This window comes from Podarcis bocagei (assembly GCF_964188305.1).
Source record: "Podarcis bocagei genome assembly, chromosome: 3".
NCBI lineage: Eukaryota > Metazoa > Chordata > Lepidosauria > Squamata > Lacertidae > Podarcis > Podarcis bocagei.
Genome location: NC_138127.1, coordinates 40728781 through 40872959, shown reverse-complemented (window position 1 = coordinate 40872959; position 144179 = coordinate 40728781). Strand labels below are relative to the sequence as shown.

General features: G+C 41.8%; 3 protein-coding genes across 15 annotated transcripts; 2 read left to right on the top strand and 1 right to left on the bottom strand.

Moving 5' to 3' along the window:
- Nucleotides 1-38651: 38651 nt before the first annotated feature.
- On the top strand, nucleotides 38652-106143 carry FAM184A (family with sequence similarity 184 member A). Of its 8 annotated transcripts, none has more exons than XR_014006288.1 (20): nucleotides 38652-39665; nucleotides 59232-60086; nucleotides 65091-65226; nucleotides 67612-67793; nucleotides 68300-68497; nucleotides 72153-72275; nucleotides 77882-78043; nucleotides 78811-78936; nucleotides 79085-79231; nucleotides 84158-84199; nucleotides 90781-90993; nucleotides 91478-91631; nucleotides 93790-93917; nucleotides 94852-95036; nucleotides 95541-95687; nucleotides 98829-98946; nucleotides 99952-100056; nucleotides 102722-102921; nucleotides 103720-103813; nucleotides 104442-106143. XR_014006288.1 is itself a non-coding variant. In XM_081187625.1 (20 exons), the coding sequence occupies exons 2-20, from the start codon at nucleotides 39495-39497 to the stop codon at nucleotides 104521-104523; spliced, it is 3474 nt and encodes a 1157-aa protein (XP_081043751.1). In that variant the 5' UTR covers nucleotides 38677-38701; nucleotides 39464-39494; the 3' UTR covers nucleotides 104524-106143. The 8 variants fall into 8 exon arrangements, 7 of the variants coding, with proteins under 7 accessions (XP_081043750.1, XP_081043752.1, XP_081043753.1 ...); XM_081187625.1 differs by lacking the exon at nucleotides 103720-103813 and having other exon boundaries at nucleotides 38677-38701; nucleotides 39464-39665; XM_081187624.1 differs by lacking the exon at nucleotides 103720-103813.
- A 4100-nt stretch (nucleotides 106144-110243) lies between these two features.
- Nucleotides 110244-141558, top strand: MCM9 (minichromosome maintenance 9 homologous recombination repair factor). Of its 6 annotated transcripts, none has more exons than XM_081186836.1 (13): nucleotides 110244-111198; nucleotides 113689-114005; nucleotides 116713-117029; nucleotides 118355-118436; nucleotides 120133-120333; nucleotides 121525-121650; nucleotides 123974-124093; nucleotides 134316-134490; nucleotides 136475-136677; nucleotides 136881-137084; nucleotides 137688-137770; nucleotides 138268-138413; nucleotides 138742-141558. In XM_081186836.1, the coding sequence occupies exons 2-13, from the start codon at nucleotides 113696-113698 to the stop codon at nucleotides 140192-140194; spliced, it is 3420 nt and encodes a 1139-aa protein (XP_081042962.1). In that variant the 5' UTR covers nucleotides 110244-111198; nucleotides 113689-113695; the 3' UTR covers nucleotides 140195-141558. The 6 variants fall into 6 exon arrangements, with proteins under 6 accessions (XP_081042962.1, XP_081042963.1, XP_081042961.1 ...); XM_081186837.1 differs by having other exon boundaries at nucleotides 110244-111333; XM_081186835.1 differs by having other exon boundaries at nucleotides 110244-111359.
- ASF1A (anti-silencing function 1A histone chaperone) lies at nucleotides 126148-130941 on the bottom strand. The gene is made up of 4 exons (XM_081186840.1): nucleotides 130570-130941; nucleotides 129128-129247; nucleotides 126757-126929; nucleotides 126148-126568 (listed from the first exon to the last, which is right to left on the bottom strand). Exons 1-4 carry the CDS (start codon nucleotides 130676-130678, stop codon nucleotides 126356-126358), a joined length of 615 nt encoding a protein of 204 aa, XP_081042966.1. The 5' UTR covers nucleotides 130679-130941; the 3' UTR covers nucleotides 126148-126355.
- Nucleotides 141559-144179: the final 2621 nt, after the last annotated feature.

The following is a 144179-nucleotide window of genomic DNA, read 5'->3' as shown; positions in this document are numbered from 1 at the left end:
TTTAGCATCCCCATGCAAATGAGACATGATGAATCCCACTCTCTCTTGCTCATCTCTAAAGTCTTTATGCAGCAGTTGCAGTGCGCACAGTACGTCTGCTCTAAAGTTGGGATACTGTTGCAGGTTCCCATCGAAGTGAGAGACCAGCCCGCCTGTGCGTCTCGCCAACCCAATTCCCTCCTGCCGGGGTGTCTGCTTTGTCAGCACATCTAACCTGACCTGGAGATCCCTGCAGGCGGCAGCTGCCTCCTCCTCTCTCTTCCTGGATGCGAGAGCCTCGGCATTCAGTTGTGCCACTGCTTTTCTGAGTTCCTCTATCTGCTGCTCAGCCGTCATGTCGTCTGCCGTTCGTGAGCTCGCTAGTGGGCACCTGCTTCTCTCCCCTCCTCGAGGTTGTAGATGCCCACAATTGAGGGAGACGGAGCTTACTGTCAGAGCTGCTTGAAGATCCTAGCTCACAGAGGATCACGCTAGCCAGCGATCATTAAGTAAAAGTCTTTATTGAATTGCAGTTTCCATTCTCACGCTGCTGCGCGCAACTCTACGTCTAGTAGCTAGATCGGCGAAGCTCCGTCTGAGTCTCCGCCCCTTGTGCACCAACTTAATATCCTAGCCCTGCTCCACCTTTTCCGCCTGACTGTCCTCCTCTGGGTCCCTCTACCCCCCGGGGTTTCTTCCTTCCTGGATTCTTCTGACGCTGACCCGGACCCTCCTGCCTCCTTGCGCCGGGCTTTAGGACCTGGTTCCCTTTCCGGGCTGCTTACTGCGCCGCCTTCCTCTGCATTTGAACTTGGCGCGCGCGCCCAACCTTCCACTTTCCTCTTAACCGTTTCTTCGCTCCCCGATGGAGGTGTGGCCACTCCTGACTCATGCCCTCCCTCCTGTGGTGAGCTGCCAGCGCTTGCCCCCTGGCTCCCTTCTTCTTCCCTGCTCCCTGGCGGTGACGCTGGTCCCGATTTCCAACTGCTCTCCCCTGAGTCCCCTCTGGCTCTATCTTCCTGGGGTGCCCCCCTAGACTCCCCCCTTGCCCTGGCCACTGGTGCTCCTTTCTGTGAATCCTCTGATTCACTGGAAAGACTAGGAGATCTCGGGTCGTCGTCATCACTCATCTTTTCTTCTGCCTCCTCCCCTTCGCTCTCTGTTTCCTCCCTTGGCCTTGCCTCTGCTCCTAAATCCCTGACAGTTATGCTGGATGGGAGGTAATGAACCAAAACTGGTTCTGTAGATTTATTTCTACTGCAGTAAGGTAAAGGGTAAAGGGACCCCTGACCGTTAGGTCCAGTTGTGACCAACTCTGGGGTTGCGGCATTCATCTCGCTCTATAGGCCGAGGGAGCCAGCATACAGCTTCTGGGTCATGTGGCCAGCATGACTAAGCCGCTTCTGGCGAACCAGCGCAGCGCACGGAAACGCCGTTTACCTTCCCACCGGAGCAGTACCTATTTATCTACTTGCCCTTTTGAGGTGCTTTCGAACTGCTAGGTTGGCAGGAGCAGTACTTACCAACTAAACCAGAAGTAGCTAAACTGCAGCCTGCAAGCAATATCCAGTCCTTGCCCAAGTGATTTTTGGTGCCCCATAAAGCCACTCCCCCAATAATGTGCTAATATCTATGTGTGTGTAATCTACTGCCCTGCTATTTTTTTCCTTAAGGAATAGGCACCCGTGCTGTCAATTAGACTCCGTCTGTCTGGTAAACCGATGGAGGGGCAATTTTGCTTCTTTTTTGTGGACTCTCCTTCATTGCTTTTTAAGCAGAGGTTGGATGGCCATCTGTCATGGATGCTTTAGTTGAAATTCCTGCATTGCAGGGGGTTGGAGTAGAAGGCCCTTGGCAGCCCTTTCAACTCTACAGTTCTATTCAACTCCTTCTCCCCAAAGCACAGCACCATTCTTACAAGATTTGGTGACATGATTGGAAGGTCTTAGGCTTAGGAAATGGGAAGAAGCAATATGACACTATTCGTACTAGAATCCTAGGGAACGAAGGGAAGAACTGCTGTTGAGCAGTTAGCTCAATCGGCCTCTAGTGGAGTAATCTTAGCTCAGATCATGTGAGCTTGGGAGTCTTGTTGAACATGACAGTGCCGCCTCATTTAATAATTTCGCAAAAAGAGTCTCCAACTTAGGATCCCTACAGCAGCCGTCCTACCTTTCAGTCATAAGAAACCAATGAGCTAAGGATATGGTTTTTACAAACACCTTGCATTTGTGACTTCTGGACCAAAGGTAAGATCAATAAATCCCCTGCAATCCTTTGAAATATTCTGTAGTGTGTCATTGAGCATCACATGTACAAAAGAAGCTCCTTATGTGATTCTTTCAGTTCAACCCAAGCATTCTAGTTAGTTGGGAGATCTCCCAGTGAGTTACATATAAATCAGTGGGTCTACTCTAAGTATGGCTAACTGAATCAAATGGGATCAAGAAAGGGCTTATCTATCACCAACTTCCTCACCAGATCGAGATGGGCTGAGTCACAAGACTTAATGGATACATTTGTTTAACCAACAGGTACTGCAAGGGAGATCTTTAAATACTTCCACCTCCGTCGTGTAAAGGTCACATTTGCATCAGAGATGGGGAATCAGTTGCCCTCCAAAAGTTGTTGGGCTACAACTCTCACCATCCAGGACAATTGGTAGGGCTGGCTGGAGCTGATGATACAAAACTCTTTCAAAGTCAGACGGCCATATGGACCTTAAAGTTGGAAACTACACTTTCTGCTACTGCTTAAAGAAAATACTTTGCATAATAGTGAGGAACAGTGGTTGGAGAGATCAGGTAGTCTTTCTTGTGAGAGACGCTACCACACCACTGCCCTGCTGTTGAAAAGGCTGCTTAGGTGATCCTACAGGAATGATGTAGAAAGCAAAGACAGAACAATGCCAGTGTTTAGGGAGCAGGCTGCCTGCTTTCCTTAGAGTTCTGTGTTCTGGCTTCTAGGGGGAAGAAGCAGAATAAAGTATAACCAAAAAGTATGTGCAAATGTGTCCATGCCATTTGATTCTGGTTGCAGAATGGGGGGTGGTATGCACACATTATATATGGTACTTTGTATGGCTCCCAAAACTTCCAGTGTTAAGCCTGGGACAACAATTCCTCTTAATCAAGTTGAAATGACACCCCCACCAAAAAAACTACAACCGAACAAAATTTGCTTTGTGGCATGAGCGTAGCCCAGGGAGGGCAGGGGAGCAGCTCTCCCCCCACCCCCGATCAAGTAAAACAATAGAAATGCTTAACTAACTGGCCAATCACATTGGTTATGCCCGCTCCAACCAAGTCCTGCCACCCACCAACAAAAATCCTGGCTACGCCCATGCTTTGTGGGGGTCAGTGTTGTTTCTGCCATTCATGCTTGCCTGGAAAGATATGCTCCAAATTTGAAAGCAAACACTACAGAATCTCATCACTGTTTGTTGATTGCTCCTTTATATCAGTCTCAATAGATGTTTAGGGCTGTTGTGAAATGACAAGAATTGTTTTGAAAGAGCTTGACTCGCCTTGAAATGAGTTTAGAATTGTATTAGAGGTCAACTGAAGTCACAGCCTTGTGTTAAATTTAAGTCTTGCGTGAAAAGACCCTTAAGCTACACACACATACACCCCTAGAAGGAAACTGAGCACAGTCAACAATGACCTCTGAACTACCTTGCATAGGACTGAACTATGAAACTGGTAGCATTTTTTTTTCTTGTTAGTATTTTCTTTGTCATGTTTCCTCCAGCTGTGATTCCCAAGTTGCCAAACCTCTGATTCACAGTGAGCAAAGAATTCTTCTTAAGACTCTGACTAATACCAAATTTATCTAGATTCACGTATTATTTTTTACTCTCAGATCTGAAAACACAGGGTATCTTAAGAATCTCATGATTGTGTGACAAAGTTACCAGCAACTTGCATTCTCTTGTGCAAAGGTGTTCCACTAGTGCAGGGGTCTGCAACCTTTAAGACAAAAAGAGCCACTTGGACCCGTTTCCGAAGGGAAAAAAAACTGGGAGCCGCAAAACTCGTCATTATAAAAATAACTTTTTTGTCACTTTTTTATTATTTCTTTGTTTGACCCCTCAGAATTACTCCTCCTCATAGAAATAAACGTTAAATTAACAAGTTACCTTTTTTGTGTGTGTGTGTGTTCTTCACTCCCCTTCAAAACAAGTGACCAGCGTACATGCCCCCTTTCAATGCAGTGACCAGCGTACATGCCCCTTACAATGTAGCGGGCAGGCGGGCGGCAAGGTGACGTCGGGACGGTGCGTGACTAATGCGACGTCACAGCCAGTACAGCGCCCGCCACAGTGGGGAGTGTCGGGGTGCACAATGCGCCTCCTCCCCTTGCTAGTATCCGCCCTGGAGCCGCGGCAAAGGTGTAAAAGAGCCACATGCGGCTCCGGAGCCACGGGTTGCAGACCCCTGCACTAGTGCAAAATATTTCACCAAAAAGCAAGTATAAAGCTGAGTGACTTTAAGTTAGCACTATGTAGAATACATCCCACTCCCTTGTGCATTGTGGATTTTTAAGGGAAGGTCACTGCAACTTTAAATAGTTGTCTTAGAAGGTACTGGCTGGCACACTAGTGACCTACAACACGGGAAAGGCAAAACTCTGAAAAACCCAAGGGTGGAAATAACCTAGATGCATACCGCAAAGTACGCAATGACATGCCTTTTGAACACAAGACATCCAATGCAAAAGGTATAAGCAACTTGTGCAAATGAGATTGTTCAACAGCTGCAGGGATGTTTCACAATACACTGGTACCTCGGGTTACATATGCTTCAGGTTACAGACTCCGCTAACCCAGAAATAGTACCTTGGGTTAAGAACTTTGCTTCAGGATGAGAACAGAAATCGCGCAGCAGCAGCGCAGCGGCAGCAGGAGGCCCCATCAGCTAAAGTGATGCTTCAGGTTAAGAACAGTTTCAGGTTAAGAACGGACCTCCAGAACGAATTAAGTACTTAACCCGAGGTACCACTGTATTATGATTTTTGCACCTCTCTCCAATGGGCCCATTTCAGGAGTTCTCAGTGAGCAGAACCAAAGTGATCTCCACTGTTAAGCTCAATACTCTGTTGGTTTCTCAAATGTTAGCACAGCGAAGAGACACTGAGACTCACCCCCAAGCTACATCCAGACAAATGTTGTGTGAAATAACCAACAAAGAAAAGAGAACAGAAAGTGAGAAGTAATGAATTAACATTTCAAAAACCGAACAAAACCTGGGTCTGCACATTTTACAGATCCAACAATGAAGGGAGATGAAAGAGACCTTCACAGTCCTCAAAAGCTAAATTCGGGGGGGGGAGGGGTTGGGGGGCCATATGAAAGACTCAGTATGTAAGTTTCAGTCACGGCAAGGGCAAGAACCCTGCAGCTGTTTAAAAACCTTGCTCACTGGAAGGAGCAGGTAAGGTGAAAAATTCATTAAAAAGAGTTCAATGCCTCTGTTTACCCTGTGTATCAAAAAAGACCTCCTGTTCCAAATACAGAGTGCCACATCCATCCCACTAAACTTACGAGAATGGAGCTTCTCAGAAGCAAACAGGGAGATTATGGGAAACCTGCAGCACCTCAGATTTTCTGGATTCCAGCTCTCATCATCCCTGAGTATTGATGTTGTTGTTAATTTGTTTATTACCTGCCCTTCACCAACCTTCATTCTGGCCTACCATATTTTTCGCCCTATAAGACGCACTTTTTCCCCTCCAAAAATGAAGGGGAAATCTGGGTGCGTCCTATGGGGCGAATGCAGGCTTTCGCTGAAGCCTGGAGAGCGAGAGGGGTCCGTGCGCACCGACCCCTCTCGCTCTCCAGGCTTCAGGAAGCTATCCCAAGTCTTGCAAGCCTGACGGGATGTCCCGCGGGCTCGCAAGGCTTGCGGGCAGCAGCCTGCACCCAAAAGCTGGGGCCAGCGGGGAGGCGCAGCGCCGCCACCCCACTATTCCCCGACCTGAACTGGAGGCTGGCGGGGGGAGAAGCAAGCCTGCTTCTCCCCCCTGCCAGCCCCACAAGCTCGCGGGATAGGGGGATGGCGAAGCGCTGCCATCCCGCTATTGCCCGACCTGAACTGGAGGCTGGGGGTGGGAGAAGCAAGCCTGCTTCTCCCCCCCGCCAGCCCCACAAGCTCCAGATCAGGTCGGGGAATAGGGGGATGGCGGCGCTCCGCCATCCCCCTATTCCCTGACCTGATCTGGAGGCTGGGGGTGGGAGAAGCAAGCCTGTTTCTCCCCCCGCCAGCCCCACAACCTCCAGATCAGGTCGGGGAATAGGGGGATGGCGGCGCTCAGCCATCCCGCTATTCCCCGACCTGATCTGGAGGCTGGGGGTGGGAGAAGCAAGCCTGCTTCTCCCCCCCACCAACCCCACAACCTCCAGATCAGGTCGGGGAATAGCGGGATGGCAGTGCTCCGCCATCCCGCTATTCCCCGACCTGATCTGGAGGCTGGCGGGCGGAGAAGCAAGCCTGCTTCTCCCCCCCCCCCGCCAGCCCCACAAGCTCGGGGGATAGGGGGATGGCGGAGCGCCGCCATCCCGCTATTCCCTGACCTGATCTGGAGGCTGGCGGGGGGAGAAGCAAGCCTGCTTCTCCCCCCCGCCAGCCCCACAAGCTCGGGGGATAGCGGGCCAAGCTGTCCCTGAAGGCAGAAGAGGGAGACGGAGCGCTCCGTCTCCCTCTTCTAGCTTGGGATGGTTGCGCAAAGCCTCTGCAGGGCAGCGCAGTGCGCTGCCCCCCAGAGGCTTGGGAGGCTGTCCCTGAAGGCAGAAGAGGGAGACGAAGTGCTCCGTCTCTCTCTTCTAGCTTGGGGATGGCTGCGCAAACCTGGGGGGAAATCAAATTTTTTCCTTTGATTTCCCCCCCCAAAAAATAGGTGCGTCTTATGGGCCGGTGCATCCTATAGGGCGAAAAATACGGTACCTCACAGGGCTATTAGGAAGATAAAAGGGGCAGAGGAGGACCTTTTGTTAGCTGCTCTGAGAGCGCTTGTGCTGAAGGATGGGATGACAAATGTTTACATAAAGCAAGTAATTGCTCTGAACATTCTTGGACACTTTAGGAATCCTAATAATGATTATTATTATTAAATTTTCCAAGCTGTAGCACACTCCTGGCACATCCCACTGTTTCTTAATCCTTGGACAGCTGTTATGGATTTCCTATTTTTTACACACACACACACACACACACACACACACACACACACACACACACACTGAGAAGTTTTCTTACTACTTTCATGGAGCAATTTCAAAATAAAATAAAAAGCTTGAGCTCTCTCTGCTCTCTGGGGAACAAAAACTTGGTGGACTTTGATTTTTACACTTTCCCAGCCAAAAAGGAATTAAAGAAATTATTAAAGATGTTGTCCCTTTCAGCTGTTGACTAGAAAGGCTGAGTTTAATCAAGAATCTGGAGCCGCCCAGAGATGCTGTTAGTATTTCAAAAGAACATCGCTCAGGGGAGCCACATGGGAATCAGAGGACAGCTACAAGGCTCTCTCCTACCAGCTGGTCCGCAGAGCTGCTTTTATTTCTCAGGGTTTGGAATCAAGGAAGGTGTCACGGGGACAGATGCTGAAAGGACAGGAGAGAAGGCTGGGGCTCCATAAGAATAATGGAATTAATTTAAAAATGCAAATTGAACAAATAGAGGAACAGATGTGAAGGGAGGCAGAGCTCCTCGTTGGGTTATATCCCCCAACAGTCTCACATTCACGTTCAGTTGCAAATGCCACTTTATTTATATGGCTAAAATGTTATTAATCGAGCAATAAAATACTGCAGGCCCTTTCAAAACATGCACATTTACTTGCACAGTGAGAATGTTTGTGTAACTTAGGAGGGCGTCACTTTAAGTCCCCTCCCCTGGAAGTACAGCATGATCTTAAGAAGTCATGCTTCATATTCAGCAAAGTAGTGGTAATCTCTGAAGGGCAGAATCTTTTCATGACACACCATTCTTAGACTGTATTGCAAAAATAAGGTTTTGCAATACACCCTGGTTTCAATACCAAACCTATTCCCCACCCCTTATACCCACAACCCTTTTGCTTACCATCCAATCTGGATGAACTCAAATGCTTATTCACTATTTTGTGATGTTCTGGTTGGTCGTAATAGAAGAATTCTGGCACTATCCTAAGGTAGCAGTTTAATCCTTAGCCATGCATGTGAATGTAACCTCCCTCTTCCTCAGCTTACCTTTTTTGGGTGAATGGCTCTTTGAGAAAAGCTTGCTTATTTGGCATTCGGATGATTGGCAAATAGTGCCCAAAAGACAACATCATTGGCCCTGCTGTGAAATATAGGAGAGAAGAAAGCCGCGGGGGCTGGTGCCTATGGGACTGATGGGACAGAAAGCAGGCAGCCAGAGCAAATGAGCAGGGGGGCCAACCACTTTTAGTTGTATCTCCATCCTCCTCCTCACCAAGTTCCACAATGGCAGCACTGAGACCAAGGAGGGGAACGTGGACATTCAGTGATAGCCCCTGGACAGGTTGCAAGTATGAGGCCAGATGAGGACTGGCTGACTGTAGACTGAGGTTGATGGGGCAGTCCTGATGGACCAGCCTCCACTGAAACAAGGAGGAACCTTACAGAACCTTGAGTAACCAAATGGCAAAGGAGAAACACTTTGTCCTGTGTTGCAGTTCACACGTCTGATTATTCCTTGGTTTCATCTACACTATGGCCAGTTTATTGGTTCTAAACACCAAGTGTTTAGTAATAACAGATAGCTGAGCAATTTTATGGTGTTCAAAATCAATCTCTTTCTCCTCGTTCATACTTACTAGACGATCCCTGTTGTTAATAAGGCTATTTCACTACATCAGTCCCTTCACTGCTGTCAGTAGGACATTCCCTATTAAACACAGGGGTCAATGGGGCCCAACCTTTTCCCCGACCCACAGAGGTTCCACTTGCTACTTTTCATGAAGTTTCACCTTAAAGCAGGCAATTCCTAAACATTTGTCTCCTCAGCATCTTCAGAATTGGCCTGCATTGTAAAGTAACTACTGCCACATTTCTACCTGGACTTCAGGATAAGCAATATATTTTCAGTATTAACATGGTCTATCAGAGGAAGCTATAATAGTAGTAGTAATAATAGTAGTATACTACTAGGGAAGCACTGTGGCCTATTGTAAGAGCAACTGCCTTGCATGCAGAAGGTCCCAGGTTCAATCCCTGGCATCACCAGGTTGGGCTGGACTGGAAAGGCCTCCTGCCTGAAACCCTGAAGAGCCAGTGCAAGTCAGAGCAGACAATATTAACAAGATGGACCAATGGTATGATTTGTTATATGGCAGCCTCCTATGTTGCTATGGGTAATCCTTGGAAAACAGGGATAGAAGCTCTCAAAAGCATAGTTTCACTGAATCTCTCTTTACCTGAAGCAATTTTTTGTGGCACATTGCCTATCAGGATTACAACGCAGCACTGGTTACAAATATTTAATTATGGAAGAAGAGGGGGACAGATGAAATACTGCAGAGGAAGAGAGGAAAACTGTGCTCATTTAGGAGTAAACAAAGCTGAACGATTACCAGACAGGAAAAGTAGAAATTTAAATTGAGTCAGACTTTCAAACACTTGCAGGAAAATATTGATCTGATCTAATTTCTGAGGACTCAGAAATCTGAAATTATAATTAGGCTTTGTTTTAAAACACCAAAAGGAATTGATGGAACCATTTAGATTAATCTTGTTAGAGTGTTTGATTAGGAAAAAATAATGTGATGGCATGAAATTTCTCTTCAGCCTCCTGAGGAATCAGACGGCACAGTCCTTCCTCCAGCTTGGCCTGCCTTAGCAAACATCTAGCTCACGTCTTCAATAGCAGCAGCAGAGGCTCAAGCTACGACAAAAGCAGAAAGGCAAGCCTAGTTCTTGCAAACCAACAACAGATGGAGAGGTAAACAGATTCTGGGAAGGTTGTGATATAGGAATCTGCAAAAAGTGATTGTTCATTTATTGCCTTTACATCTCCCCTATACATGGCTCTCCTCCCCATTTAATCCTCACAACAATCCTGGGAGGTAGGCTAGGCTGAAAGACAGCGGCTGGGGCCAAGGCCATGCAGTGAGCCCTTGAGCACACAAACTGAAACATAGATCTCCTTTGGAAATGAAAAATATGGACTTTCCAGTTGCAAGACAAGGAGGATATATCCAGAAAAGTATGGAGTTCCTTCCCGGGCAATGCTGACAAGCACTCCTCCACATGAAAAAGAGCAGTCATTTTAATAGAAAGAATGCTTCAGAAAAGAAAAGAGGGCAGAAGAAGGTTGTTTTCACATAAAATTTGAATATGCTAATATATGTTATAATTTTAAAAAACAAGATTTACTATCATTTAAACAAATAGTATATCCCGCTACAGTGGGGAAGCCTGTAATCAGTCCTGGTACTAAGTGTTGACAGGCAACTTCAAGGCCCCTTCTGCTCTCCCTTCTTACGGTGCTTTATCTTTAAAGCAGACTTGGACTGGACAGCACTTCAAGCAGAAGAGTCAAGTTGTCCTCTATAACGCGCAACACATGGGTACCCTAATTTGGAAGGTTTATAACTCTTCATGAAGAACGGGTTCTTGATCATTCTCCTGAATTAGAACTGTGAACATTAAAAGCAAGGAAGATGACACAATCTAGCCAAAGGGAAGACCCATTAAGTACAATTGGTGAGAGAGTGAAGCACGTGATGATGAAATCAACGGGACGTAAACAGGCTTTGTTGGGGTTGGCTTGTCCTTCAAGTCAAGGAGGTGGGGGCCCCAGCATGTACAGTATCTTGATTATATAATTGTAATTGTTGTCATCGTTACTGATCTTTGGTGTTAGGACTGGATCAGATTGCTCAGTTTAAATAAGTGCCATATATATATGTTGGGATGTGAATTTGGCACTTCATAACGCAATTCAGCTCAGAGGCTGCTCAATTTGACCGAGGGGTCCAAGTCCACTTGATTCCCTTCCACTGCCATTCTCTATGGGGAAATCAAACAATGGCCATAACCTTTCCCAAGCTTTTGACAGAAGTTGATTAAATTTGCAAGCATCATAGCCCCTCCAAAGTGGATATAATGTTTCGTGGGCAATTGGTCTGAAAATTGAAGGCACGAGAGAGGTCCCCGGAGCAAGAAACCTGCCAAATTGCTGACAAGTGGTCCAATGTACTAGACATCTTTAAAGTTGGATGTGGGATAGGAAGTACGAAAAGAAACTACCGAAAGAACCATCTCTCCTTGCTTTACATTATGATGTTGTCCCTAAGCTTAATGACAAAGGTTTTCCTCTTGCAAAACTCCTTCCACTCAAAGCCCAGGGATTGGTGAATAGAAGTAAAGAATTTCCTTCCATTACAAGCTGGACCCGTCAGTCACAATGGACCTTTTCCTCTGCACCCTGTCCTCGCTGTGATGCTTATTCATCCTTTTACCGTCTTCCTATCCTGGGTGTTATAGTAAGCTTAGAGTTCCTGGATGGTATTCAACTACAGTAATGTGTCCCATTAGCACGAGGATTCCCACTTACACAACAAGATTTGTCCCACCTCTCCACCTCTTTCCTGCATGCCCCACACCCTCCCCTAATCTGCTCCCTGGAACAGATTTAGGGGGCAAGCAGGGGTAGAGCAGGGGAAGTCCCATTGCACAAATGGAAAGACTTGCACTGATGGGACCTTGACTTAGTGATGCTTTGGATACAACCCAGTGCTTTTGCTTTCAGCAGACTTTGTCTGCAGCATTTTCTTTTAATGTGTGGATCACCAAGGTGCCACAAAATGCTTCAGGAGTTACTACTTCAGCTCATAACCACCTTGCAGAGATGCCATTTTTCTGCGGAAAAGTCCTAAATATCTCCAAGGCATCCCACTTTACCTCAACATTCAGGGTTTAGCTCAGGCATAGGCAAACTCGGCCCTCCAGATGTTTTGGGAGTACAACTCCTATCATCCCTGACCACTGGTCCTGTTAGCTAGGGATGATGGGAGTTGTAGTCCCAAAACATCTGGAGGGCTGAGTTTGCCTATGCCTGGTTTAGCTGCTATTATTGCTATTTATTGTATTTTATACAATGTTTGTTATATGTGAAAAAGCAATAAAATACTTTTTTTAAAAAAATGTTCTTTTGCTTTAAAGCAAATTGCAAAAAAGAGGCCAAAGTAGTTTCAGACATGTACGCAAACTTGAAAATGCTAGAACTATCTTTGAGAACAAGTGAATGGCATGTTATTTAGGTAGCTAGAGGAAAGACAGCCATGGTCATTTGCATGCACAAAGTTCTTAAGAATTTTTATTCTAATCACCAAAAGTAAACTAGTTTATGATTAGGTATTTTACCCCATTGTGAAACAAGACTAAATATAGCTATACTAATCAGAACTACATACTGGGAAGGGAGGGGTTGACACCCACATTTGCTGTTGTGAGTAATCTATTATTTGCTGAAGGCATTTGATGTGGGTATGTCCTGCGGTGCCTTTTTCCTGGTCAGAAATTGTTGTTCATATTAACTTTGCATGGGGTGTGTGGTGTGGTGGAGGAAATCCTGTGGATGTTCGCAGACAATATATTGCTGTGATGTAGGAACTAGCACCATGAATCCTGCAAGCTCTTATGATTGCAAAGAGACTGACACTTGAAGGCTGGAAGGATAAACGCCCACCATCCATGACTCAGCGCTTTGAAGCTCTCACTGCCCTTTCTACATTTGAATGGATTTATTATCATAAATCACATTGTTTGGAGATCAAAACTGCTTATATTAATATATACGTTTCAGCCAAAATTGATGGGTTGTTTTTTTTTATTGCTAATGTGAGCTGACAGTTTTTCTTTTATTTCCTTTTTCTTCTTGATGTTTGCAATATTAACATTATAAATAAATAAATAAACTAGGCAAAGAGATAGCATTATGCTGCCACCTCCTGGTTTTCTTTCCAAAATACTCAAGGCTTCAGTTTTACATAATTCTGATTGTAAATTAAGTCATGTCAGCATCTCTAACTTCTTAACATCTGTTAGGATACAAATCCATTTAATACAAGGAATGAATGACTTTCAAAATTTGTTCTTCCCTAATAAGGAGTTACTATTTTACTCATATGCACAGGGACTTGGAAAAAGGTATTATGGAAAACCAATTCCCAAAGTGTGATTCTCCCACCACCCCAATATGTTTTTCACAGAATGCTTGGGAATTCAAACGTAATGTATGTGCTGCCAGAAGTCTGGCCAAATCCAATACCACCCTTCACTGGGTGACTTTTCAATAAGCAATCCTTATGGTCAATCAAGAAAGCTGGAAAGAATTATTGATGGAACAAGTCTCCCCAAAGCAATCACACAGTATGATAGAAAAAGGAAGCAGGGATTCCTCCTACTCTTGGCACATGTACTTAATAAAGACACCCTACATAAATAACATCGAGGGGAAAGCTGTGTGGCAGGTGGAGGGGAAGACCAGAGGAGAATGAAAATGGGTACAGTGTTGAAGATTTATAATTGTAGAATGTCAACCAGCTGCTCTTATGGATCTTTTGTGATCAGTGACTAGCACATGGGTGGCCAGGTTTCAGGCTTGTGGAAACTACTTCATTATTATTATTATTTTACAGAATCCCAAGATCCACCAATAAGAGCCTGCTGCAAAAGACAGAGAATGAGCCCAGGTATTTGTTTTGAGTATCAGAACTGAACTGTGCTTCCACACAAATAGCTACCTTGAGCTTTCTTCATATGATCAGTTGGGTATATACAGGGTGAGATGATATATCCGGTATCCTCATCCCAAGCTATATGTGGTTGACTCACCAAAACTGGCACCTTGAACATAGCCCGGTAGCAAACTGGAAGCCAGATTTTAAAAAGTGAGAGCCAACACTCCTTGCCAATCTAATGCAAATCAGCCAGAGAGCTACCAGTAGATCGAGATCTACCTTCTGGGCCTTAATCCAAATACAAACTGAGGACTTCTCAAGAGGTTTCAGAACATTAGAAATTTTCTAGCCAGTAGCAACGAACATATTTTTTGAAACAATTTCACATTGCATGGGTCAAAGCAACAATGTGCTTTATTATGTCTCAGGCACATTACAAATACCTTAAGGCTTAAGAGTGCATTTAGAAATATCGTTTAATTTTTTTAAAAAAAAATACATTGCAACTGTAAATGGAGTCCAGGGATCATTGCGAGCCATCCAGAATTTGTTTCTCTCTCTCCTTATACATCTCAGCACCATCATTTTTCTGCCTTGTGATCTGTCTATTTTTATTTGAGAGGGGGCTTGTTGGTTGTTTTTAATTTGCCTTGCTTCCACATAACGCTTATTTTTGCCTTGTGATGTTTGTAAGTCTAAAGTGCCCTTTTGCACTCATTAAGCTCTCAGCAGAAAATTGCTGTAAGTATAAAATGACTCATACTGCCAAAGAGTCTGGTGCAAGAGAAGAAAACATTGCAGAAGTGCTTAGTGCAAGGAAAACAGGGCAGGGTGTGCTGGCCTTTCCATGGCGGGGCTGAGAGAGTGTTAATAAGGGGACCAAAGGGCACCGCCAAATGCTAATGCACAATTCCCCTCAGCCAGTTCTTTGGCTCTTCATCAGGGGAAATGAAAAGAGCACCAATTCTCCAAGCTTCTCTGCTCAAGCTATGTCAATTGTGTGGGTGGGGAATATTCCATTTTGAATTTTTGAAGGGCACTTGCACAAATGGATCTGGCTTGTCTGCAGTGCAACAATGTACTGCTGCATTCCAGTGCTTGCCTACTCAGAAGAAATCCACTGAGTACAGTGTAGCTTATTCCCAGGAAAGTGGGTATATGATGGCATCCTTAGGCTGTTTCCAAGCCGTGTGCCTCCTAGTTAGCAATGGGCAAATCTGTCAGTTTCGGTTTCTCTCAGTTTCTCATTATTCAATTCCATTTCCACATCTATGTGTGATAAAAAACAAAAAACATGTCCTCATAAAAATTCAGCAGTGTTTTGGTGTGCAACAGCTTTGTGTGCAGTTGTGCCTAATATACACATTTTTGCAAAGTGTTTTTTCCTTACCTAATGCATTTCTGTATGCTGTTTTCACCAAGCTGGAAGGGTGGTTCTCCCCTGGAAGGGTCAGCTTGGGGGTGCTCCTGGATTCAACACAGTCACTGGAGGCTCAGGTGGCCTCAGTGGCTACAAGTGCCTTTTTCCAGCTGCACCTGACAACTACAGCCCCCTTTGGGCAGAGTGACTGGACTATTGCAATGCACTCTTTGTGGGGCTACCCATGGAGATGACTCAGAACCTTCCATCTGTGTAAAATGCAATGGCCAGAGTACTGGCTGGGGTTCCATGTAGGAATGCAGATGTTACAGAGAAACGGAGCCTCAAAACTCTTAATGACTGCTCTCATGGTTTTAATGACTGCTCTGTGGCTTTTTAAATGTGTTTGTGTTTTCTTTTTGTTTTATTATGTTTTTTGTTTTGTTTTGTTTTGTTTTGTTTTGTTTTGTTTGCATACTCTGTTGTGAACCATCCTGGGATGAAGGGAATTATACAATTATTATTAATGTTAAACAGCATCAGAGACAGTATGCAACCATGTGACACCATACAACTGCCATGCCCCTCCCAAGTAACTATCCAATGCTATTCTCTGAAAGGGACCTCAAAGATAGGAGTGGAGCGACTGTACAGTAGTGCCCCCAAGACACAGCTTGTCAAGGATACCATCAGTGCTATTTTTCTAGAAAAAGAGGTGCTGGAACTCACCATGAACACCTCCCTTGCTGTTTTATAATGGCAATGCTGCCTACCTGAGAGGTGCCAGAAATGAGTTCCGGCTGAAAAAAAGCCTTGGGTAATAAGCAGGCCTTGACCTGGATGGAAATGGGTCAAGAAATAGAGAGTGTTCCCTGCCTGAAATCCTGGAGAACTGCTGCCAGCCAATGTTGACAATACTGAACTAGATAAACCAACGGTCTGGCTCAGTATAAGGCAGCTTCCTGCGTCCCCAAGAAAACCCGTTTCATCAGAGAATGCTTGCAATTGTCCCACCATGGCCCTCATGATCACCTTACCTAACAATGGGGTACCTGTGACCGAAAGTGAGGTAGTTGCTGCCCAGTTATTTCTCCGCCTACTGCACCTTAAAAGGACTTTGGCATTATTAACAGGGCACACATCAATGCTTTCAAGAAGTTAAAGAACAGATCAAGGAAGGCAGAGGGAAATGATGATTGATGCGGGACGATTTGATTTTGCATAGTCCAGCACATCATTGGCCACTAATAATCACCCTCTTGAATCAGATCTGGATTTCCCTGGCAATTGGATTAACGCAATCTTCTGAGACTATGGGGGCTTGGGAGGAGCTGGGAGGGAATGATATTTGAAGTATTTTCATCGGCCTGTTTGATTTCATTAGGGATTCAATGGAAAATGCATGACTGTCTTTGCCATTTTTTGGTACGTCGGGTCCTGTGGTTTTTATCTGCACTTCTTCGTTGTTCCAGCCTGTACACTTGGTTGGCTTTGGTCAATGCATTTTAAAACCATTTTGAAGTGATGTTGCTGAACGACTCAGTTCTGTCACAGTACACCAGTGACAAAGAAATGGAAGCGAGGGGATTGACTTTTATTATAATTGGCACAAAAATGCACAGCGTTATGAGAGGAAAGTGTACGAGGCAGAAGAGCCTAAGGTTAGCTGAAAGACCACAGAGCTGAAGTGAGCCACTAAGCACCATAGAGGAACCCTTCTGGATCAAACCATCTAGTCTAGCACCCAGTTTTCACAATGGCCAACCCAATGCCTGTGAGAGGCCTGTAAGCAGGACACGAGCACAATAGCACCTTGCTACAGACACAGAAGGTTGTAGTCCAACAGCATCTGGGAATCTAAGGTTGAAGAACACTGACCTGGATTATTGTTGTTTAGTCGTTTAGTCGTGTCCGACTCTTCGTGACCCCATGGACCAGAGCACGCCAGGCACCCCTGTCCTCGGCCGCCTCACGCAGCTTGGTCAAACTCATGTTTGTAGCTTCAAGAACACCGTCCAACCATCTCATCCTCTGTCCTCCCCTTCTCCTTGTGCCCTCCATCTTTCCCAACATCAGGGTCTTTTCCAGGGAGTCTTCTCTTCTCATGAAGTGGCCAAAATATTGGAGCCTCAGCTTCAGGATCTGTCCTTCCAGTGAGCACTCAGGGCTGGTTTCCTTAAGAATGGATAGGTTTGATCTTCTTGCAGTCCATGGGACTCTCAAGAGTCTCCTCCAGTACCATAATTCCAAAGCATCAATTCTTCGGCAATCAGCCTTCTTTATGGTCCAGCTCTCACTTCCATACATCACTACTGGGAAAACCATAGCTTTAACTATACGGACCTTTGTCAGCAAGGTGATGTCTCTGACCTGGATTACAGCCCAACTACCGTACTTGGCACGTAGCTCCCCGAGGCCTTAAAGGCAGCAACTCAAAATGAAGCCTGGACCTATTTGCATAGGCCCCACCCCTTCATCTACATAGTCCCATCCCAGGTTTCATTTATTGGTCTTGCTAAGAAACATGGATTTTAGTATACTGTAGCTATAGAATGACAATTGTACTGAATGGGACTTGCTTTTCAGATTGCTAACAGTTTCTTTTAGTGCTTTGTCAGACCAAAGCCAGACCCATAAAAAGACAGCAGGGCACCAGAAGGATTGGATGCTGTGTGTCTATGTCTTACACACCACTTTGACTATGCTGCATGAAGGACATGAAGAAAGCTCTCATGCCTTTGATGCCTTCTCATAAAAATAAAAAATAAAAATCCACAGCAATCTCCTGCAATGTGTCACAAAGAAACCACCATCTTTACATGAAGAAAGAGAGGCAACGACAAATCTTGCACCCTAGTAATAAATAGCTTATTTCAGCACAGTCGTTTCCAGACGTTTTACAGATGGAATGCCATCTTTGTTCAGAACTGCCACACACTGCTACGCACCCTATGTGCAGCCTCTAGGTAAGGGTTGTAATCTGGCTTCAATCCAAGTGTTTTGACTGGTTTACACATGTGCATTCCTCATGAGTTGCATTATGTGGCCATTTATGTGTGACATTTTCCCTCAGTTCACACACTCAGTCATCAAGGGCAGAGATAAAAGTGCTAGAAAATCAAATGATCTACCTGCTTGTGTGAACTAGTCCTTGATCTGTAAATCTGTAAATCTCTTCCCTGTATCCATTCCCACACAAGCTCTACCTTTCTCTTCCAGCACCTGGGCAAATGCTTATAAAGCTTCGGTATAATACTTATAAAGCTTTGGTAACTTTGTAGGACTGTTATATGAGTTCCATTTTTTTTATCTCAGCAAGTTGCTTCCACAGCCAAGGAGGCCAAGAAGAGATCAGCACAACTTTGCCATCACCCCTGCCCCACCCCTGACTGGAGCAGCTATGCCATCTTATGGGTCAGGTGGATGTGAAACAGAATCCAGAAGGATAAACAACCAGCAGCAGTAGCTGCACGCCATCCTAGCAGTGGGCAGTGTGGCCAGGGGAGCGCTATGCTAGAACTTCTGTAGACCAAGAAGAAGAAGTCATTCTTCTGGCGTTCCAGTACCACAAGGGACAGAGTCTTGCTGCTTGGCTCACCTTCCAAGGGTACTAACTATCCTGCTTTAGCTACAAAGGGCACAAACCTCTACAATGGTTCAGGTAAAATCCTATTGTTCTAGGACCAATCAAACTGCTGCATTCTGAATCCTATTATTCTAGGACTAATCAGACTGCTGCATTTTGGATCCTATTCAACTCAGTACATAACATAGATGAATGAATCCCCATGATTCTATTAATGAGCCTGGCTAGTGGACGCCTGTACAAGGATCTTCACCAGCACTTCCTCCCCTCTCCTCCATCTGTGTGCTCCCTATGCTCCCCAAATTGGCTTGGGATATCCCCAGAACAGCACTATGGGGCAGGAGGAGAGGGCAATTGTTTTATCTGACAAGCTGAAATGTTTGCACAGATGGAACATTCATAATAGTGGAATGTTGTATTCCTCCCAGAGAATGTAAGAGTTGTCAGGACCTTGAAGATCACGCAGTCCAACATCCTACTCAATGAAGGATCTTAAGTGCAGGATGCAGCTAGGGCAATATGACATCCCTGAGACACACCATCACAATGAGAGTCAACAATAAGTAGCGGCATTATCAAACCAGGCTAGCCTAAGGGTGGTTTGGGGTTTTTTTTTACAGTAACATTTGGCTTGGCACCTGATAGAAGACAATGTTGAAGGCTTCCAAATCTCTCTGCAGAGGGTGTTTCATAAAGTCATTGCCACCAGCGGAAAGGCCCTGCTCCTGGCAACCATCCACTGTGCTTCATTTGGCAGTTGGACCTGGAGCAGGGCCTCTGGCAATTGCTGCATTTCTCTCAAACAGCTTTTCCTAACCAGGTGCCGTCCAGATACAGTGGTACCTCGGGTTACATACGCTTCAGGTTACATACGCTTCAGGTTACAGACTCCGCTAACCCAGAAATATTACCTCGGGTTAAGAACTTTGTAGCAGCAGGAGGCCCTATTAGCTAAAGTGGTCTTCAGGTTAAGAACAGTTTCAGGTTAAGAACGAACCTCCGGAACGAATTAAGTACGTAACCAGAGGTACCACTGTATATTTAAACTCCACTTGCCTCCTCTGTCAAGGTCAAGGATGATGGGAGTGATAGTCAGCACATCTGGGTGACACCAGGTTGAAGAAGGCTGCTTTAAACATTTGGGGGGGGGTGTAAGAATGAAGCATAATTTCCATTTTAATTCATGAAATGTATTTTTTTTCCCTATCCAAAGTTTGGGAAACACCAGCTTTACAAGTTTGACCTGTACTCATGAAACAAGGCCACCTAAGTGGATCACTAGTTCCATCCTTCACCTTACAAACCGAAGTAGTTCTTTAAAGTTTATGAAAATTATGTTCTCAATTGCTCTCACAACTTTTTTCTACCTCTTCTCCTTCTTCCCAGCTACGCCATTTCAGCTTGTTGCAGTCACTCACCCGTTGATCTGTCTACCACATCTCTGGAAAGGTCAAGTACCACATGGGATCTCTGTAGTGCTCTTTGAAAACACTCCATCCTTGGCAGAAAGGACGATAACTCAGGTGACAGGCTAATTAATTCAGCCTTTTCAGACAGGCTGATCTGTGTGGCATTTATAATTTATTCTCAAAAGGAAAATAAACATGATTCAGTCCCTTCTTTAAAAAAAGAACAAAAACCACTTTCCTTCTCAAAACTGTACCTCGCAACCGTCTATTCAGTTGGCACATCAAATATCATCGTTGGGTTATCACTGGAGGACTATTCATGTTCTACATCTGACAGTCAAATGGTGAACTTACTTGCTCACTCCAAAAATTCCCAGAGTCAACAACCATAGATGATGTAGTTACCCCCCCCCCACACACACACACACAATAGGGATGGCTAAGGCAGCAAGTATTATGCTAGCTGCTGCTGATGCCCTGGTTTAAAAGTGAAAGCTACACAAGAGGGGAGCACATTACTGCTAATCACAGGATGGTGCCTGAAAAGGATAGAAGAGCAGCTTTAAAAATCAGAAACCTTTAAAATCAAACATGAGAAAATGGCTTTCAGTCCACTGTAATTGGATTTTTAGAGACAAGGTGCATTCAGGACAATGGATTCAGAAGCTAGCTGCCCTGACACCAATAAGAAGTTGTTTTTGTTTGGATGGCAACCTGAGACAGGCTGTAATTTCAGATCCACCTGCAGGAAGACGGTTGTGTAATATTGTGTTTTAATTTGCATTGTAAACTACCTCGAGAATTTTATGCTAAGTGGAAAGGTGGGACAGAAATACTATTATGAGAATAACTAAATCTCTGCTACCTGCAGACCTAAAACTGTTACAGATATCTGAAACAGACACGAGTGGCTGAAATATTAACTATTAATAGGAAGTGTTGGAAGAGAAGAGAAATCTTCTACTTCAGATTCCATCTGTTCCTGCTAAGAAATTCTCTCTGCAGACAGACCTGTCTGTCCCTTGCCAGATATAAAAAACAGAGCAATTCTTCAACTGGAGAATGACCCAGATGGATGGTTTTCCCTTAGGCTAAAACTGGATGTACCTTTCATCCATTCACTATGTGACTTGTCACGCCAGAAGACCAGGCCAGCAATAACAATCCCAGTGTACAAAGCTAACAGCTCTGTACCTCTTTCAAGGACGTTCCTGTCCCTTCTGTCCAATGCCTTTTTCGGTACCCTCTGAAAAATCTGGGAACCTGAGCAGCACGGAGCAGCAACTGCAAGGCACACATGCCAAATCTCACCTTTTGCTCATGATTTGTTGCTCTGTGGGAACCCTCATTCTGGACTTACAGCTACCAAGTGGATTCGAACCTCCGTTCCAAATATTATTATGTTGGGAAATCTTTCTCCAGTTTTAAATTCAAAGCAGTTATTAATGGGTATTAAAAGGTAACTGATCAGTGATGACAACACAGAACTAGCTGGACCCATGGTCTGATACAGTGCAAGTAGTGGTGTGTGTTTTTTTAAATGCAGGCTCTCACTGCTATGAAATACCTCCTCTGCTTTTTATTGCTGCCCATGGCAGCCATTTTGTGCCAACACCCACACCACTTTTATCAAGAAATGTGTACTGGCAGCTCATAACACTGAGTATAAGGAAGCTTCCCATGTTAGTTACTTCAGATAAATAATAATAATATTATTATTAAAATAGCAAAGTGTACAGGGACCCCCAAAAGTAGGTATACTGCTTTTAAAATCCACTTTCTTTGTTCTTGACTCAAGTTCGCTGTCATCATTCACAATATCAGTAAAGAAGAATAATCCTTTTACCTGACTCCACTATTCTTTCCAACTGCCAGCCTAAAATTTAACGGTCACTTTGTTGTGTGTCAGTTATGTGTACCCATATAATCTGTTGTGAGGAATTTCCTTCCTTCAACTGTATACCAACTTCTGTAAGCCTACTTTTGGGCCACCTGGCATATATCACTTGATTGTAGTAAAACCTCTAAGCAGTTTACTGGAAATGTTAAAATTATCAATGAAAACTGTTAAAAACAATTAAAAACAGTTAAAGATCACTAAAAGGTAATTAAAAATGATTAAAACTTGCCAACATCACATTTCTGGATGGGCTTTCCTAAACAAACATGTTTTAAGCAAGCACCGAAAAGAGCACAGCAAAGGTGCCTGCCTGACGTCAGGCAGGAAGTTCCAAATTGTAGGTGCCATCACGCTAAAAAATCAATTTCTTACAACTACAGAATGAGTATTGTGTGTGACCTGTACCAGTGCCAGTTCCACAGACTGAAGCAGTCAAGTGAGCACAATAAATAGTTGGAAGCCCTGTACAAACCTCATTTTTCCCCAGCAGGTTTTCAAACTCTTTCCTTGTAGTGAAGTTATCTCAACCTTTTCTGTATTGTGCCCAAGTCTGTGATATCATTTCCAAGGATTCCTCTTCCTACCATTATGTCAAGAAAGACTATTGGATGGGTACTGCTTAATCAATAGCAATAGCAGCGTCGGTACAGCATTAAGACAAAGGGGCATGCTTTAAAGAGCTTGGAAAGTCATTGATGCAGTGTTGTATTTGAATGGCTGACAAGCTAATAAACCGTTTCAGCTGCAGAGGGCAGCAAATACTCAGGAATTAACAATAGATTCATTAGCCCACACTGTCCAGCTTGATTCAGGCAGGCGTTAAGACAGCATTGTTGAAATATCTACAATAAACAAACTCAAGTGATGGGGAAATGTTTTCCCCCAAAAAAGATAATTATGTAGCATGGCTAAAGACCATTTTTTCTAAAAGTTAAAACTGGACATCACAACTTCAGTTGATCTATAGTCCCCCTGATAATAGAAACCAACATGGCCCCTGTCTGCTCAACGGCTGAAGGTTTTAAGTCCTCTACCACTCTGCCCACGTAGATCTCTCACAAGATCCTGCATCCTCCTACAGAAGCTTGAAAGAGCTGGCCGCTTGGCCACACAAATGGGACCCCACTTAAGTGTATATTGCGTGATAGCTTGTCATCACTCATTCCAAGAAACCCAAAATCATAGCACTACTGACTGCAAAACTAGATCTCAAAAATTCTGGTTGTCAGCATGTATTTCTTCCTAGAGCATTAATTCAGTGCAAGATCTCGCCTATCAAAGCTGACGGGCCATTAACACTATTTGAACAATCAGAAATGGAAATGAAGTGAAGAAACTCATGAAAGAAAATGTTCCTTACATATAAACAAATTCAAGTGACAAAGAACAGGCTGATGAAAATGCCAGGGTGTATTAAGAAACTGAAAATGAATGTTGCTGTGCTATGAATATCGCCCACAAAAGGAAAAGAGAAACATGACACACTACTGTGCCTTCCCAGGGCTACTTAATACGCACGTTTTTGCTATCCCAGGCAGGCAACAAAGCAGCACAATCCTAACCATATCTACTCAGAAGTAAGTTCTACTAAATTCAGTGATACTTATATCCCTGGTAAGTGGGATAGGATGGGAGCCCTTTTCAGAAAGCTTATTAAGCACCCAGTGAGTTGTCACAGACCCTCCAAGTGTCCCTATTTTTCAGGGACGTCTCTGCTTTGGAGAAGCTATCCCAGTTTCCTATTTGATCCCGGAATATCCCACTTTTCCTTAGGATGTCCCTATTTTCATTGAAGGGTAAGGCATTATCAGACCCCCAAGCCATCTGAAGGCAATCCTGTGTAGGGAAGTTTTGTTAAATGTTTAATATTTTATTACGTTTTTATATATGTTGGAAGCTGCTTAGAGTGGCTGGGGCAACCCAGTAAAATGTGTGGGGTATAAATAGTAAAATTAGCATTATGGAATGGAGCGTCCCTATTTTCATCGGAGAAATGTTGGAGGGTATGTTGTCATAGATGGCTGGTGGACTTTGCTTCATGTGTCTTGTATGGATTGTACACCCTGGGCTAAGACATGCAGAAAGGAAAATCCATCTCAAAAGAGAGAGAAGCATGAGTAGAAGGCCACAGAGATGCAAACAAGATTTCATGGCCCTAAAATGCTAAATATAGATTGGGGGCCCTGCACCATCAGTACCCATTGCAAGAACTGCTGCTGCTTATGTATATATTTTTACTTAGTTTACCCTACCTCACAGGGATGTTGTAAAGATAAACAAGGGGAGGATAATTTACACCAACTACAGGGAGGAAAAGCTAGACGCAAATATATAATGTCACTCACAGACCAAATAAAGGGGGGAAATGCATAAATCCAGAAAACCACCACCACCATCTCTCTCTCTCTCTCTCTCTCTCTCTCTCTCTCTCACTAACTGCAATGTTTCATAGTCCTGATATTTACAGAATACCGGGGGGGGGGGGGAGTTTGCCAGTCCTCATAAATAACAATGAGCAAAACATACTCTGAACTTTTCGGCTGCGTAAGTTTAGGAGGAAGAAAAGAAGCAGTAAGAGGGTTCATCGGCAGACTGCGATTCGTGGAATACAAAGGCAATTGTGCTCCCTGTGACATCATGGAGAGCATGATGGGGTTCCCCATATTCAGAAATGGAGCGTGGAAAAGAGCTTTTGATTCATGTATGTACTTTTGGAAACTGGTGTGTGACTTACTAAGCCTAATTCTAAATCAAAATCAGCAGAGTTTGCCCATCGCTCTATATAAACTTTACCATTGAAAAACTATTGGGTGCATTTCACTCAACACAGATCAGCCATGTTGGGTGAAATCCTCTCAGCAATATTTGCAGCTGAGCTGGGGCGGGGGGGGGGGTAAGGTAAAGGTAAAGGGACCCCTGATCATTAGGTCCAGTTGTGGCCGACTCTGGGGTTGTGGCGCCCATCTCGCTTTATTGGCTGAGGGAGCCAGTGTACAGCTTCCGGGTCATGTGGCCAGCATGACTAAACCACTTCTGGCAAACCAGAGCAGTGCACGGAAACACAGTTTACCTTCCCGCCAGAGCGGTACCTATTTACCTACTTGCACTTTGACGTGCTTTCGAACTGCTAGGTTGGCAGGAGCAGGGACCAAGCAACGGGAGCTCGCCCTGTCGCGGGGATTTGAACCGCCAACCTTCCCATTGGCAATTCCTAGGCTCTGTGGTTTAACCCACAAATCTGTGGTTGGGAGGTTTGGAAATATTCTACATAAATGTCACAGGCATAAAAGCAGTTATTCCACACTGTGGATCATGCAGGACCATTGCAAGCCAGCTACAAATACATTGCTGAAAATATGTTTCTGTAGGGAGCATAATCAAAATCATGCAAACTAATTGTAAATGATATTACAGTAAGAAACTCAGCAGTTTTCTCACTGCGGCATAGTGGCTCCAACACAAGAATTTATTGGAGCAGAAGAGATTTGGGGGAGGGAGGGAGGGAGCGAGAGCATTGCAAGTCACCTTATGAGTCACACAGAGAAAGGAAAATGTCCTTTGTGCTTGAGTGACACAGTGGGACAGGTTCGCTCCTGGGGCAGAGATGGTAGGGATTGCTTAACACTGGTGCTTCTGACTGCATGCAGAAAGGCATTCGCCCTGCAATATATCCTCACCTGAAAAAATAGATGGGGCTTGACATGACTGGCAGAGGCTAATAGAGGTAACCAGTCCAATAGCATTTCCTTTCTTCAGGCCTGGGAAGTCACTAGGTGCCTTTTGCAGGTGAATGCGCTGCCTGCAGATGTTTTCCAAGCCACCTTGCCATTTTGAGAGAAGCACGTATGTGCAAGCAGATGCCAAAGGAGCCATAAAGAGAGGGAGGGCCTTTTCAGCTGTGGCCCACCATCTGTCAAATGCTCGCCCCAGTGAGGTCTGCATAGCACCTTCACAGACATCTTGTTGGTGTCAGGTAAATACTTGCTTTCCCCTAGCCCAGATCTTTGATGAACTAAGCTGGCTTTTCCTTCTCTTGTTAATGTGCTGTCAAAGCTTCCTGCAGCTGTTATAGGGGGGCAGGTTATGAATGTAATTATGTAAGAATTGTATGAGCTTGTTAATGCTTTCTATGAATTTTTTATGGAAAACTGTATTTATGGTTTCAAACATAACTCACTGGTAGACTTTAGTAACAAGCAACTAATAATACCAACAATACCCCTGAGATCATAGAATAAAAGTATATTCTTAAGTGTTATTTCTTTTGGACTGTTTTTAATTGAAATTGTTTTTGGAATGTTTTAACTGTTTCTCAATGTTTTTGCTTTGCTTTTGTTTTTTAACTGTTTATCTGCTTGCTGCCCTGGACTCCTTGGGGAGGAAGAGCCGGGTGTAAATTTAATAAATGCTACTAATGCAAGGAACAAGATAAAGAATGGGTACATTTTTTTTCTAATTCAAACCATCGTAAGAGGACTTTACATTCAAGGATTCCTGGTCCGAAACAATGACACGAGTCCATGAAAGCTTATGCTACAATATAAATGTCTTTAAGGTGTCACAAGACTCCACTGCTTTTATCAGTGCAGGGTTGCAAAGCAAGTGTTCCATTTCTTATTGCTTCCTTCACTTAGAAATATGTATATTGCTCTACATTGTGAATAAGCTTACCACAAAAATCGTAAGAACTCAGCAAGAAAAATACAAAAAAATAAAAATATACCAGCATAACAGGTACAATCAAGATCAATTTAACAGGGCATCCCTCTGAATTCATGTGCATAGGATACTGCTAAACAGAGTACAACTAGCACCCACTTGCTCAGAAGTGCCAAGCGCAGCCAGATTTCATTCAATGGCAGATTTTTTACACAGGAAAAAATACAGGTGCAGATGTATCAAAAAACAATCTTACTTAATTATAGTGAAGATCCTTCAGTGCTTGTGCTCATATGCAGGGAACACTTGCTCATTCCCAAATCAATGAATAGAAAATTTGCCCCAACTACATTTTAGATTTTATGAAATAATTAAAAATACTACAAAAAAAATCATCTAGTGCCCTGAACCCCTGGCCTACCTGGCAGCAAGTCAGTATGTCAAACCCCCAGTCCAGGGTCAATCCACATGTCCAAAGTCCAAACTGAAGCACAGTCCAGCAGAGATCCTGGGGCATCCAAGTTGAGGTTCATCAACATGGGCAGTTGAGCAGACACAGCACCTCAGCTCTACTTCCCTTCATATGCTGATTGCAGCATCTGGGCTTGATGAGGCATGTAACCCTCACCTGCTCCAGGCCTCCTCCAGCTGAGGAATCACACACTTCCTCCCAGGGCTAGTGAGTCTCACCTGGCCAGCTAATGGGCTAGACTGTTGGGTCTTGTCTGCCTCAGCCTCCTAGAGCACCACTCTGGCTGCTCCCTACACCTCAGAGTTCGTTCTGTTTTTGGAAATAGGCCCCTCTGGCTCTAGCTTTGGGTCCTGCTTGGGTTCCTATGCACTGACCCCATTCCCTCACCCTGTGAGTACTTCCTACACCAACCTCTCCTTCCCCATCTCCAGCTTGCCCCAGTATTTCCCAGTCTCAGCTACACCCCTTGCTGGGATCCTCTTTCTCCTCCCCATGGTCCTGCCAGTTCATGATATCTAGATATACTAGATAAGCTAGGAGGTTTGTTTTTTTTAAAAAAAGGGGGGGAGATAATTTGAATAAGTATCTTTCTCAATGCATTAATGGCTTGGACAACTACTTAAAATCACACACATACACACACACTGTTTCCTTGCAATGAAACATTTTTAAACTTGGGCTGCTGCATCTGTGAATGAAACCCATTCTGACTATGCTTACAGTCAGTTGCTTCTAATACTCACAAATATCCAGCCACCTCATTGCCTAATCATAGCAATCTGTGTTCTTCTTGCATGCCCAGACTCAACAAGAAGGAAGTGGGTGCACTGACTTAGAATGTATGTTCTAAAATGTTGAATAAAGAGATGAAATAAGAATGCATTAAGGAAGTAAAGCACAGCTGTGTTTGAATTAATTTGTAACCTACATTTACCACAAGGACAAACTTTGCATTTTAGGCTGCATACGTGCTAACCCATTTGTAGCACAAAAGTGTAGTTTTTCCTCATTCCAAACTAATTCCTGCTCCTCCTCAACATGCTGGTTTCAATCTACAATTGATCCTAGGCTAACCCTATCCCCAGGGTGGGCATAGTTACTTGATATGCATGGGGGGGGGGCTTAATTAGGCTATCCATGCCTTTTCTTCCCTGCTCATGCCCTAAGTGAATGAAGGAGGATGTGATGATTGCAATCTTGGGTTATGTCCATCTACAACATTATTCGACAGGCATGAATACATGCAGACACCTTGTTGGGGCCACCTACATCTGTTTTCAAATGGATACACTGCTGAGTAATGCAGAATCAATCTGCAATGAACTTTTTTTCTCGGATGAAACCCATTTCTCAAAAAGCACTTTTCAGAGGCAGAGAATAAGCAATAGATCTAGATTACGTGTCGACTATGTAGAAAAAAGCAAGCCTTCATTGATTCTAGAATAAAATGTGTGTATGCAGCCTCAGTAAAAAAAAAATCTACAACAGAAACAGATTTGTTTGGCAACTTTTTCAGCTATGGAGCCATACATTTAAAACTAAACATCTAAAAAATAGATGAGTTAATATGTGGATCTCTACTGTGATATCTTGTAATCTCTATTTCAGTCAGTTTTTTTCTGACACCCTCTCCAAAGAAACAAAGATTCAGTCTGCAATCCTAGATACACTTACCTGGGAGTAGGCCCCATTGAATCAAATGAGGTTACTTCTGAGTAGACATGTACTCAGTGCACTGGATCAGGTATGAGTAGCTGCTGTCCAACATCATTTGCAGTGAAAAACTACACAAATAATTCATTTCGCTTCTCTGCAGTCTCCCCATCCTCATTTAGAAATCCCACCACGTATATTTCAGCTCTGTAAATTGGTATGTCTTCCATCTCCATAAAATCATCAGAATAATCCTAGGGCTCCCTTCATCAGTCATCTTTCCCTAGAAACAGAGGCTCCAAGCTAGTCATTATGGAGCCTGCTCACCAACCTCCCAAGGACTATTTGGTGTAAAGGAGGGGTGAATTATAGCCCAAGGCACACCCAGTTCATCAGCTTTTGTTCAATGGGTTTGCTCATAATATTTAGTACCACCACCACCCCATCATTATCCACTATGTCAGATGCAGATTGTACCAGGCGAAACTAATGAAAGGGATTTATATTTAAAATCCACAATATTATTCATATTTCCAGGCAAATGTAGGTCACCTGAAACTGCAACTAAGGCAGCTTCACAGTTCACTGCTTCTTCACCTGAACTTTACCTCAGGGAGTCTGTGATGCTAATTCAAAAGAGTTATTATGTACAAAATGCTCCACCATTAAAGTCTTTGATCTACGCAGAAATGAAAGCAGGGCCTGTTAAAAGTGAATTGAGCTTTAATGAAAGATATTAAACCTTTGTAGAAGGTATTAAACATCTTACTCAGTTTCAAAATAAAACATAGTATTCAGTTTTGTATAGTAATGTTGAAAAGTGATAGCGAAACATGACACAAGTAGACATCAGCTCAGTGAACAGGACTTCCACTTCCTCCTCTCCTGCAACTGCCTCTCACATCCCCAGATCTGCTTGTCAGGTCCCCATACCCTCTGGAGCAGATCTGAGGATGTGAGATGAACTGCAGGAGGGAGGCGAGGAAGAAGAAGGCCCATTCCATGAAGAGAAGTCCATTCGGCACACAGGCAGACCCAATTGGATCAGAGGCAGAGTTTGGTCTTTCACATTTCAGCAGCGGTGGCCTGTGAGAGGCCAAAATCTGGCACGCACACCCCCATCACCTCTCACCTTCTGTTCTGCTTAATTCACTACTTCACGGTTGCCATGCCCTGCAGCACCCCCTAGGCTCGGTGCCCAGTGCGGCAAAACTGGTCACACTGCCCTAAATCATGCCACTCAAAACATTTATTTCTCTGAGCAGGGGTAGCCCAAATAGTGCCCTCAATATGTCATTGGATTGCCACTCCCATTATCCCTGCCTTTGGCCATGCTGGCTGGCTGGGGCTGTAGTCCAAGAACAACTGGAAGCTACTCCTGGAATAGAATATGCCCTTGACCAGTGTTCCTTTGTGGATCAAGACCCACCAATAGGCCTTGGGCCACTTCCAGGTGAGCATCAGCCTGCTAAATGCCTCCTCACTTGCCTACTCCGTCCCCATGGCATGCCGTAACTCACTGCATACTGAGTAAATGAGGCTGGGAGACAGATAATTTTGGGGTGGAAAGATAAGGGAAGGAAACGGAGAGGCCAGATGAAGTGCCGAAGGAAATTAGAAAGTGGGGGGAAACATTAGTATTTATTATATTATTAATAACGTAAATAAAAATGCAAAGTGGGAATAGAAAGGAAAATGGATAAAAGAGGAGGGCAGCATGGATGCAGAAGGACCAGGTTGGAGAGAGTGAAGAAACTGGGAGTTTGGGGTGGGGAGTAAGGATATGGTAAAAATAGTTGGGGAGGCATATTAGAGTGAGTAGGGGAAAACATAAACGACCCAAGTGCTTTTGGAGCAGCAAGTTCTGCTTAAATTGGGGAGGCTGAGTCACAATGCCTCCAGAGCAAATTGTCTGTATTTAGCTTAAGGAAAGCAGAACTATGGAACTCCTTGCTACAAAGAAAATTCTGTGCCAAAGAATTTAGCAATTTGCCAAATATGGATTAGATATCAATTTTTAAAATGTCAGTAATTGCCAGTCGGTTATGCCCACATAATATTAATATAATTGAGTTAATTCAACCAAAAATACCCATACACCTCAGCCACCTTGGGGGGGAAAACATATCATCAATATCTCACCCATAATATCTGAAATATTTTCATAAAGGAGAGTTTAAGAGAATGATATTTGTTTGCTGAGTCATATATAAATTGGCCATGCTGGGAACTACTGGGCTGCCCACAGCTAACCTCTTTATCTGGAAGGAAAACTGGGTATCATATCAAATCTTCATACAGCTGCTGTATATGAATGTGTAATTATATATAGTGGAGAAGGACTTAGCTGGAAAGTAAAGTGATCTATGCTGTGGCTTAAAGGGTCAGTGGCTAAAGAGGATAAATGCTCGAGGAAAAACACAGCTTCCACTCTACTAGATTTTAAAACCACAAGGGAAATGCAGCCTACAGTTCTGACTGTGCAAATTGATATATATCAGTAACTACAGGCCCATTGACTTCAAAGGGTCAGGAATGCACACCATGTGGATTAAATCACAAGTTAGCAAAATGCTCTCCCTAAGAAGCAAAACCAACCATAGATTCAAAAACAATAGCTAACAGGAGAGGACAAAACAATATTTTTAAGAGACATACCATTTGCAGTCATGGCCTGCCCTACCATTAGGCAGTGTGAGGTGACCACCTCTGGTATCAAATGCTGGAGGCTAGCAGGGGCAGCCTCCATGACTGTCTCTCCCAAGCTCCCTGGTCATACACTTTTGTTGGAGAACAGAGCTGTGTGTTCCACACATAACTAGCCTGTCCTGTGGCCCCATAACTGGCTGACTTCAGGCGTGGTGGAGCACACTGTCCTATTGGCGGCACTAAGATTAAATTACCAGACCAATTGGTTTATGCACATGGAATGCACTGAGGGCACAATCTTGTTCTTCACTGGTAGCAAAATGTCTTGGGCTGGGGCTGGCTCAATGTGATCACCTTTTAAGCCCCACCAATTTATATGGGAGCGTGCTTAATTCCTCCAATTAAACAAAAGGGAATTCAAGGTGCTAAACTTGAATTGGTTTGTGCCTGCAGTTGGACTGCATCCTCAAATGACTATAAGCTTGGCCATACTTATTCTTTTCCAATTTGCAGCTTTCCAGTATGCAGCCATGACAGCTACAAACTGTGACCTTTAGAAGAAGCTGGTTAACACTAAGAAACACTCAAGTTTCGCAGTGGTTAATGTACACTAACTGCTTGAGCAAAAATAAAATGCTTTGTGCCATTGCAAGGTATGAAACACTGTTTTGCAACAGCTCAACATAAAAGGTATTGATTAAATACGACAATTCCTTGCACAAACTACACACCTAAAATGAAGCACAGTTCATGTGAAAATACCAACACATTTTAGCATAAGCTGAGTTTATAGACCACAGTTTCAGAATGTTGTTTTATGATTTCAGTACCTATACAGACACAAATCTTAGCAGAAGGGATTAAGCATCAAACAGTGTAGTGCAGCATCAGCAACTGGATTGTTTTTTTAAAAAACAAAATAGGACATTGTGGGTTTATTCCAAAATACCGTATTATTAAAAGATCAGGATATTAATGCATTCAGAGTAGATGTCTTTAAACTCTACGGTTATTTTAAGGGTTCATACTGTTCTTTTAAATAATGAAGCCAAACACAATCATGCTATTGGAGACACTGTGGAAGCTATTTTTTTTTTTTAATGGTCAGCAGAATTTTTTACTTTTATATGATTTTATGTGGACTTAAAAAGCATTGCACAAAATAGACAAGTATGGAATTGTTACACTCCAATCAACAGAATGAAATGTCAGAAAGGGTAAGAGAAATTTCCCAAATGTTGCTAACAATACTTTCCATTCTTTAGATTGCTCTAGTTTTAAAAGTCTCAGTTAAGCTATAATGTATCACACACACACACACCCAATTTAAACAGTAAAACCCCACAAAGGACACATCTAGCAAAAGTTACCGTAGTCATGATTATGATTGTTAGATATTGGGGTGTTAGACACTGTTGCTTGGATCTTGCAAAAACTGTCTTAATCATATACAAAATTTATTCTTGTAAGGTCACCCATGATGACACTCCCAGTGGCGTAGCGTGGGTTGTCAGCACCCGGGGCAAGGCAAGTAATTTGCGCCCCCTAACCCGTGGATTTGCGCCCCCTACCCCGTGGATTTGCGCCCCCTAACCCTAACCCCCAGATGTTGCGCCCGGTGCAGCCGGCCCCCCCTGCACCCCCCACGCTACGCCACTGGACACTCCCACATTCAAACAACACAATGGGTGGTACCAATCTGTGCAGGCCATTTCACACATCACCCAGAAGCAAATCCTGATTTGTTTCCAAATGTGCAGGCACATAAAATGCTACTGATGACAATGGATCCAAAGTTAGGCTTTCAGGGCTGCAAGAGAAAACCAGCTACTTTCCTTTGCAAAGCAGTCTAGGAGGAGGTGCTGAAGAGAGAAATGTAGCAAGAGTACCAGCTCTTAACAATAAATGCCAATCAGAGCTGAAACGACTAGATCATGCAACCCCCAAATGCACTTCCCATAAATGAGATGCTTTCAATCATGGCTCATAATGCCCTTCAAAAATTAATGAAGGAGATCCAAAAAAACTGTATGCCTGGGGCTATAACTGCTGATGAACTATTAAAGAAGCCTCTAGAAAAAAGAAAGAAGAAAAAATATTTCCTTTGCTTCCATATGATTCACATGGAGCTTGTACTAAGTACTAGAGGTCCATTTCGAAACATTTACAGCCACCCTCCAGTTTATAGAACAGTTCTACTATCTCTCTTGATAAATATTTTCTTAAGGATGTTGTTATGTTGATGTTTGTGTGGCTGCCAGCAGATGGAACTTAAAACTACAGTGGAATGACAAATTCTGCTCTCAGAGCTGCTGGGCCATTGTGGCAGCATCCAGGAGGAGGAGGAGGAGGAAACCATCATCAACTACAGGCAATCCATAATTCATTGTTCTCTCCACAGTTGTGTTTGGGGCAATTAATTAGCCCCTGTGGTCCTGCAGACCACAATCACCTACCACATATGCCCCAATGCAATGTACAAAATATAAAAACAACAGTACTGTATTTTGATTTGGTTGGGGATGGTGCAGTTCAATGGAAGATTAATCTGATAACTAGGCAACAAGGCAAAGGTCTGAATGACTTTCAGAGGTGGTTAATCTAGCAAAAGTGTTTCTTCCTCTGTATCAGCGCCATCGTGTACTGACAATGTCAGATGCCAGGAAAGTGGGTACCCATTGGCATATAAAATGTATAAGGCAGTTTGGATCTTATCATTCCACTATACATATTGCACTTTTCGCATAAATCAAGCATTGTGCCAAATTGCTCTGCCAAATGGAATGAATTTAGTACAGCAATACTTTGGCAAATCTAGACACTATTAATCACTGTGAATTCACTTTGGGGTGTGTGTGTGTGTGTGTGTGTGTGTGTGTGTGTGTGTGTGTGGCACCTTCAGCTAGATCTTGCTTGGTTATATTATCAGAAATATAATACAGAGGCCTCTGGCCATCCTGGCAAACAAAAAATAAAGTTGTGGGAGAGGATAACCAGGAGGCATTATCACTGGGCAAGGACACATTCCAACCAGGCAGAAGCACTCAGAAGGACACAGACCAGGACCTGTGAGCAGTGTGGCCTGGGGAGAGTCCTGAGGGTTAGACAAGGAGGCCCGGAGGGCTGCATTTGACTCCTGGGTCTGAGGTGTTCCACCTGCTGCAAAGTTTTCCGTTTTAGCAAAACTACCGTATTTTTCGCTCTATAACACGCACCCAACCATAACACGCACGTAGTTTTTAGAGGAGGGAAATCCGTAGGCATGCCACCCATAGGCATTCCCTTCATAACACGCACAGACATTTCCCCTTACTTTTTAGGAGGAAAAAAGTGAGTGTTATGGTGCAAAAAATACGGTACTTTTGCCACAGTTTCCAGTTTCCAACATGTTGGTCTGTTGCAGTAAAAAGAGTCATGTGACATCTTTTTTTCTTTTAAGACATAAGCCATTTGTGAGCCAGAGTCCATCTTATGTCAGACTAGCGTAGACTTCAGGTTTAGGCCACCTAGTCTGGGTGTTTGGGTGTATATGCACAGATCTGTCATTGAGAGTCAGATGCACAAGGCATACATTGGGATTGAAAAAATTCTTAATCCAGGGATTTGTTCTGGATGAATGCCAGAAGCGAACTGATCTCACAGTCCCACCACACAAAAACCAACTTCTGGTTACTTTCTCAAGCCTCTACTACAGCTTTATTTGTTTCAGTGATAACATTTTGGAGGGGGAATCGTAGAATCATAGAGCTGGAAGGTCATCTAGTCCAAACCCCTGCAATGCAGGAGTCATTTTATTTCACCATACAACTAGAGTCAGAAATCCTTGCCTATTTCCTTCAGATCACCAAGAGTTCTTCCAAAACATCCTGACCTGCCTGCATTTCGCTGCCTTGTGCAACTTTTTGCCACTGTTTCCCAATAAAATATCAGTGCTGATTTCTCACATTCCTTTGTTTTACTCACAAACCTTTCCTCGCCTCATGTACTTCCACTATTTTTTATTGGGTCTCAAACCAGTAGTGCTACTTTCCTATTTCATAAATATATTCACTGTAATTTCCCAAGAAGGGCCTGCATTCATATTTAATGACCTCTTTCTTGCCAAAACTGAGGTCACAATGAATGGCACATTTGTACATGTCCTATTATAGCAGCCCTGTTTTCTCCATTGTCTGCATCCTTTTACCACAGTATGTCTCCATTATTACGCTGGTTCTTCCTTAAGCAAAGGCACCGAAACGATGCATGCTGCACTAAAAATACAGAAGATAATCCGGCTGTATTTCTGAATTTTATTAGAAATACTAAGCTTATAGAAAGGGCTTTCAGAAACTGCAAAGTGCCAAAGCCCTGTAAGGCATAAACTTTGTGTAAAAGCGTTGCAGCTGAGCAAAAAACAAAGAGGGGAAATGTTTCCACAACATGCAGTTTAGTACACCAAACTTCAAGTCTGACCAAACCATAGCATGTGTGTCACAAAGGCTGCAAGCAAAACAAATGGATTGCATTCATGGGAAAGCTATCTATGCACATATGTTTGGTTGTTGTCTAGAGCAGCCTTCCCCCAAAACTTCCCTGTGTTGGCTGGGGCTGATGGGATTTGCAGTCCAAAACAGCTGGAGGGCACCAGGTTGTCTAAAGTTCATATAGAGTCAGATCTGCATTCCTCCCTTTCTCTCCTGTGCAATACTTCTTTTGCCTCCTTCCCAGCTGAGCAAACTGGAGTCAAAGTCCAACGAAGAAACCGAATGGTGGTGGTAGCAGCAGCTAGTTGCATATGCAGCACACACCAGAGCAGTGTTATCGTTTTGATTACTGATCATGGGTCTATCATTATGGTTTTAAAAAGAGTGCCGCACGATAGGAGTCTGGAATTTAACAAAATAATATTCATATTCCTTAACAGATTGAGATTCCTCTTTAGTTTGAGAAGTTGGCAGGAGGCACTCAGATAAAGAGTTTGGAGCCAGTGAAATAGAGATGAGTGCTGTAGCATCTTGAGATACAAGGGTTCTCTCTGGAAACATGATGTCAGATTAGCAGATTTTGCTGTCTGCTATAGGAGTGTCGATTAGCTTCTAGTAAGCTCTGCTTTTCAGTTGTAACTGAAACAAAGAATACCAAGATGCTGCAAATTTCCTATGCACTGCCCCCAAAGGACATTAAATCCTGCAGCATTGTCCCTGAAACCTCTTCTTATCCCTTGGGACAGGAGGAACACTTAAAATGCTTTGGATTTGACTTGCTATTACTGCCATAAAGGCTATGTGTGCATTAGTAGCTTTAAGTGAAGTGAGGTTGTTTATCTGTGGCATTTCAAGTCACATTTGCATGTTGCTGTGCACACTAGAGAAGCAGCAGGGATATTTTCACATGATGAGCATTACCTGTTTGGTTCCCCTGCACCTGCAACCCCTGAACTCCTTAAAGCTGCTGTCTGTGCATCCCACACCACAGTTTCTTGGCTACTGATGAAATGAAATTAAGGAAAGAACAGCCAATTATCCTTGAAGCCAAACTGAAATATATGGCTTTATTTCAAAATCACACCAACTTAAACTGTTTTAATTTATAAGGGAGTTTCATTGTTCATGTTGGTAGAATCCTGTCTCAGCTAAAACTGACAACAGATTTTATTGCAGATAAATCTTGAGGGATGTTCCTCCCTCTTGTACAGTATTGGCTTATTTAAACATAAATTAATTCCTTTTTGCTTAGATAAATTAGCACATTCTTTAGTGCTGTGTCCATTCCTGTATAATGCATACTAATCATGAATGGATTTTCATTCCTGTGCTGGTTTCCTAAGGTTAGAAAGTTAAAACTCTTACTTGAAAGGAATTTGTATTTTAGAGAACCATCATTACAATATTAGTTCAGTAGATTTCATTTTTTTAATTGGTTGACGACCTTGTGGAAGGCCACATGTTCTGAAATAGATATGTTCTGTGTGTGATATACAGTATATCTAAGAAGACCTAAGTATGACCTTTACCACCCTCTCCTCTTGCATATATGGAGGCTAAGTGGTTGGACCGTGTACAGTTCTCGTCGCCTCACAGCGTTCGAAAAGGTTCAGAAAGGAGCAACCAATATGATCAAGGGGATAGAGCAACTCCCCTATAAAGAAAGGCTGCAATGTTTGAGACTTTTTTAATTTAGAAAAAAGGCAAGTAAGAGGTGACATGATAGAAGCTTATAAAATTATGCACAGTATGGAGAAAATGGATAGAGAATTTCCCCCTCCCTCTCTCATAACACTAGAACTCATAGACATCCAATGAAGCTGAGTGTTGGGAGAGTCAGGGTGGATATATTTTTATTAAAAAATATGCTTTTTCACACAGCACATAATTAAACTATGGGACTCGGTCCCACAGGAGGCGCTAATGGCTACCAACTTGGATGCCTTTAAAAGAGCATTGGACAAATTCGTGGAGGAGATGGTTCCAGCCATGATGGCTATGCTCTGCCTCCACAGATCCTGAATACCAGTTTCTTGAAACCACAGGAGAAAGAGCTCTTGAGTTTGAATCCGGCTTGCTTGTTTCCCACAGACAGGGGTGCCAACTTATATAAAATATTGGGGGAGCCTCACATAACTGATCGCAAGATGAATGGTGATGCCCATTAACTTGGGGCGGGGAGCTCATATATTTTATTGGGACCTCGGCCCCTAGGAGTTGGCTCGTGTGTCCACAGGAAACTGTCCAGCCGCTGTGACAACAGGATGTTGGATCTGATCTTGACAACTGGCCTGATCCAGCAGACTCTCCTTATGTTCTTATTTCGATCTTTCGCTATCATAAGTGTATATGTACACTATAATTTGATAAGAATCTCTGGAGTTCTGAGCAGATGTGTATGTTTCGGAGAGAGGGAGAGGTGATTTGCAATCGTTCCCAACGAAGGATAACAATGGCGGGAAGCAGCCCAACAACCGCCACCCAACCTGCTCCTGGGTCCGCCCTGGCCGTTGCTGCAGCCCGCGCTCGTGACGCCAGCGCGGGAGAGCACTGCTTATTATAGAGCCGACTCCTCAGAGCCGCTTCTTGTGGGTCTTAACAGCACACGGCGCTCTCTCGCGCCTCCCTCTTAGCGCGCCTAAAGGTTTTAACTAACCACCCTGGAGAGCGCATCTGCGCGTGCGCGACTTAAAATTAAGTCCCTTTCCGAGGTACTGAAAGGGGCGGGAACTGACGGCGGCGGGCGCGCGGAGGGGGGGGGGAGAGAGAAGGATGGACGGCGGAAGTGACGCCACGCGCGCGGCGTAAACAGTTCTCCGAGACCCTGGTAACGGAGCGTTGGCCTCTTGTGGCCAAAGAGCGCCGAGCGGGCAGCGTCGGCTTCGGTAGCAACAGTCAGCGTCGCTCACTTGGAGGGGGGGGCGCTTTGCCCGCTTGTCTTCTAGGCGAGCTCCGGGAGGGGAAGAGGAGCCCCCCCCCCGTGCGAGAGAAACGGCGGGGGGCGCTTCGCTCGGGCTCCCCTTCCCCTCGCGGGACCCGGGAAAGGGTCCCGCGGGGAGCACCGCTCCCAGAACGGGAGGAGGAAAGGCGCCGCTGTGAGGGGGAGACGGGGACGGAGAGCACGAGACGCGCGCTCCCCCCCCCGCCCCGTCCTCGCTCGTTTATCCGTTGCCCCAGGGGGGAGGTTTAAAAAGGAAACGGCAGCAGGAATCTCTAAGGAGCCCGCAGGGGGCGGCTTGTGGTTACCTCAGGAGATCCTTCCCCGACCGCCCCATCCTTTCCTCCCTTACCTGAACTGAAGGGCAAGGAGCGGGGAGCCTGTGGGTCCCTCACCCGCCTCCCCTCCCCACGAAGGAAAATGGTGCAGAAGGAGACAGAGTGGCAAATAAGGCCGGGAGGGGGACGAGGGGAGACGCTGTGAGTGAGAGGAGGAGGTAGCAGCGGGGACTGGAGGGGGGGGGAGTGAAGAGGTAGTTTGACCTGCCCCCCCCTCGCCTTCCCCCCCGCCGTCCTGTTTGCCACCAGCATTAGCTGCTTTCCATCTCTATCCTTGTCTTTTTCCTCCGCCTGCAACCTCAACAACCCCTCCTCCTCCCCCGTCCCTATTTTCGTGTCACCCTCGCCCTTCTCCTCCCGGCGCTTGGCAGAGCGGTTGGCAGGGTTTCTTTGCTGTGGAAGATGGCGACACCAGGGATGAGCTGGCAGCAGCACTACTACAGCGGCAGCTCCTCGGGGAGCGCTGGAAAATTCACCACCTCCACTTCATCGGCCGCCTCCTCCCAGCTCGGCATGGAATATAATCAGGATCTCCATCTCAAAATGAGCAAGAAAATAGCGCAGCTCACCAAGGTAGGAGGGAGCCCTCCATCCTCTAAGCATCTCTCCCCCCCCCCTCCCAATTTGGTAGAGCGTTCGTTTGTTCTTTTCTTGCTCCCATTTTTTTTAAATATAATTTTTCTGAACCTTAAAAAGTGTGTTTAAAAGCCTGCATTGGAGAGAGTAAAGTCTCAGTTATGCTGTCCACTTAAATCTGACAAAATTTCTTATAAGAGAGGGCTGCATTAATTTTACAATAGCTGTTGTGTCAGTTATTGCAGAGAGTACCTTGATAGGTGATAAGGTTGTGTCTAGTGTTGCACTTATTTCTCTATATCCACTTAATAGAAGAACCGTTCTAATAGCAATACTAATATTTATCATTGTCCCTCTTTAAGCATAAAAGTTGCATCTGTTCATAGGGTAGCATTTGTGTGGAACAAGGGCTACAATCCTATGCACAGTCACTTGCTAGTCAACCCTATTGAACACAATAGGATTTACTTATGAGTAAACATGCATAGGCTCAGGCTGCATGTTTTGTCTTATGTTTGGAATCCAGTTACGTATCATCTCATGTGTTTAAATTGCTGTCTTGTTATAGCTCTCTGGCTTTAACATTGGTGCTTTCATTTATGCAAGTAGTAAGGTTTTTTTAGCTCCTATTGTATAATTCTTTTTGCATAATAATTCCACAGAATGAATCACTCTAGAATAATTTTAATGGTGATTTAGATTGTTGTCAACTTTCCTAAAGCCTACCTGTTTAATTTTAAGCTTTTCATTCCTCATAGCAGTTTACAAAAGGTAAAGCATAACGAAATACAAAAGAAAGATCCAACAAAAAAGAAAAGTAGCAGTATTGTACAGCAAAAAACTGTGAACACAGCAATTATTAGATCTCAAGGGCGAACTGAAACTAAAAGTGTTTACCTCCCTTCAGAAAGCCAGCAGGGAGGATGCTAATTAACTTTTCTTAGGAGAGTTACATAGTATCAGGGCTGCTACAAAAAAGACAGGGCTCCTGGTGGAGGCTAAAATAGTCTGCCTTTTAGATGGATTCCAGAGCAGGGCCTCTTTAGAAGATCCAAGTAATGTACTATAGCATTGGCATGTGAGATACAACTGGTGAGAGAACCAGAATTCCAGATTTCTTGTTCAAGTGCACTTTTCTGGCTTATTTTAGTAAATACCTTACACAAATATGTTGGCCATCCACACCTTTCCTGCTCAAGTTGACTGGCATAGAAGATGGGTCCACAGTCCTACTCTGGAGCTGGTGCTCCAGGCTGGAATCAGATCTGATGCTGTAATGTGATTCCGAGCTGATTCAGCCCCTCTACATCCCTGTAAATGCTCTATTTGGGAGAGTTTCTGCATAGTTCCACCAGCTTTTTCTGCTTGCCCATGTTTGATGTACTAGAGCTTGCTTCCTGGAATAATGTAATGTAAGGTCATTTCCTATAAACCTTTAGCATGGAAGCATAGTAAGTTTGGGAAAGAAAAACAAAGATCTAGATATTTCTTTGTACAGTACTCTAAAGCCAGGAACAGTGTTCTTTAACCTTATTTAAGGATGGCTATTTAATGAAGTGCAAAACTTTATCCCAAGGAAAAAGAATGCTCAGGCTATCCAGCCTAAACTGGTAGATTTGGGGATGGGTTAAGGTGTATGTTTATCAGCCTCTGTAAATGTATACAGTTGTAGTACTGTACTATTTGTTCAAAACATTGTGGCAAGTTTGTTTTATGCTAATCTGTGGATGATTTGGTGGTGTTGGGCAATTGTGTTTTGAAAAAGTGGGAGACGGATGGTAATTTAGAGTAATAATAATATCTGTACTAAAAGGGGTATGTTAAGTTTTATGTATATATGAAAGAAAATATTTTATGCTAATGTAACAAATGCTTATATTAATTCCAATGAGAGTTGGTCGCTTTGGAGTCTCTTTATATTTATATGTATTTTTAATGTATATCCTGCTTTTTACACATCTTGAATTGGCTTACAAAGATAAAAGATGCAGGAGAAATTCAATATCATACTTTTCCAGCCTTTCTGTCAACACAAAGATTTTTGTTTGGCCAGCGGAAAGATCTTTCCTCTCCTCCCTCTGTGTGCTATGCTGAGAGTTCTCCTAAACTCCCAGAGCCAGTTTGAAGTGCATGAGAGAGCGGAGGGAAGCCCCACTGCATTAGCAGAAGTCCTTGCTGTGGGAGGTTGGATATGATGTGGGATGTTGGATATGATGAACCTTTGTATGATACAGCAGGCTCTTGTGTTAAAATACAATAAAGTGTATAGGAGGGCATTAACTTTGTAACTTCATCTCCATGCCATTTGAGGAAACTTGGATGTTCTAAGTTATTAAAAATGCACAATATACAGACTGTGTGTCACAAAGGGGAATCTGATGTGACCTGTGGGTATATGAAATAGTTATTTTGTATAAAGTTACAGCAAAAAGGTACAGTGGTACCTCTGGATGCGAACGGGATCCGTTCCAGAGCCCCGTTCGCATCCTGAAGTGAACACAACCTGCGCAGGTCGTGATTTGTCGCTTCTGCACATGCGCGTGACGCCACTTTGAGCATCTGCGCGAGCGGCAAAACCCGGAAGTAACATGTTCCGTTACTTCCGGGTCACCGTGGAGCACAACCCAAAAACGCTCAACCCAAAGCTATTTCAACTTGAGGTATAACTGTACTTGGGCTCTGTAGGAAGTGCCTTCCTTCTTTGCTAAATGCAGTGTAGACAAGTTAGAGCTACAATAAAATGTTGCATTCTACTGCTGTTCAGTATACCTTATTCAAGTCCTCCCCCCATCCCACATTCAGCATTCTGTGTGTACTGAACATGTTCAGTCCTCATTTGAATTTTTCTGGGGTTCTCCGCCTTTTGTGGGTGTTAGTAAATTTTTTTGTGTTAATAGGTCTGCTCATGCCTTCCTTTTGTATGGTTTTAGCTACAGATGTGATGGCATTCAGATGATTTAACTGAAAATAGAAGGACTGAGTGAGAGGCCACAATAAAATGTTAATTGTGTGGGATGTTGTATCCTCTTGCTTCTTCCCCATTGAACATTTCACTACTTTGAGTTTTTGTTCCTTCAAAGCTTCAACTTAGCTAGGTAGTTGCCCAGAGCAAAAACCCTTTCTGGCTGAGAATTGATGGCTAGAAGCCCTTGAAGATGCAGACTAGGCTGACTGTCAGCTAATTGGATCTACACCCTTGGAAGTTCTTCCTTTCCAAGTGTGGAAGCTGCCCAGAGCAAGAAGAGCTTTCCAGCAAGCTACATTGATAGCAACATCACTTTCTAGCCTGTGCTGTTTGCCACCCCGCACATACAAGAACCTCCCTGTAGAGTAATAATAATAATAATAATTTTTATTTATGCCCCGGCCTCCCCAGCCAAGGCTGGACTCAGGGCGGCTAACAAGCAATAATAAAAACAAGTTGAATGAATACAACTTAAAAACAAATGTAAAATACATTAAAATATTGAAATATTAAAATGTAGCCTCATCGCAGGAGGAGAAAGGAAAAGAAAAAAGAAAGAGGGGGAGGGAATGAAATTGGCTCCAAGCCAAAGGCCAGGCGGAACAACTCTGCCTTACAGGCCCTGTGGAAACAAAGCAGATCCTTCAGGGCCCTGGCCTCATGTGGTAGAGCGTTCCACCAGGCCGGAGCCAGAGTTGAAAAGGCCCTGGCTCTGGTTGAAGCCAGTCTAACTTCCTTAGGGCCCGGGACCACTAGGGTGTTGCTATTTATGGACCTTGAGGCTCTCCGTAGGTACAAGGGTCCTAGGCTGTGAAGGTGAGTAGCAGCAACCTCCTGCCTTGCAAGCCTTGGCTCCCCCTTGCTTCCCTGTGCTTCCTCTGAGACAGGAGGCACAACCACCCTGTAATGCGACATCTGCACCCCCACCCCTGAAATATTAAAACAAAGTCCTGCTTGTTTGAGGTAGCCATCAGCCACTGCTGAAACTTGCTTTTTCTCTTTGACAGTCTTGTAGGCCTTCACCTTTCATTCACTCATCCCTCTCATCCATATAATTTTGAATTGATTGTATTACAAATAGTAATATTATTGTAAGAATAGCAGAGTGAACATGAATACAGTATATACACTGTACAGTATGTGAGGTTATTCACAAAATTTTCAAACTCAATTGACGAAATCAAAAGTGTATGACATATGTTTTCTCTCTGTGTCTTACCCCTCCCTCTTGTGCAACTGCACACATAAACAGTGTTGTCATTGTTTAATTTTTAGGTTGTTGATTAAAAAAACATAGGCAGCAAAAAGCATTTTGTACTTCTGCAGATCTCAGGATTCACCAGCCCTGCTGATATCTCATGTGTGGATGGTGCTGTTTTGGTTGCAGCACTCAGTATATAGGATGGAGATGTCACAAAGTCTACACTGGAATTGAGTTCCAGCAAATTTTAAGGCCTCTCACATACTAAACGTGCCCTGAATTTGGTGAGCAAAATCCTTCTTGCAAAGGGGTGGTCATTTCTTGTATGCAGTGACTCTTCACTATCATGTTCTAGGTCCAGTGCTTACACACTACTCTCCTAATGAGGGAACATTAGGAATGAAATCTTCTCTGGTAGCCTTTCCTCTGTCACAAATTGTTGTAGGCAAACTGCTGGAGGGTTTTGCAGAACTGACTTGCTTTGTTCTGGTCTGTACTTCTGGAGAGGAGAGGAATGGAAGCAGCAGTCCTCAGCTATATTTATTTATTGTATCGAATTATAGACCGCTTAATATCTGAAAGATCTCAAAGTGGTTTACAATAAACTGTATTTATATATACACATATAAGTACAATAACCATGTGCAAACAACCAGAAAATGGGCTGAACTTTATTCACAGTTGGTTGGATCCTACATATTGTGACTTGGTTTTTACTTTTGGAATGGGCTTATCTGCTTGCCACAAAACCATACCCTCATGGATGCTCATGGGAATCAATGGATCCTGAGGAACAGCATGGGATGCTGTGGGTTGGGTGGGGAGCTGCAGTTGGATCGGTAATAAATGAGAATTAGGAACCTCCCTGGGGAAAGCAGATTTACCTCTTGTTCTGCAAGCAGCCTAATCCAGTATATGAAACTCATTTGTCCCACCACCTCTGTGACATATGAATTACCCATAAAAGCTTGAATAACTAATGTCAACTATTGCTGTACCAGGGCTACATGAATAAAAGGTATCTTGTGCTTTAAATGTAATGGATGTGTTCCCAAATATGTTAACTTCAAATACATGCATAAAGTTTCTTCAGGTTTGTGTAGTGTTTCTTTGTCTTGAGAGAGGAAGGGAAATAAACACTCCTTGTTGTAGAATGAATCTTTGTTCCTTTTACCAATTAATGTATTGGAGTGGAAATGCTGGCAACTTGCCTGGATTGTAACAAACATTTCAGACTGACAGACTTGTCTATGTGAAAATGCTTATGACAGAGCTCCTTTCTTTTCGTCTGTAGTAGTCAGGCTTCAATTAGTGTAGACAATTCACCCAAAGTAAAATTTCAAAATAATAATTGCCTTGGTCTGTAATAACAATGCAAAAAGGGTATGACATCTTGGAGACTGACTACCTTTGTATAATAGTAGGATCTTTCGTCAGGTCTGAGAAGATGGAAAGCATAGGTTTTATCCAACTAAGTCACACTCAGAGTAGAAGACACATTGAAATGCATGGACTAAAGTTAGTGAAGTTTGTTGATATTTCTGTGGGTCTGTTCTGCATATCACTAACAATGGATACATGAAATCCTACAGTTTGCTGCTGATTATGCTCTAATACAGCATAGCATTGTTTAACTTTTGTAATGGTTACTGGACTATATGTACACGTGTCTTTGTAAGTCAGAGTTCTTCAGCAAATCAGCAAATAGCATATGTTCCAGATTCTTTAATCTGCAGTTTGTACAAATTAGTTTTGAGGAGGAGTTCTAAAGTCAATGAAACTCTGAAGACAGGAATAATCTTCATTTCTCAGGGCTGATGCAAAACATTGCACTGCCAGAGTTGGGTGGACCATGTCACCTTTTCTTCCTCACTGCTTTGACTCCTCTACTACTTGCTCACTCCTGTGGTATAAGTTCTCAATTTCTCACTCTGAGGAAAGTGCCCTTTCTCAGAGTGAGGTATTATGAGCAAGGTCACACAGCACCTTGAGGTGCTGATGTTTTGACACAACAGTGCCAGATTTACTTTTTAGAAGTAACTTTTTCTTCAGAGTGAGGAAGGGACTGTGCTGCCAAGTTAGTGCCGGGCAGGTAGGAGGAGGTGGCAACAGTGGTGGATGGCTGGGTGTGAGCAGAAGCAGTGGTGGTCTGCTAGTCAGGGCAGTCAGATGGTGATTGAGGGTACGATCCACTGCCCCCATCCATATCTGAACCTCATGGCTCATAAGGCCAGGCCTGACAGTCCATTGCTACTTCTGTCAATATATCTTTCACCATAAGGAGTTTGACAAAATGTGTTTAATCAACCAGGAATCCTGGCTTAAAATACACTCTGCTGTGTCAGCTTCAAACAATGGATCATAAATTTGCCTTGTTAACGAACCATTGTTTTAAACCAGGATCACTGCTTTGTACATAATGCTAAGCCAAACGTCTTTAAAAGCAAAAACTTATGTGGATGTTCTTCTGCTGTCTGCACGGGAGATGGGAGTGTGGAATGTGCAAGCTCAATGTTTCATTTGATTCATGGAGGCTCATCCACATAGTGCTAGACTATGGTTTGTGAGAACCATCTATGCCTCCACAGTCAGTGTCTTCTGCTTCCACGTTGCATATGGCATGCACACAGGTCCATCTGTCTAAATTTCATTCGTGAAAATCCATGTAGAATCCTTCTGCATGTAATTTACAAAGGAATCCTGTGCATGTTGGCCGCATTGCTGCATTAGCATGCTGGTGATCACAGTTAAATGGGTACAACAGCGATGAAGTGTGGGCAACTGGTCTCTATTCCAAACTGGCTATTACCAACCTAATGCAAATGCAAGTACTTACAGTATGTTGATCTAAGTACCATACTCCTTACATGTACTGCCCTCTTGTACAAGTTTCTCTGAGTCAAGCCAATTAGTATTCTGCACAGTTGTATATATGCAGAATTTTAATGAGCATGCATTTTCTTGGGTCAGCTTCTTTTAGTAATCAAGCATTCTGGAAGCCAAAACTTTGTTTCTATGCTAAGAAGATAAATACAAAACAAAGCCGTGTGAGAGAAGCTTCCTTGAATTTATCTACTTCTGTGCTGTGGTTGAATATCTATTGTAATCATATGGATGCTTATATCCTCAAACAATGGTAGGATTTGGGTCAGAGAGTTTCCCTAAGATAGCTCTCCCCCCGCAAAAAAAAAAAAATCCTTACAGCATAGATGGCTTCAATGCTCAAAAACCTTCCAGAAATATGTGAACAAATGGAACTTTTTATGTTCATTTTTTAAGGTGTTTGGTCAGAGATCATGCCATGGAGTCTCATAAGAGAACACTACCCTGGATATAAGGCACTATGATTTGTAATGGTCCAGAACTTAGTTTGAGGCGCACACCTTTTGTTCCGTATTCATTTATACATGTGCTAGCAAGGGGACAGTATGATTCACAGGGTTCCAGTGGCTTAGCGCAAATGAGCAAATGTGCCTGTTTCTGGAGGAAAGATTGGAGCTACAGTGCTCCTCCCACAGCCCTACTGCTTTACTAATTGTTCGGCTAAGCCATAGTAAGGCTTAGCATTTCAACCAAACCCAGGTTTTTGTCTTTCCTCCTCCAGACAAACCACAAATAATAAATTAAGAACAAAGCTTGGTTACAGCTAGGGATGCATATTCTAGGGTGAAGTGTGCATATAAATGCATATACAGTGGTACCTCTGGTTACGAACTTAATTCGTTCCGGAGGTCCGTTCTTAACCTGAAACCGTTCTTAACCTGAGGTACCACTTTAGCTAATGGAGCCTCCTGCTGCTGCACGATTTCTGTTCTCATCCTGAGGTAAAGTTCTTAACCCGGGGTACTACTTCCGGGTTAGCGGAGTCTGTAACCTGAAGTGTTTGTAACCCGAGGTACCATTGTAATTCCAAAAATAGCATAAGAACATGCATTATATCAGGAAAAATTATTTGCAAAAATAGTATATTAGGCAAAATCCTATACAAAAATTTGTACATTAGGAAAAATCTCAACTAAAATCCTGATGAGTTTCCTTGAGAATTTTTTTTTTTTAATGAGAAACTGAAATTGACATATAAAAAAAGGAATAGAGGGGGGAATGGATTTGGGAAATTAGCAAGGGAATAATTTATAAATTATGTTACATATGATGATATGATGGGTGAGAAAGGGACTCACAACGTTGTGATCTGGGAGGCAGAATAGTATTTATTGAGATGTATAAAAAAATTAAACCAATGCTGTCAGTCCTGCTCAGGATATTGGCTAAGGGAGCAATCCTTATGCACAAGAAAGGGGCATAAAGCAAAGTGTTGTAAATTAAGCTGGAGTAAATTTACACCAGATCCAAAGTCCAATCGCCAATGTGACTACAAACCTTTAGCTGTCACAAAATGCTATGGATCATCTTACTGAACTGGGCCAGAATCTACTGAGCTGTTGAAAAACCTTCAGTATAGGTTTGGAAGTTTGAGATTCCTCTTCTTACCTTTTCACCTACCTTATAGCACAAATCTTTATATGTGCACCCAGAAGTAAGTCCCACTGAGTTAAATGGGTCTGATTCTCACGTAGGATAGCAGCCTCAGTCACTTTGCAAGTTTTACATTTACAGAAAACAAGTCTTTTGAAAGCCCTAACATGTTGGCATTACACCTCAACACTCTGGAAGTCTTTTAAAAAGCAATTTGAGCCAAATATTCTGGATTGTCATCCTAGCAGATTGAGCATTCACAAAAATCATTTGAAAATGAATTGTGGGAGTATATAATCTGTAGACATCCTCCATACAGTTTAGTCTTCTTTATACTGCTGCAAGTTTTACTTTTTGTTTATTAGTAATGATGTTTTATGTTCCATTTCACCCCACAGTTTTTCTAATAGTCTATGTTGGAAAGTCTAAATAGTGTTTATTATCAAATAGTGTGAAACCCAAAGCAATCATGTTATCTTCTTGCTAAAATAAATGTTGGGAATTAAGTATCCTATATATTTAAAGCTCCCCAAATATGTTTTCTTGCTACGTGGAACAATAAAAATTATATTAATTGACATTTTCTCCTACCATTTTGCAAGGGGGAAAAATCCAAACAAAAGAAGACTGCTGAGTGTACATCATCAGTTTGGTAGGCATAGTGTAATTGAACTCTCAGTTTTGTTGTTGGTCAGATTTTCTAACTCAGTGGATGAAAAAGTTATATCCTAATTGTTTAGGTACTGATGACAGCAACAGTTTATTTAAAGAGAAAAATTCACTGCAGCCTTTGCCACTGTTTTATTTCCTACCATCTCTTAAAACAATAAGCATGAGCCCTGAACGTGGCATCATCTCCTCTAGTCATGGTCTACCTGTCTAGCTATGCTTTTATTTTGTGTCACAGGGGTGACATAGATAACTGGAATTCAATATGATAATTTTAATATTATAATCTGATTTTTGTCATATCTCTCTTCTTACTCAAGGTAACAGCTGGCTAACATTTGTTCTAGTAGCTGCTCCAATACTATTATAGCTTGAAGTTGAATGCGAGTTTATTTTTAGTTCCTGTCTTGAATGCTGCTCAGTAACATACTAATTAACAAAGTAATTACATTTTATGATTATCTGCCTGCTACTTTGTCTGTAATACCATGATACCGGTAAGTTGCATTTTTTCAATGCAACTGAGTAGATAACCTTAGCATTCATTTATAAATAACACAAAGAAACACAAAATGCGACTTTGATGTGACAAGATCAGACATTAAGATGAGCTGCTGCTGAATGTCTTTACAATCCAAATGAAAGATACTTAGCTTTGGATCAAGAAATATCTTGAGTGAGTGGAAAAGCCGCTTGTATAAGGCAGTCCCCCACCCAACAAAATTCTTCCAATTTTCCCATTCTGCTGCAGCTCCTGCTATACCCACACCTTTCCTGCAGGGCCATTAACCCCCTTCTAGTAGTAATTTGTAGAGGAGAGTGGAGCCAGGAAAACCTATTGTGTGAGACTATAGAATCCACTGCTCACTCAGTCTTCCTTAAGCTGTGGTTCTGAGCATGCATACTTGAACATAAGTGCTGTTTTAAAATACTAGGAATAACAGCACTCAAACAGCCAGAATTCCAAGGTGTGTGATGTTTTCCATGCTCACTAGCTTTATTACATGCTTTATTACATCCCCTTTCCAGTTGCATCCCCCATCCCATAAAATCATCCCCTGAAGGTCAGCATTCTTTGGTGCAGCAGAAAGGCAATAAGCCTGTTGCCTGAGTGTACGAGTTTCTCTAAATTTCTCCACTCTGATTAGAATCAGATTTTATTTAAAATATTCTATGTGTAATACTTAGCAATGAAAAAGACTTTAGAAGCAGTGGGTATTCAACTAAGTGTTACTCAAGAGTAGACTGATTAAAATTAATGAACATTACTAAATTATGCCCCTTTATTTCAGGGGGTCTATGTAAAACTTAGTTGAATGCCACCCAATATGAAAATGTGAACTTGGTATATAAACATACATACAGAATCTGTACATATTCAGTAACATACAGTGGCAAACACCAGTTGTAAAGCTACCACCACATACGTATTTGGGTAAATGCCTCCAAGCACAAGTAGAAATTCTTAGACTAAGTTATTTGCCTTGAGACTTTCGCCCAAACATATTGAAGCCACAGTTCTATAAGTTTTTTTACATCATTTGCTTGCTAAAGATGTTCAGTTTTTAGACATTGAGTTAATTTATAAAAATGACCTTTTAGCTTGCAATTTTAAAAGTTTGTTTAAAGAAGTGTTTTATATTGTCAATTCTTACAATATAACATGGGCGTACAACAGTATATACAATAAAATATAAAACACCATTTAAAAAAGTACAAAACAGATAAAAATGACTGGCTGACCAATTAATTCAAACAGTTGTATAGGCCTGTCTATATAAAAGTTCTTCAAGGGACACATGGCAATGAAAAATGAGAGTGCCTGCAAAATCTCTAATAGAACAATGTTCCATAGCCTGAGATCAGTAACACTAAATCCCCAATTTCTAGTGGAGGCCTATTAAAGGTTAAGGGACCCCTGACTATTAGGTCCGGTCGTGACCGACTCTGGGGTTGCGGTGTTCATCTCGCTTTATTGGTCGAGAGAGCAGGCATACAGCTTCCGGGTCATGTGGCCATCATCACTAAGCCACTTCTGGCAAACCAGAGCAGCGCGCGGAAACACCGTTTACCTTCCCGCCAGAGCGATATCTATTTATCTACTTGCACTTTGACGTGCTTTCGAACTGCTAGGTTGGCAGGAGCAGGGACTGACCAACGGGAGCTCACCCCGTTGCGGGGATTCGAACCGCCGACCTTCTGATCATCAAGTCCTAGGCTCTGTGGTTTAACCCAAAGTGCCACCCGCGTCCCTGGAGGCCTATTAGACCTCTGTAAAATGTAGGGCAACTAGCAGTACTTCTCCAGATGATCAAAGTTGTGATTTGCTTTTAACAAGGAATGCAAGACTAGGAAGTTCAGTATATTCAATGCCTTAACTCACAACATACATTTCTTTCCTTTTAATAGACTTCCACAGGAAAGTGATTATAGCAATTTTACTTGCATGACATGGTTTGGAATGGAAAAAAAACACTGAGAAGATTAGCAGAAGTATATTTTCCAAAATGGCTGCTAGCCATCGTTCTGCAGCATCTATTTCATAAACTCACATCCATATACTGGAAAATTGTTTACACAGACGTGTGTCAACCTGGTCCTAATGTCTATCTACTTTTTTTTCATTGCAAACCATGTCTTCCAAGTGGAAATTGCCTATGGCAATTATAAAGACAGGACTGATTATGTTAATATATGATGCTTTGAAGCCATTACTGAAAAAAGTTTAAGAAATACCTAATAATGTGTTTTGTGAATAACAAATATGAAATGACACACATGTTCATTGATACATACTATTTGTATGTACCTTGCATGACAGATACTTGTAAGCGGCTAAAAAAATTCCTTGTACACTCCCCCATCTTGTCTTGGTCTATATCCTTCAAACTTAAAGCTGAGCCTGAGGTGAAGACTGGATTGGAAAGAAGTATGATATAAGCAGAACTGACTGTGACACCTAAAGCACTTTTACAGACCTCTTTTAAACTATCTGAGCAAGTACTACATAAAAGTAACAGTTCAGAGCCCTATTTTCTTTGACTAAAGGTTTTAAAACAAACAAAAAGCCATGCATATATGCAAAACATTCAGAATCTCTGACTGGAAGGCAAAAGTGCTGAAAATGAACTACACAAATTTGTCGTCTTACCTGCTACCCCTACATTCCTTTCCCCCCTGAAATATCAGTATATTTTATTTGAACTCCAGAGCTTTGGAGCTTCCAGAATACTTTGGATGGAGAAAATAACACAAATCTTTGGCGTAACATATGCTATGGAATTGGACAAATTGCTACATTAATTTTGTTGAAGAAATTGTACTTTTTAAAGAAGATGTGAAGAAGGGTGATATAGAAAGTACTGAGGGAACATTTTATGTCTATTGTTAAGAGGGAGATACCATAGGGAAGATTGGCTGTATGAGAAGGATAAAGTAACCTGTTCTGTACACTCCTGTATATTACTAGTTCCAGGCTGTGTAAAGTTGGTTATTTCTGTATACACCCCCTTCATTGTTGGGAAGAATATAGCAGTTTTGTTTGTAAATCTGAGATTCAAGGGTGGGGGAGTGATTAACATGATAAATCAGGGGTTATTCATTGTTTTTTTTAATGTAACTGAATCCACCTCTTGAAATTTTCCTTCAAGCAGAATAGCTCAACTTTGTTAGCATCTTGTACAGTGGTGCCCCGCAAGACGAATGCCTCGCAAGACGGAAAACTCGCTAGACGAAAGAGTTTTCCGTTTTGGAGGTGCTTCGCAAAACAAATTTCCTATGGGCTTGCGAGTTCCTGCGGGTTTTTTTTCTCCCCCCCCCTTTTTCTAAGCCGCTAAGCCGCTTATCAGCTGATCCGATAAGCTGATAAGCCGCTAATAGCGCTAATCCTCTAATCCGTCAATGGGCTTCCTTCGCAAAACGAAAAAACCGCTAGACGAAGAGAATCACGGAACGGATTCTTTTCGTCTTGCGAGGCACCACTGTACTTGGATATCACTGTTAACAATACCTAGTCTTTTTTAGATTTCATATTGAAGAGCTAGTACATAAATTTATTTACTGTGTATGGTGTATGGTTATTTACTGTGTATGGTGTATGGTGACATTAAATTTTTCTGGTGCTGCACTATTTTGGTTTCTTAAAACTGAAAGGTAATTATTTTCAACTAACAGTTAAAACAATGGACTGGCTTGCACAACATGCTAAGAAAACTTTGCTCCTCCCTAGGTTTTTTTCCTGCCATACTCTAATTATGTCATCCTCTGTAGCTTGTGGTTAGTGAAGAGATAGCTTAAGCATCAGTTCAGGTTTGGATAACATTCTAAATCTAAGCCAAACTCTGGCTTAGAGAAGTAGCAAAAGGTGGAGCAAAGAGACTGCAAACTCCTCTTTAGGAGCCACAGAGTCTCACTAAGCCAAAGTTTGTGTTAGTGTGATCTGCCAACCATGCCTTATGACTGAGGGCTCTGATTGCTAAAAGAAAAAAGAAAAACATCAAATGTTGTGTAGGTTAATGACTAAAAGATTTAGAAAGGAAAGTTTTAATTTTAGTTGATTATGTGGGAAATATTTTATGAGTAGATATGAATAGGTATTACAGATAACACTTGTACATGCATTTCTATGTGTTAGAAAAGGAAGTATTTTAATAACTACACTAAAGCATTGGTTATGCAAGTGTATAATTTTTGTATTGGCTAAGAGGAATGGATGGCATACCCTGCAGCTACAGAATATGTGTTATATTTTGAAAAAATAAGATCTAACACAATGCATACTTTGAAAAGGCACAGGGAATCAAAAAATTCTTTTGTTCAATAGCTTGTTGTATCAAAGGTTAAATAGAGTGAGCTCTGTGGTTGTCTGTCATTCCATTTATTATTTCAGTAGCTGCAAAAATTTTCATGTAGGGTTGTAATCTTTTTATCAAGAATGTAGCATTCTCTGTGGATTTGAATTGCAAATGACTGAAAATAGTGGAAATGAAAATACAACTGCATCTGTTCTATATCACAAGTTAACCTAGATACCAGAGTGTGTTGTAGGTCTCTCTCTCTCTCTCTCTCTCTCTCTCTCTCTCTCTCTCAGCACAAGAATCCTGCATGAATAGTACTGTATTCAGTATTACCAGTGCTAAATGCCTCAAATCTCTGTATAAAGGAGCTAGATTCCCAAGCGATTCCTGTATTCAGGCTGTTGGGGCTTGGACCTACATGAAGGTCTATCCAAAGCTAGGCTACAAGAGCTGTGGAATACCATGGTACATGGTGTACTCTTGACAAGGCTATGGTACTCCAGTACTAACGCAACACAATTTTAATTTTTTAAAGAAGATTTAATTGTATTGTTTATAGTATTGACATATTTGCCACTCTGCAATTGTATTGTTTATAGTATTGACATATTTGCCACCCTTCTTCTTTGGAGGAAAGGCAGGATTTGTTATTGGCATCTGTCTGTGTCAAGAGACAATAGAGTGTGCCTCTGGGGGTGAAGTCAAATTGCTGGAGAATCACAGCACCTTCTGTTGCTGCAGAGACTGGTAACTTGTAACTGCTGTCTCCCACATTATTTTTGCCTGGGCAGTGTGTATGGAGCTCCTGGGCTGACCAGATGACAAAATCCTTCTCTTTGCCTCACTGATATGGACCAAAGGAAAGCAGAGCAAAACTTTAGCTTGGCTGCAGGAGTTGCTGAAAGGAGGCATACAAGATACCATTCAACCATCTTAGGGACTCCATTCTGGATTGTCTCCTTAGTCTTTTCTTCCCCTGAAGATGTCATGCAAAGCAGCAGATAAAATGCCAGATAGAAATTTAATAAATAAAAAGTAGCACTATGGTAAATATTTTGGTATGCTGTTGAGGCATAGCTGCGTGTACACTTCAGCATCTTACCCTATGGTTGGTATCAGTGCTATTTTTCTAGAAAAAGAGGTGCCAGAACTCACCATGAGCACCTCTCATTCTCTTAGCATGGCAATGGCGCCCGCCTGAGAGGTGGCTGAACTGAGTTCTGTTGAGTTCTGGCTGAAAAAAATCCTGGTTGGTATGATCTAGCAGTTACAGTGGTACCTCGGGTTACATACGCTTCAAGTTACAGACTCCGCTAACCCAGAAATAGTACCTCGGGTTAAGAACTTTGCTTCAGGATAAGAACAGAAATTATGCTCTGGCGGTGCAGCAGCAGCGGGAGGCCCCATTAGCTAAAGTGGTGCTTCAGGTTAAGAACAGTTTCAGGTTAAGAACAGACCTCCAGAACGAATTAAGTTCTTAACCCGAGGTACCACTGTATAGGCAAGACAACACATAGGATTTAGTCAGGATGAAAAGAGCATCATGTTGATGAGATTGCTAGCAGCAGATAATGGCCCGTCTACAGTTGATCATGCAAGAATATGCCATCTGCTCTGGAGTAAAAATTGTTTTTCTGCCAAACAAGGCGGGAGAGAGTCCTAAGGCTTTTGACTGCAATAAATGTTCAGACATCTAAACCAGTTTGTGTAGACTCATCCCAAGGCATATGACAGTCTAAATCTAAAGTAGTGTGATTTGTAAATGTAAATTTCTTTTATAGGTTGTGAACTCTTTGGGCAGAAGTAGTAGCATTTGGGGAAACTTATGTTGCTCTGAGCCCCTGGGATAGAGTGGGATATGAATCCAATAAAAGAGTAGATAACCTTTGCTAGTAGTTTCTAATGTTGCACATAGTAATTCTACCTAAAGTCCTGTGAGTTTATGTGCAAAATATGAATTTATACAAATAATGTTAAGCTACTGTGAAATGAACAGGACAGCTTAAAACCAATTAAAATATAGTACAAGTACTGTGCTATGTCTGTGTCTAGATTCATGTGTGAATTTTTAGCCTGCCTAGTGCAACCCCTCCCAATGTTGTTCACAAAATTAAAACTGTTTAGAAGTATTAAATGCATTATAATTATATACACTAGCAACATTTACCTCCTTTGTTTAAACTTTACATACTACTTTTCATCCTACACCTTAGCATTGAAATGTATATCTTCATGACAATGGTCAGCCATGAATCTGACGATCATTGTACCGGTCAGCCATGGGAAATTGGAGGATTGGTACCTCTGATGTATATATTTGGTCACTCATTTCCCTTAAGTTTAAAGTCTCTAAGGTTAATGCCTCAAAGGATGGGTAGCAAGGCAAAGCAGTACCTGTTCAAGTTTCACCCAGCTTAAAGTATATTGGTAAGGAGTTGGACTGTGGACTACTTCCGGGCCCAGTTCTGAAAGCTAGGAACTTGAAGCCACTGGCTCATTCTGCAACCTTGGTGTTTGGTGGCTCCCTTCCCACACTTGGGAAGGCACAGTGTAGGCTTAGCAAGGAAAGGCTGTGAGTCAGGTTTTTCAAAAATTAACAGCTGCATTATTTAAATAAATGTGCCAGTGCTTCTGAAATAAACCAGGGATTTCATGAAGAAAGGGCATTGAGGAGCACAGCCTCCGATAAGAAATGTCTTCCATTTTATTACTCTCTATTTTTTTTATTTTTTTTGTAATGGCTAGACTACTCAAGGTTGTTAAATTATACAGTGCATGCTTTTATCGTTCCTTTTTGTTAGGGTTGAGGAAAAAAATACTTGGAGTATTTTCTTTCCTGCAGGGCTAATGTGTAAGAACTGAAGTGAGGTGGAAAAAAGTTGCCTATCAGAAATGAAATTGTTCTTAATATCTCTTTGGGGGAGGCTTGCATCATGAGTGGCCCAGCTGCGTTTGTGTTTCTTACCATATCAAAGCAATCTTAGTCTATGTTAAAAGTCTGATATACAGAGTAGATCACAAACTGAACAATTTTTCCATTCTTGTCTAGTGCAATCTTTGCACGGTTCTTACTCCTTTTTGTCCAACACAATGCATTTTTTAAACTACTGTTTAATTTGCCACTTATGTGGGGGTTATGTTCTGGGCCCCTGCACACATAAGTGAAACCGTGTAAAGTGGGGAGCACCCTTTAAATGCTCTCTCTTTCGCTTTTTCTTCAATCTAATCTGAAAATACTGTGTTCAACAATATCAACAACTAGAATTAAAGCTCTGGGAGCTGGCAGTAGGCTGTAGGACAAATGGAAAAGCAGTGTCAGTAGCTGCTGCTGCTGCTGCTGTGCTACCCCTCACATCAGCTGTTAGGGAGGCTAAGCAGCGTAAACAAAGCCCTTCTGCACCTCCAGTCTCTTCAGGGCTCTCCATCTTTCTTTTGGACTCCAATTGAACACAGACCTATTGAACGCAAATCAGACATGATGTTTAATACCTCATTTTCAAATATGCCAGTTAAAAAAATAGGTATGTAAGGGCTATTTTTATTAGGAACCTAGCATAGGGCTGCCATTACTGGGATTTCAAAGGCGGCATTGATGTTCGTGGGGAATTTCCAAAATGTGGTGCTTTGTCCTGAATCGTAGGAAGTCAATTGAAAAATTGTGGTATTTTCACATTTTTGTAAAAAAAACCTTAATAACTTTTGGGTGGGGGTTTCTAATAAAAAGCTGAGTAACACCATTTGGTACAAACCTTCCACTTCTGCTATGGTCTTGACCAAGACCTCTCTCCTGCCAAAATCTACAAGTTGCAGGAAGAAAGCCTCGTTGGTACCCTCACATACCTTTAAACACACACACACACAGTTGCAAATGATGTCTGTAGGGTTGCATTTTAGTTTCATCCAAAATTGCCTCCCCCCCCCAAGTGAATTTTTATTGTTTTCCTTACATATTCTTTTCCAACAAATTGTAATAGCACCATACATTCCCTTTGACGCTGCCGAGTCACGACCCCCCTCCCTCCCCACAACTGGTATATTTATCCTCTTTCCATCACACACATCATTCTCATATTAGTACTATTATACATTGGAGGTATTATATCAATCCTGTAAATGCCTACTTGTCCCTTAATATCAAGCAGAGAGACCTTCCTAGAGACCCCTTTTGGAAAGGGAGTGATGGGGACTCTGAGCACAGCTTCTCAAGGGTGGCCAGAATCCTTTGGAGTCATCTAATCTGGGGCGCAGAGAAGACTGGCTATTGGCCAATTTATGATGAACCAGTTATTGCCTCCTGGTTGCTGGGATTCTTGCAAAGAGTGCTGGAATAAGTTGACCAAGATTGATCATGTGTTCTCAGGCAAGAGTACATACTTAGAATCACACCAAATAAATATGTTATTCCTTAAATCAGGGATTCCAAAACTTTCTACTCACAAGGCTCACTTGAGATGGTTGAAAATTACTAAGGCACTCCAGTCACAAAATGGTGGTGCAAGGAAAGAGCCTGTCACAAAATTGGGGGGGGGGGAGGCAAAGGAAAACACCTGGCATAATCCACTAGCAATCACTGGCATCCTTTTCTGCTGATATTCAATCTATCTTTGAAAAATGCTAAATTCTTTACCACAGCTTTTCCCTTGTAGCAAAGATTTACATAGGTCAGCTTTCCATATGCTGAGTCCAGACATTTGCTCTGGAGATATTAGGACAGTCTCCCCATTTTAGGCATAATTTACTGTTTCCCAATCTAGGGCTTCTAAGTGGCCAATACTTTTTCTTTTTTCCTCTCCCCACTTTTGCATGTCCCTGAAATTATTTTTTACACATCTTCTGAAATATCTCCATTCACACTCAATTCGTGCCTAATTCCCCCCCCCCAAAAAAAACCCCCATGGTTCTTTCTTCCCCCCTCTTTCTAGATTTCTTAAACATGACCCTGGACATTTTTCCTCAGAGGCCTTGTCCCTCTTTAACCAACAAACTTCTTTTGCATCCTAGCCACCTCTATCTAGCATGCAAAGAGCTGCTGGTGCTAGCATGAGTCAAACCAAAATGTTTGCCAAACACAGCTAAGGAGCAAAGAATACATTAATATTAACGTTTTGAAACTAAATGATACCTATCAGTTACATTTACATTTAGCTAAACAAAGATATATAATGAAATTTGTAAATGTAACTGATAGGTATTGTTTAGTTTCAAAACGTTTTGCTAGCATTCCTGCTTACCTTTATCACAAAAAGAAGTCAAGCCTTTTTTGCTTTTGCTAACTTAATGTACTTATTCTTTAATATTAATGTATTCTTTGTACTTGCTGTCATTTTAATAGCACAATAAAACATCACTTTTAATGACGTGGCTTTCAGTACCATGCCACAAAGTGTCCTGTCAGATTATTTTGAAATTCTTTTTTCTGAGTAATGAAGTAATCTTTTATATGTTTATTTGTGCAGGTAATATATGCTTTGAACACAAAGAATGATGAACATGAGGCTGCTATTCAAGCCCTCAAAGATGCTCATGAAGAAGAAATCCAACAAATTATTGCAGAAACCAGAGAAAAGATTCTGCAGTATAAGAGTAAAGTTTCTGAGGAAATGGATCTCAAAAGAAAAATCCAGGTTTTAGAAGAGTCATTGGAAGATCATAAAAAGATGAAGCATCAAGCTTTAACTGAGTTTGAAGCATATAAAGACAGAGTTGAGGATATGCAACTTTGTGCAGAAGCTCAGCATGTTCAGCGTGTAGTAACTATGTCACGGGAAGTAGAAGAAATTAGAAAGAAGTTTGAGGAGAGGTTGCGGAGTTTTATACAATTACAAGTACAGTTGGAAAAGGATAAACGTTCAGCTCTTGAAGAACTAAGAGCTGCACATAGACTTGAGGTCCAGGAACTTGTAAAGACCCATCAGAACCAGAATGCTACTTTAAATAAGGGACAGGAAAAGTTAGAAGAATTACACAGGCGGGATGTGGAAGAACTGAATGCCAAAGTTGAAGAGCTAAGAGTGGAAAGAAAAAAGCTAATTGAGGACTATGAAGGTAAACTCAGCAAAGCTCAATCTTTCTATGAGCATGAACTTGATACTATGAAAAGGTCGCAGCTATTTACAGCTGAAAGCCTGAAGACCTGCAAAGAGAAGGAAATAGAACTAAGAAAGGAGTTTCAAAGCCAAGAATCTGTTTTACGAAAAAACCTGGGAAAACTTAAGACTGAATTGCAGATGGTACAGGATGAAGCAGGTGGTCTACGAGAAAAATGTCAGAAACTTCAAGTAGCACTCAACACAGCAGAAAACAATGTGCAGGTGAGATGAGAATTGTTACATTATTTGTTTAGAACAAAAGTAATGTAACCTGTAAGAAGTAATGATGGTTCACCATTTGTATGTTGATTATGAAGTTTCAAGTCTTTGTCACTACCACTTGGCTATTTCACACCTTTCCTATGTACATGATAAATGACTTATTGCATACTGGATCTCAAAGACTCAGTTGCTGGGCTTTTCCTCAGCACAAAGTGGTTACACGTAGTGAAAAGCATTACAATGCTTCTGTGTATAGTTAAGGGATAGAGTGTTCTACTGGGTGTTCCATATATTGAATATGCAAGGAAATAATTTATGTGTGCATGAATTTTAGCTAACAGTTTCTTTCTACACAAAAGTAGTTTCTTTGTCAAACAAACAAACAAACAAACAAACAAACTGATAAAACGTTTTGAAGTGGCCTTTAGTTTCTTATCTGAGTCAGATAGGGAATGTCAAACTCTGGTTGATTTTGTCCCTTACTATATGGAAACTAATATTGACTCTGCTGCTTTTGGTATTTAGGTTGTAAAAGTTGTGCAAAGATAGGTGTTTATAAAAAAAAACCTACTTTGTTAATTTACTTACACACAAGTTTAGTTGAAATAAATGAAAAAGATGTGAAGCTAATTGATGACACGGTTGCATCCAAAACATATAAATAATTTTGAGTTACTTGTGAGGTTTTAAGCTGTGATCGTCAGCTTCTTTCATATGTTGTACCAGACGCTTCCTTACCAAACAACTTGAGATCCAGACACCTTCAGAGTAAGGTTCATGCCCCCATGCTGAAATTGGCAGGTGCCCTCTCAGTGTGAAAGGTGAGGACATTCAATATGAGTCTCTGTAGTGCCTTGTGGGGTGCTGTTCACTTGGGCACTGCTATTTCCCTTGCAAGTTGTCTGAGAAGTAGTACTGCCCAAACCAAAAGCAGTGCATGGAACATATCTGCATATTAGCCTTCATAATGGCCCTAAGTGCAGAAGCCTCTTGGGAATCCCTCAACTTAGCACTCAAGAGGGATGCAGTACTGCTATTTTAAAAGTTTCACACAACTGTTTTGGCATGGGTAACTCTACTTTCACATCAGATTGCTTGGGAAGTTGCATAACCCATGCAAAAAAGCCCCATGAAAGCTTCTATTTCTGAGTTAGCTGCACTTCCAACACTCCCCACCTTAAATAGAGAATTTCCTCACGTGCCCTTCTGTTAACATTCAGTCATGTACTGCTTCTCTCTCTCTCAGGCCACCAGATGCTGAGATGGGGACAGGTTGAAGCAAACAGCAGGATGACTCCTACTAAAGGAGCACCAGTTGGCCATTCCTGATATAAAGGATCCAGTCATTCTATTTTCTGCTTTACCATATTGATGGTTTTTGAGGATGGCTATTCCTTCCTCCTGCCTTTGGGACTTTAGATTGCTGAAGGGCCCGTTGCTGTGCTAGCTGCAGAAACACATTGCCTTCCTCACCTTACAGTAGATTTAGAGGGTGAAACATTTAAATATGGCATTTGTTCAAGTTTATATCCAAAACTATGATACAGTTTTTCCAGGTGAAACTACAGTAGATTTTCTTCTAACAGTGAAAGCAAATGACAATATGAAGTAATTAACAGTTAAAATTGGTGGCTTTGATCCAGGGACCCCTTGGGCAAGCAGATGGCACTTATATTGATGCAACAAATTTGGGTTTGTATCCAAAGCAGTGCTAGTGGAGTTCTGCTGATGTTTCTCCTCCTCCTCCCCATGCTCCCCAAATCTTCTCTGGAGAGTCTCCTAATCCTCCAAAGCTGATTTTGAGGTTGGGAAGTGCAGGGGAGAAGAGAAATAAAAAGTTATGTTCAACCTGCACACATCTCTTGCACTGCTGGAATGGGAGCACTGGATACCACCCCACCAATTTCTCAGCCTCAGACTGAAGCCACCAGCGTCACTTTGGACACCATTTTAGGGGGTCCCCTGACCCAGGACTCTTTTTTCAGCTTGAACTCACCGGAACTCAGTTCCAGCACCTCACAGGTAGGTGCCATTGCCATGGTAAGAGAACAAAAGGGAGCGGGTGGCACTGTGGTCTAAACCACTGAGCCACTTGGGCTTGCTGATCAGAAGGTCAGTGGTTCAAATCCGTGCAACAGAGTGAGCTCCCATTGCTCTGTCCCAGCTACTGGCAACCTAGCAGTTCAAAAGCACAACAGTGCAAGTAGATAAATAGGTACTGCTGCAGCAGGAAGGTAAACGGTGTTTCTGTGCACTCTGGTTTCCATCACAGTGTTCCATTGCGCCAGAAGTAGTTTAGTCATTCTGGCCACATGACCCAGAAAGCTGTCTGTGGACAAACTCCGGCTCCCTTGGTCCGAAACGAGATGAGCACCGCAACCCCATAGTCGTCTTTGACTGGACTTAACTGTCCAGGGGTCCTTTACCTTTACCTTTTATAAGAGAATTGCCCTTACCCAAAGGAGTGGCTTTTAGATGCTACATAGGGGACTGCAATGGAGTGCACTCAGAAAATATCTTTTGATCCTCTGCATCCTAGTTACATATTATGCAAAAACATGGTTTAGTGCTGTGTGTGTGAACTTGCAGTCACATGCTCCCTCTCCTCCATGGTAAAAGGTTGTTACCCTTCTACTGGGTTCTCCATTGCTTTGAACAGATGAGCACATAAACTAGGCATGCATGCCAAAAGAGTTACTCTCCTGGGATGGGATGGTTACAGTGGTACCTTGGTTTACAAACTTAATCCGTTCCGGAAGTCTGTTCTTAAACCAAAGCATTCTTAAACCAAGGTGTGCTTTCCCATAGCAGCGGGGGACTCAATTTACAAATGGAACAAACTCAACAGGAAGCGAAACATGTTCTGCTTCCAAGGCAAAGTTCACAAACCAAAACACCTACTTCCGGGTTCGCAGCGTTCTTAATCCAAGTTGTTCATAAACTAAGCTGTTCTTAAGCCAAGGTACCACTGTATTTTGAAATGTAACTAAAAAGCGGATAGGGGGAGAGGAGTTATTGTTTTGTTTTAGTTTTGTTCTTGTTTTTATTATGAATGTTGTCTTTTTATCTTGTGAACCACTCTGAGATCTATGCATGAAGGGGGGTATGTAAATTTACCATAGTGAGTAATATTAATAATAAACTTTTTTGCAATTTAACCTATTTTGTATCCAATAATGGATTATGGGACTTTGGTGGATTTTGCTGCTTGTGACTAAAAGTTACTAAAACCTCTTCCATACTTACCTCAAAACTTAAATTTGTATTCTAGCTTTCTTCTTTTCATTTTATGTAGGCTGCCTCACTGAAATCTCACTTCTGTGGTGTAGTCATGAACTCTAATAGTTCTTGAACATCTTTTTCTAATTAGTTATCACTTGACCGTTCTTAGCCAATTCTCCTGCTTTTATTCCGCATGGGACTAAATGCATGTGTTTTAAATGTTGATTTACTTACCTCCCCCAGCCCCGAAGACTAAGAAGTGGTTCTTCTTGCCATTCTTCCTGCAAATTTGATATATATTGTGCTAAATAATGCAGTCATTAATATTTAGTACAATGGCATTTTCAGTCTTCTGTCTCTGTGCAGTTTAAGCACTTATCAATTTTCTATGACTGTCATCTAACATAGCTTCAAGGCTTGAAAAAGGGATAAAAATTATATATTGAGCATGCATAATACATAACACTGGTTTGCACTCAGTCACACATAGCTTAGTCATGCCTTTTTCCTTGTAAGCTGCTTTTTAAGTTGGCATATTTTCTTTAAAGTTCATTTTTGTAATGGGAACTTAATATGTTGTTCTAATTAAACTGCATTTTTTTCTGTCAGGGCAGAATGCCAACATGTCTATACTATTACTGGAACATTTATTCTGACTTACCTGAATGGCCATACAATTTAAAAATGCACCACCTAAGTTGTGCTTGATGGGTACTTAGAACACAGCCTTCCTGATGGTGGAAGCCTGTCTGGTCCCTTCTTTCCATTCAGAAAAATGTCTTCTATTTTTCATATTATCTTATTATCAACATGATTGTTTGTCATGTTGCTGTTTTAGTATTTTTGTTTGTTTCCGTGTGTGTGTGTGTGTGTGTTGTTTTCATCATGGAGTGTGAGGCTTGTGGGCCTGTACACCCACCCAGCCACATCAAATGTAAAAGGAAAGGATTACATTTAACATTGTATTGTTTTCTGCGTTGATTGGGGTAGATCTAAATGTACCTTCTGCAGAAGTCAGTTTGGTGTAGTGGTCAGAATGTCAGAGTAGGATCTGGGAGACCAGGGTTCAAAAACCCACTCAACAATGAAGCTCACTTGGGCCAGTCACTAATGCTCAGCCTAACCCACATCACAGGGTCATTGTGAGTATAAAATGGAGAGGAGAACTGTGTACACCACCTTGAGTTTGGAGGAAAGAAGGTGGGATATAAGTGCAATAAATAAATACATATCTTCCCATGGAGGGGCTGTTTTATACCTTGTTGTTCCAGAAAAGTGAAACTAACTCATATTCTTCCATTTGTGCAAGAGCTTTTGCAATATTTTGGAGAAACAGAAGCATGAGAACTGTTGTAGAATATCTGTTAGAGTACTTTGTGAACTCTTGAACAAGCTTTTGCAGAACAGTACTATTAGCCGTTTCTCCTTCTAGTCATGGTTCTTAGATCCAATCCGTTTTGTGGAAAGAATGCACTCACTGTTCACCAATTAATTTTCTGTTAACAGTGCTATTACTTTGAACAGTGTCCCATAAAATGTACACATTTTACTAGAACAGCTGCAGATGTTTTCCGGCGGGTGGGGAATTAATTATTAGACACATTGGTACATCAGGCCTGCATGCAAGAGGCTCACAGACTTTTGTGACTAAAGCACTGCAAGAATGTCCAGGCAAGAAAGTTGCTAGCAGTCTTTGTTTTATAAATTGGTAAATTTCATTCATAGTTGTCCCATTTAAAAAACATTACTTTGTCCTTTTAATATGGTTTTCTCTTCTCTTAGGCTCTTCAAAAACAGTTGGATGATGTCAAAGATGAGGAAATGTCATTGTTAAGCAAACACAAAGAGGTTGAAAGTGAACTAGCAGCTGCTAGAGAACGTTTACAGCAACAGGCCACAGATCTAGTACTAAAAGCCAGTATGTGTGCATATGTTTTTATGTGCTTTGTATGTAATTTACCTTAAGTATATATTCAGAATGTTTTTGTTCAGTAGTTTAATGCAAAAAACCTGTTTTATACAAAGCGTTTATAACCTTTAAATGATGAATTGAAAAGCTTATAGTATAACTCTTTTGTTATTGCTAGACTTTCCTTATATCAAGAGTGATGGGAATGTAGCAGCCCAGGCCAGGCAGTTTCTCACTTCTCCCACCAACCCACAGGTCACTACAACAAGTAGGCAGGGCTGCCCAGCTGTCAGTCCCCTGATATCATTATGACATTGGGTGACAACTTCAGATAAGTTATCCATCAGCACAAATCATTTTATCCATCAGCACAAATCATCAAATTATTGGCACTGTCAAGGAGTGCTGCTTACCAAGGAACAATTGGGAGCACACTTTAAGTTCCCAGTTCTTTGCAGCTTTTACCTGCCCCATACCTGGTGTCACATATTATGTCTGGTGTACAGCAGATATGTTTGGTTTGGGGGTAATGGCCTCATGTGTCTAATTTGGCCTGCAGGCCAGAGCTTCCTTACCCTGCTGTCTTAAATTTTGAACTTTCTAGCATATATGTGAAATATAGTGGGGGAAAATCATGGTTAAAGTCTTGACTATATAATGCAAACATACATACTGAGAGATTCCAAAACACTCAGTGTGAAGTCTTGTATTCTCTATTAATTAACTTTTATAATTTCCGAAGGGGTACCTCTTGCAGCAAAAGCAACTGACTCTTGTGACGTTTTGAAAACTTACACATTTATTATGGCATAATCTTTCATGGATTGCCTTCCTGGTTTTTGGCTTGTTACTGTTTTACAATTTGAAGGCTGGTCCACACATTAGAACTCTTTTCTCCCTGCCCAGCGCAGAAATACAGTTGGCTTGAGGCACACAATTGAGTGAAAAGGTGCAACCAAGAGTTGTTACCGGCTTGATGGTATTGTGTCATGGGCCAGATCCAGCCCAGATGCTGGCAGTTATGCACTCCTGTTGCTGATTGTTCCCTGCCTCTCTAAAATAGTAACAAAATCTGTTTCAGAAATTTTATTCAATACAGTAATAATTTTGGGCATAACCTTCTGTGAGCCCAGCACTGCTATTGATGCTCTTATTGAGTGTAGCCTGTTCAGGATCCTGGAAAAAAGGAGAATTAGTGGATTTCTTTATTCAAGATATAGAAAAGCTTTATAATCATGGGAACTGCTGGGTATGCTGCAGTTCGCTCACTACAACATTTGCCAGGGCTGCAAGTGTTAGGCAGTGGAGAAGTTCAGTGGACTTTTAGGGTGATTTCCTCTTACTTTAGCAGTTCAAGAGTTGTGTCAATGAGTTAACTATAAAATGAGTTAACTATGAATGTTCTATGACAGAATTACTCTTCAAAAGACATTGTGGTTTCACTTGTGGCCCAAAGATTTCTTTGGAGAACATACATAATGAGGCAGGATTTTGTATAAGAGCAGTGTGGCATTAAATAATAAAATTGTTATATGAGCAGTATGTCTGACAGTGAAGTTCTATACAAGTTTTCTTAGAAATAAGTCATTCTACGTTCAATTGGTCTTACATAGGAGTAAATGTATATAGCAGGGGTCAGCAAGGTTTATCTTGCCTGGGCCGGATCAGTCCCGCGAAGATCCCTCCGTGGGTCGGATCTCTTGCGTGTGTGAGCACGCACGCCTGCAATTTTTGGTGTCTGTCTCTCCGCAGACGCGATTTCTGGTGCCGCAGAAGCGAGGCCCCTTGCTGCACTGCACCTGATTAGTGCAGCGCATGAGCGGGCAGCTCGGTTCGGGGGTGGCTCGTGGGCCGGTCAAATGACCTCCACAGGCCGCTTCCGGCCCATTGGCCTTAAGTTGGTGACCCCTGGTATATAGGATTGTGGTCTAAATAACACTTAGCTGCATTGAGGCAATCATATCAGCTTAATAAAGCTAGATATGAACAAGCCTTGTACCCACACATGCAGCCCCTTCCTTCCGTCCTTCTCAGTGTGTTGCAATCGATCCTTGGAAATCCGTGGGAACCATAATTTCCAATTAACATCCAAACTGATAACCTGTGGTTACCAGCTTTGGTAAGGACATTCAGCCGACTTCAAACCTTGGTTTTAAGATCCTGGCTTGTTCTGAACCTGGTAACCATATTTTCCCAGATCAGACGTAATGGGAAACTTTCTGAATTACCACAACACAACACGAAAAAGAACAGGGAAGCAGCAGTGCAGGTACAGAGCATGGGAACAAAAGACTCGTGCTTCTTAAACCAAGATAGGATATGGTTGATGCCCTTCTAACACAATTGTGGTTGGATGTGTCTCTGATTCTAAATTCATACTTTATTTTCTTATAGGTCATATTGGAATGCTTCAAGCTACACAAATGACCCAGGAAGTTACAATAAGGGATTTGGAATCAGAAAAATCTAGATTAAAGGAGAAACTGTCCCAGCTAGAAGATGAAAGAAATCTATTACAAAGCAAAACGCAGAGCCTGGATGAAAGACAAAGGCAACAAATTCTTGCACTGGAGAAGGTAAAAGAAGTAATGCTTTTTCAAAAAGAACAACTTCCGATTCAACAGTCCTAAAGTGGAGGGTGGGAGGAGGAAATACTGTGGTGGAGGAGCCACTTCTTAAGCCCTACTGCTTTATGCTGGCCACAGAACACTGGGAATTTGAGGGAGGGGGTATTTTCTGTACCCTCTCCCTCAGTTTATCCTTTTAAAAACATATTCTGTTAACACTAATGGGACAGGGAAGCATGTCTGCTCCAAGGCCGACTTACCTCTTTGGTCTTTATGAGAGGGGTGTCAAGGCCTCACCCAGAATGCTTTATTTCTAGGCCCACTGTCCCTGAGACACTTCCAGTACTACAGCAAAGGTTGAGTTTTCAGCTGCCAAGAGAATATGGGTGGAGTCTTGTATGAGACAGAGAATGGTGGTAGAGTTGCAGAACTGAAGGTCATAGGCGGGGACAATGATTACAGTGGAAAAAAATGGATGATGTCATGAGTTCAAGTTTGTTTGTTTGAATTAACAGAAAGTGAATGAAGCAAGGGAAACACAACGAGAATATTATGAGAAGGAGCTGATAAAACTGCAAGCCAGGCTGGAAGGGGAGGCTGCACAATTAAATGAGGCTCATTCTAAGACCTTGGAGGAGTTGGCATGGAAACATCATACTGCTCTTGAGGCAGCACATAGCACTGCTAACAAGGAGAAAAAGAAACTGCAAATGGTAAGAGAACTATAATGTGAGGACTGTTCTTAGTTTTGCTGTATGAAAAAGATTTTGAATTAAAAAATCAAGTATATAGCATACCTTAGTTCCAGATATTTTCCAGTAAGAGGCTTGTAAAAGCAAGAGGAAGCATGTAGCAAATTTTTCAGCTACACGAATTATTTTAGGCAGAAGAGATTGCATATTAATATCACTTATATAAAAAATGGGCAGCATTTCTCTCCAATTTCTCATTGGCTAATAATAGACAGGTAAGTTAAGAATTTGCTTTCTCAGTCTTTTACAACACTGTTTAGAGACTTCTAGGTCTCTTTTGTATCTCTTTCATTGATTGATAGGACAGGTAAATTAGCAGAAAACAATAGAAAGGGCATGTAGAGTTAAAGATTGGGAATATTCAAAAACTTAAGCATGACTTAAGCCGCTTCTGGCGAACCAGAGCAGCACACAGAAATGCCATTTACCTTCCTGCCAGAGCGGTACCTATTTATCTACTTGCACTTTGACATGCTTTTGAACTGCTAGAATAGACCTAGAATACCATACAGTAAAGAGAAATGGCCAGGATTAACCTAACAAATGTCATCAGCAGAAACCCTGTGCATGGAATTCTGCTTGAGCAACAAAACATGCAGCCGATGCAGGATTTAAAACCCTGACCTCCAACCCATCAGCTGATGTCATCAGTGACGTCATCTAATGGGCAGGTGGATGTTGCTTTCAGGATATGGCCTCCCAGGCCAAATTGTACTCTGTGACGGTCCAAGACCAACCCATGGGCTAGACTCTTTCTTTAAAGGTTGCAAGAATAGTCTCAAATTCCCCTGTAGCAACTTTGCTAGTTTTTTTACTTATTTGTTTCCTTGCGTAAGATGTCCCATACTTTTTTTGAGAGAGATGGGGGCATGTACTGTTGGGAGTAATTGTTTTTTGTTTTTTTAAATGATATTTATTAGAAGTTTAAAAATTACAGAAAAAAGAAGAAAAGAAAACAACAAAAAATTTAACAGGACATACATTACAATATATAAAAAGAAAAAACATAAAAAATACAACAATATAGCAAAAAAGAACAATAACATTAAAACACACATCCAATATTACATATCATTATCTTTAATTTACTTGTTTCATTGACCTCCTCACACCTCCGTTTTTGTATTCTTGTTTAATTAATTGTTTCAGCAAATTCTTTCCATCTTTCTCAATTTTTATTGTATAACAGTCTAACCTATTAATTAACTCAGCAAATCCTTTCCATCTTTCACTATATTCTGTCATTAAATTTACCTTAATTTATTTTAACCTTATCTTACCATAAAAAGCCTTAAAACTTAAAACTTAATACTTATTTGTACATAACTCCTTATATCATTTCTACTAAAGCTAAATAGTTTCATTCCAACATTTTCCTAACACTCATTAATTTTACACTAATTCTCAAAATAAATTTTTAAAAACTTTCTTCCAATCTTCATCCAACGTCTCTTTTTCCTGGTCTCGGGTTATGTCAGTCCTTTCTATCCATTCCATCTAGTCCATCAACCTGGTGATCTTGTGTCCGAGGCTCTTAAGTCTTTTCCATGTCCCTTCTGCAGAACTTCTTCTTGTTTATACCTGCGCTTTACTTTGTCTTTTGTTGATCTTTTTCTTAATTTCTTTCCTTTCTCATTGAGGAGTATGTCTCAGGGAGACTCCAACCCAACAATATCTCCATCCCCCCTCAACAGGTCAGCCCATTCTCCACAGTCAGCACTGTAATCCAGAAAGTATTTAAAAGCATGTTTCAAAGTCCCTCCAAAATTAAGAGCCCCCACAACTCCAGACCCCCCCCCCGGCCCAAAACCAAATCCCAAAAGCCAAAATGTCCCTGCCTAGGGGGATCCAACCAACTTCCCATCTCCAAGCCAAACAATGCTCCCTCTCTCCAAATCTGACTTTCTCCAGGTTCAGTCTTCAAAAACAGCAGCTTATGCTCCTGCAGGGCCTCAGGTCTCTCCATTTGTATTACTTGAGGTTCAACAAAAACCTCCTCCGTTATCTTCTGCACTTGCACTTGCCCTGTCAAAACAGATTCCTGGGTTGGTTCCTGAATGGTTTCTATGTGAGTATTCACTGTTTGTCCAAAATTATTGACTGCAACAGTCATCAAATCCATCTTCTCATGCAGCTGCTCCAACAAAGCGCTTGTCTTGCAAAGGGCAAGCACCAAAACTTCTTCTAAACACATTCTTATCCAAGGTCAAATGTCTGGTCTCACGATCCTTAATCTCCACAGCTGTGAAATTCCCCAGATCAACTCCAGCAACAGTTTAACAAGCTCCCTCTAGAGGAGACAATTTCAATTTGTATCCATCTTTTGAAAGCAGGTCCGACAAAATAAAATTACTTTCATTTTTCAAATATTTTGTTTCTTTTGGATGCAAAAGGCAACATTGGGATCAATATGTTTCTCTTTTTTAACTATCTGTCAAAAGACGTTTCATTCACAGTCAATGAACTTCCCCAAAAATTTCTGTCTCTGACACCCCGTTCCCAGGTTTGAGACGGTGGAAATTTATCTTTCTTTACTCTCTCTCCTGCAGGCTTAAACAATCTAAGATTCCCCCCCTCTTCTCCTGCTTCCAAGAGGGGTTTTGGTGGTTTTAACTGAAGGAAATTTAGTCCTTTATATACGACTTTCCAGACTTTAGCTTGCAAAATTTTTGCTTCAATCTATTTACAAAAGCGGAAGGTGGACTTCCTGTTTAGAACCTTCCCGCTTCGGTGCCAAATTAAAATGTTTCGTAGTCCAATTTTCCGTTCTACTCACGGGTACTTGTTTAGAGTCCAATTGTCCACAGGAAAAAGTCAGCGCTCTCCGGCAACGGCTGTGCGGCTTCACTCCATAAAAGTAGTGGTCGATTCAAAACATCGCGCCACTCACCCCACTTCGCTTCGGATCCCCGAAAAAGGGTTTCCCTGCGAGTAGGGGAGGCGCTCTTGGTGTCAGCCGAATCCCACGTTCCCAGGCTTCCTCCGCCTGGGATTTTTGAGGGGTCTCCGCCTTCGCCGCGGCGGCAAGACCCGATTTTCGCGGAGCGGGTTCCTCTCGGTCAGAGGAACTCCACCATTGCCAATGGCGCTAACCCAGAAGTCCCCCGGGAGTAATTGTTTTTGATTCATTGTTTTCAACAGGCCAGGTTAATATTAAACTGACAGTCCCAGTACTTTCATGAAAGCCCTCAGTTGACATCTTAAATTTTTACATTTGTTATCCTTGTGTTTGAGTAGTTACACTACAGAATAACATCTTGAAATTAAATATTTTTATTAGACTAGAAGTTTCTAAAACTCTCATCTATGAAATGGCATATTTGGCTCAAACCTTTGTTTGTTTAGAATTACCCTAATTTTGGACTTGTCCAGATGTTGTTACAAATTTACTAATATTCTGTCTCTTCTGCATGTTGGACTCATTAGAATGGGGAAAAGGAGAAACATTTCCAGCACTTTTATTAAATATTATTTGTGTCAACAGCAGGTCTCTCTGTTTGTCTTATAAGTAATACATAGAACAACCATGAGCATTAGAAAAACAGACTAATATGAGTCCTGCTTTAGTATGTAATGAACCTAAACAGGCATTTCTATTGTTTTTCGTTTTCTTAAGGAGTTGGAGCAGCACTTTGAAAAAGAGAAGATACATTTTGAAGACGAGAAGAATCAGCTTCGACAGCAGTTGGAAAACCTGAGGGAAGAACTGACAACCAAGCTGACTTCATCCAATCAGGAGGCAAGAATCAGCTTAGTCATATCAGCTAACTGTCATGTGCATTAGACCACTTTTAACCAATACTGATATTTTCTTTAGTCAGTGTTTTAGAGCTGTATGTTTAAGATTTGCTCTATTCTATTTTGCTTTTTAAATATATTTTTAAAAATATAGTTCTTATATTCATGACTTTTATGAATGGTGTAGAGAAAAGGAAGGTTGTTCTCTTCTCTGATAATGCTAGAATTTTCTGTCATGACTTGGTAATGACCACTAGACTGCTTTAATCACATTTATTAAGGATCGCTATATTAGTGGCAACAGCCATGGGTAGCTAAACATGAAATCTCCATATTCAAAGGCAGCATACCTCTGAATATCAAATACTAGGGACAAACAGGGAGGAGAATGTCATCTCCATGCCCTACTTGTAAAAAGCCAGAGGCATCTGGTCGCCACTGTTGAAAACAGAATTTGCTACATTGACCTTACTCTAATCCAGCAAGAATTCTTAACTTCCCATGTACAGTAATTGCATTTTCCCCAATGTTTTTTTTTTTAAAAAAAAAATGCAAATGCTTTGCTTAGTAGTTGCATATGTACTCCAACCTTCTTCTAAAGAGCTCAGGTTAATTTACATAGATTCTCCTCATTTTACATTCAAAGTAACCCTACAATGTATTATAGATTTAGATATTTAGTGTCCTGAATATCCTAAGACCAACACTAAGTGGCTGGGGAGATTTGAACCTGGATGTCTTGGCCCAAGTTCTGTATCTTACCCATGGCAGCAGCATTCCCCAATCTGGGATCCTCCAGTGTTGGACTCACAACTCCCACAAACCCCAACCAACATGCCCAGTGGTAAGGGATGTTGGGAGTTGTAGTCAACAACAACTGAAGGTCAGCAGTTTGGGGGTGTCTACATTATAGCTTCTTTTTTTATACAAACAAAGGCATTCATACAGTATACCAGGGCGGAGAACCTGTTTCAGTCTGAGGACCATATTTCTTGTGAGCAACATTCTGTTAAGTATTTCTTATTTGTAATTTCATTTGTACATTTGTTTTTAATATGCTATTTTGCAGTCCTGAAGAGGAATGGCTTTTTATTTTAAACAACTTGATAGAGATGGTATATTGGTTAGTAACCGGAAAATCTAATGTTTATTGCATTCTTAAGATGCTCTTTTAAAAATACTGTTATTGAACTATTGATCCTTCTCATAAAAAATTAATTATATGCTCAGCTTCAGAGTTACAAACTAACATTTTTAAAATGTCAGCTTTACAGATAATAATGTCACTTATAAGTTGTCACAGAAATGGTTCAGTATCCAGAAAAAGCCAATTACCATATTTTTCGCCCTATAGGATACACTTTTTCCCCTCCAAAAATGAAGGGGAAATGTGTGTGCGTCCTATGGGGCGAATGCAGGCTTTCGCTGAAGCCTGGAGAGCGAGATGGGTCGGTACGCACCGACCCCTCTCGCTCTCCAGGCTTCAGGAGAGCCCCAGCGCCAGCCCCACAAGGTCGGGGGGCAGAGGGAGGCGGAACGCCGCCATCCCGCTGTCTCCCGAAGTGGTTTGGAGGCTGACGGCGGGGAGACCCCGCCGTCAGCCCCGCAAGCTCCGGGGACAGTGGGGAGGCGCAGCACGTCTTCCCGCTGTCCCCGTACCTGATCTGAAGGCGGGCGGCGGGGAGAAGAGCGCTTCTCCCCGCTGCCTGCCCCGCAAGCTCCGGGGACAGCTGGGAGGCGCAGCGCGTCTTCCCACTGTCCCCGGACATGATCTGAAGGCAGGCGGCGGGGAGAAGAGTGCTTCTCTCCGCTGCCTGTCCCACAAGCTCCGGGGACAGCTGGGAGGTGCAGCGTGTCTTCCCGCTGTCCCCAGACCTGGTCTGAAGGCGGGCGGCGGGGAGAAGAGCGCTTCTCCCCGCTGCCGGCCCCACAAGCGCCTGGGGGGAAATAATTTTTTTTCTTTATTTCCCCCCAAAAAACTTGGTGCGTCCTATGGGCCGGTGCGTCCTATGGGGCGAAAAATACGGTAAGCCAATTTGTCATTTTAAAACTATTTCATTAAATTATTCATTATTTCGTACAAACACTAATAAATAGCTTATAAATGGATTAGGGACTGCTGAGAATAAAAGCTGCTTACTTATTGCTGCAGTCCTCTACACATCTACTGTAAGTCCTATTTATTTAACTTGTGAGTAGACATTTATAAGATTCTGCTCTTAGCGTTTAAACTGTTGCAGAACAAAGTGGCCCCACATTTGCACTGAACAAGAAGGGAGTAAAATAGGATCCCATGGGTCACCAAAGGCAGGATCCCCAGGAGAATTTATTTATTTATTTATTTATTTATTTATTTATTTAACAACATTTACATACAGTCATACCTCGGTTTACAGACGTTTCAGGTTCCTTTTTTTCAGGTTACGGACTGCAAAAACCTGGAAGTACCAGAACGGGTTACTTCCAGTTTTGGCGGTCGTGTATGTGCATATGTGCTAAACCACACTTTGCGCATGCGCAGAAGCGCCGAATTGCAACCCATGCATGCGCAGATGCGGGTTGCGAACTCTGCAGGTTGTGAATGTGCATCCCTCACAGATCACGTTCACAACACGAGCGTCCACTGTACTGCTTTGCTGTGAATAAAAACCTCTAAGGGAGAGGTGATGAATGTATGTCTAAGTATAGTCACTTGGGAGAAATCTTCCAGATGCTCACAATGATGCCAAGATCAAGGTACAAGGACTTGTACATGCCTAGGGAGATTTTGTATTCCTTTGAATTGTAAATATCCAGTCTCAAAAGCAGTTTCCAATGCTATGTGGTGTACTGCTGTGAAATCCAAAATCCAAAGCCATGTCGATCATGTAAGACCAAGTGCTCAGTTCTTGGTCCAAATTATACATTTTATCAAAGGTTGCCAAAGAATCAAAAGGATGCTATTTCCCTTTTCAACATCTAGGCAGAGATTCTCAGTCACAGCTGCAATTTCAGTCATGCTGCATACCCAGGTAAAAAGCCAGGCAAGAAGGTTTATATGTAGCTGACAGTATCTGTGTATGTCTGAGTCTGCAGACTGTCCACCTATTCAACAACTTTTCTTAGAAAATAGAATCTGAAGTTGGAGTGGTGACTGGTGGACAGTCTGGTGGAGAAGTGAATATGCAAATGTATATATACAGAGTGGAAGGCAAATAACTGTAGATGAGTCATCTCTTTTCAAAGGGTGGTGTTGATTACAGTGGTGCCCCACAAGACGAATGCCTCGCAAGACGGAAAACCCGCTAAACGAAAGGGTTTTCCGTTTTGGGGGTGCTTCGCAAAACGAATTTCCTATGGGCTTGCTTTGCAAGACGAAAATGTCTTGCAAGTTCCTGCGGGGGTTTTTTCCTTTCCTCCCCCCTTTTTCCCAAGCCGCTAAGCCGCTTATCAGCTGATCCTAAGCCGCTTAACAGCTGATGCGCTAAACCGCTTATCAGCTGATCCGCTAAGCCGCTTATCAGCTGATCCGCTAAGCTGCTAAACCGCTTATCAGCTGATCCGCTAAGCCGCTAATAGCGCTAAGCCGCTAATGGGCTTGCTTCGCAAGACGAAAAAACCGCAAGACGAAGAGACTCGCGGAACGGATTCTTTTTGTCTTGCGAGGCACCACTGTACTTGTGTAACAAACAATAATCCAGCTTTACCAAACTAGTTTTCAAAATACAATGTGTAAAAGTTCAAGTTTAATTAAATTCCTCCTATGTTCAAGAACATTGATGAGTATATGAGGCCGCTGGATGAAGAGGTACGGGTATATAGAGCTTCCAAGTCAGGCAAAATATGAGTAGTTCTGCTTCAGAAAGGGGCACGTTAGTTACTCATTCTCTTGGAGGAGATTGTGTACTAGGTTCACTATTGCTTTGAAGACTCTTAAGGGAGACATGTACTTCATGGTTTATTGGTTTTTAAACTTGAAACCAAAGGATAATTTTTCCTTATTCACACTATTGATTTGCATTTTCCTCACATTCAGCCTCATTGATACTGTCAGTAGTTCTGAATCGAAAGCTTAATTTAGGGTGATTTTTATGCATAAGCAAACAAATACAAAAAAGAGAATATTAACCAAAATATGTATACTAGTCTATCTCATGCGGATATAATTGGAAGTAATCTGCATTGCATCTTCATGCATTCCCAGTTGCAGGCAGCTGTTATATACCGTTAGTGTATATAACAAAGCTCCACTATGTAGTGTTAAAAATGTCTGAAGTTCTATTTGAGATAATCCTTGTAAAAGTAAAGTTATAAAAGAATTGCCTTCCACAAAATCCTGTTGCAGAAACCTTTAATAATAAGGTTGGCAACTCCTGACTGGTATAATCCTTCAGCAAATATTTCAAAATACAGGTATAGTCTCGTAAACTCAAGCTTGTCTCCTTACCAGATATTGATGGGGCGAAGGCCATGAGACTTCAAACAGCAAGTTGTGTGTGCTTGGATGCAGTGCTGTCTACATTCTTGCAGAATGCTGGTGTGCATAATGGATAAAGTTTCAGCATATAGGGGATATATCTTTGCAATTGCCAACCATGTTTGAAATTACAGTAGCTCTTGGCTGCCCTCTCTTATCTATAATATTGTATTTTATAACCTGTTTTTTAAAAGTCTAAATCTAAGGAAATTGTGATACTTGTGTTTGTTTGAAATGTTTGGTGTATGTTTGTTTTTTAATAGTAGTGAATAGTAAAATTATGAGTGGGGTTGGCTTTGTCTGTATGAAGATTATATTTAAATAGGGGGAAATATGCACAAAAGTACCGTATTTTTCATCCCATAGGACGCACCTAGTTTTTTTGGGGGGGAAATAAAGGGGGTGGGGAAATTCCTTTATTCCCCCCCCCAAAAAAAGCAGGTCGGCGAAACTGAACCAGGTCGAGGAACAGCGGGATGGCGGCGCTGCGCCTCCCTGCTGTCCCCCAAGCTTGTGGGGCTGGCCGATGTCTGCCCGGCGCAAGGGGCGCTCTGCTTCAGGGCGCTCTGCCCGCCGGGCGGCAGGCTGCTATCCGCAGCATGGGGAGCCCTGCGGGGAACTCCTGCAGGGCTCTCCACGCTGCGGATGTATGCCCGGCGCGAGGGGCACTCTGCTTCAGGGCGCCCTGCCCGCCAGGCGGCAGGCTGCTATCCGCAGCCTAGACAGCCCTGCGGGACCTCCCGCAGGGCTGCCTAGGCTGCGGATGTGTTCCCGAAGCACCAGGCGCTCTGCTTTCAGCGCGCCCGGCGCTCCGGGAAGCAGGCTACTATCCGCAGCCTAGACAGCTCTGCGGGAACTCCCGCAGGGCTGCCTAGGCTGTGGATGTCTTCCTGAAGCCTGGAGAGCGAGAGGGGTCGGTGTGCACCGACCCCTCTCACTCTCCAAACTTCAGCGAAAGCCTGCATTCGCCCCATAGGACGCATCCAGATTTCCCCTTCATTTTTGGAGGGGGGAAAGTGTGTCCTATAGGGCGAAAAATACGGTATGTCATGCTCAGTTAACTGTATACCGAATACTATACTATTCAGCATACACAAGTTCATCATCTGAAATTGTTAAACTATCAATACTTCTTTCTCTCCTTTTTGTAGATGGGTCGATTACAAGATCTAGTAAGAAAAAGTGAACAGGGCCTTGGTACTGCAGAAGGGCACATCTCCAATCTCCAGGAAACCCAGGAAATACTACAAAAAGAACTGGAGTTAACCAGGGCAAGACTGAGGGAGACCACTGATTCTCTGTATAATGTTCAGGTAACTGCAGGATACACCAGCTCCATCACTCTGATTCATGGCAACTGCTTTACACATCTGAAGCTCCCTCTCCTTACACACAGAGATAAGCTTTCCTATTTACTCTAGTGTCTACTGTAACCCCATATATTTATCATCACTCAGATGTGCTACTGTCCTCTAAACTAGATGGGTTTAAAAGGAAATTTGACAAATTCATGGGGAATGAGTCTAGTCATTATGGCTCTAACCTCAGATTCAGAGCTGGCATGTCATTGAATGCCGGCTGCTGGAAGCAACAAGAGAAGACTGTATCCTTCATTTCCTACTCGTGAGCTTCTGAGAAGCATCCAGAGGACACCTGTGGAAAATAGGTTGCTGAACTAATAGACCATTGGTCTGATTCAGCAGGGCTCTTATGTTCTTATGCACGTATCAAGCTTCCTTTGCGTGTACCTAAAAGTTATCATGGATCCTTGAGTCAGGATCTGTTTTATCTACATAACACTGATGAACTTGAAAATCCTTGTATTTTTAATGAATAGTTAATAGGAACAAGCAACTCAATTCATACGATTAAAATATTATCAAAATACAAATTTTTAAGGTGTCATTAAATTAATTGCATAAAAATATACAAACTAAAACATATTCCTGAGCAGTCAGTTTAAAAAATCACTAGTACTGCTTGAGCATTCAGTAAAGGCACTAACATTGCTTCTGAGCAAAATATTGTCATGAAATCATTTTGTTGCTGCTTACCTATGTTTTGAATTTTGTGTTCCTAGGGGGAACTAGACCAGGAAAGACAGCAGCATGAAGTAATGATTGTAGCTATGAGGGAAGAGGAAAAATTCAAAGTTGACAGAATGGCCCGTGATCTAGAAATAAAATGGACAGAAAATCTTCGGCAAGTGCCCTTTTTATTTTATTTTATTTTTTTCTTTTACAACAAAGCATGTATTAAATGCAGTTATGTGACCAAACTGTGCGTTTCAATAATATTTTTATAGTGTTATTAAAGGCCAGAAAGTTTTAGTTCTGCTTCTTCTTCTTAGGCAGGAATGTACCAAACTTCGAGAAGAGTTAAGGCTTCAGCATGAGGAGGATAAAAAGTCAGCAATGACTCAACTTCTGCAGCTAAAAGAGAGAGAGAAAAATGCTGCCAGAGATAGCTGGCAGAAGAAAGTTGAAGATCTTTTGGATCAGGTAACTGGAATGATTACTAGCATGTTTTATTACTGTTGTGAAATTACATCTGAAAAGGGATAAATTGTTGTAGAGCTAGTTGGATGATTAAGGCGGGAAATCATATTCTGAAGTCGGTGGCCATTGTGTCTGTTACAGAATTATATGAAATATATGAATATGCTTTGATTAGCAGTGAATTGGGAAATCTGTAAGGGCTAAGCCATGGTATCTGTTCTCTCCAATGTACAACTGTGGACCTGAAGGACAGACTTTAACTGTATGATTCACATCTGAGAGGACTCTAGCTTAAAATATTGGAAAAAAATGTTTTTATTTACCAGTTTGTTTATATCCCTCGCCCTCAAAAGCTCGTGCTACTCAGAGCCTGATGCATAACAATAAAATCCAAAATGAAAAACATAAACTTATTAAGCATCCATGCCCAGTGCAGCCCAACAGCATACAATATACAAAGGAGAGGAGCTAAATCCACAACATGCACATTTTGCAAAAAGCAAAAATGTAGGTACTGAAGACTATCCAGTAATAAGTTTCTTGTTTGTTGCTGAAATATCTGTTCACATTGGAAGCCACCTGGTTTTATGTGTGGAAATTCTTCATAGGACCTTCATATGTTCTACAAATGTTTCCTGCAGAAATCAAATAATTGTGATAGGCTGTATACAAAGACAAAGACTTATTTAAGGATGGACAGTTTGAGACGTGTAAAAATTATGCAGCAGACAAAGCATAGGGATGGGTGTCACAGGAAGGAAACAATAATTTCAGCATAGTTTCCACTGGAACGCATATGTCTTCCATTAATGGATACTGGAAGATTTTTTTATTGCATCATATCTTTGGTGGGTTTCAAATTAATGATTTGCCCTCCTAAAAGTAGCGAGTTAACTTTACCAAATATTCCTGTTCTGCAACAGAACTAAAAAGCATCATTGCAGCCATCAGCAGTGAACAGATGGAACATGGGTTTAAATCCCAAACAATGCATTCAGGAAAACACACACAAATTAAATACAGTAAGCTATGGATTTTTATGTGTTCGGGGAAAAGTACATTTATAGGTGTATTTTAGAAATGTGGTAAACAGAATATGGTTTAATCCTTAAATCCCAGGATCAGCTTGTCTGAGAGTAGGTCCCATTGAACTCATTGGGACTAACTTGTAAGTAGAGAGCCATAAAATTTCACTGTTTGTTTATTAAAATGTTTTTGTATCACCTTTTGGCTATAACATGGGCCACCAAGCAAGTTTTCAAGAAAAGAAAATACAGTTTAAAACAATAATATAAGTAACACATTAAAACAAAATATCAACTTAAAAAAACACTAAAAGCCAAACAAAATAAAAATGTTTAAAATTGAACAGGGATGAGGCCAGTCTAATGTCTCTAGGAAGGGAGTTTCATAAACTGAGGTGCAGGGACAGAAAACACCCTATCTAGCATCCTCACCAATTGGATCTCTTTTGGTGGGCCATACAAAAGGGTTTCAGAAAATGATTTCTGCCTCTGGATTGGTTCATATTGGAGGAGGCAGTCTTTCAGATCCCCTCTCATAAGCTGTTGGCTTTATAGGTAACCACCAGGACCTTAAGTTGGGCCTGGAAACACCAAACAAGGTTGGTGTCATATGGTCTTAGAAACATACACAAGAAAGCTATCTGATTGCTGCATTGTGTACCAGCTACAGTTTCTGAACACACTTAAAAGGCAACAGCCCCATATAGAGTATGTTGTAAAAATCTAGCTTGAAGGTGACATATCGGAGCTGCCTTCTCCAGAAAAGGGTTGACACACCAGACAAAACTGGGCAAAAGCATTCCTGGATACAGCAGCTGCTTTGGCATCAAGGAGCTATGCTGGATCCAGAAGCACTGCCAAAGAGCAAAGCCTATCCTTCAAATTGAGTGCAATCCCATCTAGAACAGGCTGTACTCACAATCTTAAATTAGATTGTCTGCTGCCCAACAGCACCTCTCTCTTGTCTGAAATTAATTTGTTAGTCCCTGTTCTGTCCTGTGGGTCCAAATACAGACCAGGGTGATGAAATGACTGATGGCCCCATGGACCCAGTTGCAGGGATTCCAAAGAAAGATGCACAAATCTCCATAGTGATCAGTTGTAGTATTTTATATTACAGGTATAGCAAGATACTCACATACTGCAATGTAATGCAGGATTCCTTGCCGCTGAAGTGGCAAGCACCACTTTGGCTTTGTCCATGAAGTGCTAATCATATATGGTTTACTTATACAAAAAGCAAGGTATTATTAAGCAGGCAACAATGGTCCAGTTAACTCACCCCTGGCTTAGAGGCCCCTTCCCAGCTCTCATCCATCTCTTAGATAAGCAAACAGCTGACAAGCAGGCAGCATGAGAAGCCTCCTCTATCCCAAAGAAGGCTTCAAACAAGCAGATAAACGTGTGATCTCATGTTACAGCTCACACCAATTAGTCCTGGGGTTATCTTGACTACCAAGATAGCAGTTACAGGCCTTCCGGGACATTTGCACCTTTTGGTTCTACACAGTCCCCAACCAGGTCTTCACTGTATTGAGATAATGGTTCAGAATGTGGTCTCGTAGACATTATTTGGAAATTAGAGATAGAACTAAGTATCACGGGCTTGAGGACACAAAATAATATCTTTGCTTTCCCCATTAAGGGAAAAGAAATAGGGCTGAAAAGTATGTTAGACTATGAGGTAGCTCTGATAGAGAATGTAGGTGAGCTTGACTGTTAGTATATGCACACACACACACACACACACAGCAAACAACAATTCAGGATCACATCCAGGACTTTCTCAACACACACAAATATTAGTTTGACTACAATTAAGTCATACTCAAAGTAGACACATCAGTGGGCATTGCTAACTTAAGTGCATTAATTTCAGTGGGTCTACTCTATGTAGATAACAATTTCCTAGCATTAAATCAAATAAAATCCAAAGTAAACAAGCATAATGTCCCAAATTTCAGGTTTAAAAGATGTATCTGACATCCAATCTCAGCAAGCAAAGAGTGTAGGACCCGCTTTTCAGAGGAGTAGTTCAGAGTTTGGAATCTTAATACATCAAGCTGGCTTAGCCATGAATGTAGCTTTGCAGTTTCCTAGATCTGGGAATTAGTATAGCTTAGGTTTTTTTGTTTTTTGCTTCGCACTAATCTGAAATAACTGGTGTCTGAATCATAAATCATGTATCCAGAAATGAAATTACCCATCATTCAATTTTTAAAATTGTATTGATCATATATATGTTGCATCTGATGTATATGGTGATGTACCACTTATACATGCTGACAGTACATCTTCAGCTTGTTAATAAATGGTAGGGGTGTGCATCGGCTCTGTGTACCCTGAATGTGAAACAGGGAAGGTTACAGTTTGTACTATAAACAAGGCATCTTGAGGTGGATCACAGACTCCTAAGGCTTCTGTTACTCCGTGGCCTCTACTTTCCACACCCACCCTGCCCTCAAAAACCAAAACAAACTGACTGGGGAAACGCCAAGAGCTTGAGAGGGGAGTGGATAGAGAGGTGGGGGAGATGTTTCATTTTGATGGACAGGTCTTCCATGAATCAGTGTGAATTATTTTCCCAGGGTACTCCAATCACAGTGATGTGTGAGACATTAAAAACTGCTTGTTTTTCACAAAACAAGTCAACGAAGAGGTCTCTTTTGTACCCCCAAAAATCCATGGGGAGAGGCAGAAGCCCACCCTATCAATGACCCTTGGAGTAACAAGGGTCATTTCTTGGGAATCTACGCTATTTTTACATCATTGTTGCTGCTTTCCAAGAGTCTCATAGTACTCACTCTGAAATAGTAACATCTGCACTTGTAGGAGAACTATTACATGTATCATTCTGAAATTTTGCAGCCTTCGTCCTCTCTGAAGGTATGGCCTATTCTACAAACTGAATCTAATTATGTCATAACATGAAAAAAATACTTGTTTTTAAGAAAATCAATTTGTAAAGATGCCGCACACAAAGTTCCCTAGTTGTATCTGCTTACAATTAGGAAGGCTTAATTCACTAAGGAGGGATTCCTATGCCTGCACATTTCATCCACTTCTGTGAAAAAAGTTATAGCTGTTTTAGTTTCCTGATTATAGTGGACAGGGGAAAAGAAAACTTAATTTTCAATAGGTTTAATTCGATCTCCAATAATGTGAAGTTGGAAAGACACAGAATGGTTCTGAAACAAATTGGACTGCTTCCCAAAGACAGATACAAATTGACAATTGTGACCAGTGCACACCCCTATTAAATGACATTAAAGTATTATATGTAGAATGTAATTTTGCTATGGATTGACAATTTAAAATACATATTTTAAGGAACATCCATAACTAAATCTTTAAAAAAAAGTTTCAGTTGTGTTCCAAATTATTTACAGATTGGTTTGAGTTTGGCAATAAAATAGATGTCGATGTTTAATCATGTTGCCACCTTGTTTAAAACGATGGCAAAATGTATGTCAAAATATAGCTGAATGTTTGTTTAAAATGTTTGAAGGGCTTTTGTTAACAAAATATTAATAGTGAAATGCAACAGATACTTGGCCATTCTTCCAGAGTATATTTACTGAAGTAGATGTGTCAATTTGGATCAAAGGAAAAAAATATTTAATACAGGAGCATGATAAAATCCTTGAGCATACACAAATTTCCTCCCAATATTTAACTCTTATAAAAATGGGACCACAAATTGTATTTCTGTGATTTTAATATGTTCAGTGGATTTCCATAACAAGCCATAGCAAAAATGTTCTGTGTCAATTTCGCCCAATTTTCAACATATTTTTCCTTCTTAAATTAATATAATGTTCTGTGTTTTACTGTCCCTTCTTTATTCCATCTTCTTAGTTATTTCTGAATATTTCCCTTTATTCCTGTGATCTTTCCTTCATAGCGGCACTGTCTCGGTGAAGCTTTGCATAAATCTATCAGCAATGTAAGTGAGTTGCACTTACAATATGTACATGAGGGCATGCTTGCACTTCTCAGCTTGCATACTGGCCAGTGCTGCTTCAGAGCATTAGCCTTTGAAATCAATAAAGAAATGTTGTTCAAGGGAAGAGTTTACACATTAATTTCATAAAAAGCTCTGCGCTGCATTCATTCATTCATTCATTCGTATGTGTATGTGTTAATATCATTTGACATTAAACATCACACAGTCATTTTATGTGATGTAAAAGCAAGCTTGCAGGCAGTACATTTGCACATTATAAAGCTTTTTCTAAAGCATGGAAATGTGTGGTACCGTGTTACAATTTAATATAAATAATGCAACTCAGTTATGGTTTGGCTACTATATTTCATTCTGTTATTTCTACAAAGATTTAAAAATCAGCGAGTGGGATCTCAATGGTCACCAGAAGGTCATACACTATTAAGTTTATGCACTACATACACACATGATGTAGCTTCTCTATCTTTCACTTACTTTGTCACACACATACATGGCTGAAAAGCCACTTGTGATGGTCAGGAGACCTTTCAGAGAGGTGTGTAATGCAATGGGCTGTGATGCAGCTAGGAATAAATCAGTTGTTCCCCTTTTTGCATAAGGAAGTGCCTTTCACATCATTTAAGGCTGTTTGGATCCTAGCTAACATTTAAACATAATGTTTAGGAAAACTCCCTGGAATATTGACTTTGGTCTTTAGGATAATCAAAACAGTTGAAGATCCCCTGCGGCAGGGATGAGAAATGTACAGCTCTTCAGTTACTGATGGACTCTTATCTCCCTTTAGCCCAACAAGGCAGTGTGGCTAATTGTTCGGGTGGGCCGCAGCACGTTCACCATCCCTGCCCTGTGGCAATGAATTTATGATTTTTTAAAAAAAGTTTGTAGGTAGAGCTTTTCCTAGAATGACTAACATAGTTTGCAGGTACAGGGTGTCATTTTAGTTGCAGGCTTCATAGAGTTGCATAGTATTTTACAGCACAGATATCTGCTCAGAAATAAATCTCATTGAGTTCAATGGTGTTTGCTTCCACTGACTGGCTCTGCTGCTAGTGCCACTGCCTGCTAGGCAAGGCTTTCTATTTCTTCCTGTCTCACCCTTCCTGCCTCTCTTATTGAAAGGGTTAGGTTAAACTTAGGGGGGGAAGTTACAGTAATGACAGTCACACAGTTGGAGAATCAGCTGCAGTATAAGAAAACAGGCTGTATGCATGTTTCTCCACTGCCTACTCTTGGCACAGTTTGGATTGCAGCAGTGGTTAATAATAAAAATAATATTTATTTAACATTATTTCTTAAGAAATAAACTGTTTAACTCAAATACATTTTGACAAAAACTTAAAATTTGTTCTTGTCCAAATGGAAAGATAAAAGAAGAGCAAAAAGGATATTTATACTGATTAACATAATTGGATTATTTCTATTACTGCATGTTAGCTTGGAAATCTACCTCATCACTGAATGGTTATATGAATGTAAAAGATCAATGCTGGGGAAAAATTAACATTCTGTGCAATTTTAATAGGGCTCTTTATATGATGAGATATATTATGGATCATTAAAACTCTGCACAGTTACGGAACTTTTTTCATAATTTATTATCAGATTCTAGTAGGTTGGTTGCCATTGTGTCAACAATATAATGCAAGGATAGGAAATGAGACATTACAATAGATAACTAACAGAAGCAAAAGAAAAAGATTTAAAAATGTGGAAGCTTAAAATAGAATCTTTATATACAATTTATTCATATTAAGTGCTAGGCAGCTAGTAATCCAGTCCACTTATTTAAGGTGACCAAACTGATTTTTATCATCCTTTTCTTCTACTTCAAAATGGGATAGCAAGTTTTAAAAATTGATTTATATGCATAAAAGAATATATTCCACGCATGCATGTATTACACGTAAAAGTTTGTCCGTAATTTTGCCACTTTTAATGGAACTTCGGATAGCATATATTCTTTACATAGTATCTGCCTTGATACGTTAAAATTGGTAATGATTAATTTAATTCATATAAGAAATACGTTGCTTCCAGGTTTTATTTAGAGAATTGGACTAATGTTCAAGTCTGTTTGGTGATGTGTGAGCAGAAGCTGAATATACTAGGTATCACAACCAAGAGAAATGATTTAGGAGGAACTTTAATTGTAGACCTTGCACTGCAGGAACATATAAGTCAAGAGTAGAACTCTTGCTTAGGGCTACTGTAGATAGAAGTACTGTTTAAGGGTGGACAAGAATTTTGGAAGGTTGCGGAGTGTTTGAACCTCTCTCAGTTCAGAAAACGTTAAGCCTATTCCCTTTCAAATTTTGCCTTGGCAGCTTGTAATGGCTCCTCACCAGTTCTCTGATCTGCCAGTTTCCATCTTCCCCACTTAGCATGTGTCCGAAGAGGGATGTGATACATCAGCTAATGCTGCTTCTAAGCTTTATTTGCCAATGTGTAATCTGGGAAATGCAGACTTTTCTCCCTCTTGACTCACTCATTAATCAGGAAGGAAAACTGCAGTTTATAGAATTAAACATTATTCTGAAATGAATATATCTGAGCATGCTCATAGTCTGCATTGCTGACACTGGCAAGTGTAGGGTTGTTGTTGTTGTTGTTGTTGTTGTTGTTGTTGTTGTTGTTGTTGTTGTTGCTTTTCACTCCTGTGTCCTGTTCCCACTGATAATGGAGGGTTTGTGTAACCTCTGGCCCATAGGCGTCTCCATTTGACCCACTGCATGGTTTGGCCCAAACCATGCCCACCCACCATCATATAATGTCTGTTGCAAGATAAGTAGACTCCCACATTACCAAATACAAAAGGAAGAATTGGGAGTTTCTGAAGCAGATAGGGTGGTCATGTGTCCTACTTTACAGAAGACAGATCATCTATCTTGTCCAAGTCTAGTTTAAAGATAGCGGGTTTGAAGTTGTCCATCAACAGTTAGCATCTAGACAACAGACTGAGCAGACAGAAGCATTCTCTCTCTTTTTGGCAGTGTATAATTGACCACCCTAGCAGGGGAAATCCTGCCCCAGAATGAGTCTTTACATGATTTGTAAGGTTGTCAGTGAAAACTGAAGCTTTCCCCTAAGAATTCCCGCAAAAGGTTCAGAAAGAGCCATCCAATTCTGATGAAATAACAAAACATTCCACTTTAATGCAGGAAAAATTATCTCTCTCTTCGCATTTATCACTTTCTCTTTGCTTGAAGTACATAATGTTGGACATGTCAGCCATTTGTGATCAGGAAATACGGTGCAGTTGGTACCTTGGGTTACAAACACCTCGGGTTACCAACACTTAGGGTTACAGACTCTGCTAACCTGGAATTAGTACCTCAGGTTAAGAACTTTGCCCCAGGATGAGAACAGAAATTGCATGGCAGTGGCAGCGGGAGGCCCCATTAGCTAAAGTGGTACCTCAGGTTAAGAATGGTTTCAGGTTAAGAACGGACCTCTGAAACGAATTAAGTTCGTAACCAGAAGTACCACTGTACTTAAATAATTTGTAGTAGCAAAGTTAAGAGGCTACTCAAGTCCCTTTCGTTGTCAGGGCTCCTGCCCTAAATCTTTTGTTCAAGGTTGCTAGTTCCCACAGATACATAAAGAAAACCAAGAATGGGGGAAGGGAAATTCTGAATTAAAAATTTATCATGACTGCAAGTTAATTTTAGTGCAGGCACTAGAATTTATTGCAGCGGTCTTTCAGCTTGCTCATTTATATATGTAGTATTTATATTAGCTTTTACAAAATCTGATCAGTAATTAGAATAATTGCTTTATTGTTTTACCTGTATCACACTGTAAATGTGTCTTCATTTAAAATCCTGCTATAATTTGCGAGTTCAATCTTTATATTAAATATTACCACTAATACATACCACTATCCTTACTATACTGACTTTTTTTGTACTGTTTTTGGGGGACAGGGGGCAGGTGGGTGTGGAGGACTCCCTGGTCCTGAATGGGGTAGCTGTGCCCCTGTAGGGCCAGGTGCGCAATTTGGGAGTCATTTTGGACTCACAGCTATCCATGGAGGTGCAGGTCGGTTCTGTGTCCAGGACAGCTGTCTACCAGCTCCATCTGGTACGCAGGCTGTGACCCTACCTGCCCATGGACAGTCTCACCAGAGTGGTGCATGCTCTAGTTAGCTCCCGCTTGGACTACTGCAACACACTCTATGTGGGGCTACCTTTGAAGGTGACCAGGAAACTACAACTAATCCAGAATGCAGCAGCTAGACTGGTGACTAGGAGCGGCCACTGAGACCACATAACACTGGTCTTGAAAGACCTGCATTGGCTCCCAGTACGTTTCTGGGCACAATTCAAAGTGTTGGTGCTGACCTTTAAAGCCCTAAATGGCCTCTGCCCAGTATACCTGAAGGAGAGTCTCCACCCCCATCGTTCAGCCTGGACACTGAGGTCCAGCGCCGAGGGCCTTGTGGCGGTTCCCTCACTGCAAGAAGCAAAGTTACAGGGAACCAGGCAGAGGGCCTTCTCGGTAGTGGCACCTGCCCTGTGGAAAGCCTTCCCATCAGATGTCAAAGAAATAAACAACTATCTGACGTTTAGAAGACATCTGAAGGCAGCCCTGTTTAGGGGAGTTTTTAATGACTGATGTTTTAATGTATTTTTAGTCTCTTGTTGGAAGGCGCCCAGAGTGGCTGGGGAAACCCAGCCAGATGGGTGGGGTATAAGTAATAAATTTGTTTTGCTTTGTTTTGTTTTGTTTTGTACTATGAGCCACTGCAGACTAATGCAGAGCATACTAATGACTGCAATGATTTTATCAGTTAACTTTATCAATCTGGAAAACCACGCTTCAGTCCACGCTGTTGTTTCATGTGAGTTCAGTCTTGGAATGGTGTTTCTCAAATCAAAATGACTTGGTAGCACTGTTGCAGAGTGATGTCATACCTCAGAAGCCTCTGCAGTGGAGCTTCATTTTTTGCTAGTAAGAGTGCGTGCTGGATTTAAAGTTGCACTCTCTTTTATTGCCTGATGAACTTGGCCTGGGTGGTGCTACATAACTCACTCTGTGAGAATCATTGCCCAGACCAGGAGTAGCCTGTGTGGTTTGTACATTGCTCTCTACCCTGCTAGTACCCATGTTGCCTATTACTGGGTGTGTAGAAAATAATCTACTGAATTGAAGGCTGCCAGTGGGCCTTTAGATTGATTTATGAAGGCATGAGCTATGCCACAAATTCATAATAATGGCATGTATTACAGCTGGGTTAAAGGATATGAATTTTCTTTAGAAGGTGCTGTAGAATTATTAGCATTGATTTTGGTAGTACATACTAGGCAAAAAAATTACTGATATTTAGTCTCTTGACTGCGGTGATGGAACAGAATATTTTTTAATTGATAAGTAATTTCTCAACACAATGCTATGCATGTCTACATGCAAGTATGTTCAATTGAGATGAATGGGGCTTACTCCCAGGTGTGTGTAGGATTGCAGTTACATATCTATACCCATTTTGGCTCACTTCAACCAGGCCAGGAAATGGGATGGTGACAGATTTTTCATTCCTCACTTCTGCTGTTTATTCCAATGGAAGGGACATTACTCCACCATATCCCCCCAGGGCTGATGAAGTTTCATGCCATTTTTGAAGGTGTGTAGGAGAAACAAGGGGGCTTAAAATCCTTTGGATCTTTGACTGCTCCTGATACGCACACCAAAGTGCCTCACTTTGGCCCCTACTACCAGTGGGACACCTATATCCTTGAACTTTTCAGTGGGTGTATTGAGGTCCTCCAGTGGCTTAAGCGCCATCCCACCATTAGGACACTCTCTCTGCCAGTGGTGCAGCACTTGAATTAACTTTCTGTGGCCACTGAACTGGCTTTCAGCTGGCTGTAGGATTGCAATCCACTAAAAGTGTATTGCACTTGACATTCAAACAGCTGGTGATGACACACTGCTAATCTGCATTCCATAAACTATGTGGTATTTCTCTGCTCATTAGTTATAGTTCATAGTAATACTTGATTAGGCATATACTGTAGGTGACATCCAGTGATGTCTGGCCAACTTCCCAACAAAATTGCTCACACAATGGGACTTTCCCTTCCTTTCCTCCCTCCTGTAGTCCATTGTGCATGCACCCAGGTTCTGCTCTATAGGGTCCCCCATCTTTCTAGAGCAGATTTTGAGGACACTAGAAGCTGGATGGGAAAGGAAGAGAAAGTCCTGTTGTGCAAACAGAAGTCGACTTGCATGCAGTTGGGTATTCAAATTTCTATTAACCAGAATGTGTTACTAAGCAAAATAGGCCCCAATACAGAGAGGAAATGTTGAAAAATGCAAGAACATTTGTGAACACAGTACACCTGTAGTCTCTCCGCTGCCCACCAGCTTTCCTCTACCATATAAGAAACTGCTTGATGCATTGTGGGAGGGCTCCTATTTGGCAAGGCAGGACACCACACTTGTGGATCTCTGTACTTCTCTGTATTGTGACCACAATAAAAAATCTCAAATATCTATCAGTAAATATAAACACAGTGTTTATAGTTTGAATTTCTAGTTACCTTTGCTTTTCTGTGAATTAGATCTCCCTGTTGAAGCAGAATCTAGAAATGCAGCTTTCCCAGTCTCAGACTTCAATGCAGCAACTTCAGGCACAATTTAGCCAGGAGCGACAGAGGCTGGCCCAAGAGATTGAAGAGCTAGAAGAAGAGCATCAACAAAGACACAAGTCCTTGAAAGAAGCACATATCCTTGCATTTCAGAACATGGAGGAAACAAAAGAAGAAGAGCAAAAGGCAGGTTCATTCAGTATTTTGTAGCATCTTAACATTTTCAGATTTCAGTATGTTGACATGAACTATGAGATATTACTCCAGAGAACTTCTTTATCTTCATTTGAGAACTCAGAAAGCACCCAAAGAAACATTGCACTGGGAGAAAGGCAGGGGTGGAGAGGCATAGAGGAAACTACACATGTGTGTTCTAACTTCTCTTGAACTGTAATGGGAGGGATGTGTAGAGGTATGAGTTACTCTTGAGGCCTTACCTCTAGGCCCAACCAAAGCCCTAACAACCCACATTTTGTCCAGAAAGTGGGAAAATGGAAAAGTGAGGGGGTTACACTCTAGGTTGTGGGATTGGAGTTACAAAAAAATAAAGGTAGCTGGTTAATAACATCGGGTTGTTGTTTTATTATTATTATTAATTAGCAATCATTTTGCCTCATTGATAAGAATATTTTTCTATACACATAGAGCAATTTTTCTTTAAATTTGCTAGGAACTTGAGGAACGTTTAAAACAGAAGCACTTAGAAGAACTTCATGCGCTGAAAGAAGCACACAGGCAAGCTATGGATGCTTTCAAACTAGAAATGGAACAGGAACTGCAGACTCTTCGCTTTGAACTAGAAGATGAAGGGAAAGCTATGCTTGGTACAGTATTGTCATGTGACTATTTAAAACATAAGCTATTACTTCTGGTGCAGAAGGCAGATGGCATGTGCTGCCCAATATACAGAAAAATGAAAATGGGTGGTTTCCCGTGTGTTGGGATACATTTAGACTTTTTCTGAGGAAAAGCTGACTATTCTCTAAGTAGTTGATACTCAGAGTTTTATAGCATAATTTACCCATTTTATTGGTGCAGTATTGTTATTTATCACCCCCTGTTCAGGATAATGCTCCTGTTGTTGGTTTTTTTTTTAATGGAAACTTGTGCCAAATTTGAGAAATACACATCTTCCTATGATCTGTTTCAGACAGATGTCTTGTGCTATCCCTCATCTTGCCTGTTTTGTCCCAGTCTTTCATTAATAGGCCCTTTTCTTCAGTGTTAAATTTGTGCATATCACCTATTCATATCACTATCAATCATTAATAATTCCTTTTAAAGAGCAAACTCATTGTCCCCGCGCTCACAAAAATAGAGCCAAAACTGGGTCACTGAGAAACAGCAGGAAAGTAGCAGCGTGCATGCGGGAATCCTGAGATTTGCAGAAGTACAGAAAATATTGGGGGGGGGGCAAAAAGAGAGCAACCTGTAAACGCAAAAAAAAAAGCCACTGAGCATGCTTAGTGGACACAGGGAGTCACAAAATGGTGTGTATCTGTGAAAAAAAGAAAAACAGCCTTTAAAAAAGTACATAAATAATTGAAAACTGAAATAAAACTTTAAAGGGTCACAAAATGAGGCAGAAACTGAGTTGCTCTCACTGAATGTTATAGGCAACACTTATGTAACCACATTCCATGCAACTCACAATGGCTAATGTTTTCAAGCATCAAAATACTGCAGTTTGAGTGCCAGGAATGTAATAAGTATTTAGATTACCTTTGGCAAGAGTAGCCACATGGTGCCCTACAGATGAAGTGGACTGCAGCTCTCATCATCCCTGATCATTGGCAATGCTGGCTGAGGCTGATGGGAGTTGTAATATAAAGTACCATATTTTTCGTTCTATAGGACGCACATTTTCCCCTCCAAAAATTAAGGGGAAATGTGTGTGCATCCTATAGAGCGAATGCAGGCTGCGCTGCTAAGCCCAAAGCCAGAACGGGAAGACGGAGCACTGCGGAGCGCTCCGTCTCGCTGCTCTAGCTTGGGGACGGCTGCGCGCACAGCCTCCCCAGGGCAGCGGGGTGTCTTCACCCTGCTGTCCTGCAGAAGCTAGCAAGGCTGTTCCCAAGCCAGAACAGTGAGACGGAGGGCTCCGTCTCGCTGCTCTAGCTTGGGGATGGTTGCGCGCAAAGCCTCTCCAGGGCAGCGGGGTGCCTTCACCCCGCTATCATGCAGAAGCTAGCAAGGCTGTTCCCAAGCCAGAACAGCGAGACGGAGGGCTCCGTCTTGCTGCTCTAGCTTGGGGACAGCTGCGCGCACAGCCTCTCCAGGGCAGCGGGATGTCTTCACCCTGCTGTCCTGCAGAAGCTAGCAAGGCTGTTCCCAAGCTAGAACAGCGAGACGCAGCCCTCCGTCTCGCTGTTCTAGCTTGGGGATGGCTGTGCGCAAACATCTGCAGGGCAGCGGGGCGCTGCGCTCCAGAGGCTTCAGGGATCTTTGAGGCTGGCAGTGGGGGAAAGCAGCGCTTCCCCCCACCGCCAGCCCCACAAGCTCTGGTGAATGTACCTTGAACGCACCTTGTTTTAGAGGGGGAGAACAAGAAAAAAAAATTCCCTGTTCTCCCCCTCCTATGGTCCCTTGCGTCCTATGGTCCGGTGCGTCCAATGGAGCGAAAAATACGGCATCTGGAGTTGTAATATGAAATATCACATTGCTTACCCTAGGTCCACTGCAGAGTAATAAAGTTCTGCAAGGTTTTTAATGCTTAATTTGGCATTCAGCACAATTTTAATATATAATAATAATTACTGTTACATTGATAAACATTTCCATTTATTCACTCATTTATTTATTGATTGTATGACAAAATTTAACATTTTTCAGCTAAAGGAGGCAACATAGCTGGAAAACAAATTTGTTTAAAACTATGTGTCTAGTCATTCCCCTAAAGCAATAAATGCATGGTTATACATATGTGTGGTTTGGGTTACTACTTGTAGAACTATACAAAAAAATCTGTTTATTATCTCCCAGCATCTTTGCGCTCAGAACTAAACCATCAGCATGCTGCAGCAATTGATCAACTAAGACATAATCATCAACAAGAACTAGCAGCTGCTAAAATGGAACTTGAAAGAAGCATAGAGCTTAGCAGGCACCAGGTATATATCTTCCACATAGCCAAAAGAGAGTAAATATATTTTAATTATAGGCACAGAGCATTTGTTTGCCGTTAAGAAAAATTGCAACTCCTTTAGTATCTGTTTAGTATACTGGCTCCTTTCAGTCAATATCATTTTTTCTATTCCAACTTCATAGACTAAGTGCTGATGCTTATGTAGGCAAATGGCACCAACTATGGACAAGAGGGAGGTATCAGCTTGCCCAAGTGAACCTAGAGGTCTGCAGAAATGCAAAAATGGGAAGAGAGAAACCATAGGAGGTAGTTTCCCTCCAAAACAGCTAAAACAGAATTGTGCATGCATGAAAAACTGATCCATGGCAATTTCCATGCATTGCAAACAAGGTTTGATCTAGAAAATCCACCCCTGGTTTTCAGTTAATAATGCTCAAGGGAACCAGTGGGCAGAGACCACCTAATCTTGCAGGAAAAAAGCAGGAAGGTCAAAATGAATCTCAGTACCTCACCCAAAACCTTCCTGGGAAGATTGCACATGTGCACTTCACTTGTGCTGCTGGAGAGTATTTCTGGCAGCAGAGGGTAGCATGGAGGTGCTAGTCTTGAGCCTACAGGAAATTTGTGTGTGTGTAGAAAAGCACAGCTCTGTCTCTAAGTCCATAAGAACTTTTCATAATGATGGTTCAGCCCTCCCTTCAGCTCTAACATGATCACCGTATTTTGCAGAGGAGAAGAAATAGGGCAAAGTAGAGGCGGGAGGTACAAATGCCTATCTATAGTTCTTTATATGTTGCCATTTGTAGCCTTTCTAAATTTAATCTGATTCTTTACTCTTATCTAGTAACTAGAAATATAAAAGTGGGAAAGTAAGTTATGTTTATTCAACCAGAAGCAAGTGCATCATATAAAAATATGTTATATAAAGTATTCTTAACTTATTGATACTTGCTTGATAGGAAAAAGAGTTTGTTTGCCGGATATCAGATCTACAGGATGAATTGAGGCATCGAGACCACCATATATCTGAACTGGATAAGGAGATTCTTGCTCTGCATGAGAACATAAGTGCACTAACCAAGGAACTGGAATTTAAAGGGAAGGAGGTTCTCAGAATACGTAGTGAATCCAACCAACAAATTAGGTATGGATATTTGCAATGTCAGGTAATATGTTCTGATTGATTTGGCAACCTAAAATTAATGAAGGGCCGTACTTGATTTTTTGAAACTTACCTAGAATATTTTAGGCAGTCAGATTCAAATTGCTAGATTCATATGCCCATTTGATGTCAGATAAAGTAACAGTGAAATTTAAGTTTTGGACTGCCCACAATATTTGCAAGTTGCAGAGTTTAGAGGACATTAGCTATTGGTAAGTTACAATCATAAGCTACTATTTAATATTTATTAAAATGCCCTTAAGTATATTTTTGTTTACATTTCACCATGCTTATTTGCAAAGCATTAAAGGAGATGACTTTTTAGTGAAATAAGCTAGACGATTAGAGAAACAAAAATAGCAGAATTAGATTTTGTAACTCTTTTCAGTGATGCTATGCACAAATCCTTTGCAAACATGGCAGGAAGTCAAGATGAACAAAGCTGGTGTAAGAATAACCTTTTTTAACATAAAATAAATTAAACAGGCTGCATGAACAAGATTTAAACAAGAAACATGAGAAAGAGCTGGATGTCATGACAGCAGACCACATCAGAGAAAGACAAAGCATGCTGGCAGATTTTAATAAGACCCAAGAGCTGCTCAAGGAAATTAATTCAGCTTTGCAAATTTCGTAAGTTTTATTACATTAAACCATTTCGTATGTGGGCAGAGTTTGAATGGAATGATCTACAGTATTACTCAGTAAATTATGATGGACATTGGAGAGACATGCACAAGTGGAGGAACTTCTCAAAAAGAAGCCCAAACTTGTCTTTTTTTGGTGTACCCACTAACTTTGGTGGAATAATTTAGACACACCCACAGCCTTTCTGCAAAACAAGATAAAATATAGCATGTTAGAGAATAGTGCAATCCTATGCATATCTACTTAGAAGAAACCCTCATTGACACTGGTGGGTCTTAGGTAAGTATGGATGAAAGCTCAAAATACATTTAAAAGCCTGGGAGAACAAGGATAACGATGTTGGCACCAGGCAAACTTTCCTGAGGAGGGAATTCCACAAATGTGTCACTTCTGATAAGGCTCCTTTAGCCTGTCATTAGTGAAAGAACAGTTAGGCAAAATATGGACATATATGAAAAGCCTTGAAAAGTTTAATTCTGAAAACTGTGTCTGATTTAATCTCTGTGTCTGATTCATCCTTGGCTGTCCCTTTTAAGTCAGTTATCCTTGTCTCTGTCCCTGTCTCTTTGTTTTCTTTTGTCCTGCAATAGCAGTAAAATGTAGTAGAAGAAAAAGAAAGTTTTGGTAGTTTTGTTTCAATTCTGCAGGGGTTTGTAGGAAGTGGAGTTCGCTGTTCTTCAGTGGACTGGTTCTCTTTTTATGAAATTATTATTTCTAACATAAAAATACCTTCAAACTTTCAATCCAAACTTAACAGCAGTGTTTCAGCTTTAGGTAGATTGCTTCAAGTGTTTGAATATGCCTCTAGATTAAAAAAGAAACCTTATCTTAAAAATTCAACATGGCTTGAAAGCTAGGCTTACAGTCCTTTTCTCTGACATATTCATTTTTCTGTGTGCAGGAGAGTATTCAGTCACATAAGAAGAGCCCTGCTGAATCAGACCAAGACCCATGTATTCCAGCATCCTGTTCTCATAGGGGCCAGCCAAATGTTTTTGGGAAGCCCACAAGCACGACATGAACACATCAGTACTCTCACCACTTGTAGTCCTCATGAGCTAGCATTCAGAAGTATGCCACTTCCAATATTGGAGGGAGTTTACAGTCATCCTGGCTAGTAACCACTGATAGTGTCAGCCCCCAAGAATTTTCTAATCCCCTTTTAAAGCCACCCAAGTTGGTGGTCATCACCGCATCTTATGGTAGCGAATTCCATTGTTTAACTACATGCTGTATGAAGAAGTACTTCCTTGTGTCTGGCCTAAATCATCCAGCATTCTGCTTCATTGGGTGACCACGGATTCTAGTATTATATGAGAGGGCAGAAAGCTTTCTCCACACCGTGCATAATTGTATACAGTTCAATCATGTCCGCCACTTATTCACCTTTTTTCTAACCAAAAAAGACCTAAATGATGTAACCTTTTCAGAACCTTTTCCCAGCTTTACAGTACAGTCGTACCTTGGAAGTCAAACAGCTTAGTTCCCGAATGTTTTGGCTCCCAAACGTCGCAAACCCAGAAGTGACTGTTCCGTTTTGCGAACTATTTTTTGAAGCCGAACGTCCGACCGGGCTTCCACGGCTTCCGATTGGCTGCAGGAGCTTCCTGCATTGCAGGGGGTTGGACTAGATGACTCTTGGGTTCCTTCCAACTATACGATTCTGTGATTCTAGGGAATGTGGAGCAGGCAAACACAATCTTGGTCCCTTGCTATGCTTAAGCTCCAACCATGCCTGTATTTACTATTTGAATACACTGGCTAACAAATGCATTTTTATATATCTTTGAAGTGAGAATTTAATCTTTAGGAGAAGCACCTCATCATATTACTACTACATTGGCCTTGGTTTTGATTTTCTTCCATCTTCATTCCCTCTTTATGTGATACTGTACCTCTTCACACACCCCATCTCCCCTTCTACTTAATAGTTTATTATACGCAAAAGTGTTTGTAAGCATCTCTTACACTATTTTTGTGCACATGGTTATGGTCAGATTAAAAAATATTGTATCCTTGAAAAAATTGTCATATAAGGAAATCTGAGCTACTTGACTCTCTTAAACTTTCCACGCAACCAGACTAACAGCAATTAGCCAGGGGATATAATCTTAGTGCTAGGATATGAGATGGACTGAATAAACTCTTGTTCCTCATCTGTCATTCATCTGAGCCTGAAGCTTAGATAGTAATGTATGATCAAAATCAAGTGTCTACTTCTATATACATACTCCTTTGAAACTGCTGCATTAGATCTAGTCCAAGAGCCCTTCTGAGAGTCAAATTTGGGCTGACTAACTGACCGATAGAAGGTACTTTCTAAGGTATTTTACCTACTTGTAATTCCATTGCCTCTTCTGAAAGTAATTTTAGAAAAAAGTGCTTTTCCATGCAGACATAATTGATAGATAGCTCAGGACAGGTTCACAGCCCAATCATGTAAGCCCCAGTTCGCACCTGTGCTCCCCACACCCCACAACATGGCCCACCTACAAGATAAAACTTAATTGTGAATTAGCCCTTTCATTTATTGTCACCTGGAAATTAATATTCTTAACCCATTTGTTATTGTTCAAGAATATGAATAATGATTCAATACCAAGTAGCAATCAAAAGTTACTAACCTCTACGAATGCTAGGCTTCGTTTTATTAGGCTTTCCTTACAGCTTCTATGTAAATTGGTGTGCTTATTTCCATTCTCTCCTTTAATGCTTCTTCATTCCCTGTTTAAAGCCATCTCACGATTTTCTTGATGTAATTGCTATTTGTCGTTTGTGGCACTTATACTGTTCTTGTTAAATTGTTCCTCAGCAGTTAGTCTGATACTGTCTTACACATTTGTGGATTTGTTTTAGTTGTTTTAGCTTTAGTATCTTTTGTGGGGAAGAAGTAAACATCGGTTATGTGGCTTCCACTCTGATTATGGCAGATGGTGGCCCACAAGCTCAAAATTCCATTTCCTTTATTGTAGCCAAGCATTAAAGAAATCAGTTAGTATGTAGAAGATCACATAATAGCTCTTGTGGTTTATTCATTGAGTTAGTTTGATAGCATGATTTTTATGGCATTATATCTGAACTTCGGACTATTATTAACCCATGGGTGATGTTTTGTCTCCTATAAAGTTTAGAAGAAATGGAAGAAAAATATCAAAACAGGGAATCAAGACCAGAAGATGTACAGCTTATTGCAGAGTTGAAAGACCTGATTGCTGAGAGGGATCAGCTAATAAAGAAACTGATTGTAAGACAGTTTGGTGCTCTTTTGGTATGAGCATGCCAAAGGCTAGTAACTCTTGTCAAATCTCCTGAGAATACAGTCCTTGCATTGGATACCCCTTAAATTACTTGTTTTTATATGGTAGAGCAGTCATAATCCTGAAGGGATTTAGAGCAGGCAGAAGACCTGCTCTTTTACCACTCTGTAAAGACCTAAATTATAAATACAAAGTAAGTTCAAAAGCATGCCAAAATAAAGTAAGAAATTGCATCCTTAATTTTAAAGTAATTTTAATGTCTTATCTCAAAATAATGTTTAGTTTTCCCTGTGCTGTCTTCAGGATTTGGGGGAGCCTCCAACAGGGAACCCTAAGTGAGCTCTCATAAACTGGAGGAGGTGGGGAGTGCAAAATGATAATTCTCTTATCTTCTGAAGTTCTTGGATGTTGTGTACAAAGTGGGAAAAAACAGTGTTTTAGGGTGGTGGAGTGGTGTTCCTGAGCGGCCAATTTCTGTGAGCCACTGCACTTTTTCCTATTAAACTTGCATGCTAGCACAAGGACACATGCCCAGCAGGAACTCAGAATCCCATTGTTTCATCCCAGCTATGGTGGATTCCACTGGTGGCTTTCCTTGCTGTGATATAGAAGTAACTTGCAAATATGGTTTGGGACATAGATGAAACCAGTGGCATGATCCCAGCATGCAAAGAATTTTTAGGAAGTTATGAATGCCAATGCAATTCTTTGTACAGCTGTCCATGAAAGGAAGGAAGTAGGTAAAAATCCCCATGTAGAGGATGAAGTTGAATCACTCTGGCACACTCATGAATGTAAGAATTATGCTGAGTATGAAAATGACCACCTTTAGACTTCTGGTAATGAGTTACAGTTTTGAGTTTAAGTTCTAAACCTTCAGATTTGAGTAATTAATGAGGTCTTGAGTGAGTGAATGTCAATCTGGCCACAGTAACTTAATACCCAAGTTAACTGATACAGAAATTTATTTTAATCTTTTTGTTATTTATTAGGATGACAAGAAATTCTATCAACTGGAACTAGTCAATAGGGAGACTAACTTCAACAAGGTGTTTAATGCAAGTCCTAATGTTGGTGTTATTAACCCTCTGGTAAAGGTATGTCATACATTTACAATGTCGAAACTGGGAAAACATAAATTACTAATATTACACAAATAAAAAGGATCAATAACACTGTGAAAGACACACAAAAGAAAGCCAGCTGCATGTGGTTTTCAACAGCATCAGTAACAGTAAGCCATGGTCAGTAATGATGGCTCTCATCAATGAGCAGTGTGCTAGTGCATGCTGCTGAATTGTGCCCACTTCTGCACGCCTACGCTGTGGTTTATTTCCCACTAAGCAAAGCACAAGCAGAATACAAGGTTTGTTCTCCCAAGGCTTAAAGTTTGGTTCTTGGGGAGACGGAATGGGCAGAGTGGAGTGTGTATGTTGCAGCAATATGCTCCTGTATTATGTTTTAGAGTGTGCAGTTTTGTTTTTACTGAATTTTTTCAGTAAAGAACTGAAAGAAGGACGCCCCCAGAGACTTCTTTCTATCAGTGGCAAGATGCTGGCAGCAGGGGGGCAGGGCATGAAGGGACAAAAGTCTTTCTCCCCTTTGTGCCCCATACAGGCTTCCTTCTCTCAGTAGTGTCCGAGAGAAGGAAGCCTACAGGTTCATGTCATATTCTGCCACTGTACTTTCTCAACTTCTCTTCCTGGGGTGGGCAAGGAAGCAGGGCTTTCTATGGTCACCCATGTCTTCTAATAAGCAAGTAGGCCATAGCCAGCCATACCTCCTCATCCTCAGGCCCTGACTCCTCCTTTACATTCCTGCTGGTCCTGACAGTGACATGGCATGAGAGAGAAGAAGGGTACAGCACGTGCTCGGTGACTCCTTATATTGCAGCCAGGCTCCACTTACTTCAGAGGTTGGTGGTATGCCTCTCCCCTCTGACATGCAGCAACATCAGAGCAGGATGCTATTTTCCTGTCCCCCACAACCTACTGCCTGGGACGACAAACCCGAACCTTTTTAAGAATTACTGCAGACATGGAGGTTTCCTTTTTCCAAATCTCCACATTGTTAGTCCTTTCTGCGATTTGATCTCTTAGGCCGCTTCTAGATGACTATTCAATTGTGCAGGGGATGTGCAGTCATTATGAAGTTGTTTCTTGAGATCCAAATCCCATGCACACTGTGGAGAAAAAGCAAGGGAAGCAGTGTTGGTCTAGAAAAAAAAAGTAAAACCCAGTTTGACAATACCTATTATATTAGGACCAACCAAAACATCACAAATGTTATGGCAAAATTGAAGTTTTGACTTGATAAAAAAGGCAAATAATTGTTTGGTTTTTGCAAATTGATAAATGGTTGATACTAAAATCTTATTAGTGGCATCACCAGTTCATCTGTCTGTTGGAGTCTTGCAGTAAGGATACTTCACTCTGAAGAATAGATCCATGTGTGCCATCTAGTGGAAACAGCCTGGCATGCGGCTGGAAAAACTCACTAAGGTTGCTTTCACACTACGGTAGCCTTTTTCCTCTGGAATTGCCATTCTTTGTTCACCCACATTTTACAAAGAATTGGGACAATGTCAGTGTCAAAGTGTAGCTATCAAGTGCTTTCAGTATTAAACTCCTGTCATACCTGATTTGTGGCTCTCTTTTTTGCGGCAATAAAACACAATTGACCAGCCTGTCCAGTGTAGACAGGAAAGTACTATTGAGGCTTCTCAGGTCTCGTATATGATTAGATAAAAGTTTCCTATTTACAGTTCCTTCCCATTTTATTGCTTACTGTCGATTTGAAACTATGGTAGTTGTCCCAATTTATTTATTTTTTCTGTTCTCACCAGGGAGGCTTTAATGACTGGTTTCCTTTCATTATTTTTATTCCTTATAGTTTTATTTTGACATAAAATATGAAAAGAATAATAAACTGAATAGATCTGTAATAAATGTTGCCCCCCACCACAATGAGAACATAAACTAACACTAGGGCAATTAAGAGATTGATTATTCAAGGAGCAATTAAGGAGCTATCAATCAGTTCTCCAGTTAGGACCAAGAGGGAAGCAGTTAAACAAGCGGACTCTGTGAACAGGAAACTTTTAATTAATATTTTAAAAGACCTTTGTTAAACAAGTTTCATTTGTGAGTAAACATTTTAGAAAGACCATGGCCACAGAAAGAGTGTTGGTGGATAATATAGTCCTATACAAAGTACTGTGGAACCATGTTTGACTGGGCCCACAGCAGCCCCCCACATGTGGGTCCCTCATTGTGACTAAGTCTTGATCTAGCCCATTATATACTTTCATAGAGAGGGGTTTTTTTCCTATCTGTCAGATTTCCTTTAGGAGTGAAGTTTACTAGTTTTCTTTTAAGTTGCATGGGGATTGGGAAGAGGCTGTAATTAGACTAGAAACTAACAGATTCTCCCACTACATTTCTGTAGTTGGACCAATACCATGTTAGTGTAAACAAGAAAGTTAACATTGTTCTTTAAGAATAAGACTCTGCATACAGACTAAAACTGTCAAAATTATTTAAAGCTAAGTCAAGCTCTTCAATATTGCAGTAAACTGGCTGGAGCATTTAGCTTTCGTATCCCTCTGGAGAACGCTTTGAATGCAGCTGTACTAAAACTGTAATAAATAAATAATATCCAAACCCTCACTTTCAGGTGAAACAAAGAAATGAGAATTTTAAAAGCCCAAGTAATTTCCTTATCTGTACAGGCCCTTCCTTACATTTGTTATTTTCAATGCAGCAAAAGAAGAAGAATGATAAATCAGCAAACAGGTTTGTGAGTGTCCCCAATCTAAGTGCTCTGGAATCTAGTGGAGTGGGCAATGGACATGCTAACCGCCTGGATCCTATTCCAAATTCACCCATCCATGATATTGAGTTCAACAGCAGCAGACCACTTCCACATCCTATACCACCCAAAGAGCCCAAGACGGTTTTGAGGTGAGCACTGCCTCACCAGTTTTTGTTTTTCCTAACTTGGAGAAATTTTTTATTTCTTTTTAGCTGAACCCACATGTCTTTAAGAACAACACAGGAGTACAAATCTTACTTCGAATCTTAATTTTCACACTATATTTTAAGCCTCTTTACAGTATTCCTTTTTTATTGTAAAACTTGTTGAAATGTAATTCCTCTCCCCTTTTCTAATAAGTCTGGAACCCTTCTTTCATTTTTCTAATGAACTACACAGTCAGTATGGTTCATGTGCTTTCAATTGTTTACATTTATGAACAATTGTGTTAAATGTTTGTGTTATTACTAGCTGTCCTTTCAGAATGTTACAATCCCCATATTAAAGGTCTTTATTGTGTAACAGTGGATCTTACCTGAAAAAACTGTTTTCTGTGTTAGATGAATGTGTGCTGATTTATTCCCTTTCCTTACCTCAGATAAAATCTTTATTGGAAGCAAGCTTAGAATATGTGTAAATATCTGCATGTATTTAATGCTGGGTTTCAGCATTAAAATACCCAAGTTTAGCTTTGCTTTAGGAAGTGATGGAATGAGTTTTACTATCAGATTAAGTCAAATATATAGTGCTTGATAGTCTGGTGAGTAAAAGCCCTTTCCATACTGCTTCTTAATTCAACTTCAGTATTACCTGCAAAATATAGTCTGGGGGCAGAAGAGAGAATGATAAAATTTCATAGTATTTTTTTTCTAAAGGCAAAGTAGAGTTCCTGTAATATTAAATGTTCCTTATTTTTCCCTGTGCATGTGGTATGCATGTTCGCTCAGGCGTCACTAACATGCATGTGCATGAATTCATGGATTGCGATGCTGGAGTTTCCATTGCAAATTATTTCGTGCCTTGTATTACACCCCAAAAACGGTAGGGATTATTTTATTAATTTTTCTAACAATTACATTTTACTAGCACGTTAAAGTAATATAAAGATTACATCATGCAGGTATATTTGGGAATTATATTTGTGGGTGGCAAGTGTGTTTGCTTTGCACTGAATTCCTTGTTATAACATATCTAACCCCTTGTGCATGAACCTACAATAATTCAGTTTGGGCTATGAAACAGTTAAAATACATAGTTTAGTTTTCATTCTGCACGTATTTAAGAATATGATGCTTGCATCATACTTCTGACAACTAATTTGAACAGAAGAAAAGGATGCTAAAAGAGGATCTTCCAAAAATCGCTTTTCCCCACAGTACATTTTTTTAAAAAGGCAGCCATCCCATTCATTCCCACGCCTCCCCAAAAATACTATTTTCCCCCACCCTCTTATGTGGCTTAGTGACCATGTGCTGCTGATGCTCTCCAATGGAGTGGATGATCGGAAATAGTAAAAATGGGCATTAACTAAATCAGGTTATCCTATGACGTGATACTTGATTTGCAAACATCGTGTGCTATGTATTGGCTTCTTTGTGCTTTTTCCAGGCCTTTTGCATTTTCACTGTTGGTTGTAGGTTAAATCTGTCTTTTCTTTTTATGAATTTAGCCCTCCTCAGACTGAAGCTTCTCCAATGGCTTCACCCGATCCACAACGTCAGGAATGGTTTGCCCGTTACTTCACATTCTGAGAGATTATTTTTGTGTGTGGCACAGTGTGGTGTGGACTGTTCATAAGAGCATGACCTTAAAATAAACCCTTATGTGAACAAGCTTACCTGTAATATGTCAAACACTGTGAATGAGAAAGTATTTTGTCTCTGATTTGAAAATGCACTGTATTTTATGTGATATTTGTTGGAATCACTTGACATGGTAATATAAATGTGCTTAATGACACTTTTATTTTTATTTAAAATGGAAGAGTATTTAAACTTTGTAATTACTGCATAACAAATTTTCGTAGAAGAAACTTAAAGCTTCCTACCCATTTTCCTATAAATATGTTTTTTCTTTGGTTTCAGGAAAGGCTTTCCCCCTCCTGTCTCCCATCCCAAATGCAATCAGTTGCATGGTTATTGTATATCAAAATAAACTGTCAACAGTTTAAAAATCAGACTGCGGGAAGATATGTTTAAATCCTTCTGTTTTTATTTAGTTATCTTGTAGAACTTGACTTTTAAAATTGTGTTTACTCTAAAAGTGGTGAAGAATGCAAAATAAATAGCAGTAGTATAGCTGATGGCCTTTAGAGTGATTTTAAGAACATGACATCCTTATTTCTTATCTACAACTGATCTGCCCTTTAGTAATTATAATTACTATATTTTAATGTTGGATTTCATCAAACTTTTGTCAAATATTTTATAAATATCTACAAAGACGGTGCTCTTTAGAACATGTGGGGTACTACACTATGTAATGCTGTATTAATGAATAATCATTTATGGAAATCTGCATTTTGAGGACATTATAATTTGGGAGCAAAACTCAGGCTTTACCAAAAAAAAAATAGTGCTAAATCAATTATGCATAATAAAGCATGCAAATCTTTCATTAGAGCTCCAGCATACTTAACTTACAAAGAAATATGTTCCATCTTACATTATAAAATTAAGTCAGGGACCACATGACCTTTTTCATATGGCAAATGAGCCTGATTTTCCACTCTATTACACTTGTCTTACAGATGTGCAATCTCTCTGGCAGAAAATATGTAATACCATGGCAAATCTGGTTTATATACTTTTGTTGATGATGTTGTCAATTCCAAGATTACCACAATGCAGCTGACACTGGTAATCTCAGGAAGAATTTTTTTCTTTTATGAATGTACTTTCAGACCTGATATTTGTATCTTTAAAAAAAAGAGGGGGGATTGCTTGGTTATTTTAAATAAGATTTTTATCCTTCGATACAGAATTATAGCTCTTCATTATTTCTGCTGAAGCCCTGACCATGTCTTCCCATTATGCAAAAACATAATCAAAGGTACCATTAATAGTTACAATAAGTTTTATATGTAGCATATGTATAAAAGAATAATTTGTATGTTTTCATATAAAATATAAAATATTCTAAATCAGAATTTTAAAAATGTATCTCTTGCAAACTCAGCCTGAAAGCTTCACTGGAAGCAGTGTTCTAATGTTTTGCTGCTAATCTAAAGCAGTGTTTGGCAGATACTCTATGGTTGATGGATTTAACTGTAGGTATATGCAGCCTTTACATTAGAAGAAAGCCATATCGAGTCAAAGTCAGATTTCTTGGCTGTTGTGTGAAATAAAACACACTGGATGATTTTGCTATGATGTTCTGAAGTATTTGTTGTGTTGTGTTTCTTTTTTCTTCTTTGAGGTCACTACATTATTTTATCAAAAGAGCTCTAAAAGTGAGAAATATTTGCACCTGGTATGACGCAGGTGGTGCTGTGGTCTAAACCACAGAGCCTAGGGCTTGCCAATCGGAAGGTCAGTGTTTCAAATCCCCATGACAGGGTGAGCTTCCATTGCTCGGTCCCAGCTCCTGCCCACCTTGCAGTTCGAAAGCACACCAGAAGTGCTGGTAGATAAATAGGTACCGCTCCGGCAGGAAGGTAAATGGCGTTTCTGTGCGCTGCTCTGGTTTGCCAGAAGCGGCTTAGTCATGCTGGTCACATGACCCGAAAGCTGTCTGTGGACAAACGCCAGCTCCCTCGGCCTATAGAGCGAGATGAATTCCACAACCCCAGTCATCTGCAACTGGACCTAACGGTCAGGGGTACCTTTACCTTTATGTATAGGTATAGCAATCTTTAAAGTTTACTTTCCTTCGGTTTTCTTGTTTACAAAATGCTCTTCATGGGGGAAGATCAATATTGCTAGGCATGCTGCCTTTCAGAGAACCTTATTCATTTCAGAGAAACCACTAACTGAGCAACCCTAATAAGCATCAAAGAGCTCCTAGGTGTCCTGAAGCAGTTTTAAAACTTGCCTTAAAAGGCCTGTAAATGAGCTAGATGCGTAAATCTTCTTCCAAAAATCATCCTCTCATATCAGCAACTCATGTATCCTTCACATATAAAGTCCCTTTCACGTGTACTTGGGGGCTGGCTGCACTGCACAATCTTGAGGACAGGTTTCCCACAGCTTTTCCCTTTATGTGGTGTACACACAAAAGTGACTTGATTAAGTGAAGCTATCCACTATCTCCAATGGAAAATTTGCATTATTTAAGCTTGTTCTTACTTTCCACAGACAGGAATTAGAAATTTTGTGGATATAACGTTTAAAAATATTGCTTTACTTATCGATTCTAGATGGGAAAAACCCTCACCATCCGCACTACAGTGGTGCCTTGCAAGACGAAAAGAATCCGTTCTGTGATTCTCTTCATCTAGCGGTTTTTTCGTCTTGCGAAGCAAGCCCATTGACGGATTAGCGCTATTAGCGCTATTAGCGGCTTTTAGCGGCTTATCGGATCAGCTGATAAGGAACTCGCAAGACATTCCCACAGGAACTCGCAAGACATTTTTGTCTTGCGAAGCAAGCCCATAGGAAATTCGTTTTGCGAAGCACCTCCAAAACGGAAAACTCTTTAGTCTAGCGAGTTTTCCGTCTTGCGAGGCATTCGTCTTGCGGGGCACCACTGTATCGTTATCAATTTTTTAAGACAAACCCTTTTTCTCCTCCCACCTCCCACAAGCAAAATACAAGCCCCCGCCCCAGTTAGACTATTTTAGGTTGATGATTTCTGTGGTCCAGACCTGTGTGTGTGTTGTGGAAAATGCTGTTCTCTACTCCTTTCAATGTGTTTTCAAAGCTGCCTACATACTATGTGACTATATCATATAGCATGGGCAGGGCTTGATGGCAAAAGTGGATGAAGCTACACCATAAGTCAAAGAAACATAAGAAAGTTTAGGCAGGACTACACCATATGGACACAATCCTGACATTGCTGGGAAAATAATTCCACAGCTTTTTAAATATCCTGATCAAACGGGTTTTGTTTTCCTTTTTTTGTTTTTAACCTGTCCTTCGCTTCAGAGTAATTCAGATGCTTGCTCCACCTTGCCCTTCTGCTTTAATATTTTTGTATGTGTCTATCTGTGGCCTCTAGGCCTTCAGCTCTCTCAACAGCCTGTTCCAATCCCCAAATGCCTATACCAGTTTATAATCTTATTTGCACCACAAGGTTGGAACTCCTTGTGGTGCCACTTCTCTCTGCTAGTCAGTTGCAGCAAAAACAGTCTTAGGGCATCTTAAAGACTTAACAGATTGATTGTGGCATAAGCTTTCATGGACTAAAATCATCTTCATCTGCTGGATCTGATGCATCTAATGAAATGAATTCTATTACACAGAAGCTAATGTCACAACAAATAAAACTGTTAATCTTTAAGATACTGCCCTGATTCTTTGCTGTACTTTTTTTCTGAAGCAGTTCTTTAAACCTCAAATCCTCATTCCCAGTTGTAATAACCAAGTAAGAGATACACTGTATTTGTTCCTTACAATTGTCATTTCTTGCTCCCCTACCCTCTTGCTCTTCCCACTGTCAAAATTTAGATTCTTTGGTTGCTTATGAACCTAGGCAAAACACTAAGCTTATTGATGGCACTTATAATAATTATAAAAGTGCTGTAAAAATCATCACAAGGTCCTTTGAGGAATCCTGGGAGAATGCAAACTGGGCATATGCCGAGAACGAATCATTCTATTGTCTGTGTTGTCAGCTTGTAAGTTGTTCTCCCCACCAACACACTAAACTTTTAAAATAATAGGTTCTAAATTGTGGGAATGCACATTGATAAGATATTTACACATACATTGCTCCTCAGAAATGGATGAATAAAGGAAACTCTTGTCACCTATTTATTAACATTTGTGATGGAACCCAAAAAGCATGCTATGAGCAAAAGGCAATTCTTGAATAAACACAGTTGCTTATGATTTATGCTGATTCTGCTCTGTATGATGTACCCTTGGGTCTTAAGGAAAGTCCTTATCCTGCTCTGTACCTTGTCACCGATGTGGTGGTGTCCAAAAGGAAGGCCAACTTAACTGAGCATCTGCATGCTCCACCTTTATCACTGGAATTTAGACAATAGATTAGCTAAGTTGACTGTTAGCTGTTACCACCTACTGAACATAGAACAGTACAACTCTACAGTAGTTTGGGTAAAAAGCCCAAGGCAAGGATGTAGACAACAATACTATAGGTTGCCTGTGAAACCAACTATTTTATAGTTGCAGTGGCATCATCGGCATCAGTGTATTGGCAGGAGAGAAACAAAGGTCAGCCCTGATTATCCAGTCAGGAAGGGAAGAATGAAGGCAGAAAGGAGCACTGCATTAGGTGATACTTAATTTTTTAAAGGCATTTTCTACAGTTTAAAACAGGTGGCTAACTTGCAGAGCTTTTGATGTAGTTATACCACAATTCCCATTAATCCCAGCTATGCTGGCTGGGACTGGTAGCTGTAGTTCAGTGGTAGCTGGAGGGCCACAGATTAGCCACCTCTGTTTTAAAGACTTCAGACATGAGGGTTCTTGGGGGGGGAGTAGAAACGTGCCACCCCACCCCACCCCGGAAATTCCACATAAACATAGGCAACATAAGACTAGGACTAGCCACGTGAGAAACAGTTTCTATCCAAATGCAATTTTGGTTTTAAACGCAGTGTAAGGAGTATCTATGGGAGTATATTGTATTTAAAAATGGGGTATCAGAGTTTTTAGGGGGCTAACCAGGTTGGGATGGCTGGGATAGCAGGCTTGTTGGTTTTTGAATGTCTTATGTAGATTTTTCAATTTCGTTGTTCTGTATGGGATAATGACAAAAAAGATTATCGTATCGTAACAACTCACAATGCAGCTAGAAAAAGTGCCACAGCAGTCATTGTACCCAGTTGTTTCTGGATGGAGGACAACAGGCAAGTACTCAAACTTAAGGGTTTTTTTTTAAGTGTTCAAAGGACTTCCTATGCAGTATCTCAGTAATCCTTCCAGCAGTTTGATGAGATAGGCCAGTATTATCACCCCCATATTGGACACACAGGCAGAGACTGAGAATGCCTGTGGTGGGATTGAGTAACTTGTAGCTCTCCACATGTTGGATTCTAACTTTCATCTGCTCCAGCCAGCATGGCAAACCACCAGTGAGTATGGGATTTGTAGTCCAGCAACGCCTGGAAGATCAGTTTAGTCCTTGTCCCCACGAGTTCAGGGTTTTTCTAAAGTAGATTTTCCTACTGTATGGAAACTGAATGCATTCTACCTTTATATACTGTTGCACACCACCCTAATCTCCAAGCAGTGTGACATTCCAGGGGTTTCAGGACCTTAACCAGGGCTCAGTTTCCTTGAAATGAGAGACAGCAGAGACTGTGTTGTCTTTATGATACATGGTTTATTTATACATCTATACAACCTGAGCCTACAATGGAGGGGTTCACAGCATTAACACCCTAGAAGGTCTTGCTTCTCCCATAGTCACAGCCTTGGATTCCAGCAGAAATCAGGCATGGCTCTCACTGGCTTCTGCCTGCTCCTTGCTCTCTCACACACCATTGTCCTCATTATAAGCCAGGTGAGGAAGCAGGACCCACCAATTTGCCCTCTGGCACAAAACCACTTCTGTTATACTAATAAGCACGCTTAGGCCCATTAACACACAAAGAAGCTAGCCTGGCTGCTTCAATTATGGAATCCTACACAGTTTTAACCCTCGTTGGATCCAGAACCCCAGAATTTAGAAGGGACTTGGGCACTGTGCACACTAACACCCACAACTCTCAATATTTTGCATATACGTTGTTCCCGACAATCCCTGCCACTTACGTGCTTAATTAATAAACACATATGCCTACCATTATATTTATTCACAAGTCGTACGAAGTTCAATGGGCAATACCTTCCAGGTAATCCCGTTAAGAGCCTTAGGCTAGGACGCAATCCGATGCCCAGGCGAGGCTCACATGAAAAGGGCAAGTTACCGGGACATAAGCCCCCACTGCACGCCTATGCTCGCGCGCTGTTAATCTTTGCACCCCTGGCCTGACCTCTAGTTAGGGGCGGGAGGAGAGGGGAGTAACAACTCACTTTCTCCCCACCGCTGCTAACTGATTCCTTGGGTTTATTCCTGAGAAGACAGGCAGCACTAGCCGCCTCCTCTCTCCGGCGTCTCGCATCAACTCTCCCAAGCTCCTCCTAATAACCAGCAGCCAGCTCAGCTGAACGGGCCGGAGCGAACTTGGGAGAGAAGGCGGGGACCGAGAGGCGCCTCGTCGCTCCCGCCAACTGCACAACGCTCGTCCCACCCACAGCAGCTACTACCGCCGGCGGCAGCGAAGACTGCGAGGAGTGGCCGGCCGGCCCGCCTGGGTAAGTCCTGACGGAAGCCCCGGAGAAAAGGCGGGGGAGCTCTTTCTTTCTCTTTCCCCCCCCAATAACGCGCTCCTCCGGGGTTACTTCCTCCTTCACACGCTTCCTGGCGAAGACGCCACTCCGCCTGAAGAGGTGCGTCTCCCACAGCGGCGGAATTGGTTTGTACACAGGCGGCTCTTCCATTTCAGCCTCGCTTTGCTTTGCAGGAGGCTTCTCCCGCCGCCCCTTTACGGCTTCTGCTCTTGCAACAAGTTACAAACCCACCAACCCCCGGGGGCTCCCGGCGCCCTGAGCGCGGCGGGGCGGGGCTTTGCTTCCCACGAGCGCTGCGCTCCGGAGGCGGGAAATGCCGCTTCCTTCTGGGGCTGCAGCCGGCCCGGTGCTTCCCCTCCCTCCCCCGTCCGCACACAGCGCTTGCCTGAGAGTGTTTAGCCTGAGGCGCGCGATGTTTTCGATCAGAGCTCAGTACGACTGAGCGTGTGGAGAAGAGAACATGCGCAAAGTGCCTCTCCCTCCGCTCTGGGGACATAGTCAGCAGCGTGTTAGGTTTGTGGGGGGGGGGGGCTGCTTTGCCGGGTGAGCTGCAAGAACACCTGTGATAAAAAATGAATAAGGAAGCCAGAAGTCAAGGGCGACATGGCGGTGGAGGAGAAGGGATTTGGCCTCCACTCTGCCCCTCAAAATCTTGCAGCTGCCCAGCTTATCTCTTCTCCACAGTGATTTCTGGTGCAGGAGTCCTGGTGTCTTCCTTCCTGTTCAGTCCTGAAGCACCAAAAAGAGAGTTTTCAAGGCTTCCTGGTCAGAAGGCAAAAGTTCTTCTGTGAGCTCCTGCACCTGTCTTCAGAACAGGAGTAGGCAAGGTGCCACCCTCCAGTCAATGTAGGACTACATCATATCCTTGCAAGCTGGGGCTGAGTGGAGCTGGATCCTAACATCTGGAGGGAGCCACCTTGGCTGCCCCAGTGTCTTAGATACATGGTAGTTAACCAGTGAGCATTGAACCAAACTACAGCTGATACATACCCAGAGTATTAGGAGGTATTAAAAATACTGATTTTAAATTAATTTAATTTAAAATCAAACATTTATTTATTTATTTGCTCAGCTGATTTGCAGTATAACACCACCCTTTAATTTTCAGGGCAGCTCACATGTTGCAATAAAAGAATGGAGCTTCCGAAATTCTTACCTGCTTGCTAAAACTTAGAAGGCTGCCTTTTCAGAGCTCTGTGCATGAAAGAGCAGTTTTAAATTTGTCGGTTTAAATAAATAGGCATGGTGGGATAAGAACTGATTTGCTATATCAGTAATAATGTTTATCATTTGTTAAACACCAGATAGGTATAATGGGTACATTATTGTCCCCTGTGCGGTCTTTTTGGAGTTTGGTCCCAAAGTGTCATTAGTACACAGATGACACACAGCTCTACTGCTCCATAATATCTGAATCAGGAGAGGCTGTGTGTGATGTCAAGCATTATCTGGGCACAGTAGACTAGATGAGGGCCAATAAAGTGAACCTGAACCCTGGGAAGACAGAGGCTCTGTGGGTTTGTTGTTCCTGTGCCCAAGAGACTAGAAAATTTCCAGTTCTGGTTGGGGTTTCACTTCCTCTGACAGAACAAGTTTGGGGGTGCCCCTTAGTACCTGCACATTTTGCCCCATAATTTTCTTTCTAGGAGGGCCTGAGACTTAAATTTTAAGAAATGAAAGCTCAGCTTCTGGGACATTTTCATGGACACCATGGTTCGCACAGGCATCCAGTTGGTGATCTCTGGCTTATACCTGCCCAGTCACTGAGATATTAGAGGAAACACCATGGTTCGCACAGGCATCCAGTTGGTGATCTCTGGCCTATACCTGCCCAGTCACTGAGATATTAGAGGAAACACTGTTGGTGGTCTCCCTATGGTTCAGAGGCATGGCTCGTAGCCACCCAAAACCATGTATTTCGTATTGTTGGCCCAGTTTTATGGAACTCCCTTCCAGTTGAGGTTATACAAGCCCCCCTCCCTCTTGAACTTCTGGTGCCTATGGAACACTTATTTATTCCAGCAGGCATTTTAACTTATCTCTGGTTTTATAGTTTTAACTGAGGTTTACCTTTATTGTATTTTCTGTGCATCACTTAGAGACTACTGTAGTTAAGTAGTATGTAAATTGTTTAAATAAGAATATAAATAAATAAAAGTTGGTGGGGAACACGCCTTGTAAAAATAAACATTGTTACAGAAATTTGTAGAAGTACAGGAGATGTGGGAGAGAATTTCCACTAGAAACTACGGTAGGCAGAAAACATGATTAAAGTCCAAAGTCAATTGTAGAAACAAGTCCAGAATGGGTTTTAAAAATTATTTTATTCATTTATTCAATTTATAGCCATCCCTCACAATGGAACCCAAAAGAAAAAGAAAGGTTGTCTGCAAATAATTTAAAGATGTGCATTTTTACTGGCTTAATGAATTTTTTTTCATCTTCTAATTATAGATTCACTATGCTTCTAAGTACTGAACAGATAAACCTAATTGGACAAGTGTTTGAGTCGTATGTTCTGGAACACCACAAAAATGACCTCTTGCTGATTTTAAGAGAAAAAGATGACGATACGCATTACCCAGTTATTGTTGATGCTATGACGCTATTTGAGACCAACATGGAAGTTGGTGAATATTTTAATGCTTTTCCCAATGAAGTGCTCCCTGTTTTTGACAGTGCGTTGCGCAGGGCAGCCATGACCCTTTCTCAGTCCGTTCCTCAAACGGATGACTTTGTTGTTAAACAGAACCTTCATGCCAGGATATCAGGTATGAATTTCATCAGATTGCAACCATGTATTGAATTGCATTGAAGAGAAACTCTCCAGGCATTAGTGTAATTTATTTATTTATTTATTCATTTATTACAAAGAATCTTAATGATTATAGAATGTAAAAAGGGGGAGGTTGGAGTCTGCTGTTTTGTTCACAGTTTTCTTTTCTCCCTGCCTGTCTCCAGACAGTTCAAATTGGCATGCAGGATTGCCACACGTTTGGGCAGGTCTCCACCTTTCCCTCCCTCTGAAATGGTTCTTACTCAGTCCCACCAGCTCCTAGATTTTACTGATGTTATTAATTATTGTTTATTTTTCCATTATAATATTTATTCTCTGACCAATGGTCTCAGTCCCCGCTCGATGACTGCATCCCTTTGCTTGCTGGCCTCCCTATCTCTTATCTTATAAAGGGCAAAACAAGGTGGCTCCTATTATTCTTCAAATGCTTTACTTTTGGATCTCAGTTGTCTGCTTGTCTGATGCTTTGCCTGAGAACCATGCCAAAAAGATGTGCAGTAGCTTACTGAAGTGCTGTAGCTCTCTCTGGCTTGAGGTGCATAAGCTGTGCTTTAAGAAGGTCGTCGAGTTTAGGCCTATTAATAGAAAAAAGGAGGCTGCAGGCAAAATGGTGGGAAAACATGAAGCTCTTCTTAATTTATGTAGAGAGTATAATATCTCCAAGGTTACAATAACACACACACTCTCTCTCTCTCTCCAGGACTTATTTTGTGTTCTGACTGAACGATGGGGTGTTTTTGTTTTTAAAAGTACAGTGTGTTTTGTGATCTATTTTTATGTTAATCACTCCCCTCAAAGGCTTCCTCCCTGTATGCACCTGTAGTGTCACACTGACGAAGAGTATTGTTATCAGGAGGAGATAGTGTGATGCCATCAATTTTCCCTCTATAAGGCCTTGCATATCTTTATAACTATAACCTATGGATGTATCAGTTAATATGAATCTGTGTAGTCAGCAATTCTATGAACCTGCAGGTTTAGCATTTATTGCAAAGGACTTAGTGAAATGCGTACAAATGGGGGGCGAGGATGCAGTTGGGGCAGGGGTGATCTGTCTTATAGAGATAAAGCAGAATATGGTCTCACAGTGGTCACAGAATGCTTGCCAAGGCTTTGAGAACATTATAGGTTGACATGGGAGTTTCCTGCTAGCTATCTCCCTATGTAGAATTCCGGTAAAACATAAATAGTTTCCAAGGCCATGAGAACTTGGAGAAATAAAATAATTATTTTATTATTTATTAAATTTGTATGCCTGCTTCATCAGAGGATCACAGGGTAGTTTATAACATAAAAAGACACAGTGAGAATCAATATTGACAAGCTGGAATGTGTGCATAGGAGGGCGACAAAGTTGATACAGGGAACTGACCACTAACAGTGTGTCTGTCTTATCTGGAGTGAATTTCAGTCTATTGGCTCTCATCCAGTCCACTAGCAAGGCAAGACAATGGTCTGGCACATCCACTGCTCCACCTACAGATGTGAAGGAGAAGTAAGGCTGTGTGTCATCCGCATATTGCTGAAAACTTACTCCACAATTTTGGATGACCTCACTCAGTGGTTTCATGTAGATACTAAAATGTGAAAAGGCTGCGTCAACAAAACAGGGTGGCATTGAAGAGCCTAGGGTTCTCATCCAGTAAGAATCCCACCACAGATCTTGTCAGCCCAGGGCCTGCACCACTTGCCTGTAAGGAGCTTGAAACCACTGCTGCATGGAAAGGAGGGGGTTCTTGGCAGTCTGCAAAGGGTAATCTCATCCCATGAATAAAAGCTGTAAAAGAGCAACCTGGATGTTTTTTATTGCCTATATGAATCCAAAATAACTATTTGGGCTTTGGTGAAACATCACCCAAGAATTCTGGGGGTTGTGGGTAGCCAGCATATCATAAGCTTGACACTCACATATGCTTTAAAACCTCTGAGTATTAGTTATGTGTTTTAAGCTTATTACCCTCATGATATACGTGGTTATGTTATACGTGGACTGGATGAGAGCCAATCTGCTCTAGCCAGTTGTATCTGCATTTGCTTTAGAAGTTTTGTTCAAAGTCATTCAAGTGGAAAACACTCCACCATGTAATTAATTGAGAACTGCACATGGTAGATTAATGACAGATAAGTTCGAAAGCACGTCAAAGTGCAAGTAGATAAATAGGTACCGCTCTGGCGGGAAGGTAAAAGGCGTTTCCGTGCACTGCTCTGGTTTCGCCAGAAGCGGCTTAGTCATGCTGGCCACATGACCTGGAAATACAAAAGTCTGCTCCCTCAGACAGTAAACGAGATGAGCGCTGCAACCCCAGTGTCATTTGCGACTGGCTTTAACTGTCAGGGGTTCTTTACCTTTAGCTTTCTACTAGGGGCCAAGGGTAGCAAACATAGTATGCCCTAAAAATTGCTGAACTACAGCTCCTATAATTCCTGACCATTGGCCATGTTCACTGGGACTGTTGAGAGTTGGCATGCCACCAGTTCCCCATCCAAGCTGTTAGTAGTAGATCAAGTTAATGAAATACTTTGATGGCAGCTCTACGTCAAGGTGTATCTGAGAATGCCTTGCAAACTTGTGCTGCTGGGGAATTGAAAATGCAGTCTTGATGGGATTTATCAGTGACATAAGAAAACATAGCTTTAATTAACATTTGTGGGGTAATATTTTCTATGTGCTGATTTACCAGGTTTGCCGGTTTGCCCAGAGCTAACCAGAGAACACATCCCAAAGACCAGAGATGTGGGACACTTCCTCTCAGTCACTGGCACTGTTATTCGTACCAGTCTTGTGAAAGTCCTGGAGTTTGAACGGGATTACATGTGCAACAAGTGCAAGCATGTGTTTGTAGTCAAGGCTGACTTTGAACAATACTATGCTTTCTGCCGTCCTCCAGCCTGTCCTAATGAAGAAGGCTGCAACTCATCTAAGTTTACTTGCCTCACTGGAACATCCTGTGCTCCCAACAGCTGCAGAGACTACCAAGAAATCAAGATTCAGGAGCAGGTATCAAATATATTTAAACTAATACCATGACTTTTCTGAAGTCCTAATTTTGCTATGGAAATCAGTGGATAGATGTTAGCTTCAGTGATATGTCTCCTCCATCCCTTTTAATATTGGCTATACCTTCTGCCGTGATTCTGTGTCCCAGCCATGGCACATTAGTTCCCACCATTCATCTCTGCAAAATTAGGATCTCACAATAGGGTTAACACAAATTGGCAAAATGCTTAAACAGATGATATGCCCTGATGACTGCCATAGCCGTTATAGTAACATGGATGCAAGCATAGAAATTATTATGCATTGTTTTACCATTCTGCCTGCATTCTACCTGTATCTTATTAATAATTATGGCAAACTTCAAATCTACTGTGTTGAGATTGTACTGAATTTTCCCTGGAGGACAAAAACAATACAATTACCGGCATACATATAGATTAAATCCCTGTGTTGCAGCAAAATCACATTTTTGCATCTTCTTATAAGGAACATCTTAATTTTTAAGCAGACAACAGTCCTGGAAAATCACATTAGGTGTGCTTAAATAAACCATCAGGTAACAGTACCATTCCACAATGTTGTTTAGTTATTTTTTCTCTTGATATTTTTCCAGCAGACATTGAGAGATGTGAATTAAAATGATCAGCACCTAAAATGGTTTAAGACCAAAGGCTAGTTTCATTGTCACTGATGGCTAACTTCCCACTCCATTTCATCTGAGCAGCATGCCCATTCAAATGCATTCTTTAAGAGAAAGTGCTTTTGTTTTAATTCAGGAAAAGTTTAGTGTTTTGGAAACTTTGTATGCAGCATATGGAAATCCCAAGAAATGCATGAAATTGATGTACAAGAGCAAGGTGGCAATTGAGCTCCTTCCTAATTACCTCCCCACCCCCAAATAATTGTAACAACCCAGCTGGTACCTCATCACCACATTGCCTTGTATTTATTGGTTTGACATGTCAAGTGTCCCCATGCTGTAAAAGTATTTCAAGGCCACAATCCTATGCAGATTGATTTGGGAATAAGCCCCACTGAACATCATGGATTAAATTATGACTCAACTTGCATAGGGTCAGGCTGCAAATTATTTGGAAAGGGGTCACCATAGTATTCATAACCTGATTGAAATATAGACCAAATGACAGCAGATTGCCTGGACACCATTGGGTAGCTAAAGAATTATTTCCCAGGGATGAGGCCACAAATGATCAACATAGGTACTCAAGTGTAATTTCTGTTGAGATATTTGTAGGATTCTAGCTCAGGATTATTTTGAACATTGTTTATCTTGAAATAAAATACATACACTTCTTGAAATCTAGGTTCAAAGGCTCTCTGTTGGAAGTATTCCTCGTTCTATGATAGTTGTCCTTGAAGATGACTTAGTCGACAGCTGCAAATCTGGTGAGTTCTGTGTCACTGCCTTTTGGAAAAATCTTCTTTAGGACTGTCCATGTTTGAAAAGGTGAAAGCAGAGTTGTTACTGTCTAATAGGAAAATGTTATATGCCATGTTGTTTTGCTAGCATTGTGGTCATACAATATGAAATCTTGATACTTTAGGACAATTGTGGCTTGTCAGAGGAAACTTCCATTTCAAGGGGCACCTTATTTTCTTTTTAGCCCACTGATCTTTTTAATGGTTTTTTAAAGTCATTTTTCATTAGAAATTTATTCCATACCTTAATTACATTACCATTAGATGAAATAAACATTTCTTTTACCATGTTGCAGTACTAATTGCTAGATGAAGGGTGAGGTCAAAGTTTTTAAACCCTAAATGTAAATTTGATCTGTTTCCAAATATATTATTCTTTATATGCACAATTTAAAAATCATAATGTTTACCACTCGGTTGTTCCTTGCTTATAATTTGGTTGATTAGTGATTGTTAGTATTAAACTTTGTTTTTAGCAGGTATTGTCTTGTTTGTTTATTTTTATTTGAGCTGCATTGCCTCTAAAACTTTACAAATAACAATTTTGGGGAAAAATATATATTGAACTAAAGAAGATTTTAAAATATACGTTTACAAAGAAATCAGAAATCTTCCTGTTAGGGATATTAGGGAACGAGATAAAAAAGAAAGATTGCAAATTTGTATACTATGCAGTTACAGCAGCAAGGGTAATATTAGCCCAGAAGTGGAAACAGCAGGAAATGCCAACGATGGAGGAGTGGAGATCAAAGTTATTAGACTACGCGGTGTTGGACAAATTGACAGGAAAGATCAGATATTTAAGAGACCAAAAGTTCATCAAGGAATGGGGAAAATATGTAGATTATCTGGAACACATTAGTGAGGGACAAACAATGCTAATGGGATTTAGAGAAGCACTGTGAAAGACTAAGAGTTATTGTACAAAGAAAATAGAAGAGAGAGAAATTTATAATGACAATATAAGCCAGGAAATGCGTAACCTTAATTATTACCACGAATGATTTACGGACAAGCTGAAGGAAGTCTCGAAAGAGATGGTAATGTAAAATTTCTGGTGTAAAACTCTTAATTTGTGTATTCCCTTTTTGTGTGCCTTTTTTGTTTTTGTTTTTTTGGAATAAATTAATAAACATCTATATGAAAAAAAATAAAACTTTACAAATAAAGGTTTTAAAAAGTTGCTACGTAGAAGATAATGTCATTGACGTTAGGTGAAAGCTCAGTCAGTAGAGCATGAGACTCTTAATCCCAGGGTTGTGGTGTTTGAGCCCCATGTTGGGCAACAGATTCCTGCACTGCAGGGGGTTGGAATACATTATCCTTGTGGTCCCTTCCAGCTCTATGATTCTATGATTCCAATCCATCAGAGTGCTGGCATCTAAAGTATTTAGCTGTTAAACAGATGTCTGCAGGTATTAACCAAGTTAACTGAGAGAGAGGCAAAGAATGTGCTCTGTATGCAAATGCTAAGTTTTATTCCTGACTTTCCCATTTTAAGGGTTGGGAAAGGCTCCTGCACAAACCCTTAGAAAGCCATTTCCAGTCAGAATAGATGATGCTGACCTCGATGGACCAATAGTCTGAGTCAACCAAAGGAAGCTTTGTGTGTTCAGAATGTGATATGTGCAGTGTTGTTTTGACCATTCTCGTTTGTCCTCAGGTGATGACATAACAGTTTATGGAGTAGTAATGCAGAGGTGGAAACCTTTTCACCAGGATGCACGTTGTGATGTAGAGATTGTCTTAAAGGCCAATTACATTCAAGTAAACAACGAGCAGATGTTAGGTGTTATAATTGATGAGGAGGTCCGCAAAGAATTTGAAGATTTTTGGGGAAAACATAGGGGCGATCCCTTAGCAGGTTTGTAAAAGAGAATATAATAGATTAGTGGAATGAAAAAATGCTAACACACCATTTTTTTTAGTGGTGGGGGGGCGGAACATATTCACAATTAGGCCTGTTTCGTTAGGTCTGATTTCTAAGCTGCTGCTTTTATGGAGGACAGTAGGACTTTTCTATCAGTTGGGCCATACCTAAATATGCAAAACCCACCTGCACTGTCAGTTGTTTACTCAATAAGTGCACATTTGATTCCTGTTTGTTTCATTCTCACAGCATTTTTCCTCATCAAGATACTTTGGCATCAGGAATTTTATTATTTCTGAGCATTAAAAGCACTAAAACACATGGTTCAAAGCTTTCTCCCAGATAATAAATTCATAGCAAATTTATTGCAGGTTCTATTATGAATTTAGTTGTACAATGGTACCTCGGTTTACAAACTTAATCCATTCCTGAAGTCCGTTCTTAAACCAAATCTGTTCTTAAACTGAGGCACACTTTCCCTAATGAGGCCTCCCGCTGCCAATGCCCTTCTACCATTCAGCTTCTGTTTGCAGACCAAGATAAAGTTCACAAAAGGGAACACTACTTCTGGTTTTGTGGAGTTCGTAAACTGAATATTTCATTGACAGGGCTGTTCATAAACTGAGGTACCACTGTATGCACTTTTTATATAAATAACTTAAAATGACATCAGAACGTAATGGTCTGTTGTCTTGTTAGATGATGTGTTGAGCAGCATTGTACATTGTACTGTCAAAAAAGTTATAGAGTTTTCTGCTTAGTGTGCAATAAATGGTGCCTAACTGAATTTCCTAGTAACTTTCATTTTAAATGATGGAGCAGTGCTGTGACTATTCAGGTTGATGGATGGGGAAGAGACATCCTAGAGCAGGCACCCCCAAACTCGGCCCTCCAGATGTTTTGGGACTACAACTCCCATCATCCCTAGTTAGGGACTGCCCACTGGAAAACACTGAATCTGGGCTTTTTTTCTGTTCAGCGTCATGTGAGACCATTCCCACAACAAACCAATATTTACAAAAGTGCCATCTGATCATTATTTTTTTTAATTCACCTGTCATAGTCTGTTACTTTAAATCAAGGAGTTCAAATGAGTAGCATCTTAGACATTTACTTGGGAAATGTGTGTGATCAGATATAGTTTGTTATCAGCTGAACTAATTATTTTCCCTCCCCCCTTTTCAGGGAGAAACGACATTTTAGCAAGCTTGTGCCCTCAGATTTTTGGGTTGTATCTTGTGAAGTTGGCCGTAGCCATGGTGCTTGCAGGGGGTGTGCAGAGAACAGATGCTGCAGGCACTCGGGTTAGAGGTTAGTATATATAAAACCTATCCCCTCTTTTACATACACACAACCCTCTATAGACCTGTCTCCTTTATCACTACATTGGCCTGAATTACTGTACCACTTGTAGTGTAAAAGAGCTGCCATTGTATGATTTTTTAATCCCTTAGTGCTTTCTTGATAAAGTAGTCCTATGAAAGACACTCAGGTAAGTTATCAAGTCCCTAAAAACTCTAGAAAGCAACTGTATGTTGTACACTTTGAGGAACAATAGCAACAGTCACAAAGACAGCTTTAAATATGCTGTACTACTTCACAGGACTGTGTCACTTTGTCACAACATTGTTGTGATGCTTTTCGTGGTAGTTTAAAAATATTTTTTAATGACTTCTTTAAATTTAAATAATCCACCAGCAAGTTAATAACATGAAAATAAAGATTCGACCAGATTTTGGAGGGGAAAGAGCAAAATCTCACAAAAGCCAGGGGTCAGCAATGTTTTTTGAGGCTGGGCCGGTCCACTCCCCGACAGACCTCTCAGTGGGCCAGAGTGTGCATGCCCACGTGTGCGTACACGCTATTTCCGGCACACTTCTGGGACGGAGGAGTGACCGTGCACATGCGCACATACCATTTCTGGCACTCTTCCGACCCGGAAGTTGGTCCCCGTGGTGAGAAAAAAAATGGTGCCGCGGGGGGAAAAGCATGGAATCCCCAGGCCGATCCACAGAGCGGCTGTGGACCAGGAAGCTCATGGGCCAAAAGCAGCCCATGGGCCTTAGGTTGCCGACCTCTGTGCTAAACCATAGTTAAAGGTGAATGTGCTGGGTGCATTAGGCTAAAATTGTGAGTACCTTGCTCTTCCACTCCTTCTGTTGTTGCATGTTGCATCTAAACTCAGACTCGTTTCGTTGCTCTCAAAATAAACCATGAGCTACAACCAAGGTTTGTTTGTGGCTTACCACTCATGGTGGTTTGGGGAGAAACAAACCATGAGTCTGGGTTTGGACATGATGCTTAGTGAAACCATGGCTTTGCTGCCGACAACACAGAAGTAGCAGCAAAGCAGCTGCAATTTTAGCCCTATGCACCAGCATGCTTTGTGTTCATCTTTAAACAATAGTTAACCGTGGTTTAAAGTGACATGGGAGCAAGGCCTGTATGTTTTAACAGCCTGTAACTTCAAATAATTTGATTCCAGTCTTTTCTTTCCATACTTGCCTGTTATTTTTTCTTAGATCTGTTACTGTAGAATTTTCAGCAAACTGCTTTTCCTTGTGTGGAGGGCAGAAGTGCTGTGTGCTGGGCAGTAAATGTCACCACTTGCGTAGGTGGATATAATCCTAAGAGGTTTTTGAATGTGTGCATATATGCCATAGGTCACCAGAGCAAAATTTAAATGCCACCTTCAAAGCATTAATGTCATTTCTGTAGAGGGCTATTAAGTACAATTTTCCTGCAATAAACATTATCTAAACTATAGTGGAATATTCCTGAGTAATGGCCATTTTTGTCAGATCATTCCCTCCCCATTTAGAAATGCAAGTTACCTCATGATGAGCTTGCATACTATCGAAAGGATGGGAAAACCCCACTAATGCTTAATCATAATCCTACTACTACTGTTTGTTAAGACATTAAATATTTTACATTTTCCTACTGAGATCATATGAGATGAATTGAGGTGAATGATCATTTTTGTAGCTAAGCAAAAATAAAATAAAAGCATAATTGTAATTAGGACAAAAAATATGGAAATTAGTGTCTAGGATGTTTCCATAAAACTTTCAGCACATGATCCTTTCTTAGCAAAGTTGGGGGCTACATTTTTTAAAAAAATATATTATTATAGTTATATCCCACTCTTTCCTACAAGACGCTCAGGGTGGTGCACTTTCATTTTATTTTGCCAATACCTGTGAGGTTGGTTAGGCTGAGATCCTGCAACTGGCCCAAGGTAACCCAGTGATCTTCATGGCTGAGTGGTAATCTGAATCCTGGTATCCAGGGTTCAGTATCAGGGTTGGGCTATGCAGGTAGTATTCAATACATGTGGGCATGTCTGGTTCAGGGATCAGGGCAGATGGAGCACACAGGGCAGGTGGGTGAGATTCTTCTGTTTTTTGAGTGTACATACATTCAAGTACATACGATAAAACTGCCACTTTGTGGCTATCTTTTCATGGAAAGCAGGATAAATGTAAGGCTTTTTATTTTAAAGATTGGAAATTGGCTGACATGATGGCATTATATTTCTGCTGTTTCATTATTTCTCTGGCCTTGCACCAAATAATTATTTTAATCTAAAATGCTGCTTTAGCAAACACTTGTGCGTTTGTTTCCCTGCAAGGTGAATCACATCTTTTATTGGTTGGAGACCCTGGAACAGGGAAGTCTCAGTTTCTGAAATACGCAGTAAAGATTACTCCGCGTTCTGTACTTACAGCAGGAATTGGATCCACAAGCGCAGGTAAAATGAGACATCCAAATGCACAATCAACTGCGGTTGGAATTTTTGTTTATATTGGGGGAGGAGGCAGTTGACAATTACCTTCTGAAAGTATCTACATCTTTAGGTTGTAATGAAGGAGTGGATTTTTTTTAATTCAAATGCAATATAACTCTTGGTAATAGTGCACTGAGGAAAAAGCACTCTGTAGGAAACAGGACTTGTGTTTTGAGTCCTACCTCAAGATGTTGATGTATCTATACATGACAAAACATAATCTTTTTATTCCCAGAAGGCTCGATAGAACATGTGCTTTGCACACAGAATGCTCTAACTTTAATCCGCAAGCTCTTAATTTTAAAGGACTCTTCAGAACGTAAGAGTAGTTCTGCTAGATCAGACTGAGGGTCCATTTAGTCCAGCATTCTGTTCCCACAGTGGACAAATAGCTATGGTTAAGCTCACAAGCAGGACATGAAGTCAGTAGGTTTCTTCCAGTTTCCCATCTGCTGGTACTCAACCTTATTGCCACATAGCCTTTATCCTCAACTTTTAATCCAGTCCCTTTTAAGCCATCAAGCTTGGGGACCATATTTTCACACCCTGTTGTAGCAAACCCCAGAGTTTATATTTTACAATACTTCCTTTTGTCTGTCCCGTACCTCCTGAAGTTCAACTGCACTGGATGAACCCGGGGTGTCTATCTAGTATTATGTCATGGAGCATGGCTGTGTAAGGAACCTAGGAGGCCATTGCCAGTTGGGCAGAACTGGAATAAATGTCATCTGTCACAGTGAAACTTTTCTAATATTTCGGCCCAGTTGTGTTTTCTCTTTGGGAGGACCTAAGAAGAATATGGGACACGGGTGGCACTGTGGGTTAAACCACAGAGCCTAGGGCTTGCCGATCAGAAGGTTGGCAGACAGGGTGAGCTCCCATTGCTCGGTCTCTGCTCCTGCCAACCTAGCAGTTCGAAAGCATGAAGTGCAAGTAGATAAATAGGTACCGCTCCGGCAGGAAGGTAAACAGCATTTCCATGCGCTGCTCTGGTTCGCCAGAAGCAGCTTAGTCATGCTGGCCACATGACCCGGAAGCTGTACGCCGGCTCCCTCGGCCAGTAAAGCGAGATGAGCGCCGCAACCCCATAGCCATCCGTGACTAGACCTGACGGTTAGGGGTCCCTTTACCTTTTTAAAAAGAATACAATGAGACTCCCAATGAGACATTTAAGATCTTGTTTGGCCTAGGAACTCAGTTCCCCTTCCTTCCCACTCTATATAGCATCAAAGATAAAATAATGATACTGTGTGCATATAGAGGCTTCCTGATGCTGTCCCAGGCGCCTTCAGTTTCTGTTGCTTTAAATTCTATTTATCATGTTTCATGCAATGGGCCAGTGTGTGGGAGGTCTACAAAGCGTAAGACCCTGTCTCAGACCAAGTATGTGGCTGGCAGGCTGATAAATCTTTTAAGCCACAACTTATACATAAGCCTGACTGCTTGATGAGGACTACTGTAATGCACATACTATTATTTTGGTGCAGTGGAGGATTTGAGTTTAGTGTCCATGCATCTAGGCCAGCACAAACATTTTAGTCCTGTATTTCTTTCTGTGGTAACACTGCATGGCATGCCACGAACAGCGTATGTGAGAAGGGGAGGGGGACCCCACAGTACACGCACAATAGTATTCCACACAAACGTTTTGATGCTGGACTAAATTGTATTGTTAAAAGTCACATGTGCCTTGAAAAGGCAGCTGCGGTTTATACTATGCTTCCTGCTTTCCAAACAGAGGCTGTTTAGAATAGTCTTGCATGTGTACTGAACAAGTAGTATATTTAACTTCTTCAGCTCAGTTGCTGACAACGCCAAGGTTACAGGTTCGATCCCCGTAAGGGACAGTTGCATATTCCTGCGTTCCAGGACTAGATGATCCTCAGGGTACTTTCCAACTATTCTATGAGATATCTAACTTCCTGTATTTCCCTCAACCCCCACCCAGCCTGCAGGGGAGGAAAAATAAATAAATGTTTTAATAACATACTTAGTGTGGACTAAGCAAACCCTCAGAATTACTTAAAAATAATTTTTATTTATACATCCACTCAAATACTTTTTCCTTATAAACTTTCTACAGAATGTAGGGATTTTAAAACAAATTATTCACATGTTGAATATGCAATTCCTGGGAAATCGTTTCTGGTGATGGTGTGTGTGTGTGTGTGTCTGTGCTGTCTGTCTACATCCTAACACATACATAGCACTGAAAGGTAAGTTGGGTCACATGCAGTCCATATGAGATTCTAACATAACATTTAGTGAATTTTCTGATGTTGACCATCCTTTTGAAGCAGAAGGCAGTGCATCTGTAGAAAGGAGTGACTGAAGGTTTGGGTTGCTGCTCTCTGCATCTGTCAGTTTTTCAGTGTTGTCCTCCCAATTAATGTGGAATCTTGTGACCCTGGGGTTAGATGCCAAAATATTCCTCTGGAGCTGCAAAACAAGGACATTCACATCAACATTTTGGAGTTGCATCAGACACTCTTGACTTCTGAAGCAGTCTTAGAACAAATTCAGGACAAAGCTCTTTTTAAAATTTGACTTGCTGATTTATTTCTTAGCATTTTAATTCTATGTAACAAGAGTATTTTAATAGATAAGCAAAGCATAATAACTCCTACCTTAGAAAAATCTGGCTTTACCGGAGGATTTTCTCTCAATTCTGTTTCAGTATATTCATTGTTCACATAGTAGCCAACTCTAATAAATTCTTGACCTCTGTAGGTGCAGGTGATTAACACAACTGTGACTCCTACAGCATCTGCATCAGGAATTAGTCCCGGATTAGGAGCATCTGCCTGCAGCAAAAAACAAAACACAAGACTGACCAATGCTCCCCCACTTTTTTTGTTTGTTAAGGAAACCACTATGCTCACAATATAAAGAGATTTGGCACAGTATTTATTGATGCCGATTGAACTAAGAAGCACAAAAGTTCTAATCTTCAAAGACATATACTTCAGGTTTTCAGTCAAGGACCATCCTGTAATTGTTTCAGCTCCTTGATATGGATTCCAAGCTCATTTTATTTTTTGTGAGGTCTTTTAACTTGTTACTAGATTTTTTTGTTGGTGGACTTCCTTTAGTAAAACAAACCAGGTTGTACCCAATCTGCCTTAATTTTTTACCCAAAAGAGCAAACATCACAGCTTTTAGCTGTGTGGATTCACCCAGCTATTTACATAAACACGCACATACCTTGTCTGCACATAATGTTAAACCATGGTTCATTTGAATATCTGAACCCTGCCCAGTGGACTAATCATTTTTTTCCTGGCAACAAATCATTATGTGAAGCCAGTTTGTTGTTGGCGTACAAACCACAGCTTGTTTTAACTATGGTTTGTCATGTCTGAACATAGCAGCCTTACCTAACCATGCTCTGCTTAGTAGCTCCAGACTAGGCACACACCAAGCTACAGAGGCACAAGGCAAGAGCCACTGGGTAACAAACCAAACTTTGGAGAAACAAAACATTGGCTTCTTGAACACATCATGGTTAAAACCAGCTACATACAAATGCAACTACGTGACTGTGTAATAATCCCCTTGTAGAGAGATGCACAGAACTAGAGTGTATTAGCTTAGCAAGTGCAATCTGTGCCACAATTGCAAGTCACACAGTGTTCAGTGGCCTCTAAACGCACTTGTTTCCCCCTTTCCTGAAGAACACTCTTCCCAAAAAGCATTGTGTGCTCTTAATATTTCTGTGCAGATTTTTGGCCCCACAGAGGTCCCAATGAGGCTGACAAATTTTATGTATGCATCTATATTGCCGCCAGTTAAGGAGGTGACCAGAAGCAACATATAACCATTAACTCATGGGTTCAGATAATGTTAAAAGCCGTCTACAAAAATGACATTCCTTTACAGCCCTCTTGATGATCTGGAGACTGGGCTAGATGGGCCCCCTAGGGTTGTAAATTCCAGAGCCCAGGCACTTTTACAAAGAAGTCAGTATCCTGCACACCCACCACTTGCATGTCAGAAAGCAGGAAGACACACAGCCTCCCCTGAAAAGTATCTAACTCATACTCAGTGTGAGCAGTTGCAAGTCTGATGGCCAAAATATTACCTACGATTGCACGTACATAGCTTACCATATTTTTCGCCCTAGAGGACACACTTTTTCCGCTCCAAAAATCAAGGGAAAATGTGGGTGCGTCCTATGGGGCGAATACAGGCTTTCGCTGAAGCCTGGAAAGCGAGAGGCTCTCGTTCTCCAGGCTTCAGGAAGCTCTGTGCAACCCTCCGGAGCCCGGTGCGAAGCCACGCTGGCCTCCGGAGGATCGCGCAGAGCTGCCTGCCCTCCCGGGGTCCGGAGGGTTGCGCAGCTGCGCCGGAGGGTTGCGCAGAGCTGCCTGCATTAGGAAGCCTCAGCGCGCCCGGGCTTCGCACAGCTGTCCGCAAGCCTGGGGAGACCGGCGCAGCTCCCTAGGCTTGCAAATAGCAGGCTCTTCTGGGGTCGGGGGAAGCTCGGGCTTCCCCCGTGCCAGCCCCGTGCCGGGGGGGGGGGGATTTTTTTTTCTTTATTCCCCCCCCCCAAAAAAAACTAGGTGCATCCTATGGGGCGAAAAATATGGTATGTTACTGTATTCATGAAAAATGCACGAAAAATCGTTCCTCTAAAACACAAAAAATCCTACTGAAATTAAAAAATTTACCCCATATACAGTATTTCCCTCCCTCCCTTCTATTCCCAGAACAGATTTTTCTGTAGCAACTCTCTCTCTCTTCTAGAGCAGAGCCAACTTACTGTTTATGATGCTTGCTCACACGCTTGGGTATGTATGTCCCTATGCTTTTGGTTAAAAATCAGCACCCAAAGGAAGAGCTGTCCAGCCTTGGGTTAAACATTAGATTTGCTACCCTTTTAAAGCAAAGGGCAGTGCTGATCTTCAGTCACATGTAATTTGTGACTGCTTGTCGCAAAAGTAGCCATCTGAACATACACACAATGTTTTAGAATTTCCTTAATGTTTAAAAGCAGACTTGCCTGAAATACAAACATGTGTCTTCCTGCAGGAACAGGGCCCACCAAAACTGAATCTAGAACTTGATCGTACTCCTCGCTTTCTGCGGAGCCCACGTAGATAATTTTCCATTCCAAATCTACATTGTAAGAAGAAAAACCTTTTAGTACTTTTGCTTTACCTAAAATAAAACTCATAAAAATTGTAGCTTCTTAACATTAGTAAAGCCAGTTGACATTAACTTGATGGTGTTTATATTTATTTGAAAGCAAATATTGAAAACCAGCAGGGCTGGCTGAAAATAATTAGCATTTACATCCAAGGAAATGTTTTACAATACTGAAAAATTGTTTTGAAGAGGTTTGTTGATACTAGCACTTTTAAGTGTTGTTCTAGACAACTGTAGCATTCTGCTCAATTACTGCATGACTTCGTAATATTTAGTAGTTGAGGCTGTAGACCATAACCTGTTACTTGGGAGTAAACCCTGCTGAATTCAACAGGACTTCACTAGACTGTAGGTTAGGATAGCAAGTTCTGGAGGAGTCTTTAAGAATTCTTCCTGCCCGCCTAGGGCAAAGACGTTTTTGAAGGGTGGCGGCAAAAGTTGCTAGCTACCTCTAGTAGGGAAAGTGTTGCTGACCTCACTAGCCCGGGTGGAGGTCCGAAGAGAGGCTTATTAGGCTATCCAGACGAAAAACAAAACACCCACTACAAACCTCCAGGGCGTTCCCCAAAGCGAACTTCCGTCTGAAAGGGGTGTCACAATTAAAAAGTTATGCAAACGTAAAGTAGTACCAGAAGTGCTTTTAAGGCCATTTAACACTTTTTTTAAAAAAGGCATCGTTAAAATTCTGTTGTGTTTCCCCCCCCTAAAGCGTTTTAAACATGTCATACACACCCCTTCGTGCGAGCACTAAAAGCGGATGAGTAGAAACCACTTAACTTGCAGGTGTTCTCAGCGGCCCCCCCCCCCGCCCATCTGTAGCACCCCTTTGGTTCCTTTGCACTGGGTAGTTGAGCCTCTCCCGGCTCGCCTCCCGCCACCAAAACCCGAAGCGTGCGAGGTGTTTCCGTTGAGCCCTCCTTCTCTCGCGTACGCGCCCCGCCGCCCCCTCCAACACACACCAGCAGCAGCGGCAGCAGCACAATGCTGGCAACATGGCTGCTCCCAGCGCTCAAACAAGTTCCTTGCAACTTAAAGGCTTCCCTTCCTCGCGAGCGGAAGACCGGAGAAGCTGGGCGCACCGTGCGGGCGCTGCCGGGTTGGGTGGGAGAGAAGGAGGCGACGGCGGCTGCAAAGCCCACCGTCCTTCCGTCATGCCAGATGCAGAGGCGGTGGAGGAGGAGAGGGAGCAGCGGCAGCGAGGCCTTTGCAAACTTTAAGCCTGGGAAGGGAAATAGCCCGAAAGGGCTTGGTCAGCGCCGAAGGGGCGAAAAATCCACCCCGGGCAAACTCACCTTCGGATAAGTCCTCGATGCACTCGAACGTGATCTCGAACTGGAAAGGGTTGTAGAAAGGAGAAGGGTTGTCCAGCACCACGACGTTGTTCACCTGAACCTTTGCCATATTTCGGGGAGGGGGGAGGGGAGACCCGCAAACAATAGTGTGTTACCGCAGCCCGAGAAAAGTCCAGGGGGCTCCCCTTTTGCAGGGCGCGAACCCCAGCGCCGGCAAGCGAGCACGTTGAGAGTTAGGAAACTTTGAGGTTTGGGTTGCTTTAAAAAAAAAAAAGCACCACCCAAAAACTCGCCCTTCTTCGTCTTCCCCTTTCTTGTTTTCCTCTCTCTCTTTTTTAATGTTGCACCGAGAGCACTCCACACTGTTTTGCAGCTTTCCTGTTACACTAAACTACAGCCCATTCTGCTCTGTTAACTGGCAGGGCTGGCGCGGATTGGCTGCACGCTGAGCTATGGCCCTCCTCCTGCAGCCGAGGCTTCCCCGAAAGAGCAAGATGGGCTCCCGTAGCCCGAGTGGAGTGGGAAGCTTTAGCTGGCGCTCCACCTGCTGGACCAGAGGAGGGTGAAAGGGCTGGAGAGCGAAGCGAGCGAGGCTCTTGAGAGAAGTGAACTAGCAAGAAGAGGGACCTTGACGTAATTGAAGCGAAGTGAAAAGAAAAGGGGAAAAGAAACACTGCCCATGTTGATTGCTCCCCCCCAAAAAAAGAATAAATGGTGGGCTTTATTTTAAACTAATGATTGCATGTATGTGCTTTTAGGATGCCTCCATACCTCTCAGTATTCTGTGGGATGGATTTGTGCAGTTAAAGTGGATTAAAGCACACACTCGGCCTAGTGAAACAAATCCTCTTTTAAAAAGAAACAGATTTTTTTGCGAATTGGAAAGTGAGGAGTGCATTGAAAAGTGTGGAATAAAAGTGTGGTGATCTGCAAAGTGCATAAACACACCACAAGCCCCCCCCCCCCCATGGAGGGGCTGAGCCAGCTCAAGATCTGCTGGACTACTACCCCAGCTAACGTGTGGAACAAGACCGTTAATGTAGGGACTACGCCACTCCATCAGTCCATCACTGCCTGGCCAGGGTTTAGGTTGCTCTCCAAAATAGCTCCCACTTGGTTTCTGGATTCAATTTAAAGTCTTTGTTTTTGACTTTTAAAACCCTAGACAAATAGTCTGCGCCCAGGTTAGCTTAAGGATTGACTGGTCCCACATAAACCTACCAAAGTGCAGGCTCCTCCTCAGAGGGCTTGTCCACACTGAATTTTAAAGTGCACTTGAAGCTGCTTGTGTCTGTGTTTTCCCTCTGGTGTCTATATGATGTCTTCATCCAAGTGGCAGCAATCCACCCCCTGATGTGGATGGGAAACATCAGGATAGAGGCATAAAATTGTACTTCTGTACACACACAAACATGCACATGGAAACAGCAGTCCACATATGCATTAATGCCGTATTGTGGACACCTCCAGAGCCCCTGCTTTTGTGTGTTCTCCCCTTCCGAAACACAGTAGGTTGCAACATGAGCCAGGGCCTTCTCTGCAAGGGCATCAAAACTGTGGGACGTCCTAGTTTGCCTTTGTTTTCTTGCTAACTTTCAGATGCCAGACCATGGTAGCTCTCTTCTGGAGGTCTTTCAGATTGCTTTGATTATCCCTTTGTCTTTTTTCTGCTGCTCAGGTTATTGTTACTGCTAATTACCTTTTCACTGGGTGTTTTAAACATATGCTATGTTTTTGTAGCGTTGGAAAGATAGGATTCAGGCAGTTGGTAAGAGGAGCAGTCTTTATTTTCTAGTGATAGGTGGCGTTTTCTTGTGGTTGCTTGTTGGCTCACACAGGAAGCCTCTATGGAACCCCCAGAGGGACAAACTAGGGATGACAATTACAGGAACCACCTAGTGGTTGTTCTCTTGCACTACAACATTTAAATCATGCCATTGTGTGGCTTATGGACATGTGACTTATAAGGCATTGTCACTCACAGGCCAGCTCTTTTTAAAATTGCAGTGTGAGGAGGAAGTCCCAGGTTTGATTTCTTGCTGCACACATGTGAGTCATAAAAAGCTTTAATGGTGCAATTGCACCTCTTTAACTTACTACCCTGGTTCAGCGTCCCAGGTGTTTACTTGCACAAGTGCACTCCACAGCTGTTGATAAGTACAACAGTCATTGCTCCACAACTTACCCACCCTTTGCGTAGCTCAGCAGACAGCAACATACTCAAAAAAGAAACCACCAGAGCAGCAGAGATAAAGATGCACTGCTGCTGTGCTATCTTTCGTAAATGCAACTGAATTTCAAGTTTCCTTTGACAAATGAATGTGAATTGATTTTCCATTAGTCTATTTATACTATATAGTATCATGAATGATAACATATCAGATTTAGGGTGCAGGCAGGTGTAATGTAAAGAGAGAACTTGCAGGAGGTCCCTTAGCCAAGGGACTAAGTCTGGCTTCCATCCTTGGTTTGCATTTTGAGTGACAGGTATTGCACACCACCCCAGTCTCTGAGCAATGCGAGATTACGGGGGTTCCACGCACTTATTCAGGGCTTGTGTTTCTTTTGGAATGAGAGACAGTAGAGAATGTGGTGTCTCTATGTTATATGGTTTACTTACACATTTTTCAACCTGAGCCTACATGTAGAGGTTCACAGCATTAACACACACACCCCAAATGGTCTTGCTCCTCTCATAGCCACAGCCTTGTATTCCAACAGAAATCAGGCATGGTTCTGTCTCCCAGCTGCCCAGCTTGCAGCCTTGCTTCTACTTGCTAGTTCACATAACTCTCAACTCTGCCCTTTGTCTTTCTAACTACCAGTGAGTTGAAGGGGGGGGTCACCCCTTATTCATCTGGTACAGAGCCACTTCCTTTGTTACCTTAATGACCCATACTTACCTCATCAGGAAGCTAGCCTGGTTCCTCCAGGAATTGAGTCTGTGCTGGATCCAGAAATTAGAAGAAGGCTCAGGCATACAGCCTACACCTACCAATACATACCCCCCCAAAAAAACCTCATAACACTAGTTTCTCCAGTTTCCCCCCTCACACATGCTCCAAGCAGGCTGCCCAGTTCTTAATTTTATTTTATTTTTAAATCTGCATGTACTCGGGTAAGTAAGTTGTTGTTTTGCCTTGTTAATTAAGAAAATGATTTTTTTAAACAAACAAACAAACACTAAACTTCTATAGGGAATTCTGAGGAAGTTTCATGGTAACAGGGGACGCGGGTGGCGCTGTGGGTTAAACCACAGAGCCTAGGACCTGCCGATCGAAAGGTCGGCGGTTCGAATCCCCGCGGCGGGGTGAGCTCCCGTTGTTCGGTCCCAGCTCCTGCCTACCTAGCAGTTCAAAAGCACCCCTAAGTGCAAGTAGATAAATAGGGACCGCTTTCTAGTGGGAAGGTAAACGGCGTTTCCGTGTGCAGCGCTGGTGCTGGCTCGCCAGATGCAGCTTAGTCACGCTGGCCACGTTACCCGGAAGTGTCTTCGGACAGCGCCGGCTCCCGGCCTCTTGAGCGAGATGAGCGCGCAACCCTAGAGTCGGTCACGACTGGCCCTGATGGGCAGGGGTACCTTTACCTTTACTTTCATGGTAACAAAAGGCACTAGCTGCACCAGGTCTGTCTTCACTGGAAATTGTACTACTGTCACCTTTACTTTTTTTAGGCTGACCCTTGTTAAGCCTTGTTCAAATGATCTTGAGCCAGGGTTGCTCAAACAACACTTTTCTGTTCCAAAGGTCTAACAGTGACTGCTGTGAAAGACTCTGGAGAGTGGAACTTGGAGGCTGGAGCCCTCGTGCTGGCTGATGGGGGACTCTGCTGTATTGATGAGTTTAACAGCATCAAGGAACACGACAGAACCAGCATTCACGAGGCAATGGAACAACAGACCATCAGCGTGGCCAAGGCTGGGTAAGTAATTTTTTTTTTAAAAAAAGGGCCATGGATGCTAATTTATTTCACCACTCTTGTATTGTTGTTGCATGAGGGTCTGGTCAAACAAACTTTGTAGGTTTTCAAAGAAGCCAGAAACCTGCAGTCCATTTTCCAGAAGGGAAAGCAGAATGAGCAATGGACCTTCTTTTAAACTCTCTAGGGAATTTATTTTTTAATCTGCTTCCAGCCTAACTGGCGTATGCCCCAGAAAGCTAAGGAGTATAAAATTCCATCCCAGCAAATCTCAAAATTTTAGCTGTTCTCACTATATGACAAGGTATTAGCCATTGCAGTCAGTGCTAAGTACTTCCATCAATTTTCAGACCTCTACCAGGTAGGGAAAAACACAGGTTCTGTTGACTGGCTGTTCATTCCCTTTTTGTCTCACCACCTTCCCAACTTCCCGCAGTGAAGAGGTGAAACTTATCCCTATAATTGATGAGCGCCGCAGCCCCATGGTCGCCTTTGACTGGACTTATTCATCCAAGGATCCTTTACCTTTTACCTTACTAGGGAGCATGCCCCACTGAACATAGTGGGGCTTGGCTTCTGAGTAAACATTCATAAGGTGCAAGAGCTAAGTGTACTTGTTCAGCTTTTACAAGCCACAAAAATGGGAGGGAATTATGTTCTTTGACCCTATGTTTGCATCTTATTGTACCAGTACTAGACCAGACATATACACAACATTAAAATGACCACTATTGGGAACTATTTTCAGTGTTGTTTTTTTAAAAAAAGGCAAACCATTTTTAGTCAGGAGAGCAATGAAACAGTTGTTTTGTGCTGCAGATGGAATTTTAGACCTTTCCTCCATTCCAAGTATGTGTTCTGGGGCTGCAACCTTTCACTTCCATATTTAGACATCCTTAAGGCATTACAGAGTAGGGGTCAACTCTTGATTTCTTTTTTGAATCTCTGTTGTTACTGGCTAAGAGTCAAAATACTTTTCCCATGTTATGTACTACAAATATGAAAGCTAAGATTCTTGGTGCTGTACTTGCTCCCTCTCAGTACAATGAGGTAAGAGCGAAGATGGCACCAACTGGAAATAGATCACTTCGAAGTCAGATTTAGAACAGCTGTCTAAATGTCTGCACTGAAAGAGTTATGCTTACTTGGACAAAACACCCTTCTGTAGCTCTGAAAACAAACCTCGGGTCAAGGTCAAATGAATTAAGGGATTTGGGGGGGGGGGGATTGCACCAAACTAAATGTTGTTATAGACACCGTTATTATGATCGTGGTAGTTTGTATAGTGAGATTGTGTATATTTGCAAACATTTGTGTATTTATGAGTGTGCCTGCAATTGGAAGAACACAGACATGTCTGTGCATCAAACAGGCGTGTGTGTGTGTGTGTGTCCAAGTGGCAGAGACAACCGTGTAAAAGAGTTTACATTTGCCCGCATAGGAGAGAGCATGCAATTTCCCCCCCAGTGTTAAGATTGTCAACTTTTGATCTAAAAAATCCTCCCCCCCCCCCCGGTGATGCTATGTAGTGAGACCTTCTGGTAGATTGTACAAGAGGGAGGATGGAGCTGGGTGGGTTATGAGCAGAATCTGGAGTATTCAGGTTTTTAAAATTGGCTTTTCAGACTTTAGTTTTAGCTACCTGACAAAACAAGTTTACTGATCTAATGCTGGCTTATTAGCAACTCTACTGCCAATTTAAAATTATGGATGTGGCCTCCAGTCCAGACAGGGTGCTGGCTGCTGATCTTACCTGTTACCTATATTTGCAGTTCATCACATTCATCCAAAACCACACTTTATTTGCCTTAGGTTCCGCAAACCTTTCCAGCTAGTTTGTCACCTCATCTTTTCTCCTATCCGATCAGCCTATGTGAAATTTCTGAAGGGAAGGTTCAAAATGGAAAGTACCTGAAAGTGTTCCTTTGGGCAGTAGGGTGGTGGTTTAACATAGTTCTGTGTCAATATCGATCATGTTTCTCTTCAGTTTAGTGTGCAAGCTGAACACAAGGACCACTATCTTGGCAGCAACCAATCCAAAGGGGCAGTATGACCCTAATGAATCTGTCTCTGTGAACATCGCCCTTGGCAGCCCTCTCCTTAGCAGGTTCGACCTTGTCCTGGTATTGTTGGATACAAGAAATGAAGAATGGGATCGCATAATTTCCTCATTCATACTGGAAAACAAAGGTAGCAGTGGCTTTTGCAATCGGTTACAGAGAATATATCTGAATCTCTACACTACCTAGACTATATATCCATTTGTGCTCTTGCAGAATAAGTGCATCAGAGGGTTGGAGCCAACTATGGCGTAGTCATTATGAAGTCTATTGATTTCTACTCTATGTCTTATTTTGTTAATGCAGTTCTTTCTGCAAACTCTTCTCATGCAGCTTGCCCAAGTGTGTCTGAAAAGCTGTGGACTATGGAAAAAATGAAAACATATTTCTGCCTTATAAAGAACCTGCAGCCAGTATTGACTGATGAAAGCAACTTGATTCTTGTCCGCTATTATCAGATGCAGAGGCAGAGCGATTGCAGGAACGCTGCGCGAACCACCATCCGCTTATTAGAGAGCTTGATACGATTAGCTGAAGGTGAGAGCTTGGGTTTCCTCGTCTTTTTCTAGCACTTACATCACACAAAATAAATTGGGAAACGTTTCATGGCAGTGCTGGAACCAGGTCATGCAGCTGATTGGACTAAACTCCTAAGTGCGTGTTTGAATGCTCCAGGGGCTACAACAAATGCTTGTTTCTGTTGGCACTCAGTATGGTGAACCTCTAAAAGGGTTTTATACAGTGCAGCAGCACTTGCATATATAGGGTTTCCATGCCCCAGCATTGTATGCGGTAGCTAGGCTATGGCCACTCTGGCTTGCAAATGTGTGAGTTGTAACACGGATTGAGAGGCTTTTAAATACTACACCTACCACCAGGAGCCCTAATATGGGTAAGCAGTGCTTCAGTTGGTGGGTGTAAGCAAGCACCTGGAAACCCTGGAATCTCACACTGCTCAGAGGTTGGGGTCATGTGCAACAGTACTTTTTTAAGATTTAAATCGGAAACTGTTGCTAGTGTAATTCCATTATCGCTTTCCATCTAGAGCTTTCTAAATAGGTGGCATATGCATTTAATAAATTTAACCTAGCCATCTGCTCATCAGTTTCAGCAACATTTGTTGTTGTTGTTTGTTTTTAGCACATGCTCGGTTGATGTTTAGAGATACTGTGACTGTGGAAGATGCAGTAACCGTGGTTTCAGTGATGGAGTCTTCAATGCAGGTGAGTTTCCTTGTAGAGACTGGCAGTTGAAACAGTTCTTTGTGGTACATGTGATCGGAAGCAAGCTTCACAACGCAACAAGGAGACCACGTTTCCACACCTCAGAACTAATCTTCAACAATTCCTAACATTAGCCCTCAGTTTTGTACATTTGAGCCTGTAAATAAAATGTCTTCTGCTTCTACTGTCCTACCACCACCACTACTGAAACCATGATGCTGAGCAAGGCATCAGGGAAGGAGAGCCTTGTGCAGGCAGAATGGAAGGTCCCCGTGCGTGTCATTGTGCCCACACACGCTGCACTTAAGAAGGGTGCAAATGCCTGTTTTTATAAGCTAAAGATACAGGGTTAGTTTGATAGCAGTTTTATTCAGTGCTAGAAAACCTGCCGATCTGTGTGCTGTGTCATAACCCTTTTAACGGCATATAAGTTTACACACAGACATATCTAATTAAAGTTCATTTGCATTGTATTTCTCTCTTCTTCTTTCCTATAGGGAGGTGCACTCCTTGGAGGTGTCAATGCACTGCACACATCATTTCCTGAAAATCCACTGGAGCAGTATCGATTGCAGTGTAAACTGATCCTCGAGAAGCTGGAACTCCAGGACATTCTGCGTGAAGAATTCCAAAGACTTGACAGGTGATAAACATTTATACGGGAGGCAAAAAAAAGCCCTTGCAAATCACAGTGGATTCAGGCAACACATGTGCTGTTGCAATAGGCAGTAGCATAGGATGGCCACTAATAAACTTACTGTCCAGGGTATCAAAGTGAAGAGGCATGGTGCCGAATAATAACTCTGTAATTAGACAGTTGCTTTCATTTACTTATATGCTTACCAAAATCAAAATAAATAATTAGGGCTGTAAACTCAAACATAGATGGATCAGATCCTGCATTTCATAGGATCAGGGAAGGGGAAAATATAGTTTATTTTTGTAAAATATGTTTTGTTTCTGTTTTGCAGATTGCAGAATGAAAATTCGTCTCAGTTTCTGCAGTCCAAAGAGGCATCCTCAAACAATCGCACACTTGAGAAACCGGAGCAGATGTCTCGTCCACAACATTCAGACCAAGAGGGCAATAATATACAATTGCAACCTGATAAGTATCCAATATTCTCAAGCAGCCAGACATCTGATGATAACAGAGTAACAAAGGAATGGGGCAAACCCAGTGAATGCAGCAAGGACAGTAGCTTGAGCTGGTTTGACAGTATGACGGACAGCAGCACTGAAGCTGAGAAGAGCATTTATGAGTCTCCAGTTGCAAGAATGTCTCCAACTGCAAGAACGTCTTTGAAAGCCCCACACAACAAACCCTGCTCTAAAGAAAGAAATGACTTAAGTGAAGCCAAGCAAACCACACCAACAACAATAGCCCTGGGAAATGCTTGCAGACAGGCTGCCTCTAGTCTTGATGGGGGGAAGGCAACCAAGCCCACAAGCTTACCTTCAGGAGCAAGTGACAAAGGCCCAAATGCAGCAGATTGTACCTCACCTGATTTAGTGATTACTCACAGGGCCTCTAAGAAATGGCACAGGGAAAACATTGAAGGAGTTAATGGGTTTTGTGCAAGTACCCCAGATCCTAAGGTTGAGTGTTCTCCAACTTTATTTTCTCCTGGTCCAGCTGCTGTTCCACAACACCCCAGAACAGACTTGGGTGCTTCCCCACCTCACAGTGCATTTTTAAGGCAACAGAAGTCTGCTACTTCAACCAGAAAGCGAAACAGAGGCCAAACAAATAAAGGTGCATCAGGAAGTTCTACTAAACCTGAAATCCTGGAAGATTTGGGACCTGCGGCTGCTAAACTAGCTAAGTTTCAACGTAAGCAGAAGCCGAAGCTTGCTTGGCCTTCCGAAAATGAAAATCATGCCCAATTGCCTGATACTGTCTGCAGCCCTCACACCTCTACCAAAACCGTGTCAAAAGTGGGGAAGCCAAGGGGACAAGGCTGTCCTGAGAAACACCACAAGGAACACAATACTAAGGTGGGAAATAATAGAATGGAGAAACGCCCTTGTGATAACCAAAGAGAGGAGGAGGAGCAAAACGATCATTCACTCCCTTCCTCCACAAAAAAGGCAAGAATGAGAGAGGAAATATCAGATGGTGCGAACACGAAAAAAGTGTGCTCCAGTATACTGGCAAAATTAGCCAGCTTTGCCTTCAAGCCATCAGCTGAATCAAAGCCAAGGTCTCCAGTTTTGTTGCATGTCACCAGTAATGACAGGGACAGACAGAGGGAGCCATTGGAAGCCCCAACCTCCAATAGCGTGGGGCACTCAAGGATGTGCTTTGAACTGGGAAGAGCCAGCACTGGCACAGGGAAATCTTTGTTCTCAGTAGCTGATTTTGATGATTCCACCCTAGACTTTGACTGGGATGAAGAAAGCAAGAGGAAACTCAACTCTTAAAAAGAACTTCTGCTTCCTCCTCAAAATGGCACTGCAAAATGCTGAAAATGAAATCTGTTTTAATCTTGCCTAAATGAACCTACAAAATGGCCTCTTTACAAAGGCTGGGATCCTGAGCTTACTCCTGCTGGTGGAAGCATCCTCTGAGCAAAGTTCCACTCATGTGATACTTCTGTCAGCAGAACAGGAGAAGTGACCTTCAGTAATTTTCTCCTTCCTTTTGTAGTCCCGTCCCTCCTGCCCTGTCCCAAAAACCTTGTTTGGACAGTTCTCCAAAGCAGCATGAGACATGGGAATGAAGAACTGGAGAAAATGCCTTGCCCCTTTCTGCCAGCAGAATCATGCACTAGATCCAAGTCCCATCAGTGAATGGAAGGATCCTCTCCATTCGCAGAAACCTAGTTAGGATTCAAGGTAATTATAAAGAACATACAGGTTTTCTAAATCTTGGCCTCCTTAAATGTGGTACTTTTAGGACACCCAGACTGCTGTCCTCAAACAGAAGTTAGTAGACAGCTATGGAGTTAGCAGACTACTGTGTTGAAGATAGACTACTATGGAGCATTGCCTTGAGGCAAGCACCAGATCAGGTGCCATTGCAACTAATTCCTCTTTTCCTCCAAGATGTCTGATTCCACTGACTGTTTTATTGGCATATTTTAGATACCACTTGGTTAAACCGAGGGAGGAATAACCCCTGACAATGAAGCATAGGTTTTTTTATTTAGATTTCTCTTTCAGTCAGTTTACTGCACAAATGCTTGATTCCACCAGGTGTAATTATAGTCATCTTCCTATTAATACCTCCCACCCGAGAAAAATCATGCCTTTAAAAAGAGCTATTGTATAGTTTTCTCTTCTCCATCTTGCTTTTAATGCTTGCTGCATTGCAATGCTTAGGCCATAAAGCACCTCAAATCATTTATCCCAGGCTGGTTCCATTTCAGAATGTGGCTTTTGGGCTACGCCTTTCATTGTCTTCCAGCTGCGAAATTTACATTTTGTGGCGTAAGTAACATACCACAGCTTTTTGTGCAAAGACTATGAATGAGCTCTGTTCATCTAGTAATACAGAATAACCCAAAGCTGTTCGGTTCATGGTATTTTACTGGAGAATTTCATTTAATTATTTGCTATAGGTCCCTCAACATAAATTAGTTTTTTCTTTGTTGTATTATATCACAATAATTGGGGGAGTACATACGTATTTGTTCAATAAGGGGTTTTATTTCTTTGCCCAGTCCAAAGAAACTGCACAGCTTAAAATGATTGATGGAGGAGATGGGCTTTGGCACCATACATACGCTATTTAAAATCTGTGATCTTCATTGCTGTCCTTCAATAAAGTATCAGTTAGCAGGTTCCTACTTTGCCTTGATCTAATTATTTAGTAAATGCAAGTAGTTTCACATGGGTGTGTGAAAAACTGAGTAAGTATTGGACAGATGCCCTTAAAAGAAAGAGTTCTTCTTTGTATTAAGAAATGCATAGGCAGTAATTGTTGAAACAATTATATAAAGCACATAATTCCATTAAAGTTACAGGTTTGTACATGTACAATGGTGCCCCGCAAGACGAATGCCTCGCAAGACGAAAAACCCGCTAGACGAAAGGGTTTTCCGTTTTTCGATGCGCTTCGCAAGATGAATTTCCCTATGGGCTTGCTTTTTTTCTTGCGATTTTTTTCGCTCCCCCCCCCTTTTCTAAGCCTCTAAGCCACTAATAGCCTTTTAGCCGCTAAGCCTTTAATAGCCGCTAAACCGCTAATAGCGCTAATCCGCTAAGCCACTAATAGGGTTGCTTCGCAAAACGAAAAAACCGCTAGACAAAGAGACTCATGGAACGGATTATTTTCGTCTTGCGAGGCACCACTGTATTTGAATTGCTAAAAAGGTCCCACTCCCCGTATCCAGTGGCAAACAAGGCTGTATATCTAATCTAAATGAATCTTGCTGCAAGTATCAGTAGTATAGCGAGTACAAAATGTGCACTGCACTTATTTACTCAAAGCACATGGGCAAGGGGGCTGATCCTTTGCAAGTCTCCCATTCTGTGGATTTTAAAGAGAAAAGTTGTGTGCTAAGCCCATGCGCACATATTTTAATCTATGTAATATGTTACTATGTATTTCATACAGATGTCGGTAACGAGAAGCAGATCTAATATGGCATTTATTCCAAAGATGCCTATATATGGATACACAACACTTTCCTTATGGCTTACTTGGGCACAATCCACTTCAAGAAAATCCTTCCTTCCTTCTGTGATGCTTCTGTTAGGATCCCATCCATGTCCCATTGAAATTGTCCTTTCGCAGCCATAATTGGTGGCTTATGTACTGCTAGCCAACTGGTCCATATTTGAAGGAATTAAAGTATTGCTTAGCAGTACCATGGATCTATAGCTAAATGCCAATTGCATAAATCATGTTACCTCTCAGACGTGATTTGCTTCTCATTTATCGTGCATGTGCTTCCGCTATTAGCGTGGAAAACTAATAAGTAACCAATAGCACAAGGTGCAGAGAAAGTGTGTCCTTATTTAGGCTGGGAGTCCTACCAGTGGAGTTTCTCCCTGTCTTTAAAATATGGTGGTGATTTAATGTGACTGGCATAGCTATGTTGTGCTGCTTCCATCAGCTAGATGGAAGTTGTAGTTCTAAGCATCTACAGAGCACCAGGTTGGGAAGGCTGCTTTAAGGTGCTGAATTTGTTTCCTAAGGTACCATATGCATTGGATATTGATTGGCTGGTTGGTTGAAAATCCAGCTTCTTCTGTGTTCCAGTTTTTAAGATTGTGATAGATTATTTTTTGAACTTTAGGGGCTGATCCACGTTCAGGGCTGGTGTTTTTTAAGACTGGTATTGCTCCTTGCCTCCTTTTGATTCACTCTGTGCTTGCTGCTGCCTTGAATGGATGGATACACAGTGAATGGTTCGCCCTGCCAGGGTATGGCATGGGAAAGAGAATTAGGCATAAGGAAAGAAACAGGCTATGTAACACGCAGTGGGAGGTGGAGAATCAGTGATGGCAGGGGATATATTTTGGTAATCTACTTAGAAGTTGCTGTTGCTTTTACAATCAAGCAGTCTACATAAACCCTGAGTACATAATTTTTAAAAAGACATCTCAAATACCACATAGATCCTCCCACTTTTTATTGTGCTTCCCAGTGGCAGGTAGTATGGACTCGAGTTATGAATGTGCTCCATGGTGAGCAGCAATTGCATTTGCAAAAATCCCCAAGGCAACCCTGCCTTGCAAATGCAGGGGCTGCAATGTGGGTCTCGCCTAGGAGATAATTTGGTACTTTTCCACCTTTAGGGTAACAGAAACCAAGTGTAATGAGGTCCACAGCCCACACTTGGTTGATGTCCTGAATTTGGGGGTTACTGAACTTCGCAGCGTGTCTTCAAGTTACTGTATGTGTTGGTGTTGATTTCTGATCTAATCTCTACCCAGCCCTCAACTACTACTTACTTGCAGTGCTTTGTTGTGAAACAAATAGCTGGCTCCTTAGTGACTGACTCTGGCTTTGGTGCCCAATCTGTGCCCTGGTTTTGGTGCCCAGTGACGGCAGCACCAGCAGTTCTCCAGTCTCTGCAGGGCACTGACATAAGCAGAACATTTTCCCCTTCTCCGCACAATGAATGCACTAGAGCACATTCCACACAAGAGGGTCTCTGTATTCCTCCTGTATCCAAAGCTATGTAGAGTTCATGCTGAGAACCAGGGAGAATGTGCTTGTAACAGAAGTGCATTGATGGACAAGACTGGTGTGACCTTTAGTAAAAGACAATCTCGTTCAAGATCATTTCAGATTATTTCTCTTAGTTGTACTTGCCATAAAAGACAAAATCACGACTCCAGAATGGAACTGAAAGCAACGCTCTTAACAGCTTTCCTTATATCAGAGGGCTTTTGCTGTTAGAAATACAGCTGTGATTTTGCTATGCTGTTTCAAACAAAGGAAGAGATTTCACAG

Bases quoted from the DNA above. Each gene is read 5' to 3' on its own strand.
- FAM184A (XM_081187624.1), top strand. From the start codon at position 39,495: ATGGCGACACCAGGGATGAGCTGGCAGCAGCACTACTACAGCGGCAGC. The intron at 72,276-77,881 runs GCAAGAATCAGC...TCCTTTTTGTAG, and splicing joins TGACTTCATCCAATCAGGAG to ATGGGTCGATTACAAGATCT. The intron at 78,937-79,084 runs GTGCCCTTTTTA...CTTCTTAGGCAG, and splicing joins GGACAGAAAATCTTCGGCAA to GAATGTACCAAACTTCGAGA.
- MCM9 (XM_081186834.1), top strand. From the start codon at position 111,695: ATGCGCAAAGTGCCTCTCCCTCCGCTCTGGGGACATAGTCAGCAGCGT. The intron at 134,491-136,474 runs GTAAGTAATTTT...GTTTCTCTTCAG, and splicing joins ATCAGCGTGGCCAAGGCTGG to TTTAGTGTGCAAGCTGAACA. The intron at 137,085-137,687 runs GTGAGAGCTTGG...GTTTGTTTTTAG, and splicing joins CTTGATACGATTAGCTGAAG to CACATGCTCGGTTGATGTTT.
- ASF1A (XM_081186840.1), bottom strand. From the start codon at position 130,678: ATGGCAAAGGTTCAGGTGAACAACGTCGTGGTGCTGGACAACCCTTCT. The intron at 129,248-130,569 runs GTGAGTTTGCCC...CTTACAATGTAG, and splicing joins CATCGAGGACTTATCCGAAG to ATTTGGAATGGAAAATTATC. The intron at 126,930-129,127 runs GTCTGCTTTTAA...TGCTGCAGGCAG, and splicing joins CATGTTTGTATTTCAGGCAA to ATGCTCCTAATCCGGGACTA.